Below are 144,179 nucleotides of genomic sequence, written 5' to 3' on the forward strand. Positions count from 1 at the left end.
TGAGGCCTATTATTTAGGCGCTGGGTGACAGGTATACGTTTACGGACAGAATTAGACTTGGATATGCACAGTAGCGTGTGTGTGAAGTTATTGAGATGACCCTATCAGCACCTTGAATCTAATATACCCTTTAGGGATAGATTTAAAATAACCACACTATTGATGGTTAAATGGACTTGGTGGCAGCTTGCCCCTGATGTAGGATATAGCCAAAAAATAACCACACTATTGATGGTTAAATGGACTTGGTGGCAGCTTGCCCCTGATGTAGGATATAGCCAAAAAATAACCACACTATTGATGTTTAAATGGACTTGGTGGCAGCTTGCCCTTGATGTAGGATATAGCCAAAAAATAACCACACTATTGATGGTTAAATGGACTTGGTGGCAGCTTGTGCTGGTGCACCACAAGCCACAAAATGTCCGCCGATCACCCCAGCCTAAAAACAGTGAGCAATTGAATAGCAGCAGTTCAATGATCCACAGCTGTAGATCGATCACTGTCTTAAGTGTTTTGGAGGAGTTAATCACTGCCTAATCTCGCCCTAACGTCGCAGCTGCAACCTCTCCCTACACTTGTAACAACAGAGTGACGTGCAGCGCTACGTGAACCAAGCTTATATAGAGCCTGGTTCACATGCTGCACTGACCAATCACAGCCATGCCAATAGTAGGCATGGCTGTGATGGCCTCTTGGGGCAAGTAGTATGACGCTTGTTGATTGGCTGCTTTGCAGCCTTTCAAAAAGCGCCAAGAAAGCGCCGAACACCGAACCCGGACTTTTACGAAAATGTTCGGGTTCGGGTCCGTGTCACGGACACCCCAAAATTCGGTACGAACCCGAACTATACAGTTCGGGTTCGCTCATCCCTACTACAGACAATGAGAAGACAAAGCGTCAACATAACTTTGAGCAAAGTCGCAAAGTTCATCAAGATACATCACTAAAAATTTTACTGCATATAAACGGAGCACTGACCACTGAATTAATTTAGTTTTTCGACCGAAATACTTTAATAAAGATTTTACCACATATAACTGCAGCACTGAACGCTGAATACATTTTGTTTTTCGACCGAAATACGTCACAAAAGATTTTACCACATATAACTGCAGTGCTGAACGCTGAATACATTTTGTTTTTCGACCGAAATATGTCACTAAAGGCTTGGGACTCTCCACCTCGGCTAAGTTTTGTACTGAAATAGGCCACTAAACTCTTTCACCACAAATAAATGCAACAGTGAAGTGCATATATTTTTTTCATTTTTGTACCGAATTAGGACACTGAATGCTTTCACCACATATAACTGCAGAAGTTAAATGCGTATATATTTTTCCTTTTTGTACTGAAATAGGCCACTAAACTCTTTTTCCAGAAATAAATGCAACAGTGAAGTGCTAATATATATTTTTCTTTCTGTACTGAAATAGGCCACTAAACACTTTTGCCACAAATAGGTGCACCAGTGAAGTGCATATATTTTTTTCTTTCTGTACTGAAATGGGCCACTAAACGCTTTTAACACCTATAACTGCAGAAGTGAACTGAGAATATATTTTTCTTTTTGTACTGAAATAGGCTACTAAACTCTTTTAGCAGAAATAAATGCATCAATGAAGTGCCTATATATTTTTTTTTCTGTACTGAAATAGGCCAATAAATGCTTTCAACACATGCAGCTGCAGAAGTGAACAGAGAACATATTTTTCTTTTTGTACTGAAATAGGCCACTAAAAGCTTCTAGCTGAAATTAATGCACCAGTGAAGTGCGTATATTTTTTTATTTTTTGTATTGAAATAGCACACTGAACGCTTTCACCGCATATAACTGCATAAGTGAAATGCATATATATTTTTCCATTTTGTACTGAAATAGGTCACTAAACTCTTTCACCACAAATAAATGCAACAGTGAAGTGCGTATATTTTTCCTTTTTGTACTGAAATAGGACACTGAACGCTTTCACCACATATAACTGCAGAAGTGAAATGTATATATATTTTTCGTTTTGTACGGAAATAGGCCACTAAACTCTTTCACCACAAATAAATGCAACAGTGAAGTGCTTATATTTTTTTCCTTTTTGTACTGAAATAGGACACTGAACACTTTCACCACGTATAACTGCAGAAGTGAAATGCGTATATATTTTTCTTTTTGTACTGAAATAGGCCACTAAACTCTTTCGCGCAAATAAATGCAACAGTGAAGTCCGTATATTTTTTTCCTTTTTGTACTGAAATAGGACACCGAATGCTTTCACCACATATAACTTCAGAAGTGAAATGCGTATAGGGCACACCTCCATCTGAAATAAATAATTAAACTGCCTCTAATGCACTCCTGGATTGAGCCAAGCCATTGGAGCTTTTACCACAGCTGGACTAACAAAGGAATAGACCTCGAGAGAAACGAAGGTAGGAGTGATTTATATCACAAACCAATTGCACTATTAGTATAGGGGAATATTGGATGTGGTAGAATCTCAACAGGAGTCAATTAAGAGATGGTTTATATTTGATAGTTTGCGCTGAAACAATACTGTTTTTCACATTGCAATTATTTATTTTTATTATTATTATTTCCTTGCAGCACTATCAGTCCGTATTGCAAAATAGTGCCAATGATCACAATTGTTGTTGAAATGCGTATATATTTTTCCTTTTTGTACTGAAATAGACAACTAAAGTCTTTCACAAATAACTGCAGAAGGGAAATGCGTATATATTTTTCTTTTTCCACAGATGTAAGCCACTAAAGGCTTTTCAACATAGCACTTGCACCCCAATAACAAGAACAAATTGCTGCAATGCCAGAGCTGTATAATGACTATTTGGATCCCCAAATAATGTTTCCCTGCACTTGTAAATTCCTTTTTCTTTCACAATAAGGTTTTTTTAGCACTGTCCCTAGCGACTTCAGATGTCTCTCCCTGCACTAAGATGCTGTGAAATTATTTCTCCCTATCCTTTCCCTGCACTTGTAAATTGCTTTTCTGGCACTGTCTTTAGTGCCTTCTGATGTCTCTCCCTGCACTAAGATGCTCTGAAATGATTCCTCCCTATCATTTACCTGCACTTATAAATAGTTTTTTTCAGGTTTTTTTTCACAATGAGGTTTTTCCTCGTGCTGTCCCCAGCGCCTTCTCACGTCTGTCCCTGCAGTCAGAACACTGGAAAATGTCTGACTCTAAGATGGCCACTGTATTTATAGGGCTGTGACATCACAGGGCTGGCTGGCTGCTGATTGGCTGCATGCATTGCTTTATGGGTCAGCCCGCCTTCCCAGAGTTTCTTACCTCATGTCCTCACACATGTAGCCGTGATTTGTTACCGCAAAGCGCGAGTAAATCCGCATTCGTTGTGAATAAAAAATTTCCTGAAATTCTGATCAAATTCCACTTCGTCTGATTCGATTAGCTCATCTCTAATTATTAGCTAGAAAGTCCCAAAAGTCTGTCAGTGTTCACTAACCCTTTTCACAGTGCCATGGAAACATAGCACAAATGAACAGGAGATATATATATCACAATATACATATAAAATGCAGTTACAAAGTTTTAAACAGTATAAGTCAATGCAAGTTTTCGCTTTAAAGTGAAATTAAGTAAGTAGTTGATGACATTGCATAGGGGAAACAGCTAAAAAACAGCAAAAAATCTGTATTTTCCTGATCTGCAAATATATACAGCTTTCATATTCTGTTACCAAAAAAACACTTTTTTGGCAATCTACAACATCTCGATTAGTCAGTGTGCAATTTAAGCTAGAAATACACCCACCATTTTCTGGGGTTTGAAAAACACACTTTTTTTTCCCAAAAAACTGTATTTTCCAGATCTGCAAGTTTTAAATTCAACTTTAATATATACAGCTTTCATATTCTGTCACCAAAAAAAACACTTTTTTGGTAATCTACAACATCTGGATTAGTCAGTGTGCAATTTAAGCTAGAAATACACCCACCATTTTCTGGGGTTTGAAAAACACACTTTTTTTTCTTCAAAAACCTGTATTTTCCTTATCTGCAAGTGTTAAATTCAAGTTTAATAAATACAGCTTTCATATTCTGTTACCAAAAAAAACACTTTTTTGGCAATCTACAACATTTGGATTAGTCAGTGTGCAATTTAAGCTAGAAATACACCCATCATTTTCTGGGGTTTGAAAAACACACTCTTTTTTTGCCCAAAAACTGTATTTTCCTGATCTGCAATTGTTAAATTCAAGTTTAATATATATACAGCTTTCATTTTCTGTTACCAAAAAAACACTTTTTTTTGGCAATCTACAACATCTTGATTAGTCAGTGTACAATTTAAGCTAGAAATGCATCCAACATTTTCTGGGGTTTAAAAAACACACTATTTTGACAAAAAACACTATTTTCAGGCCTTGCAGCATCAGCACGTGTGAAATTACAGGCTTATATACTGCTGTCAAATTCAGTTGTTAAACAAACACTCGTTTGGGCACAAAAAATTTAATTGGCAGCTGTTGATGCAGATGTCATTGTGAGATACACCCTTAATACATTTGGGTTACATTCAGAGATTTTAAATTCCGCCATTAGGTGCACCAATATTGAATTCAGGCATACACTGGTTCAGGCCCTGTGAGATACCCCCTCTACATACAGGGGTTTGATTCAGCCATTTGAAATACAGCCATTTGAAATACATTCATTTTGTGCAAAGAAATATTTAATTTAGGCCTACACTGGTTCAGGCCCTGTGAGATACTCCCTCTACATACAGGGGTTTGATTCAGGCATTTGAAATACCACCATTTGGTGCACCAATATTGAATTCAGGCCTACACTGGTTCAGGCCCTGTGAGATACCCCCTCTACATACAGGGGTTTGATTCAGGCATTTAAAATACAGCCATTTAAAATACATCCATTTTGTGCAAAGAAATATTTAATTTAGGCCTACACTGGTTCATGACCTGTGAGATACTCCCTCTACATACAGGGGTTTGATTCAGGAATTTTAAATACAGCCATTTGAAATACATTCATTTTGTGCAAATAAATATTTAATTTAGGCCTACACTGGTTCAGGCCCTGTGAGACACCCCCTCTACATACAGGGGTTTGATTCAGGAATTTGAAATACAGCCATTTGAAATACATCCATTTTGTGCAAAGAAATATTTATTTTAGGCCTACACTGGTTCATGCCCTGTGAGATACTCCCTCTACATACAGGGGTTTGATTCAGGCATTTGAAATACCGCCATTTGGTGCACCAATATTGAATTCAGGCCTACACTGGTTCAGGCCGTGTGAGATACACCCTCTACATACAGGGGTTGAATACAGGCATTTGAAATACAGCCATTTGAAATACAGCCATTTTGTGCAAAGAAATATCAAATTTAGGCCTACACTGGTTCATGCCCTGTGAGATACTCCCTCTACATACAGGGGTTTGATGCAGGCATTTGAAATACAGCCATTTAAAATACATCCATTTTGTGTAAAGAAATATTTAATTTAGGCGTACACTAGTTCATGCCGTGTGAGATACTCCCTCTACATACAAGGGTTTGATACAGGCATTTGAAATACATCCATTTAAAAGACATCCATTTTGTGCAAATAAATATTTAATTTAGGCCTACACTGGTTCAGGCCGTGTGAGATACTCCCTTTACATACAGGGGTTTGATGCAGGCATTTGAAATTCAGCCATTTGAAATACATCCATTTTGTGCAAATAAATATTTAATTTAGGCCTACACTGTTTCATGCCCTGTGAGATACTCCCTCTACATACAGGGGTTTGATTCAGGCATTTGAAATACCGCCATTTGGTGCACCAATATTGAATTCAGGCCTACACTGGTTCAGGCCGTGTGAGATACACCCTCTACATACAGGGGTTGGATTCAGGCATATGAAATATAGCCATTTGAAATACAGCCATTTTGTCCAAAGAAATATCTAATTTAGGCCTACACTGGTTCAGGCCCTGTGTGATACCCCATCTACATACAGGGGTTTGATTCAAGAATTTGATATACAGCCATTTGAAATACATCCATTTTGTGCAAAGAAATATTTAATTTAGGCCTACACTGGTTCATGCCTTGTGATATACTCCCTCTACATACAGGGGTTTGATGCAGGCATTTGAAATACAGCCATTTGAAATACATCCATTTTGTGCAAAGAAATATTTAATTTAGGGCTACACTGGTTCAGGCCCTGTGAGATACCCCCTCTACATACAGGGGTTTGATTCAGGAATTTGAAATACAGCCATTTGAATTACATCCATTTTGTGCAAAGAAATATTTAATTTAGGCCTACACTGGTTCAGGCCCTGTGAGATACCCCCTCTACATACAGGGGTTTGATTCAGGCATTAGAAATGCAGGCATTTGAAATACAGCCATTTTGGGCATAGAAATATTTAATTTAGGCCTACACTGGTTCATGCCCTGTGTGATACTCCCTCTACATACAGGGATTTGATCCAGGCATTTGAAATACAGGCATTTTGGGCAAAGAAATATATAATTGAGGCCTAGTCTGGTTAAGGCCGCGTGAGATACACCCTTTACATACTGTCGTTCTATTCTACTATTAATTAAACACCCATTTAGGGCAAGATACTAAATTCGAAAAATATGAGGAGAGCGTCAAATAAGGGACGTGGCCCAGGTCGTGGTGCTGCTGGTGGAGCTCCTGTTGCAGGGAGAGGACGTGGTCGATCTGTGCCAGCTACACGCACAAGTGAAACCCCTTCCTCAGGTGCGAGTAGGCGACAAAACCTGCAGCGGTATTTGGTTGGGCCTAATGCTGCTCTACGAATGGTGAGGCCTGAACAAATATAGGCGATAGTAGAATGGGTTGCTGACAGTGGATCCAGTTCCTTCACATTGTCTCCCACCCAGTCTCCTGCTGAAAGACCACAGTTGGCACCTGCAGCCGATGTCCATCAGTCTTTCACCTCACCCTCTTGCAAATCAGCCAAGCAGTCTGAGCCTCAAGTCATGCAGCAGTCTCTTCTGCTTTTTGATGACTCTGTTAGCAGGGTTTCCCAGGGCCATCCACCTAGCCCTGCCCCACTAGTGGAGGAGATTGAGTGCACCGATGCCCAACCACTTATCTTTCAAGATAAGTACATGGGAGTACCATCGCAGCATGTCTCGGATGATGACGAAACACAGGTGCCAACTGCTGGGGCTTTCGAAAGTGTGCAGACCGACAAGGAAGGCAGGGGTGCAAACTGGGTAAGAGATGATGTGGAGGATGATGAGGTCCTCGATCCCACATGGAGTCAAGGTCATGCGAGTGAAATATATAGTTCGGAGGATGAGGCGGTGGTCGCACAGAGTCACCAGCACAGCAGAAGAGGGAGCAGGGTGCAAAAGCGGAGCGGCCATCCTCTAGACAGTACGCCTTCTTCTGCCCACCGCACCAAGAGACCGAGCACACCAAAGCCAGCTCCAAGGAGTTCCCTGGCGTGGCAGTTCTTCAGACAATGTGCTGACGACAAGACACGAGTGGTTTGCACGCTGTGCAATCAGAGCCTGGAGCGAGGCATAAACGTTCTCAACCTGAGCACAACCTGCATGACCAGGCATTTAAGTGCAAAGCACGAGCTGCAGTGGAGTAGACACCTCAAAAACCAAGAAAGGTCTCTGGCTCCTCCTGCTTCCTCTTCTGCTGCAGTCGCGGCCTCTTCATCCACCTAGGGAGTGACAGTGCCACCTGCCGCACCGCAAACAGAGGATCTGCCAGCATGAGGCGGATAGCAATTTGGCACATGTCCTTCCACCACCGAGGATTGCAGGGCACTTCAGTTTGCCTCCTGTTGCTTCTTTCTCCTACTCTGCTTCCTCATCCTCTACCAGCTCCTCATACGGTCAGCGTAACACATTCACCACCAACTTCAGCACAGCCAGGGGTAAACGACAGCAGGCGGTTTTAAAACTTATCTGTTTGGGGGACAAACCCCACACCGTGCAAGAGCTGTGGACGGACCTTGAACAACAGACCGATGAGTGGTTTGTTCCAGTCAGCCTCAAGCCCGGCCTGGTGGTGTGCGATAATGTGCGAAATCTCGTAGCAGCTCTGGGACTAGCCGGTTTGACGCACATCCCTTGCCTGGTGCATGTGCTAAATTTGGTGGTGCAGAGATTCCTCCAAACTTACCCCGATATGTCAGGGGTCTGCATAAAGTGAGGGCCGTCTGTGCGCACTTTCGGCGTTCTCACCCTGCTGCTGCTCGCCTGTCACCGCTGCAGCGTAACTTCGGCCTTCCTGCTCACCGCCTCATATGCGACATGCCCACAAGTTGTAACTCCACCTTGCACATGCTGGCCAGACTGTGCGAGCAGCAGCAGGCGATAGTGCAGTTTCAGCTGCAGCACGCACGGGTGAGTCGCTCTGCGGAACAGCACCAGTTCACCACCAGTCACTGGGCCTCCATGCGAGACCTGTGTTCCTTGTTGCACTGTTTCGAGTACTCCACCAACATGGCCAGTGCCGATAACACCGTTTTCAGCGTTACTATCCCACTTCTATGCCTCCTTGAAAAAACGCTCCTGGAGATGATGGAAGAGGATGTGGCACAGGAGGAGGAGGAGGAGGAAGAGGGATAATTTCGTAGGGTTTCCGGCCAGTCATTCCCAAGTGGCTCCGAGGGTGGGATCCTGCACCCACAAACCCAAGGTACACAATTGTCCAGCCAGGGCACAGTTCTGGAGGATGAGGAGGTGGAGAATGAGGAGGAGGAGATGGAGGAGGAGGAACCATGTTGATGAGGAGGAGGAGATGGAGGAGGAGGCACCAGCTCATGGCCATCACTGGTGCGTGGATGGGGGGATACAGAGGACACAGACGATACACCCCCCACAGAGGACAGCTTTTCGTTGCCTCTGGGCAGCCTGGCACACATGAGCGATTACATGCTGCAGTGTCTCCGCAGCGACCACCGAGTTGCCCACATTCTAACTTGTGCTGATTACTGGGTGGCCACGCTGCTGGATCCCCGTGACAAGGACAACGTACCATCCTTAATTCCGTCACTGGAGTGTGATCGTAAGATGCGCGAGTACAAGGGCACGCTGGTAGACGCGCTGCTGGTGGCATTCCCACCTGATAGCGGGGGCACAGTGGAAGCACAAGGCGAAGGCAGAGGACGAGGAAGAGGTCGCCAACGCAGCTGGGGCTCCGCCAGCATCTCTGAAGGCAGGGTTAGCATGGCCGAAATGTGCAAAAGCTTTGTCAGCACGCCACAACAACCAGCACCACCAGCTGATATGGAACGTCTTAGCAGGAGGCAGCATTTCACCAGCATGGTGGAGCAGTATGTGTGCACACGCCTACACGTACTGAATGACGGGTCTGCCCCCTTCAACTTCTGGGTCTCCAAATTGGGCACATGGCCTGAGTTTGCCCTTTACGCCTTGGAGGTGCTGGCCTGCCCTTAAGCCAGTGTATTATCTGAACGTGTGTTTAGCACGGCAGGGGGCGTCATCACAGACAAGCGCAGCCTCCTGTCCACAGCCAATGTGGACAAGATCACGTTCATTAAAATGAACCAGGCATGGATCCCTCAGGACTTGTCCGTACCTTGTGCAGAATAGACATGTATACCTGCACTACTGGTAAGTGACAGGTCTCTGTGGCGCATTGCTTATAGCACAGACCTGTCACTTACCAGTAGGAGGAGCGCCCGGCCGGCCACAGACAGCGCACGTAAGTATAATTCTGCTAAAAGTGCTAAGTAACCATGGCAGCCAGGACTGCAGTAGCGTCCTGACTGCCATGGTAACCGATCGGAGCCCCAGCAATTAAACTGGGACTCCGATCGGAATTCCGCTCCGCTGCCACCAATGATGGGGGGGAGGGGGGGGTGTTAACCTGTGGCCACTGCCACCAATGATTTTAATTAGGGGTGGGGGTGGGGGGGCGTATACAATCAAAGTCCCTTTTAGAGACCCTCGGGATATTTGTATAATTGTGGCAATGGTCTGTTAAGACCTGAAATCCCTGTAGGGGTCCCTAACAAATATTAAAATTTTTGTCTTTATTGTTTGATGGACAAAACGCTCTATACAAAACAACAATACACTTTAAAATCATCAGTGCTTCAGTGTATGTTATGAAGTTGTACCGGAGTAGTGTGATTACATTTTCAGGATGTGACTACATATACGGTAAATTGGGATCCCTAAATAGGGTAACCTCATCCCACCTGCTGGTGTGGGATGGTATTACCACTGGCGGTTACTGATTCAATTTGCTAACAGTGGATCACCTACAGGAGCACTGGTGAATATACCTCTCCTGCCTATGTTTGCTACTATCTGATCCCTTGTTTCAAGGTTGCTAGAAAACTAACTTTGTTGCTAGTCCTCTATATTAGATGGCTGTTTGTCTCAGCCGCAAGGCTGAGTGATATCACCAGTCTCCCTAGCCACTGTTTGCCTCCTCTCTGCTACTGATTTCAGTCTGCACTCCGTCCTCTATTGCTATATCCTAGAGGCAACAACCGCCACTGTGGTCAAGTTCCTGTGCTGTGACACTCTCCTTATCTACTCGGCTAGATACCGCCGCATGTTAGTAACAATTTCCCTAACACTGTGCACTGTACTAAAAGATGTTCCGCTCTATACCACCCCTCCCGACATGTTTCGCCACTAGTTGTGGCTTCGTCAGGGGATGCGGGGTATATAGGGGTGGGGGGGCCGCACTGGACACCAATGATTTTAATAGGGGGGGTGGGAGGGCCGCACTGGCCACCAATGATTTTAATACTGGGGAGGGAGGAGGGTCTGACCCCTGCTGCCTGGCAGCACCCGATCTCTTACAAGGGGCTGAGATCCTCACAATTAACCCCTCAGTTGCGGCACCTGAGGGGTTAATTGTGCGGATCACAGCCCCCTGTAAGAGATCGGGTGCTGCCAGGCAGCAGGGGGCAGTTATGTACACAGTTCTTAGTATATTCTAACTTGAAGCGTCCCCATCACCTTGGGAACGCCTCTGTGTTAGAATATACTGTCGGATCTGAGTTTTCACGATCTAACTAAAATCCGATGGTATATTCTAACATAGAGGCGTTCCCATGGTGATGGGGACGCTTCAAGTTAGAATATACTGAGAAATGTGGACAAAACGGCCCCCTGCTGCCTGGCAGCACCTGATCTCTTACAGGGGGCTGTGATCCGCACAATTAACCCCTCAGGTGCCGCACCTGAGGGGTTAATTGTGCGAATCACAGCCCCCTGTAAGATATCAGGTGCTGCCAGGCAGCAGGGGGCCGTTTTGTCCACATTTCTCAGTATATTCTAACTTGAAGCGTCCCCCTCTCTCCTCAGTATGAAAATGATTGGTTTCCAGTGCGGCCTCCCCTCTCCCCCCCATCATTGGTGGCAGCGGAGCGGCAGTTCCGATCGGAGTCCCAGTTTAATCGCTGGGGCTCCGATCGGTTACCATGGCAGCCAGGACGCTACTGCAGTCCTGGCTGCCATGGTTACTTAGCACTTTTAGCAGCATTATACTTACATGCGCTGTTTGTGGCCGGCCGGCGCTCCTCCTACTGGTAAGTGAAAGGTCTGTGCGGCGCATTGCTCATAGCACATACCTGTCATTTACCAGTAGGAGGAGCGCCCGGCCAGTCACAGACAGCGCACGTAAGTATAATTCTGCTAAAAGTGCTAAGTAACCTTGGCAGCCAGGACTGCAGTAGCGTCCTGGCTGCCATGGTAACCGATCGGAGCCCCAGCGATTAAACTGGGACTCCGATCGGAACTGCCGCTCCGCTGCCAGTTGCCACCAATGATGGCGGGGGTGGGGGTTGTTAACCTGTGGCCACTGCCACCAATGATTTTAATTAGGGGTGGGGGTTGGGGGGGCGCACTGGCCACCAATGATTTTAATACTGGGAGGGAGAGGGGGGGGCCGCACTGGCCACCAATGATTTTAATACTGGGGAGGGAGGAGGGTCTGGCCCCTGTTGCCTGGCAGCACCCGATCTCTTACAGGGGGCTGAGATCCGCACAATTAACCCCTTAGTTGCGGCACCTGAGGGGTTAATTGTGCGGATCTCAGCCCCCTGTAAGAGATCGGGTGCTGCCAGGCCACAGGGGGCCGTTATGTCTTTTACTGAAATGTTCGGGGTCAGGTTCGGGTGCCTAACACCGTAAAGTTCGGTACGAACCCGAACTTTACAGTTCGGGTTTACTCAACCCTACTCAATACTATTAGATAATTATGTAGCCTCTTGTCAAATGCTGACACAGTATCTGTTAATACTGCCTCTTGGGGTAGGGTATTCCACAGTTTGACTATTCTAACTGTAAAAAAAAACAGGGAGGAGACGGAGGATGGAGCAGGAGGAGGAGAAGAAGAGGCAGGCCTGCATGCAATCCGTGGCGGTAACACCAAATCCACACGGGTGCCATGGGTTGCTTGCTTGACAGCCATGAGAAGGTTCACCCAGTGGGCAGTAAAAGTTATGTACCTTCCCTTCCCACGTGTCTGTGGTTAGATATATCTTGGCACCGACACTGTGTGCCAGAGATACATTCACTTGCTGCTGAACATGGCCATATAGCTCTGGGATGCCATTCTGGGGGAAATATTTCCTTCTGGGAACCTTCCATTGTGGTGTGTCAATAGCCACAAATTTTCTAAAAGGCTCTGAGTCCACCAGTTTATATGGCAGTAGTTGGCGGGTTATCCAGCATCATCAACTTTTTACGTTCGAACATTTGGGCCACGGAAGCCTGCCTTTTGCCAGATGAACGTGACTACAGCACGGTGGAATGTGGAGTGGAGGACAAATGGGAGGATAGAGGAGAAGGAGAAGAGGCAGGACATAGAGTACCGGGAGTGTGGCTTTGTGGGTTCTGACAGTGTTCCTTCCACTAGGCTCGGTGATGGGAGGCCAGGTGCATTCTTAAGGCGGTCGTCACTAGTCACTAGGTGAGTGTTGGGCTTACCGCGACTTATGCGTTGACAGCAGAGGCTGCAGATAGCAATACTATTGTCAGCAGCTGACACGTTAAAAAAAGCCCACACTGCGGAGCCATGTGCCGGCGTCCTGTGAGCGCCAGATGTGACCGTGCATGGTGGATGGCTCGCGCCAGATATATTTGCAGTCTACTTTTTGCCTCCCGTGCACTGTGAGTTCTGACTGCTCCTCCTCCTTCTCCTCCATATCTGCTGCTACATCTCTCCCTCTCAACTCCCCTCCTCTTCCTCTCTTGTGGGCACCCATGTGACATCCATCGACACTTCATCATCGTCACCTTCACCACCACTGACATTAGAGATCTTGGCATAGGCAGCAACAGCGGGAACCACCCTCCTTGGGCTGATCTGGGTACTGTCGTCAGACCGCTAGGTGGCGGCTGTTGCTACCTCCTCTTCCTCATCCTCTGCCATGAATGGCTGTGCATTGGTAAGGTCTGGAAATTGATGGGAAAATAATTGCTCTGACTCGAGTGGAGGGGCTATGGTGGTGGTGGTGGTGGTGGTGTCTTTGGGGGTGCACACAGCAGAGAGTGAGGAGGGTGCGGATACAGAGGATGAGGAGGGTGCAGAAGGCTGAGTGAGCCACTTAACCAACTTTGGTGCGTCCTTTGACGTAATCGCACGCACCTTCTCCAACTTCCCTCTTAGGCTCCGGCCTGGTGCACCTGCCCGACCCATACCACCCCTGCGGAATGGCCTGCTCTCTTACTCTGCCTGTCATTTTCAAAATTACCCTGTGACAAAGTCCCTATAGAAGAGCAGTATTTGTGGAAGCAGGTATATAGAACCCCTTAATGAGTATTTGCTGGAAGCAGATATATCAAACCCCTTAATCAGTTTTTTTGTGGGGCAACTGGTATATCACAGCAATTGCAATTAGTTTTTCCAATAGCCTTGGTCTCTCTGTATATATATCACTGAATTACGCAACGCTATGAAAATTAGATAAAACTAATACTTTATTAATTCACAAAAAAACTAGGGGAGAAAAGGAAACCTACAAACTATAACTAAAATTCTAGTAATCTAACCACAATTCTGAACTCAGGTCAGGTGAGACCGCATGAAGCGGTGCCGCTCAGGTGTGGATAGATTCACAAAAAAATCCACTGTTGGTGCACTACTAGTGGCTGCACCACCAAGCCATTCGGCCGTGGTGAACTCGTGCAGTCAAGGTGTGCACCGTGGCACGGACGAGGTGCTATGCTCAAAGCTGTGGTATCTCAGCAGAACCGCACACAAATGCTGCACAATACAAATGCACTATATAGAAATTATATTATCGGTATATCACACCCCTGCCTCAATCAGTTTTTTTGGGGGGCAACTGCTTTATCACACCAGTTGCTATTAGTTGTTCCAATAGCATTCGTCCCTCTGTATAGCTGCGGTATCTCATCAGAACCGCACACAAATGCTGCAAAATACAAATACACTATACACTCACCTAAAGAATTATTAGGAACACCTGTTCTATTTCTCATTAATGCAATTATCTAGTCAACCAATCACATGGCAAATGCTTCTATGCATTTAGGGGGGTGGTCCTGGTCAAGACAATCTCCTGAACTCCAAACTGAATGTCATAATGGGAAAGAAAGGTGATTTAAGCAATTTTGAGTGTGGCATGGTTGTTGGTGCCAGACGGGCCGGTATGAGTATTTCACAATCTGCTCAGTTACTGGGATTTTCACGCACAACCATTTCTAGGGTTTACAAAGAATGGTGTGAAAAGGGAAAAACATCCAGTATGCAGCAGTCCTGTGGGCAAAAATGCCTTGTGGATGCTAGAGGTCAGAGGAGAATGGGCCGACTGATTTAAGCTGATAGAAGAGCAACGTTGACTGAAATAACCACTCGTTACAACCGAGGTATGCAGCAAAGCATTTGTGAAGCCACAACACGCACAACCTTGAGGCAGATGGGCTACAACAGCAGAAGACCCCACCGGGTACCACTCATCTCCACTACAAATAGGAAAAAGAGGCTACAATTTGCACGAGCTCACCAAAATTGGACTGTTGAAGACTGGAAAAATATTGCCTGGTCTGATGAGTCTCGATTTCTGTTGAGACATTCAAATGGTAGAGTCCGAATTTGGCGTAAACAGAATGAGAACATGTATTCATCATGCCTTGTTACCACTGTGCAGGCTGGTGGTGGTGTAATGGTGTGGGGGATGTTTTCTGGGCACACTTTAGGCCCCTTAGTGCCAATTGGGCATCGTTTAAATGCCACGGGCTACCTGAGCATTGTTTCTGACCATGTCCATCCCTTCATAACCACCATGTACCCATCCTCTGATGGCTACTTCCAGCAGGATAATGCACCATGTCACAAAGCTCGAATCATTTCAAATTGGTTTATTGAACATGACAATGAGTTCACTGTACTAAAATGGCCCCCACAGTCACCAGATCTCAACCCAATAGAGCATCTTTGGGATGTGGTGGAACGGGAGCTTCGTGCCCTGGATGTGCATCCCTCAAATCTCCATCAACTGCAAGATGCTATCCTATCAATATGGGCCAACATTTCTGAAGAATGCTATCAGCACCTTGTTGAATCAATGCCACGTAGAATTAAGGCAGTTCTGAAGGCAAAAGGGGGTCCAACACCGTATTAGTATGGTGTTCCTAATAATTCTTTAGGTGAGTGTATATGAAGTATATTATAGGTATCTCAAACACCTGCCTCAATCAGTTTTTTTTGGGTGGCAACTAGTACAGTATAACACACCAGTTGCAATTAGTTGTTCCAATAGCATTTGTCCCTCTGTATAGCTGCAGTATCGCAGCAGAACCGCACACAACTGCTGCACAATACAAATGCACTATAATATACTTTCTATGTCAGAAAGTATATTATAAGTATATCACACCCCTCAGTATGTCACACCTATCGATAGCACACCTATACTAGTCCTTAAAAGGACTTTTGTGGCCCTATTAGCTAGTGTTTGGTGTCTCTAACAGTCTGTCCCTGCTCCACACAACAACCTCTCCCTGGCAAAAGACTGAATGTAAAATGGCGGCCAGATCGGGTTTATTTATAAGGCAGGGGCGGACTGACCATGCGGGCACTCGGGCATGGACAAAGGTCCCGCGGCCACTAGGGGGCCCCGTCAGCCCCGAAACCTTCCGCAAGTGACATTCATACTCACAGAGATTTTAATGGCCAGTCCTGGGTCAGGGCCTCTGTGCCGCAGCGCTGCACAGGTACTTTACCCAGTGTCCACCCCCAGCCCCGCCCCCACTAATACCCTCTCCGGCGCTGCACCATTCATGCTGTGATTCCTGCTAGAATCGCCCGTGACCTCAGCGCCGGGTATCGCGAGATTACAGGAAGACGCAGAGCACACCGGATGATGGGATTGCGTAAGGAGAAGATGGCGCTCCCGTCAACTGAAGTCCAAAGCGGAGCAGTAGTTAAGTATTTTTTTGTATGTGTACACTACACATGCAAAAAAATATCACTACACACGGCTTCATATCACAGTGGTAGGGAGGCACCTGGCAGTGGCTGCACAGTGGCACGCCGCACTAAATAAATCATGAGGGGCGGGGCAAAAAATGAAATATATACAGGGAGGCCTCAAAATTCACTTAAATGGGTCCGTAAATCCGGAGATGCGGAACGGAACCATGGAACAGAACACTACGGAAGCACTACGGAGTGCTTCCTGGGGTTCCGTTCCGTGCCTCCGCACTGCAAAAAGATAGAACTTGCTCTATATTTTTGCAAAATGGACTTATTGCGGACCCATTCAAGTGAATGGGTCTGCGATCCCCATACAGCTGGGCCACGGCACGGGCACGGGCTTCACACGGTTGTGTGAACAAGCCCTTATGGTCCTGGGTGGTTGGAGAAGGGGGAGGGTGGGGGGATGGAGAAGGGAGAGGGAGGGGTGGATGGAGGGGTTAGTAGTACAGTACTATCTGCACATTGTGAAAAAAATGTAATCTGCAAAATACTATATATTTGTATCAGAAGTTGTGCTCTTTTAATTTTTAGAATAATGGGTCTGCGATCCCCATACAGCTGGGCCACGGCACGGGCACGGGCTTCACACGGTTGTGTGAACAAGCCCTTATGGTCCTAGGTGTTTGGAGAAGGCAGTGGGGGGATGGAGAAGGGGGAGGGTAGGGGGATTGAGAAGGGAGAGGGAGGGGTGTATGGAGGGGTTAGTAGTACAGTACTATCTGCACATTGTGAAAAAAATTTAATCTGCAAAATACTATATATTTGTGTCAGAAGTTGTGCTTTTTTAATTTTTAGAATAATGATGCAGCCATTTTATTTGATACTTTTGTGCTGATTCCTTTTTTTCCTCTCTATATTAAGGGACACTAGTCACCAGAACCACAACAGCTAAATGTAGTAGTTCTGGTGCCTATAGCATGTCTCTGCAAGCTTTTTAATTAAACACTGCCTTTTCAGAAAAAAAGGCAGTATTTACATTACTGCCAAGAAACACCTCTAGTGGCCACTCATCAGACGGCCACTAGAGGTGCTTCCTAGTCCAGTGTTGTACAACGTGCAACACTGGCATTTACGCTAAACACTCCTCATAGAAATGCATTGATTCAAAGCATCTCTATGAAGCCAAGCATGTGCAATAGCCTCCCAATGCTTCCCTATGGGACCGCAGTGGGTTGGCTATGATATACTCACACACTGCACATTCCTGTGCATTGTATTGATGAGGTGATCTGAAATACACTCACAAATTGCACAATCCTGTGACTTATATTGCTGTAGAGCTTGCGATACTCACACACTGCACTTTTCTATGCATTTTATTGCTGAGGTGATCTGTGATGTACTTGCACATCGCACATTACTGTGAGTTGTATTGCTGTGGAGCTATGCGATACACTGAGTCTGAGATACGCTTGTGTTGTGGTGAAAGGCGTGATTTATTTTTTAATTAGTAAACATTTATTTTGAACATAGTGAAGAGAAATTCTGTACCAAGTGTAGGTGATGTGGGTGGCGCAATATGTGAGTGGGGCTGTGTGTGGGTGTGGTTTGAGAGTGGGCGGGGACACAGGGGCCCCATAATCTCCTATTGCCCGGGGGCCCCATAAGTTGTCAGTCTGCCCCTGGTAGGGGGTGTGTCCATGTCCTGAAACGTCTCAATTGGCTGTCATGTCCCACCTGATGGATGTGTCATGGGTCAAAATTCGGCACAATGCAAAAAAATATGGTGCCGGCGGACATCGCCATTTATTCGCCTGTTCGGTGACCCGCGAACGAGCAAAGTTCGCAGCAAAATGACCGCCGGGCGAACCGCAAGGCCATCTCTATATGTAATAGTTAATACATTATATATTTTTATTATATGGAGTATTTTTCATTCTATGGTATTATTGAAATTTCTTTATAAGTTGTCAGTATTTTGTACTGAGGTCTGGATTTAACATACTTTTAATTTTACAATTTATTATCATTTGTTGAATCAATGTACTTGTGTATTCCAATAAATTACTGCCTGTGCTTGAAAATGACACATACAGCTGTTACAGCATACCTCAGTTATTTTACCCAGGAAAGCTCTGGGGCCTTTTAGTCAGCCCCAACTCTGAAATTATTATAGGATCCTCTTCCCCCTTTTCTTGTGATGCCATAATCACTACTGAATGAGTGATTAAATGGAATGTGTTATTAGAAACTGACCTATTGTTTTAATCATGTTTTTATGTTAAACATATTTTTAAAGAATTTTGGACAATTTTATTTGTAATTTTCCACGTCAATATCTATATATACTGTATATAAACATAAACTATTGCAGTTTTTTCACTGGTCAATAAACCTAATAATAGGCACCACTTCTTGGTCTGTACAGATTATTATTAATTATTATTATTTATTATTAAAGCGCCATTCATTCCATAGTTCTGTACACATGAGAAGAGGTATACATACATAATACAGACAATTGCACTAATCATAAACATGATGAGTTACCAACTGGTACAGAAGGAGAGAGGGCCCTGCCCATGAGGGCTTGCAATCTACATGGTATGGGAGAAGGACACAGTAGGTGAGGGTGAAGTTGGTCATGGCGGTATAGATGCAGCAGGGTCAATGGTTGTAGGCTTGTCTGAAGAGGTGGGTTTTCAGGTTTCTTTTGAAGGATTCCACTGTAGGTGAGAGACTGATATGTTGGGGTAGCGAGTTCCAGAGTATGGGGGATGCACGGGAGAAATCTTGGAGTCTATTGTGGGAAGAGGCGATAAGAGGAGAGGAGAGAAGGAGGTCTTGTGAGGATCGGAGAGTGCATGTGGAGATGTATCGGGAAAGTAGCTCAGAGATGTAGGGAGGGGACAGGTTATGGACGGCCTTGTATGTATTTGTTAATACTTTGAAGTGAATTAGCTGGGCAATGGGGAGCCAGTGATGGGATTGGCAGAGGGGACAGGCAGAGGAGTAATAGGGTGAGAGGTGGCTTAGTTGGGCAGCAGAGTTGAGGATAGATTGGAGGGGTGCGAGAGTGCTAGATTGGAGGCCACAGAGGAGAGTGTTGCAGTAGTCTAGGCGGGAAATGATGAGGGCATGTATAAGCATTTTCGCAGATTCAAAGTTAAGGAAAGCGCGGATGCGGGAGATGTTTTTGAGTTGAAGGCGGCAGGTGGTGGAAAGGGCTTGGATGTGCGGTCGGAAGGAAATGGCAGAATCCAAGGTCACTCCAAGGCAGCGGACTTGGTTGACCGGGGAGAGTGTGCAGCCATTGATCGTGATAGATAGGTCTGTTGGGGGGGGGTTGAGCAGGATAGGGGAAAGATTATTATTTCTGTTTTATCCATGTTAAGTTTTAGAAAGCGAAAGGCGAAGAAGGATGATATAGAAGATAGACATTGTGGGATTCTTGATAGTAAGGTGGTGATGTCTGGACCAGAGAGGTAGATTTGTGTGTCGTCAGCATAAGAGTGATACTGAAAGCCATGGGACTCTATGAGCTGTCCCAGGCCAAAAGTGTAGATAGAGAAGAGCAGGGGTCCTAGGACAGAGCCTTGAGGGACACCAACAGAGAGGGAATGAGACCAGGAGGTGGTGCGGGAGTGGGAGACGCTAAACGTCCAGTCTGTGAGGTATGATGTGATCCAGGAGAGGGCCAGGTCAGTGATGCCAAGAGATGAGAGAGTCTGCAACAGAAGGGAGTGGTCAACAGTGTCGAAGGCAGAGGACAGGTCAAGGAGAAGGAGGACAGAGTATTGTTTCTTGGTTTTGGCTGTTAGTAGGTCATTGGTGAATTTGGTAAGGGCAGTCTCAGTCGAGTGGTGGGGTTGGAAGTCAGATTGTAGGCGGTCAAAGAGGGAGCAGGAGGAGAGGTGACAGGACAGTTCAGAATGGACATGTTGTTCAAGGTCCTTTGAGGCATACGGAAGAAGTGATATGGGGCGATAACTGGACAAAGAAGATGGGTCAAGTGAAGGCTTTTTGAGGATGGGTGTAATGGTAGCATGTTTAAAAGCAGAGGGGAAGACACCAGAGGTTAGTGATAGGTTGAACAGTAGGTTAACAGTAGTACAGATCACTGTACTACTGTTATCTGCTTATCATAAAAGGCAGGATTAATATATATCACCTATATAAAGATGAAGCAGGATTCGCCAATCACAGTAGTTTTTTTTATTGTTTATTTATTTTTAATATGGAGAAAAGGGGGTCATTTGTATTTTATTATTTTTTTAAAATGTTTTGTTTACTTACTTTTTTATGTTAATTTCCCTTAGGCCTCTTTCACACGAGCGTGACGGATTGGCTCCGGATGCGTTCAGGGTGTGTTCAGTGAAACTCGCATCATTTTGCAAGCACAGTGAAACTCGCATCATTTTGCAAGCAATTTCAGTAAGTTTTGTCTGCGATTGCGTTCAGCTGTTCAGTTTTTTTCGCCCGGGTGCAATGCGTTTTGATGCGTTTTTCACGCGCGTGATAAAAAAAAACTGAAGGTTTTCAAATAACATCTCTTAGCAACCATGAGTGAAAAACACATTGCATCCGCACTTGCTTCCGGATGCAATGCGTTTTTTACTGAAGCCCAATTCACTTCTAGGGGGCCAGGGCTGCGTGAAAAACGCAGAATATAGAACATGCTGTGTTTTTCACGCAATGCAGAACTGATGCGTGAAAAAAAACACTCGTGTACACAGACCCATTGAAATGAATGTATCAGGATTCAGTGCGGGTGCTATGCGTTCACGTCACGCATTGCACCCACGCGGAAAAGCTTCCCCGATCTCATGGGGCAGCCCTTCTGGCCTCAAAAGTGCAGTGCTCTCTGAGAAAGCTGCCTCAGATGCCATGGCCACAACTGACCATGTTGTCTGAGGGTTAAATGTCTGTGATTGGCATTATTGCTGATTGCAAACATAGGCCTTGAGTGTTTAAAACAGAAGAAACCCAGTGTCTATGGCACCTGATGTGCTTCGGATCTTGTGCAATTTTTAAAGGAGGTCTGGAAGGAGCACACAATGCATTGCTGACCTACGCTATAGTATATAATAGCATATTTGATTAATTTCTTTCCAACCAGCCTCATTGTTGAAAAGGTTTTCACCACTGTGCCATGGACAGCTAGAAATAGTGCGGTGACATAGTTTGTTATTTTTTACAAGCATGCAGAAAAGCATACAAACATTGCTTTTTTGTCATTAGGCTGTCAATCTCCATACACATCAATTTTGAAAGCAGTTTAAAGTGCAAAACAAGTAGAACGTAAATTGACTGATTGCCCCCAGGAGCCTTTGAAGGGAGTGGACCGGCCTTTAGAGTTGTGCCAGAATGCTTCTAGCAGCAAATGATGGGGCCATGCTGAGCAAGCTTACAGTCCCCTTGTTATATTGCACTAACAGCCAACACAAGGAGATTTTACTAAGTCACATTGACAGTTCACTTTAATGTCTGAGAATGTTTATAAAGACCCAATTTTGTTTTAACTTCATAGATTTATTCTGAAGTGGAATCAAAGGAAAATCATAATAGATTTAAGCCATAGTTACTTGTGACTCTTCATCATGGTGTGTAAATATACACTACACACAATGATTTCCTTTTTGCTTTGAAAATAATAGAAGTAAATTAACCAAGCTGGAAAATATAGCCAGGAGAAAATACAGAAAGTTCAAGTAGGTTATTGCCAATTTCATTTATATGTTTTCACTCTTATAGTCAAAATGACTTGAGAGTATTTTGCTGCCTGCTAAAAATGCAATACCCTTACCTATCACCCAGACAAGTCTGGCCAACTGGGCATAGCCCCCAACCTCTTAAAACCTCAAAGAGCTTGATTACCAACATTATATTGACAAGTTATTTAACTACCAGTTAGAGATGAGAAAATTAAATTCAACTAGAATTTTTCAAAACGGTAGAGAGAGGGGCTAATCATATTTTCTTATCGCTGGGTTTCTGGGAAAGATATGCACATTACCTCTCCTTCCTAAAAGAAAGGTAAACAAATGCCTTAGGCCTCTTTCACACTACAGTATTTTGCGTTCAGTATACTGGACGTTTTTTGAGTTCAGTATACGGAACATATACTGAACCATTCATTTCAATGGTTCAGCAAAAAATACTGAAGTGTCTCCGTGTGCATTCCGTTTCAGTATTTCAGTATTTCCGTGCCGTGAAAAGATAGAACATGTCCTATTCTTGTCCGCAAATCACGGTGCTTGGCTCCATTCAAGTCAATGGGTCCGCAAAAAAAACTGAACACATACGGAAATGCATCCGTATGTCTTCCGTTTCCGTTCCGTTTTTTGCTGAACCATCTATTGAAAATGTTATGCCCAGCCCAATTTTCTCTATGTAATTACTGTATACTGTATATGCCATACGGAAAAACGGAACGGAAAAACGGAACCGAAACAGAGACACAACGGAACCCAAAAACGGGACAACGGATCCGTGAAAAACGGAACGCAAAACACTGAAATGGACATACTGTAGTGTGAAAGAGGCCTTATTCACACAGTCAGTGTTCGGTCAGTGATTTCCATTAGAGGTGATCGAATCGAAGGCGAATTTCCTCGCGCTTCGTGGTAACGAATTGCATTTTTTCCTAAAATGGCTGTTGCACGTGTGAGAACATGGAGAAAACAACTCTGGGAAGGCGGGTTCACCCATAATGCCATGCATGCAGCCAATCAGCAGCCAGCCCTGTGATGTCACAGCCCTATAAATAGCAGCAGCCATCTTAGATACTGCCATTTACCAGTGTACTTAGTGCAGGGAGAGATGTCTGCAGGCGCAAGGGACATTGATATGAAAGACTTGTTTGTGGTGAAAAAACGATTTATAAGTGCAGGGAAAGGATCGGGAGGAATCGTTCCACAGAATTTGTGTAGAACAGGATTCAGTAGGGGAGGTTGACTGGGTAATAGGAACAATCCTATTACACCTTGGTGCACTGACTGGGGATTAAATTTGCCATTATACAGCTCTGTAATTCCAGCAAACCGTTCTTGTTATTGGGGTGCAAGTGCAGCGACCGGGCCACAGGGGCAAAAGCGTGTGTGCTAGTGTATGGTGAGCCGATGGGGGTAGTAGTTTTACTCACTGTTCTGTAGCTCCCTGGGCCGGCGTGCAGTGATGGGGAAGACAGCACTATACCCTCAGGGGCACTCTCTAGTACAGGTAGTGATGGACGAACATCTGCTGGGACGGTTCTCAAACGCGATCAAATTCATTTTAATGGCAGGCGAACCTGAAAAACCTCCAGCTCATATTTGCAGCCAAGAAATAATTACTAGAAGTGCGCAAATAGTCCCACAACATGGACAGTGACATACCAGATGTATTATTCTAATTTGCGATCTCCATTCAATATTTTTTTCAATGCGAAATATCGGCAATTTAATCTTCGCGTACACGCATGCGCAAATGCACCATACAGTACCCAAATGCACTATAAAGAAAGCATATTGGTATATAACACCCCGCTTCAATCAATTTTTTTGTGGGACGACTGGTATATCACACCAGTAGAAATTATTTGTTCCAATAACGCTTGTCCCTCTATATACCTGCAGTATCGCAGCAGAACCGCACACAACTGACGCACAATACAAATGCACTATAATATACTTTCTAACATAGAAAGTATATTATAACATTGTACAGGGAAGGAAATTCATTAGAATATATAAAGATAAAACGTAACCTTTAATAATCCGCAAAACACGGACACCAGAAATGTGCATTCCGCAATTTGTGGACCGCACATAGCCGGCACTATAATAGAAAATGCCTAATCTTATCTGCAATTGCGGACAAGAATAGGACATGTTCTATTTTTTTGCGGAAACGGAAGCACAGATGCGGAAGTGCGGATCCGCAAATGCGGATGTGGATCCGCAAATGCGGATGTGGACAGCACATTCCGGCCCCATTGAAAATGAATGGGTCTGCAAAATTTCAAAAAACATCTATCCCTGGGCTAGATGATGATGTGGTATTGAAGGACAGGGTGGGGAAAGAAGTGTCCCTGATATTGCCCTACAGGGGGTGCTATTCTGGCCCTGATAGCCTAACCACAGACCACCCACCCTGATAAGAGCGACCCCGTCCGGAATCTTAAATAAAAATGGCCCTAGTTAGCCCCTAGCCTTTAGGCCCCTGACTTCCAGGTGATCACTATATAGATCTATGTGTTTTTGACTCATTATAAAAGTATATTATAAGTATATCGCACCCCTCTGTGTATCACACATATTGATAGCACACCTATACCAGTCCTTAAAATGACTTTTGTGGCCCTATTAGCTAGCGTTTGTGAAACAGGCTTTTTTGGGGAAAATTGATGGGTGATTGTAGACCTTCTTTTACTGTATAGATTGTCGCCGTCGTTACGTCATCGTGGGTCCACAGTAAACATAACAAAGACACTGATGACAACATACCAGTAGACTTTGCCTTCACCATCTATTCACAATGAAATCAAGCAGCTTCAATAAGTTGAAAACATTCATGTGTTTATTATCTGCTCTGTCTGCATTCGATCTCAACAGCACACAAGACATGACAGGAAAACCTCTGTTTTGGAGTCCAAGTCCAGTCTCTTAAGATCAGGAGTTCCATCTGAATTGTGCGTAACATTCTTGCTCCCTGTGCAAAGCAATAACAAAAGGACTTCGTAGGCAAAAGAAAAAATATTTGTCGTTCAGCATTGCACTTATATGTTCAAAAGCCGTGTGTAGTGTAAAAGTTAAAAAAAAATTAAGGGCCTACTTGCTGTTCAGCGGTGCAGTTATATGTGGTAAAGCCCTTTTTGTGGTGAAATATTTTATGTGACACAGGCTTTTTAGGGAAAATTTATGGGTGATTGCACACCTCCTTTTGAGGTATGGACCGAATTACATATTGGTGAAATTCTTTATGTGACACAGGCTTTCTTTGGGAAAATGTATGGGTGATTGTACACCTCCTTTTGCAGTATGGACTGAATTACTTACTGGTGAAATTCTTTTTGTGACACTGGCTTTTTTTCGAAAAATATATGGGTGATTCTACACCTCCTTTTGCGGTATGGACCGAATTACTTACTGGTGAAATTCTTTATGTGACACTGGCTTTTTATTGTAAAATGTATGGGTTATTCTACACCTCCTTTTGCGGTATGGACAGAACTGCTTAGTGGTGAAATTCTTTATGTGATACAGGCTTTCTTTGGTAAAATGTATGGGTGAATGTCCACCTCCTTTTGCGGTATGGACCGAACTACTTAGTGGTGAAATTATTTATGTGACACAGGCTTTCTTTAAGAAAATGTATGGGTGATTGTACACCTCCTTTTGCGGTATGGACCGAATTACGCAGTAGTGAAATTTTTCATTTCAAAGCAAACTCCGCTGCTCTGTATCTCTTGTAAAGTCAAGGGCTCCAACTATTCACCTCGTGCAATTTACACCAAATACATTATTTTCATGTAGAGTTCCAAGAATTACTGTATGTTGGAGGCATGTAGTGTATGCAAGCCATATGTGACCCCTCTCATCACTCTCACGCTGTTCTGCATCTGGTTTGCCTGGGCGAATGGAGTCACACAGGGGAGGAACTGCTCTGTGTCCTTCAGCAAGAAATTGAATCCTGGCTTTCTCCACAACAACTGAAAATCTTAACCACGGTGACCGATAACGTGAAGAACATTTTGTCAGTGTTGCATCAAGGATGGCTGAGACATGTGCCCTGCATGGAACATTCCATCTGGTTTTCAAGCGTTTCCTGAAGTCTTACACCCTTCTACAAGACATCATAAAAATGGCCAGGAAACTTTGCATGCATTTCAGCCACTCGTACAATGCGAAGCACACCCTCGTTGAGCTGCAGCGGCAGAGCGCCATCCCCCAATATAGGCTGATATGCGACTTTTCCATCCGTTGGAATTCCACCCTCCATATGTTGGACCAACTGTACAAACAGAGAAAGGCCATCAACGATTTCCTGATGATCCAAGTGGACAGGAGAATTCCCCTGTGTAACTTTGATGTCTGCCAGTGGCAGCTCATGCATGACACCTGCCGTTTGCTCAGGCCCTTTGAGGATGCCACGTTATTTGTCAGTCACCAGGACTACAGGATAAACAATGTCATTCCACTGATTCATGTCCTGGAACAGATGCTGCTAAATCTGGCTGGCCAGGGAACAGGAGACGTGGCGACTACATCTCATGTCCACATGAGCCCTGTGGGGGTTGAACTAGAGGAGGAGGACATTCAAGCACAAGCAATGTGTAGAGAAATGGGTGGTTTTCAACTAAGGGATGAACAATGTTATTCCACTACTTCATGTCCTGGAACAGATACTGCGAAATATGGCTGGTCAGGGGACTGGAGACATGACGCCTAGATCTCAAGGCCACATGAGCCCTGTGGGGGCTGAACTGGAGGACAAGCAATGTGTAGCCAAATGGGTAGCTTTTCTACATAGGTGACAGGAGAGGAGGAGCAGGAGCAGCCAGAGGAGCAAGAGGGAGATGAGGAAGACGAGGCAGATGACCCAGGCACACCGTGGCAGTATGCAGTGGAGATGGAAGCAGGGAGTCCCTCCAAGTCACTTGCGCAAATGGTCTGCTGCATGCTCAGTTGCTCGGGTAGTGACAGCCGAATTGTCACCATTCGGCAGAGGGATGACTTCTGGCTCTCCACCTTTTTGACCCTCGCTACCGGTCCAAAATGGAGGCCCTGTTTTACACCTGCTGAGAGGGAGGAAAAACTGAACTACCATAGAGACATCCTTTGTAGTCAGTTGGCCACTGCCTATCTGCGCGAACGTCCATCCTCTCGTAGGTCTGACCGGGGGCGCTCACGTTCCACTGCCATGGCTGCTGGGGAGGGGTGGGGTGGCAGGAGCAGTACCAGCTCCATCAGCAGCAGCCTGAGTCTATAGACACTGATAAGCAGCTTCCTTCACCCGCATAGTGAAGAAACTACTCACCAGCAGCTAGACATAGAGCAGGACCTGAACCAGCAGGTGGTGGCATACTTGGACAGCACCCTGCCAACCCACATTGAAGATGCGCTGGACTACTGGGCAGCCAAACTGGATTTGTGGCCACAACTAGCAGAGTTTGCCCTTGAAAAGCTGTCCTGCCCAGACAGTAGTGTGTCAACAGAGTGGGTGTTTAGTGCGCGGGGGACATAGTTAGCCTAAGAAGAACTCACCTGTTCACCCAAAATGTGGAGAAACTGTCCTTTGTGAAGATGAATCAGGCGTGGATCAGCCAGGATTTCCACACACCAGTGCCTGATGCATCAGACTAGATCATCCATGGTGCCACACCAACACTTTGACAAAATAGACCTGTTTATTTTGGCTACCTGCCTCAGCTACTATTCTGATGCTGCCACCCCCTTGATGCCACACATCTGATGCCAAGTGCTCCTTCTTTCACCCATCATCTTCATCGGGTACTGGTATTGCCACTGACCTCCAAACTATGTCACCGTGCCACTCTGTGGCCTTTTCATGCTGCTGCCACCTTCAGACTCCGTCATTGTGCCACTCTGTGGCCTCCACTTGATGCTGCTGCTGCCGTCACCATCAGACTTTGTCATTGTGTCACTCTGTGGCCTCCAGATGCTGCCGCCACCTCCAGACTCTGTCATTGGGCTACTCTGTGGTCTTCTCATGCTGCCGCCACCCCCACACTATGTCACCTTGCCACTCTGTGGTCTCCTGATGCTGCCGCCACCTCCAGACTCTGTCATTGTGCCACTCTATGGCATACTGATGCTGCCGTCACCATCAGACTTTGTCATTGTGTCACTCTGTGGCCTCCTGATGCTGCTGCCACCTCCACACTCTGTCATTTGGCTACTCTGTAGTCTTCTCATGCTGCTGCCACCTCCACACTATGTCACCTCACCACTCTGTGGTCTCCTGATGCTGCCGCCACCTACACACTCTGTCATTAGGCCACTCAGTGGTCTCTTCATGCTGCCGCCACCTCCACACTGTCATTTTTCCACTCTGTGGCCTCCTTCTGATGCTGTCGCCACCTCCAGACTCTGTCATTGGGGCAATCTGTGGTCTCCTCCTGCTGCTTCCACCCTCCACTCTCCCACATGACTGGGCCACTATTTAGCCTTTTTGGCTTGGCTGACATCATCATTTATGTAACCCGTCTTCTGATCTGTGAGAAGGAAGGAAAAATGAGATGCACAACGGATCTTCTCTGTGTAGCAGCTGTAAGGCCTGTATGGTCCCATCAGAATTGGCTTATGATTTGGTAGCCAAAAGCAGGAGTGGGTACAAAACATAGAACACATGCAAATATTACGTTCACGTGTCATCTCTGTTTTGGATCCACTCCTGGTTTTTTTACATTAACAATACTGATGGATTACTGACCAAATGCTGACCGAGTGAAGGCGGATGCTCCGCAGATTGGATCCGTTTCTTGGGGGTTATTGTTCTGACGGATCAGAGGAAGGGCAAAATAATCAGTGACATTGACACAAACACTGCTGACTGCTATCCACTCTGTCGAGGGGGCTCTACTTGTTTAACCAGTTAATAGTACAGGGTCTGTAGACATCTATGTGGAATCAGCTGATGACAGTGTAAAAGGAGTGCGCTTCTTCTTGGACATAACATTGACCTGTAAGGCTTAGTTCATACGTGAGTTATTTGGTCAGTTTTGACCCCGTGACTGCCGAAATAACTGAAATGTGATTCTAAGAGCGACTCACAGTATTATTTCACTACCAAAGCAGACTCCCTATGCGTGTTACTGCAAGGCACAGTGTTCTACACCACTATACAGGCTCTCTGCAGCCAGGAAATTTTTTTATGTTATTCACCGCAAATTTATTTGGATCAAAACAAATTTTTCCAAAAGAATTTGGCAAACCAGCGAATTGAATTTTTTTTTTATTCACTCATCTCTAAAAATGGCATATGATGTGAACTGTAGTGAATGTAATTTGTGACACTCTGACTTCTAATGGAGCCTCAATGTCAGCCTCATAGGAATGAATAGAGAAGTAATTGACTTCCTGTCCTGTGTCAGTTGGACATCAGAGTGCAGGTCACATGACACAGCTGAGGACTAGAAGGGGGATTATAACTCACAAATACAGTCACCAGTAAAAAGATTATCTTCACTACAGTTTACATCATGTACCTTTCTAACAGGTCAAAGAATAATAATTTTTGTGGAGTGCTTCTTTAATAAGAATACATTATACATTTTCAGTGCTAATGCTAGGTGGTTAACGCCACGTGCCATACATTTATGGCATGGGTAAGAGCAAGTCCAAGATCTTAGCCGGTGGCATTTGCAGCGAGTGTCAGCTGTATATCACAGCTGACAATCTGTTCCAATGGCATGGATCAAAGATGATTCTGATCCCACTTGTTTAACACCCTAATAGCAGTTGACCTTGATGTCTAAACGGTGAGACATCCCCATTCTCTCCCAAACCCCACAACATGATCACAGGGGGCCAATGGGTTTTTCTGGCAGTCATGGGGGAAGAAGCTGATAGAATACCTTTCAGTTTTTCCCTGATAGTACACTAGGCATAGTACACTGCAGTACAACAACATATCAGTGTATTATTCCAGCGATCGGGTGATCACATGATCAAGTCCCCTATGTGAAGAAAATATACTAAGAGTAGATCTAAATAAAATTGCAACAGTTACCCGTACTGTAAAAATTATTCATTACTTATCCTGCACATTGAAGGCTTATAAAAATCCAAAACTGTTTTTTGTTCCTAATTGCTACCTGTACTTGTGGTCACATCATACACAAACTACTGGATCCATACTACATTTGGTTCTGAGGAGAGTTGAGCGGACACCTGGATGTTCGGGTTCGAGGGGTTCAGCCGAACTTCACAAAAAAGTTCGAGTTCGGGACCCGATTTTGACCCCGAACCCCATTGAAGTCAATGGGGACCCGAACTTTTGAGCACTAAAATGGTTCTAAAAATGTCACGGAAAGGGCTATAAAGCTGCAAATGCCAGCAAAATGTGGTTAGGAGCATGGCAAGTGCTCTGCAAACTAATGTGGATAGGGAAATAACTTCCAATAACAAAAAATACGTAAAAATTAAAACTAATAATCTTGATCTAGGAGGACGAGGTTCATATGGAGTAGGAGGTTGAGGAGGCGGTGGATGTGGTGGTGTCGGTGGAAGCGGCGGTGGAGGAGCAGGAGGTAGCCTACACTGCTTTTTTGTTTTAAGTTTATTTTTATTTTTTTAAATTCGGGTACACCCCAAAACATTGGGAAATATAACCTGTGATAACCCCCGTGCTAAACACACGTTCAGACAATACACTGGCTGCAGGGCATGCCAGCACCTCCAAGGCGTAAAGGGCAAGCTCAGGCCATGTGCCCAATTTGGAGACCCAGAAGTTGCAGGGGGCAGAACCATCAGTCAGTTTGTGTAGGCGTGTGCAAACATACTGCCCCACCATGTCGCATGTCCCCGTGATGTTCACAATTCAAGTGGATATCTGCTCTATCAACTTTCAATGTTCTTTTCTGCGCCTACCATGTTGATCATGGTTAGCGGCGAATCAGGGTTCCACCCCGGAGAGGGAGCGTGAGAAAGAGAGACCACATCCAAGGGAGATCAATGCATGAAATGTAATTGTGATCGAGCGAAAATGTGGGAAAAGCTGTTAAAACTGAAGAATTGAAGGAAAAGAGGGAGCGCGCGGCAATTACCCACTCCCGACTCGGGAAGGTAGTGACGATAAATAACAATACAGTACTCTTAAGATGCCTTGTTTTTGGAATGATTAATAAAAAATTATAGGGAATGTCACTGTGGTATTTTTGATTTGGAAACGTTAGCCAGGAGAGGCCCTGCTGCCGCTTTGTTGACTCTAGCTAACTTCTGCCTGATCGCACGTCCCAGTGAAGTCCACCATCCATTTCGATATATTCTCTATCAACTTTCGATGTTCTTTTCTAAGCCTACCATGTTGATCATGGATATCGGCGAATCAGGGTTCCACGCTGGAGAGGGAGCGTGAGAAAGAGAGACCGCATCCAAGGGAGATAAATGGATAAAAAACATTTTGATTGAGCGGAAATATGGGAAAAGTTATTGAAGCGCACATGTGGTCTGTACTTTTGGTCTGTACTGGCAAGGTGGACTTTTAGGTCTCGCATGGAGGCCCAGTCATTGGTGGTGAAGTGGTGCTGTTCCACAGAGCGACTCACCTGTGCGTGCTGCAGCTGAAACTCCACTATCGCCTGCTGCTGCTCGCACAGTCTGGCCAGCATGTGCAAGGTGGAGTTCCACCTTGTGGGCACGTCGCATATGAGGCGGTGAGCGGGAAGGCCGAAGTAATACTGCAGCGCTGACAGGCGAGCAGCAGCAGGGTGAGAACGCCGAAAGCGCGCACAGACAGCCCGCACTTTATGCAGCAGCTATGACATCACCAAATTCAGCACATGCGCCAGGCAAGGGATGTGCGTCAAACCGGCTAGTCCCAGAGCTGCTACGAGATTTGGCCCATTATCGCACACTACCAGGCCAGGTTTGAGGCTCACTGGCACCAGCCACTCATCGGTCTGTTGTTCAAGGCACGTCCACAGCTCCTGCGCGGTGTGGGGTTTGTCCCCCAAACAGATACGTTTTAAAACTGCCTGCTGTCGTTTACCCCTGGCTGTGCTGAAGTTGGTGGTGAACGTTTTACGCTGACCGGATGAGGAGGCAGTAGAGGATGAGGAAGCGGAGTAGGAGGAGGAAGCAACAGGAGGCAAACTGAAGCGCCCTGCAATCCTTGGTGGTGGAAGGACTTGCGCCAAACTGCTATCCGCCTCAGGCCCAGCCACCACTGCATTTACCCAGTGTGCTGTTATGGAGATATAATGTTTCTGACCGTGCTTACTGGTCCACATATTGGTACTGAGTTGCACCTTGCCACAGATAGCGTTGCGCAGTGCACACCTGATTTTGTCCCCCACTTTGTTGTGCAGGAAAGGGATGGCTCGCCTGGAAAAGTAGTGGCGGCTGGGCACGACGTACTGTGGGACAGCCACCACCATAAGGCCTTTAAAACTCTCCGTCTCCAACAGACGGAATGACAGCATTTCAAAGGCCAGTAATTTTGAAATGCTGGCATTCAGGGCCAGGGATCGCGGGTGGGTAGGGGGGTACTTCCTCTTCCTCTCCAGTGTTTTGGAGATGGTGAGCTGAAACGCTTCCGTGGGACATTGTGGAGATGCTTGGTGATCCAGGTGGTGGTGTTGCTGGCAGATCCTCTGTTTGTGGGGTGGCAGGTGGCACTGTCACTCCAGAGGTGGATGAAGAGGCCGAGACTGCAGCAGAAGAGGAAGCAGGAGGAGCCAGAGACCTTTCTTGGTTCTTTAGATGTCTACTCCACTGCAGCTCGTGCTTTGCATTTAAATGCCTAGTCATGCAAGTTGTGCTCAGGTTGAGAATGTTTATGCCTCGCTTCAGGCTCTGATTGCACAGCGTGAAAACCACTCGTGTTTTGTCGTCAGCACATTGTCTGAAGAACTGCCACGCCAGAGAACTCCTTGGAGCTGGCTTTGGTGTGCTCGGTCCCTTGCTGCGGTGAGCAGTAGCAGGTGTACTGTCTAAGGGACGGCCGCTCCGCTTTTGCACCCTGCTCCCTCTTCTGCTGTGCTGGTGTGCGACCACCGCCTCTTCCTCCGAACCTTGATTCCATGTGGGGTCGAGAACCTCATCGTCCTCCACATCATCTTCCACCCAGTCTTCACCCCTGCCCTCCTTGTCAGTTTGCACACTTTCGAAAGCACCAGCAGTTGACACCTGTGTTTCGTCATCATCCGAGACGTGCTGCGATAATCCTCCCATGTACTCATCTTGAAACATAAGTGGTTGGACATCGGTGCACTCAATCTCTTCCACTTCTGGGGCAGGGATAGGTGGATGGCCCTGGGAAATCCTGCTAACAGAGTCATCAAAAAGAAGAAGAGACTGCTGCATGCCTTGGGGCTCAGACTGCTTGGCTGATTTGCAAGGGGGTGAAGTGAAAGACTGATGGACATCGGCTGCAGGTGCCAACTGTGATCTTTCAGCAGGAGACTGGGTGGGAGGCAATGTGAAGGAACTGGAGGCACTGTCAGCAACCCAATCTACTATCGCCTGTACTTGTTCTGGCCTCACCATTCGTAGAGCCGCATTTGGCCCGACCAAATACCCCTGCAGGTTCTGTCGCCTACTCGCACCTGAGGAAGGGGTTTCACTTGTGCATGTAGCTGGCACAGATCGACCACGTCCTCTCCCTGCAACAGGAGCTCCACCAGCAGCAGCACGACCTGGGCCACGTCCCTTATTTGATGCTCTCCTCATATTTCTCACATTTTGGATCTTGTCCTAAATGGGTGTTTAATTAATAGCAGAATTAAATGCAGACTAGGCCGCAAAGTTTTTTGCCCAAAATGGCTGTTTTTCAAATAACTGAAAAGAACCACAGTATCTAAAGTGTGTATCTCACAATGACATATGCAGCAGAGGGCTGCAAAATTAAGTTTTTTGCCCAAAATGGGTGTTTGTTTAATAACTGAATATAACAGCAGTATATAACCCTTGAATTTCACACGTGCTGATGCATCAAGGGCTGTAAAATTGTGTAGTTTGCCCAAAAAGAATGTTTTATTAATAGAAGAATATAACCACAGTATCTAAAGTGTGTATCTCACACGTACAGATCCAGACTAGGCCGCAATTAAAGTTTTTTGACCAAAATGGTTGTTTTTCAAATAACTGAATAGAACCACAGTATGTAAAGCATGTATCTCACACGTACTGATCCAGACTAGGCCGTAATTTACGTTTTTCTGCCCAAAATGGCTGTTTTTCAAATAACTAAATAGAACCACAGTATCTAAAGTGTGTATCTCACAATGACATATGCAGCAAAGGCTGCAAAATTTTGTTTTTTGCCCAAAATGGGTGTTTGTTTAATAACTGAATATGACAGCAGTATATAACCCTTGAATTTCACACGTGCTGATGCAGCAAGGGCTGTAAAATTGTGTACTTTGCCCAAAAACTGTGTTTTTAAAAACCCAGAAAATTATAACTGTATTTCTAGCTTAAATTGCACACTGACTAATCCTGCAAAGGCACCAGATGTTGGATATTGCAATAAATGGATGTTTTTTTAAAGCCAGAAAATTATTGAAGTTTTTAAAACTTGTTTTTAACAATCACAGATGCAGCAAGGGCTGCAATATTAAGTATTTAGCAAAAAAAAAAGTGTTTTTTTTACTAACAGAATATGAAAGCTGTATATAACGCTTGAATTTCACACGTGCAGATGCTGCAAGGGCTGTAAGTAAAATAGTGTATTTTGCCCAAAAAGGGTGTTTTAAAAGACCCAGAAAATTATAGACATTTTTCTAGCTTAACTTGCACACTGACTAATCCTGCAAAGGCACCAGATGTTGGATGATGCAAAAAAATTGTGTTTTTTCAAAGCCAGATTATTATTGCAGTTTTTCAAGCTTGGATTTGAATGTCACTAAAGCACAGATGCAGTGCTAGTGCACTGAGCTTGCATCAAATGGCCGCTGCCGCCCACCTAACTAACAGACAGATAAAAGTTGTTTTTCTCTGGCACTGGGCTCAGGGCAGGGTAAAAAGATTGTGCACTGCACCCACACAACTGTATCTATGTAGATCGCTGAGTTCAATTGGAGTTCTGATCACAGATTCTGTCCTATTCTCTCCCTCACAGCAGCAGCAGCAGCATCCTCTCCCTACACTAAGCACAGCAGAGTGACGTGCAGCGCTACGTGACTCCAGCTTATATAGAGGCTGGGTCACATGCTGCACTGGCCAATCACAGCCATGCCATTAGTAGGCATGGCTGTGATGGCTTCTAAGGTCACACAGTTAAACGCTTGTTGATTGGCTGCTCTGCAGCCTTTTAAAAAGCGCTAAGAAATCGCCGAACACCGAACCCGAACTTTTACTGAAATGTTCGGGTTCAGGTCCAGGGTAAAAAAAAACTCAAGTTCGGTACGAACCCGAACTTTACAGTTCAACCCTAGTTCTGAGGTTTTCTACTGGATAGGGCAGCTTCAAACAATAAATAAATAAAATGGATATGGTGTTTGGAAAGCAGTGATACAAGATTAGGTTGGTTACATCCTTGATTTAAATGGCTTATGAGGACCTGTGGAGGGATGCCCTCTGAGACACGCATTATAAAAAGGCAACCATCAAAAGCTCATGTCTCAGGTATTTAGGTTTGTAATAGATGACATCCTCAGGATGGCAAATGAAGAGAGGTAGCGGCAGCATCTCCAGTGAATTTTTTATTGGACGGACTTTACAGAAAGTGTGCCATAAAATAAAGCAGCAACATTTCGGCTGTATCCCAACCTTTGTCAAGGCTTGAAAAAGGCTGGGATACAGTCTAAACCTTGCTGCTTGATTTCATGGCACACTTTCTGTAAAGTCCGTCCAATAAAGGATTCACTGGAGATGCTGCCGCTAACTCTCTTCATTTGCTATATGGTTGAATGCTGAGGATCTGCGGTCATGGCTCGGCTGTTGCATTACTGGTTTGGTCATTTATGTCCATGGGTGCTGCTCTACAAACACTTTTGTCTACTATTAGAGTTGAGCAGACACCTGGATGTTTGGGTTAGACGGGTTCGGCCAAACTTTACTAAAAAGTTCGAGTTCGGGACCCGAACTTAACCCGATCTTGACCCCGAACCCCATTGAAGTCAATGGGGACCCGAACTTTGGAGCACTAAAATGGCTCTAAAAAAATTCATGGAAAGGGCTAGAGGGCTGAAAAAGGCAGAAAAATGGGGTTAAGAGCATGGCAAGTGCTCTGCAAACAAATGTGGATAGGGAAATGAAGGAGGTCCATATGGAGTAGGAGATAGAGGAGGCGGTGGATGATGTGGTGTAGGTGGAAGCGGCGGTAGAGAAGGAGGAAGTAGCCAACACCGTTTTTTGTTTTTGTTTTTTATTTTATTTTAATTTATATTTTTTTGTTTAAATTTAGGTAAACCCCAAAACATTTGGAAATATAAAAAATAAAACAAAGAGAAAGTGCGCTGGAGTACAACAATAGCTGGGTGAGGCCGGTATACATGTCTATTCTGCACAAGGTACGGACAAGTCCTGTGGGATCCCTGTCTGGTTCATTTTAATGAGCGTGAGCTTGTCCACATTGGCTGTGGATAGGTGGCTGCGCTTATCTTTGATAACCCCATCCTGCCGTGCTAAACAAACATTCAGACAATACATTAGCTGAAGGGCAGGGCAGCACCTCCAAGGTGTAAAGGGAAAGCTCAGGCCATGTGCCCAATTTGGAGATCCAGAAGTTGAAGGGGGCAGACCCACCAGTCAATTCATGTAGGCGTGTGCACACATACTGCTCCACTATGTCGCACGTCCCCGTGATGTCCACGATCCAATTGTATATCTTCCCTATCAACTTTCGATGTTCTTTTCTGGGCCTAACATGGTGATCACGGGTAACGGGGAATTAGGGTTCCATGCCGGAGAGGGAGCCTGAGAAAGGGATACCACATCCAAGGGAGGTCAATGGCTGAAATGTGATCGAGCAGAAATGTAGGACAAGTTATTGAAGCAGAAGCATCCAAGTAAAGGAGGGGGCGCGCGGCAATTACCCACTCCGGACTCGGGAAGGTAGTGACGATAAATAACAATACAGGACTCTTAAGATGCCCTGTTATTGGAATGATTAATAAAAAATTACAGGGAATGTCACAGCGGTATTTTGGATTAGGAAACGTTAGACAGGATAGGCCCTGCTGCCGCTTTGTTGACTCTAGATAACTTCTGCCTGATCGCACGTTCCAGTGACGGCCTTGATCCAATTGGATATCTTCCCTATCAAATTTCAATGTTCTTTTATGCACCTACCATGGTGATCATGGGTAACGGGGAATCGGGGATCTATGCCGGAGAGAGAGCCTGAGAAGGGGATACCACATCCAAGGGAGGTCAATGGCTGAAATGTGATTGAATGGAAATGTGGGGCAAGTTGTTAAAGCAGAAGGATCGACTGAAAGGAGGGGGCGCGTGTCAATTATAGACGAATTTTAGATATTTAAGTCCCTGTCACCAAGGGTTTTTCATTGGCAAAAATGGGTTAATGTCACCCACCAATGGCGAGGCCTACGTTTGTGATGGAGGCACTGTGAAAATCAGTGCCCACGACCCTGGACATCTGCGACACACCTCTCCGGGAGTACTGTGAATAACGCCATACGCCTTACTGATAGTATTCTTCTACCCTGCTTTACACTCACCTAAAGAATTATTAGGAACACCATACTAATACGGTGTTGGACCCCCTTTTGCCTTCAGAACTGCCTTAATTCTACGTGGCATTGATTCAACAAGGTGCTGATAGCATTCTTTAGAAATGTTGGCCCATATTTATAGGATAGCATCTTGCAGTTGATGGAGATTTGAGGGATGCACATCCAGGGCACGAAGCTCCCGTTCCACCACATCCCAAAGAATCCCAAAGATGCTCTATTGGGTTGAGATCTGGTGACTGTGGGGGCCATTTTAGTACAGTGAACTCATTGTCATGTTCAAGAAACCAATTTGAAATGTTTTGAGCTTTGTGACATGGTGCATTATCCTGCTGGAAGTAGCCATCAGAGGATGGATACATGTTCTCATTCTGTTTACGCCAAATTCGGACTCTACCATTTGAATGTCTCAACAGAAATCGAGATTCATCAGACCAGGCAACATTTTTCCAGTCTTCAACAGTCCAATTTTGGTGAGCTCGTGCAAACTTCTTTTTCCTATTTGTAGTGGAGATAAGTGGTACCCGGTGGGGTCTTCTGCTGTTGTAGCCCATCTGCCTCAAGGTTGTGCGTGTTGTGGCTTCACAAATGCTTTGCTGCATACCTCGATTGTAACGAGTGGTTATTTCAGTCAACGTTGCTCTTCTATCAGCTTGAATCAGTCGGCCCATTCTCCTCTGACCTCTAGCATCCACAAGGCATTTTTGCCCCCACAGGACTGCCGCATACTGGATGTTTTTCCCTTTTCACACCATTCTTTGTAAACCCTAGAAATGGTTGTGCGTGAAAATCCCAGTAACTGAGCATATTGTGAAATACTCAGACCGGCCCGTCTGGCACCAACAACCATGCCATCCTCAAAAATTACTTAAATCACCTTTCTTTCCCATTCTGACATTCAGTTTGGAGTTCAGGAGATTGTCTTGACCAGGACCACATCCCTAAATGCATTGAAGCAACTGCCATGTGATTGGTTGACTAGAGAAATTGAACAGGTGTTCCTAATAATTCTTTAGGTGAGTGTATATCGTGGGGCTATGATATAAGCGGCCCCACTCCTCCTCCCACTGTTTGTAGCAGGTCGATAAGTAGGATTTGTTTAATACCAAGCCCCGTGTCCCCTGACGATTCATGAGGCTTTCCCAGTATATTTAGCAGCCTTTTGATATGTTTATTTGATGTAACGTGTCGGGACACACAAACATATTGTGGCCATTCATTCATTTATGTCAAATTCCCTTACCTTGATCGTATACCCAGTCTAGCCACTGGAGACCTTGTAGAGGGCTGTATAGGGATTCCTAATCAGGGTAAGGTTCCGGACGGGGCCACCCCTTGCGAGGCACGGACCCGTTGTTAGGTCACTAGGGCTGAATAGGTCAAGTAGGGCTTTAATAGGGACAGTTTATTTATCTTTTCGAGGCCTCCCTACTGCTACGATTGACCGAAGAATTGGATGCCTGTATTGCCGACTGGACATCTGGTACTGACAAGCCCATTTTGTGTGACCATTTCCTCTACCAACACTTTCATACACTGTGAATAGTGAGGTTCTCAATGAAACCGGTAAGAGCATTCCGTGTTTTTCTAGTGACCACACCGTCCCAGGACCTCCGTATGGGACTGGAAATCAGGGACCCCATACCCAGCCCTGCATGCACTTATTTCTATGTGGATTCAGGCCCGGGGTGGATTGCACCTAGCCTGGTGTGTCGCCATATCTATGGGTAGCACACCAATTTAGGTCCCACACATGTTTGTTTCTATTTGTATGTAAGGGTTTTTTTAACTCTCAGTTTTGGGAGTGTTTTTGAACACAATAAAAGTTAAGTTTTAATATGCAACTGCTCCCCTTCCTTTAGCCTTTCACCCACCAATGGAACAGATGATTTTTTAACATTTCGGTCCCTGTCAACTATGCAGAGCAGGGGTTTATTCACGGTAAAACAGGGTTAATATCACCCACCAATTGAACAAACGATTTCACAAAAATTACGTCCCTGTCACCTATACAGAGCAGGGGTCTGTATACGGCAAAATTGGTAAAATGTCACCTGACAATGTAACAGACGATTTTTTGCAATTTAGGTCCCTGCACAAAATGGTTGTTTTTTTCAAACAAAAATTTAACAGCAGTATTTAATGGTTGTATTTGACTGTCAGAAATGCAGCAAAGGCCGCAAATGTAGTATCTAGTACCAAATGGGTGGTTTTTTTCAAACCACAATTTAACAGCAGTATTTAACGGTTGTATCGGACTGTTAGAAATGCAGCAAAGGCTGCAAATGTACTATCTAGCACAAAAAGCGTGTATTTTTAAAACCACAATATACCGTAACAGCAGTATTTATCGGTTGGATTGGACTGTCTGAAATGCCGCAAATATAGTATCTAGCACAAAATGGTTGTTTTTTTCAAACAGAAATTTAACAGCAGTATTTAATGCTTGTATTTGACTATCAGAAATGCAGCAAAGGCCGCAAATGTACTATCTAGCACAAAATGGGTGTTTTGAAAAATAATAATATAACAGCAGTATTTAACGGTTGTATTGGACTGTCCGAAATGCAGCAAAGGCCACAAATGTAGTATCCAGCACAAAATGGGTGTTTTTTTTTCAAACCACAATATAACAGCAGTATTTAACGGTTTTATTGGACTGTCAGAAATGCAGAAAAGGCTGCAAATGTAGTATCTAGCACAAAAAGCGTGTCTTTTTCAAACCACAATATAACAGCAGTATTTAACGGTTGTATTGCACTGTCAGAAATGCAGCAAAGGCCGCAAATGTAGTATCTAGCACAAAATGGGTGTTTTTTTTAAAACAAAAAATTAACAGCAGTATTTAACGCTTGTATTGGACTGTCAGAAATGCAGCAAAGGCTGCAAATGTACTATCTAGCACAAAAAGCGTGTATTTTTTAAAAACACAATATACCGTAACAGCAGTATTTATCGGTTGGATTGGACTATCAGAAATGCAGCAAAGGCCGCAAATGTACTATCTAGCACAAAATGGGTGTTTTGAAAAATAATAATATAACAGCAGTATTTAACGGTTGTATTGGACTGTCAGAAATGCGGCAAAGGCCACAAATGTAGTATCCAGCACAACAAAATGGGTGTTTTTTTCAAACCACAATATAACAGCAGTATTTAAAGGTTGTATTGGACTATCTGAAATGCAGCAGAGGCCGCAAATGTAGTATCTAGCACAAAATGGGTGTTTTTTTCAAACAGAAATATAACAGCAGTATTTAATGCTTGTATTGGACTGTCAGAAATGCAGCAAAGGCTGCAAATGTACTATCTAGCACAAAATGTTTTTTTTTTTTTCAAACCACAATATAACAGCAGTATTTAACGCTTGTATTGGACTGTCAGAAATGCAGAAAAGGCCGCAAATGTAGTACAGTATCTAGCAACAAAAGCGTGTTTTTTTAAAACCACAATATAACAGCAGTATTTAACGGCTGTATTGGACAGTCAGAAATGCATCAAAGTCCGCAAATGTACTATCTAGCACAAAAAGTGTGTTTTCTTTTAAAACCACATTATAACAGCAGTATTTATCGGTTGTATTGGACTGTCTGAAATGCAGCAAAAGCCGCAAATGTAGTATCTAGCATAAAATGGGTGTTTTTTTAGAACAAAAATTTAACAGCAGTATTTAACGCTTGTATTGGATTGTCAGAAATGCAGCAAAGGCCACAAATGTACTATCTAGCACAAAAAGCGTGTTTTTTTTTTAAACCACAATATAACAGCAGTATTTATCGGTTGTATTGGACTGTCTGAAATGCAGCAAAGGCCGCAAATGTACTATCTAGCACAAAATGGGTGTTTTTTTTCAAACAGAAATATAACAGCAGTATTTAATGCTTGTATTAGACTGTCAGAAATGCAGCAAAGGCCACAAATGTAGTATCCAGCACAAAATGGGTGTTTTTTTCAAACCACAATATAACAGCAGTATTTAACACTTGTATTGGACTGTCAGAAATGCAGAAAATGCCGCAAATGTAGTACAGTATCTAGCACAAAAAGCGTGTTTTTTTAAAACCACATTATAACAGCAGTATTTAACGGCTGTATTGGACTGTCAGAAATGCAGCAAAGGCCGCAAATGTACTATCTAGCACAAAATGGGTGTCTTTTTCAAACCACAATATAACAGCAGTATTTATCGGTTGTATTGGACTGTCAGAAATGCAGCAAAGGCCACAAATGTACTATCTAACACAAAATGGGTGCTTTTTTAAAACAAAAATTTAACAGCAGTATTTAACGCTTGTATTGGACTGTCAGAAATGCAGCAAAGGCCGCAAATGTATTATCTAGCACAAAAAGCTTGTTTTTTTTAAAACCACAATATAACTGTAACGGTCACGTCCACACACACACAGGGGGAAGGACCACTGCGCTCCACCCTCACCCCTGGCCCTGCCTACTTGCCTCACGAGTCCTGATGACAGGGGACAACTGGACGACAGTCCCTAACGTAGGAAATGGGCAGGGAAGATAGACAAGACAAAATACGGAACATGAACGGACCGGGTCAGAACCAAGAAAGCTACGCAGTACAAAGGATTAAGCAAAGAATGGTCAGGAGAAGCCGGGGTCAAATACCAGGAGAGCAGAGAAGTACAAGAGGAGTCCTAAGAGAGTAGTCAGGTGGGAGCCGAGGTCACAATACCAGGACGGATGCGCAGTACAGGAGGAGCAGGCAAAAGGATGGTCAGGGAACAGGATCATGTAAGTATTCAGCAGTCCAACAAATAGCCAGGAACCTAGAAATTAACAGGCAACCTGTAGCCAGCAGGCTGCCTGTATTTATAGTGGGGAGCCTGTAGCCAGCGTCACATGACCGACAGACCAACCAGTCGAGCACCGAGTGATCAGCTCGGCACTCAAGACAGACTAGGAGCAGGGAGCCACCCAGCTAGTAAAGCCGCCCTGGGAATGAGGTCAAACACAGATCCTCATTTCCAAAGCTAAGCAACAGGTCTGCGGGCAATGGGGGACTGAGTGCCCCTTCGGAACCCCGTGACAATAACAGCAGTATTTATAGCTTGTATTAGACTGTCAGAAATGCAGCAAAGGCCGCAAATGTACTATCTAGCACAAAATGGGTGTTTTAAAAAATAATATTATAACAGCAGTATTTAACGGTTGTATTGGACTGTCAGAAATGCAGCAAAGGCCACAAATGTAGTATCCATCACAAAATGGATGTTTTTTTTCAAACCACAATATAACAGCAGTATTTAACGGTTGTATTGGACTGTCAGAAATGCAGAAAAGGCCGCAAATGTAGTATCTAGCACAAAATGGGTGTTTTTTTTAAACAAAAATATAACAGTAGTATTTAACGGTATTATTAGACTGTCACAAATGCAGCGCAGGCCACAAAAGGTACTTTATGGAAAACAAAATATGATTTTTTTCACCCACAGTGAAACAGATGGATTTACTGATTCTATTTCACTATCAGATTTGCAGTGCAGGCCGCAAATGTACTTTATGGAAAAAAAATATGATTTTTTTCACCCACAATTAAACAGATGGATTTACAGATTTTTGATGATGGTTGTATTAGCCTGTCACAAATTCAGCACAGGCCGCAAAGGTACTTTATGGAAAAAAATATATGATTTTTTCACCTACAGTGAAACAGATGGATTTACTGATTTTATTTCACTATCAGATTTGCAGTGCAGGCCGCAAAGGTACTTTATGGCCAAAAAAAATATGATGTTTTTCACCCACAGTGAAACAGATGGATTTACTGATTCTATTTCACTATTAGATTTGCAGTGCAGGCCGCAAAGGTACTTTATGGGGAAAAAAAAAAGATTTTTTTCACCCACAATTAAACAGATGGATTTAACAGATTTTCTTTCACTATCACAAATGCAGTCCAGGGCGCAAATGTACGTTTTAGTAAAAAAAAAATTATTTGTCCCCACAGAATCTAACAGATGGATTTACTGAATTGATTACACTCACATATGCAGCACAGGGGTACTTTACCGAAAAAAAATGTAAATATGTCACCCCCTAGGTCCCTGAACTCACAGACGGATTACCTATATTATTTTCCCTTTTCCTGGCACATATGCAGTGCAGGTGCACTTTAATATGGGTATATGTTGCCCGATGAACTAAAAGAACAGGATTAATAAATTATTGTCCCTGGCACAAATACAGTGCTGGTGCACTGAACTTGTAAAAAATGGCCACCGACGCCCACCGAACTAACAGACGGATAAAACGTATTTTTTGTGTCACTGGGCTCAGGGCAGGGTACAAAAATGGGGGTACAAAAAATTGATGTAGATCGCAGAGTTAACAACAAGTTCTGATATCAGATAGATTCTGTCCTATTCTCTCCCTCACAGCAGCAGCATCCTCTCCCTACACTAGTAACAGCAGAGTGACGTGTGGCGCTACGTGACTCCAGCTTATATAGAGGTTGGGTCACATGCTGCACTGGCCAATTACAGCCATGCAGTAGGCATGGCTGTGATGGCTTCTAAGGGCACACGAGTTAAACACTTGTTGATTGGCTGCCCTGCAGCCTTTCAAAAAGCGCCATTAAATTGCTGAACACCGAACTTGAACTTTTACTGAAATGTTCGGGTTTGGGTCCAGGGTCAAAAAATCCTAAAGTTCAGTACGAACCCGAACTTTACAGTTTGGTTTCGCTCAACCCTATCTACTATCTTATCCTCAGGATGGGTCATCAATATCAGATTGATGGGACTCTGACACCCGGCAACCCTGTCGATCAGCTGTTTGAAGAGGCTGCTGCACTCGTGCAAGTGCCGCATCCTCTTCACTGTTAACCTTCTCAGTGTCTGGATTGTAGCAATAGCAATTTGTAATTACACCTTCCTCCCCCATTTCAGTTAACTGGAGAGGAAGATATAAATACACAGTGTCGCTACTGCGATCTAGATGGCAAGCAGGTTAACAGTGAAAAGTGCATGGCGCTTGCATGAGTGCCACTGCCTCTACAAACAGTTGATCGTCGAGGGTGCCAGTTGTCAAACACCTGCTAATCTGCTATTGATTATCTAAAAATGGTAGGTGGAACCTGATTGGTTATTGGTTGCTAGGGGCAACTAAGTAAGTTTCACTTGATATAAATCCAATACATTTTGATAAATCTCCCATATAGTCTAGCAAAAATATGCAGACCCTAAGACTAGTTGCAGAAAGTCTTTATAGAATGGACTTCTCCTTTTGCGCAGGTATTTATAAAAGTTAATATTTCTATTACACTTACATATTGCAATTATATAAGTAAATAACTTTTACAATCAATATTTGATTATAAATACTCAAATTAGTAAAAAAAATTACTTTTGCAACAAAGATTACGATAGCAAATACAAGTCTATTTGGGTAAGCAGAACTTATAGCGAGAGGATTTTAACATAGAAGAGTGGTAGTTTGGAAATCATAGATTTGATATTAAGCAACAGCTAAAACTAATACCCTCCAGTGTATTAATGGAGATAAAGGGGCAGATAACAAGGCATTAAATAAATGTTATGATACAGCCAGTCCACTACCAAGTTATGCTTGCACTGAGAATCATATTCATTCTTTCCTCATTTGGGTTTTACTCTTGTCCTCACTATATTTACAGTACCTATAAATGTGGTTATAGGAAAATCTTCAAGATTGAACGTTTCTTTCACTAGACAATTGGCTACTCGCATTTCAAGTTTTATTTCATTCAAAGTAACTGATAACTAAAGCCGGCACTCTCTATTTCAGCCATTTTACTGCACATTAATAGTGTGTTTGGTAAAGGCTGTCATGAAGATTGATGCTCTGCCGCGTATCTATTCAACATATAGAATGGAAAGATTGTACAAAGCTTAAAGTGACTAGCACAACTTCTCTGTCTGCCTCTTGTGAATGTGAAGACTACAGATAAGATCTGCTCTAGTGGAATTTGAAATAAACAAACAAAACTGACAACCTAACTAGAGATGGCCTTGCGGTTCGCTGGGCGGTCGTGTTGCAGCGAACTTTGCGCGTTCGCGATTCGCCGAACATGCGAACATATGGCAATGTCCGCTGGCGCCATATTCTTTTGCATTGCACCGAACTTTGACCCATGACACATCCATCAGGAGGGACAGGACAGCCAATTGAGATGTTTCAGCACATAGTCATACCCCCACCCTATAACAGAACCCGATCTGGCAGCCATTTTACATTCTATGTTTTGCCAGTGTAGGAAGAAGTTGCTTTGTGGAGCAGGGACAGGCTGTTAGGGACACCAAACGCTAGCTAATAGGGCCACAAAAAGTCCTTTTAAGGACTGGAATAGGTGTGCTATCGATAGGTGTGATATAGAGAGGGGTGTGATATACTTATAGTATACTTTCTAACATAGAAAGTATATTATTGTGCATTTGTATTATGCAGGAGTTGTGTGCGGTTCTGCTGCGAAACCGCAGCTACAGTATATAGAGGGACAAGGGCTATTGGAACAACTATTTGCAACGGGTGTGATATACCCGTAGCCCCCCAAAAAACTGATTGAGGTGTGTGATATACCTGCTTCCACAAAATTCTGATTGACCAATACGATATACCTGTTGCCTGTTATGGTGTGACATAACTGTTGTGGCAAAAAAAATAATTAAGTGGTGTGATATACCTGCTTCCACAAAATACTGATTGAGGGATGCGATATACCTGCCTACACAAAATACTGATTAAAGGGTTTCTGTCAACTGAAAAATGGGTATTAAGCTGGCTGACATTAGCGATGTGCTAATGTCAGCTCAACATAACTACAGGGTGGGCCATTTATATGGATAAACCTTAATAAAATGGGAATGGTTGGTGATATTAACTTCCTGTTTGTGGCACATTAGTATATGTGAGGGGGGAAACTTTTCAAGATGGGTGGTGACCATGACGGCCATTTTGAAGTCAGCCATTTTGAATCCAACTTTTGTTTTTTCAATAGGAAGAGGGTCATGTGACACATCAAACTTATTGGGAATTTCACAAGAAAAACAATGGTGTGCTTGGTTTTAACGTAACTTTATTCTTTCATGAGTTATTTACAAGTTTCTGACCACTTATAAAATGTGTTCAATGTGCTGCCTATTGTGTTGGATTGTCAATGCAACCCTCTTCTCCCACTCTTCACACACTGATAGCAACACCGCAGGAGAAATGCTAGCACAGGCTTCCAGTATCCATAGTTTCAGGTGCTGCACATCTCGTATCTTCACAGCATAGACAATTGCCTTCAGATGACCCCAAAGATAAAAGTCTAAGGGGTCAGATCGGGAGACCTTGGGGGCCATTCAACTGGCCCACGACGACAATCCACTTTCCAGGAAACTGTTCATCTAGGAATGCTCAAACCTGACACCCATAATGTGGTGGTGCACCATCTTGCTGGAAAAACTCAGGGAACGTGCCAGTTTCAGTGCATAAAGAGGGAAACACATCATCATGTAGCAATTTCGCATATCCAGTGGCCTTGAGGTTTCCCTTGATGAAGAATGGCCCACTATCTTTGTACCCCATATACCACACCATACCATCAATTTTTTTGTCCCAACAGTCTTGGAGAAATCTATCCAATGTGGTTTAGTGTCAGACCAATAGCGGTGGTTTTGTTTGTTAACTTCACCATTCACATAAATGTTTGCCTCATCACTGAACAAAATCTTCTGCGTAAACTGAGGGTCCTGTTCCAATTTTTGTTTTGCCCATTCTGCAAATTCAGTGCGCCGATCTGGGTCATCCTCGTTGAGATGCTGCAGTAGCTGGAGTTTGTAAGGGTGCCATTTGTGAGTAGCTAATATCCGCCGAAGGGATGTTCGACTAATGCCACTCTCCAGTGACATGCGGCGAGTGCTACGCTGTGGGCTCTTGCTGAATGAAGCTAGGACAGCCACTGATGTTTCTTCATTAGAGACAGATTTCATGCGTCCACATTTTGGCAAATCCAACACTGAACCAGTTTCACGAAACTAAGCAAGCAGTTTGCTAACTGTAGCATGGGAGATGGGTGGTCTCGTAGGGTGTCTTGCATTGAAATCTGCTGCAATGACCCAGTTACTGCGTTCACCAGACATCAACACAATTTCTATCCGCTCCTCACGTGTTAACCTCGGCGACATGTCAATGGCTGTAAACAAAGAGAAACTTCAAAATGGTCACCACCCATCTTGAAAAGTTCCCTCCTCACATATACTAATGTGCCACAAACAGGAAGTTAATATCACCAACCATTCCCATTTTATTAAGGTGTCTCCATATAAATGGCCCACCCTGTATATTAGTGCCATCTCACTGCCTGCCGCCGTAAATAAGAAAAACAAACCTTTATATTATTCTAATTAGCCTCTAGGAGCAGGGGGGCCTTGACCCTGCTCCAAGATGTTCCGTTCTCCCACATCTGGCCACGCCCTACTACACTAGATTGACAGGGGCAGGCATCGTTGGTCTCCTACCTCCGTCCGTGTCTGCAGTGTAAATCTAGCGCCGTTCAGTATTCGTCGCAGGCGCAGTTAGGAAGTCAGCAGCCGACGAGCGTCCTTCCCTCGTCTGCGCCGAGTGGCCAGTGGGAGGAGAGCAGCGCTGCCCTAGCCCTGTAAGTCAAGAGAAGAAGGGCATGAAAAGAGGTGGGCAAACGAAACCTCTAGGAGCAGGTTCAATGCCCCCCCTGCTCCTAGAGGCTTATTAGCATTTTATAAAAGTTTGTTTTTCTCAATAAAGGCTTTAGGCAGTGAGATGGCACTAAAATAGTAATGTAAAGCTGAAATTAGCATATTGCTAATGTCAGCTAGCTTAATACCCATTTTTCAGGTGACAGAAAACCTTTAAGGGGTTCGATATACCTGTTTCAACCAAATATTGATTGAGGCCTACGATATACAGTACAGACCAAAAGTTTGGACACACCTTCTCATTCAAAGAGTTTTCTTTATTTTCATGACTATGAAAATTGTAGATTCACACTGAAGGCATCAAAACTATGAATTAACACATGTGGAATTATATACATAGCAAACAAGTGTGAAACAACTGAAAATATGTCATATTCTTGGCATTCTCTTGATGAGCTTCAAGAGGTAGTCCCCTGAAATGGTTTTCACTTCACAGGTGTGCCCTGTCAGGTTTAATAAGTGGGATTTCTTGCCTTATAAATGGGGTTGGGAACATCAGTTGCGTTGAGGAGAAGTCAGGTGGATACACAGCTGATAATAGTCCTACTAAATAGACTTTTAGAATTTGTATTATGGCAAGAAAAAAGCAGCTAAGTAAAGAAAAACGAGTGGCCATCATTACTTTAAGAAATGAAGGTTAGTCAGTCAGCCAAAAAATTGGGAAAACTTTGAAAGTAAGGGCTATTTGACCATGAAGGATAGTGATGGGGTGCTGCGCCAGATGACCTGGCCTCCACAGTCACCGGACCTGAACCCAATCGAGATGGTTTGGGGTGAACTGGACCGCAGAGTGAAGGCAAAAGGGCCAACAAGGGCTAAGCATCTCTGGGAACTCCTTCAAGACTGTTGGAAGACCATTTCACGGGACTAGCTCTTGAAGCTCATCAAGAGAATGCCAAGAGTGTGCAAAGCAGTAATCAAAGCAAAAGGTGGCTACTTTGAAGAACTTAGAATATGACATATTTTCAGTTGTTTCACACTTGTTTGTTATGTATATAATTCCACATGTGTTAATTCATAGTTTTGATGCCTTCATAGTCATGAAAATAAAGAAAACTCTTTGAATGAGAAGGTGTGTCCAAACTTTTGGTCTGTACTGTACCTGCTTCCACAAAATACTGATTAAGAGTATTGATATACCTGCATCCACTAAATATTGATTGAGGCCTGAGATATTCCTGCTTCCATAAAATACTGATTAAGGGGTTTGATATACCTGCTTCCACAAAATACAGATTGAGGGCTATGATATACCTGCTTCCACAAAGTACTGATTAAGGGGTTTGATATACCTGTTTCCACCAAATATTGATTGAGTCCTGCGATATACCTGCTTCCACAAATACTGCTCTACTCTAGAGACTTAAGCACAGGGTTATTTTGAAAATGAAAGGCAGAGGAAGAGGCCGTTCAGCAGGTGTGGTAGGTGCACCAGGCTGGAGCCTAAGTGGGAAGTTGGAGAAGGCGCATGCGATTACTTCAAAGGACGCTCGAGAGTTGGTTGAGTGGCTCATTCAGCCTTCTGCTTCTGCACCCTCCTCCTCCTCAGGTTCGATATACCTGTTTCCACCAAATACCGATTAAGGGGTTTGATATACCTGCTTCCACAAAATATTGATTAAGGGGTTTGATATACATGTTTCCACCAAATATTGATTAAGGCCTGCGATATGCCTACTTATAGAAATGGTCTTGCGGTTCGATGGCGGTCGTTTCGCGGCAAACTTTGCTTGTTCGCGATTCGCCGAACAAGCAGACATATGGCGATGTCCGCCGGCACCATATTATTTAGCATTACGCCGAACTTTGACCCATGAGACATCCATCAGGCGGGACAGGACAAGCAATTGAGACGTTTCAGCACATGGAAACAACCCCTACCATATAAATAAACCCGATCTGGCCGCCATTTTACATTCAGTCTTTTGCCACTGTAGGGAGAGGTTGCTGTGTGGAGCAGGGACAGACTGTTAGGGACACCAAACGCTAGATAATAGGGCAACAAAAGTCCTTTTAAGGACTGATTTAGGTGTGCTATCGATAGGTGTGACATACTGAGGAGTGTGATATACCTATAATAAACTTTCTAACATAGAAAGTACAGTGGGATGCGAAAGTTTGGGCAACCTTGTTAATCGTCATGATTTTCCTGCATAAATCGTTGGTTGTTACGATAAAAAATGTTGGTTAAATATATCATATAGGAGACACACACAGTGATATTTGAGAAGTGAAATGAAGTTTATTGGATTTACAGAAAGTGTGCTATAATTGTTTAAACAAAATTAGGCAGGTGCATAAATTTGGGCACTGTTGTCATTTTATTGATTCCAAAACCTTTAGAACTAATTATTGGAACTCAAATTGGCTTGGTAAGCTCAGTGACCCCTGACCTACATACACAGGTGAATCCAATTATGAGAAAGAGTATTTAAGGGGGTCAATTGTAAGTTTCCCTCCTCTTTTAATTTTCTCTGAAGAGTAGCAACATGGGGGTCTCAAAACAACTCTCAAATGACCTAAAGACAAAGATTGTTCACCATCATGGTTTAGGGCAAGGATACAGAAAGCTGTCTTAGAGATTTCAGCTGTCTGTTTCCACAGTTAGGAACATATTGAGGAAATGGAAGACCACAGGCTCAGTTCAAGTTAAGGCTCGAAGTGGCAGACCAAGAAAAATCTCGGATAGACAGAAGCGACGTATGGTGAGAACAGTCAGAGTCAACCCACAGACCAGCACCAAAGACCTACAACATCATCTTGCTGCAGATGGAGTTACTGTGCATCGTTCAACCATTCGGTGCACTTTACACAAGGAGATGCTGTATGCGAGAGTGATGCAGAGGAAGCCTTTTCTCCGCCCACAGCACAAAAAGTGCCGCTTGAGGTGGGCTAAAGCACATTTGGACAAGCCAGCTTCATTTTGGAATTAGGTGCTGTGGACTGATGAAACTAAAATTGAGTTATTTGGCCATAACAAGGGGCGTTATGCATGGAGGAAAAAGAACACAGCATTCCAAGAAAAACACCTGCTACCTACTGTAAAATATGGTGGTGGTTCCATCATGCTGTGGGGCTGTGTGGCCAGTGCAGGGACTGGGAATCTTGTCAAAGTTGAGGGACGCATGGATTCCACTCAGTATCAGCAGATTCTGCAGACCAATGTCCAGGAATCAGTGACAAAGCTGAAGCTGCGCCGGGGCTGGATCTTTTAACAAGACAACGACCCTAAACACTGCTCAAAATCCACTAAGGCATTTATGCAGAGGAACAAGTACAACGTTCTGGAATGGCCATCTCAGTCCCCAGACCTGAATATAATTGAAAATCTGTGGTGTGACTTAAAGAGAGCTGTCCATGCTCGGAAGCCATCAAACCTGAATGAACTAAAGATGTTTTGTAAAGGAGAATGGTCCAAAATACCTTCAACCAGAATCCAGACTCTCATTGGAACCTACAGGAAGTGTTTAGAGGCTGTAATTTCTGCAAAAGGAGGATCTACTAAATATTGATTTTATTTCTTTTTTGTGGTGCCCAAATTGATGCACCTGCCTAATTTTGTTTAATCAATTATAGCACACTTTCTGTAAATCCAATAAACTTCATTTCACTTCTCAAATATCACTGTGTGTGTCTCCTATATGATATATTTAACTGACATTTTTTATCATAACATCCAACGATTTATACAGGAAAATCATGACGATTAACAAGGTTGCCCAAACTTTCGCATCCCATTGTATATTATAGTGCATTTGTATTGTGCAGCAGTTGTGTGCGGTTCTGCTGCGATACTGCAGCTATAAAGAGGGACAAAGACTATTGCAACAACTAATTGCAACTGCTATGATATACTAGTTGCCCCCCAAAAAAACTGATTGAGGCAGGGGTGTGATATACCTATAATATAATTTCTATATAAGTGCATATGTATTGTGCAGCATTTGTGTGCGGTTCTGCTGAGATACCACAGCTATACAGAGGGACAAACGCTATTGGAACAACTAATTGCAACTGGTGTGATATACCAGTTGCCCTCCCAAAAATATGATTGAGGCAGGGGTGTGATATACCTATAATATAATTTCTATATAGTGCATTTGTATTGTGAAGCAGTTGTGTGCGGTTCTGCTGAAATACCGCAGCTATACAGAGGGACAAACGCTATTGGAACAACCAATTGCAACTGATGTAATATACCCGTTGCCCCTAAAAAAACTGATTGACGCAGGGGTGTGATATACCTATAATATAATTTCTATATAGTGCATTTGTATTGTACAGCAGTTGTGTGCAGTTGTCTGCTAAAATACCACAGCTATACAGAGGAACAAACGATATTGGAACAACTATTTGCAACTTTGCTTTCACCAAAAATTGATTGAGACCTGAGATATACATGCTTCCATAAAATACTGATTAAGGGGTTCGATATAGCTGTTTCCACCAAATATTGATTGAGGCATGTGATATACCTGCTTCCACAAAATATTGATTAAGGGAAATTATATACCTGCTTCCACCAAATATTGATTAGGGCCTGTGAGATACCTGCTTCCACAAAATACTGATAAAGGGGATTGAAATACCTGCTTCCACCAAATATTGATTGAGGCCAGCGATACACCTCCTTTGCAAAATACTGATTAAGGGGTTTCATATACCTGCATCCACAAAATACTGATTGAGGGCTGTGATATACCTGCTTCCACAAAATACAGATTAAGGGGTTTGATATACCTGTTTCCACCAAATATTGATTAGGGCCTGCGATATACCTGCTTCCACAAATACTGCTCTTCTCTAGGGACTTAGGCACAGGGTCATTTTGAAAATGACAGGCAGAGGAAGAGGCAGGTGTCACGACCTTGTGTTAAGGTCGTGGCTTCATCTTGTTGCCTGTGGCAACGTTTGATGGTTGCAGCATGTGTGGCTTATGTATGTTTGCCTCACATGCGGTTGCCGTTGGCAACAAGTGTCTCGGCTGGTTGTTTTGGCCGAGGCACGGTTGTCGCGCATGTGGTTGCCTGGTCAACATGTTGTTTACATGTGCGTGTCTTTCCCTTTTAATGGTGTTTTCCCTGCTTCGGTTTGCACAGGGTTAAACTTGTTGGAGTGTGTTGGGTGTGGCCTCAGGTTTCTTTATATTCTGATGTATTGGAGCCTGAGGTCAGTTTGCTTGTTGTCAGCTTGGTGTGGAGCTCTGCTCTTGGGCTGTTTGTGTATCTTCTGTGTGAGCCACCCTTAGTTGCCATTGTTGTTATCTATGTCCATTGCTTACCCCTTAGTGTCTGTTTACTGTACCCTTCCTCTCTGGTTTTGTTGTATGTCTAGTGTGGTGTGCCATGTCTGGTATTTGTGGTGTTGTGACCAGCATGGCTGCTTGACGTGTTCCTTTTGGTGAGTGTATGTTGCTCCGGTAGGGGCTTGCTTTCCCGGAGGGGCTTAAGCAAAAGCAAGACTGTGTGCTTCCCAGCCTGGAGCCTACATGCATCTTGTAGCCGCAGGGAAGTCCGGGTTGTCGTTTGTGCCGTCATTCCATCTTGGCTGTAGCAGGTAAGTGTTGATAGCATTTGTTGTGTTGCTGTGCTATTTACCTGCCATACTGTTTCTCTTAAAGTCTTGCACCCTGCCAGCCACTGGGCATCTGGAGACGTCTGTCATCCATGTCGTGGATGAACAGGTGTTCTCTGCCCTGTCATCAGTTGTAGGGCAATGGAGGGATTCCTAGACTTCGTGGCACGTGGTAATGAGTCCCCTTACCTTTGAAGGGGGGTCATACAGCTAGGAGACTAGGGCCTATTGAGGGAAGTTTTAGGAGGTGACCAGCTCCCTTTTCCCTGCATTGCAGCCCGGTAGCCTATGAAATTGTGAGATGGGGGTTTCCCCTACTCCCATCGGTGACAAAATGACAACTAAAATGCTCTGCAGTGTCCAAACTTCGAAAGAGGGTGCAGCATGTTTCGCCATGTTTTTTGTTGTGCATGCGCTTTCTCCGGAGGGAGAGCGTTATGGGGGTTCACCGTTTACGGTGCGGTGAGTGGCTTTTTCTCCCCCATTCTGTTATACCGTTGTCTGTGTTGGTGCCCCCTCGTCACTCTCTATGTTCCTATCTCTGGTCGTGTGCTGGCAGCATTCCTTTGGTATTCCGGTAGTGTGCTGGTTGGGGAGTGGCTGCTGGCAGCGACCTGGAGTGGGAGCGTTTTCTGAGTCGGACGCGGTGTTCAGTATGTTCTTCAAACTGCTTAGGTGGCTGGCTGCCAGGGACCTAATTGATGGTCCTGGCGTGTAGGCGGCAGTCTTGGAGGGACATGCTGACACTGACCTTGCATTCCCCACCACCTCTCCCATTGTTTGTTGTGCCCCTCCAACTTCCCCATTTTTGGTTGGGGGGGCTTTGAGGGGTGGGAGTGTCACGACCTTGTGTTAAGGTCGTGGTTTCATCTTGTTGCCTGTGGCAACGTTTGATGGTTGCAGCATGTGTGGCTTATGTATGTTTGCCTCACATGCAGTTGCCGTTGAAGGGGGCTCATACAGCTAGGAGACTAGAGCCTATTGAGGAAAGCTTTAGGAGGTGACCAGCTCCCTTTTCCCTGCATTGCAGCCCGGTAGCCTAGGACATTGCGCGATGGGGGTTTCCCCTACTCCCATCCGTGACAGCAGGCCGTTCAGCAGAGGTTGTAGGGGTCGACAGGTGAACCAGGCCGGAGCCTAAGTGGGAAGTTGGAGAAGGCGCGTGCGAATACTTCAAAGGATGCTCCAGAGTTGGTTGAGTGGCTCATTCAGCCTTCTGCTTCTGCACCCTGCTCTTCCTTAGGTTCGATATACCTGTTTCCACCAAATACTCATTAAGGGGTTTGATATACCTGCTTCCCTAAAATACTGATTAAGGGGTTTGATACACCTGCTTCCACAAAATATTGATTAAGGGGTTAAATATACCTGTTTCCACCAAATATTGATTGAGACAATAACCAAAGACAATTACCTCTCCCAACTGGTTCCGGACCCGACTAGAGGGATGGCCATACTGGACTTAGTATTAACCAATAGGCCTGACAGAACAACAGACGTGCAGGTTGAGGGACATCTGGGAAATAGTGACCATAAAGTAATAACCTTCCAATTATCATTCAAAAGAGCGTCTCTACAGGGAGGAACAAAAATACCAAACTTCAAAAAAGCTAAATTTAGCCAACTAAGAGAGGCCATAGGCCTAACTAACTGGGACAAAGTCCTCAAAAATAAAAATACAGCAACAAAATGGGATATCTTTAAAAGCATCCTAAAATCTCATTGTGAGAGGTACATACCGTATGGGAATAAAAGGTTAAGGAATAAAAAGAAACCAATGTGGATAATTAGAACTGTAAAGAAAGCAATAAATGACAAAAAGAAAGCATATACATCACTAAAACAGGAGGGTAGCACGAAAGCACTGAAAACTATAAGGAAAAAAATAGAACATGTTAAAAACAAATAAAAGTGGCCAAACTAGAGATTGAGAGATTAATTGCCAAAGAGAGTAAAACTAACCCTAAAATGTTCTTCAATTATATAAATGTTAGAAAGTATAAATCTGAAGGTGTCAGCCCTTTAAAGAGTAATGAGGTGGGAGTCGCAGTGAGCGACGAGGAGAAAGCAAAGCTGTTAAATATTTTTTTCTCCAATGCATTCACTGAGGGAAAAAAACTGTCAGATAAAATGCTGAATGTAAAATAAATTCCCCATTAAAAGTGACCTGTCTGACCCAGGAAGAAGTACAACAGCGACTTAAAAAGATTAAAATAGACAAATCGCCAGGACCGGATGGCATACACCCCCGTATTCTAAGGGAATTAGGTAATGTTATAGACAGACACTTATTTCTGATATTTGCAGACTCTATACTGACAGGGAATGTCCCACAGGATTGGCGCATAGCAAATGTGGTGCCAATATTCAAAAAGGGTCCAAAAACTGAGCCTGGAAACTATAGGCCAGTAAATTTAACATCTGTTGTGGGTAAACTGTTTGAAGGTTTTCTGAGACATGCTATCTTAGAGCAGCTCAGGGGAAGTAAGCAAATAACGCCATATCAGCATGGCTTCATGAGGGATCGGTCATGCCAAAATAATTTAATCAGTTTCTATGAGGAGGTAAGTTCTAGAATTGACAGCGGCGAATCAATGGATGTCGTACATCTGGACTTCAGCAAAGCATTTGACACTGTACCACATAAAAGGTTAGTATATAAAATGAGAATGCTCGGACTGGGAGAAAATGTCTGTATGTGGGTAAGTAACTGGCTCAATGATAGAAAACAGATGGTGGTTATTAACGGTACACACTCAGATTGGGTCACTGTCACTAGTGGGGTACCTCAGGGGTCAGTATTGGGCCCTATTCTCTTCAATATATTTATTAATGATCTTGTAGAAGGCTTGCACAGTAAAATATCAATTTTCGCAGATGACACTAAACTGTGTAAAGTAATTAACACTAAAGAGGACAGTATACTACTACAGAGGGATCTGGATAGATTGGAGGCTTGGGCAGATAAGTGGCAGATGAGGTTTAACACTGACAAATGTAGTTATGCACATGGGAAGGAATAATGCAAGTCACCCGTACATACTAAATGGTAAAACACTCGGTAACACTGACATGGAAAAGGATCTAGGAATTTTAATAAACAGCAAACTAAGCTGCAAAAACCAGTGTCAGACAGCTGCTGCCAAGGCCAATAAGATAATGGGTTGTATCAAAGGGGGCAAAAGGGGCATAGATGCTCGTGATAAGAACATAGTCTTACCACTTTACAAATCGCTAGTCAGACCACACATGGAGTTCTGAGCTCCTGTGAACAAGGCAGACATAGCAGAGCTGGAGAGGATCCAGAGGAGGGCAACTAAAGTAATAACTGGAATGGGGCAACTACAGTACCCTGAAAGATTATCAAAATTAGGGTTATTCACTTTAGAAAAAAGACGACTGAGGGGAGATGTAATTACTATGTATAAATATAACAGGGGTCAGTACAGAGATCTATCCCATCATCTATTTATCCCAGGACTGTGACTGTGACGAGGGGACATCCTCTGCATCTGGAGGAAAGAAGGTTTGTGCACAAACATAGAAGAGGATTCTTTACGGTAAGAGCAGTGAGACTATGGAACTCTCTGCCTGAGGAGGTGGTGATGGTGAGTACAATAAAGGAATTCAAGAGGCTTCTAGATGTATTTCTGGAGTGTAATTATTTTACAGGCTATAGCTACTAGAGAGGGGTCGTTGATCCAGGGAGTTATTCTGATTGCCTGATTGGAGTCGGGAAGGAATTTTTTATTCTCCTAAAGTGGGGAAAATTGGCTTCTACCTCACATGTTTGTTTTTTTGCCTTCCTCTGGATCAACTTGCAGGATGACAGGCCGAACTGGATGGACAAATGTCTTTTTTCGGCCTTATGTACTATGTTACTATGTTACTATGAGGCCTGCGATATAACTGCTTCCATAAAATACTGATTAAGGGGTTTGATATACCTGTTTCCACCAAATATTGATTGAGGGCTGCAATATACCTACTTTCACAAAATAATGATAAAGGGGTTCGATATACCTGTTTCCACCAAATATTGATTGAGGCCTGCGATATACCTGCTTCCACAAAATAATGATTAACCCCTTCAAGACCAAGCTAGTTTTTACCTTCAGGACCAGGCCATTTTTAGCAAATCTGACATGTATGTTGTAATAACTTTAAAACGCTTTTACTTATGTAGGCCATTCTGTTTTCTCGTCACATATTGTACTTCATGACAGTGGTAAGATTGAGTCCAAAAAATTTCATTTTTATTAATTAAAAAATACCAAATTACCAAAAATTTAGAAAAATTAGCAAATTTCCAAATTTCAATTTCTCCACTTTTATAATAGACAGTAATACTGTCCTGATCAATAGTTTAAGACCACTTGAAAAATGGCAAAAAAATCATATTTAGCATGGCTGGATCTTAACAAGGTTCCAAGTAGAGCTTAAACATGCAACAAGAAGAAATGGGAGTGAGACAAAACATTTTTTGAGCATTCAATTTAATGAAAACAACGAATAAACTGATCACAAGTTTAGGACCACACCCCCCCAAAACAGAAATCCAACTTCCAAACATGAACTCAGTAATGAGTAGCTCCGCCGTTATTGTTTATCACTTCAAAAATTCGTTTCGGCATGCTTGATGCAAGCGTTTCCATGAGGTGAGTTGGAACATTTCTCCAAGTGGTGAAGAGGGCCGCACGAAGGCCATCTACTGTCTGGAACTGTTGTCCATTTATGTAAACTTCCCTTGCCATCCATCCCCAAAGGTTCTCAATTGGATTTAGATAAGGGGAACACGCAGGATGGGCCAAAAGAGTGATGTTATTCTCCTGGAAGAAGTTCCTTGTCCTGCGGGCATTGTGTACTGTAGCGTTGTCCTGTTGAAAAACCCAGTCGTTACCACACAGACGAGGGCCCTCAGTCATGAGGAATGCTCTCTGCAACGTCTGGACATAGCCACCGGCCGTTTGACGCCCCTGCACTTCCTGAAGCTCTATTGTTCCACTAAAGGAATAAGCACCACAGACCATTATGGCGCCCCCTCCACTGTGGCGCGTAGAAAAACATCTCAGGTGGGATCTGCTTGTCATGCCAGTAACGTTGGAAACCATCAGGACCATCAAGGTTAAATTTTTTCTCATCAGAGAATAAAACTTTCTTCCACCTTTGAATGTCCCATGTTTGGTGCTCTCTTGCAAAGTCCAAATGAGCAGTTCTGTGGCGTTCAAGGAGACGAGGTCTTTGAAGACGTTTTTAGTTTTTGAAGCCCTTCAGTCTCAGATGCCATCTGATGGTTATGGAGCTGCAGTCAGCACCAGTAAGGGCCTTAATTTGGATCGAGGATCATCCAGTGTCTTGACGGACAGCCAATTGGATCCTCCGGCTCAGTGCTGATGAAATTTTTTTGGGTCTTCCACTTGACTTTTTTGTTCCATAACCCTCAGGATCATTTAAGAAATTCCAAATGACTGTCTTACTGCGTCCCACCTCAGCAGCAATGGCGCGCTGTGAGAGACCCTGCTTATGCAGTTTAACAACCCAACCACGTTCAAAAAGGGAGAGTTTTTTTGCCTTTGCCATCACAACGTGTGACTACCTGACAGAAAATGACAATGAATCCACATCTTTGTACAGATTTGGCCTTTTAAAAACATGTGGTCCTAAAATTTGGATCAGCTGAAAAACAGCCTGTTTCAGTTTAATCGTTATTTTCAATTAATTGAATGCTCAAAAAATGTTTTGTCTCACTCTCATTTCTTCTTGTTGCATGTTGAAGCTCTACTTGGAACCTTGTTAAGATCCAACAATGTAAAATATGATTTTTTGCAATTTTTCAAGTGGTCTTAAAATTTTGATCAGGACTGTACCTCCAAAAATAGTTATTACTTTACATTTCCCATATGTTTACTTCATGTTTGGATCATTTTGTGATTGCCATTTTATTTTTTGGGGATAAGCAAATCTTAAAATTTTTCAGAAAATTTCCAAAACCCACTTTTTAAGGACCAGTTCAGGTCTGAAGTCACTTTGTGAGGCTTATATAATAGAAACCATCCAAAAATGACCCCATTTTATAAACTACACCCCTCAAGGTATTCAAAACTGATTTCACAAACTTTGTTAACCCTTTAGGTGTTCCACAAGAATTAAAGGAAAATGGAGATGAAATTTCTGAATTTCACTTTTTGGCAGAATTTCCATTTTAATAAAAAAAATTCCAGTAACAAAGCAAGGGTAAACAGCCAAACAAAACTCAATATTTATTACCCTGATTCTGTCGATTACAGAAACACCCCATTTGTGACTGTAAACTGCTGTACGGGTACAAGGCACGGCGCCGAAAGAAAGGAATGCCATATGGTTTTTGGAGGGCCATGCCACATTTGAAGACCCCCTGTTGCACCCCTAGAGTAGAAACTACAAAAAAAAATTGCATTTTGAAAACTACGGAATAAGGTAGCAGTTTTGTTGGTACTATTTTAGGGTACATATGATTTTTGGTTGCTCTATATTACACTTTTTGTGAGGCAAAATATCGTAACAATAAATAACTGTTTTGGCACTTTTTATTTTTTGTTATTTGCAATGTTCATCTGACAGGTTAGATCATGAGCTATTTTTATAGAGCAGGTTGTTACGGATGCGACAATACCAAATATGACTACTTCTTTTGGTTGTTTGTTTCCGTTTTACATAATAAAGCATTTAAAAAATATATATTTTTTAGTGTCTCCATATTCTGAAAGTCATAGTTTATTTTTTGTTTTTAGGCGACTGTCTTATGTAGGGACTGTCTTATGTATTTTGCGGGATGAGATGACGGTTTTATTGGTACAACTTTGGAGTGTGTATGACTTTTTGATCGCTTGGTAATACACTTTTTGTGATGTAAGGTAAAAAAAGTGGCTTTTTTACACCGTTTCTTTTTTTTTTTTTTTACGGTGTTCACCTGAGGGGTTAGGTCATGTGATATCGTTATACAGCAGTTGATTTCAGACTCGTCGCTACCTAATATGTTAATTTTTTTTTTATTTATTAAAGTTTTACACAATACACTATATTGCAATATATGGTACTTGCTTACACAAATTACTGATTAAGGGGTTTGATATACCTTCTTCCACAAAATACTGATTGAGGCCCGCGATATACCTGCTTCCACAAAATACTGATTAAGGGGCTCGATAGACCTGTTTCCACCAAATATTGATTGAGGCCTGCGATATACCTGCTTATAGAGATGGCCTTGCGGTTCAACGGCGGTCATTTCGGGTGAACTTTGCTCGTTCGCAATTCGCCGAACATGCGAACATATGGCGATGTCCGCCGGCACCATATTATTTTGTATTACGCCGAACTTTGACCCATGAGACATCCATCAGGCGGGACAGGACAGACAATTGAGACGTTTCAGCACATGGAAACAACCCCTACCATATAAATAAACCCGATCTGGCCGCCATTTTACTACTGTAGTGAGAGGTTGCTGTGTGGAGCAGGCAGAGCCTGTTAGGGACACCAAACGCTAGATAATAGGGCAACAAAAGTGCTTTTAAGGACTGATTTAGGTGTGCTATCGATAGGTGTGACACACTGAGGGGTGTGATATACTTATAATATACTTTCTAACATAGAAAGTATATTATAGTACCTTTGTATTGTGCAGCAGTTGTGTGCAGTTCTGCTGTGATACCGCAGGTATATAGAGGGACAAACGCTATTGGAATAACTAAATGCAACTGGTGTGATATACCTGTTGCCCCCCAAAAAACTGATTGAGGAGTGTGATATACCTATAATATACTTTCTAACATAGAAAGTATATTATAGTGCATTTGTATTGTGCAGCAGTTGTGTGCAGTTCTGCTGCTATACTGCAGCTATAAAGAGGGACAAACACTATTGGAACAACTAATTGCAACTGCTATGATATACTAGTTGCCCCAAAAAAACTGATTGAGGCAGGGATGTGATATACCTATAGAGATGTCGCGAACATAAAATTTTCCGTTCGCGAACGACGAACGCGAATTTCTGCAAATGTTCGCGAACGGGCGAACCGGGCGAACCGCAATAGACTTCAATAGGCAGGCGAATTTTAAAACCCACAGGGACTCTTTCTAGCCACAGTAGTGATGGAAAAATTGTTTCAAGGGGACTAACACCTGGACTGTGGCATGCCGGAGGGGGATCCATGGCAAAACTCCCATGGAAAATTACATAGTTGACGCAGAGTTGGATTTTAATCCATAAAGGGCATAAATCACCTAACAATCCAATTTTTTTTTAACAACATGGTTTAAAACATCCAGTGTGTGTATACGATCAGGTATGATGTTGTATCGATCAGGTAGTGTAAGGGTTACGCCCGCTTCACAGAAATTGACAGACCAAACTCCCCTTTTAATGCACCGCAAACAACCGCAAACAGTCCATTTGCCCAACCGCAAACTCCCCATTTGTACAAGGTTGGATACCAAGCTAGCCATGTCCCGTAGATGTCATTGAAGGTTTCTTCCTCCACCCAGCCACGTACAACACCAAGGGTCCCGGAAAGGTGAATTGAATTGATTTTTCGAATGGGGAGATGGTTAAAAAAACGCTGGCTCCCTCCCCTTTGTTTGAATCCACGGTCACTGCGTCTGTGCCGTGCAATTTACTGTCCCACCCGATATGAGTGGTATTTTCTGTAGTTCTCTCTTCTCATCAGTTTAATCCCTGTTACGTCCCCAATCTGGGGTCCATTTATTAAATTGATTTTTCGAACGGGGAGATGGTTAAAAAAACGCTGGCTCCCTCCCCTTTGTTTGAATTTATGCCACAGTCACTGCGTCTGCACCGTGCAATTTACTGTCACACCCGATATGAGTGCTATTTTCTGTAGTTCTCTCTTCTCATCAGTTTAATCCCTGTTACGTCCCCAATCTGGGGTCCATTTATTAAATTGATTTTTTGAACGGGGAGATGGTTAAAAAAAAAGCTGTCTCCCTCCCCTTTGTTTGAATTTATGCCACGGCCACTGCGTCTGCAACGTGCAATTTACTGTCACACCTGATATGAGTGCTATTTTCTGTAGTACTATTCTCATCAGTTTAATCCCTGTTACGTCCCATATCAGGGTGGGATTGCCTTTTGTGAAAAAAAATTTAGGCCGGGTACCTTCGACTGCCTTCACAGTGACAGACCAAACTCTGATACACCAAACTGAATTGATTTTAGGAACCGGGAGATGGAAAAAGCAGCTTGGTCGGTCCTGTTACTCCCAAGTTGGGGCACTGCGCATGCACGGAGCAATGTGCTGTGACACCCTATATGAGTGGTGTCTTACCTAGTACTATTCCTATCAGTTTAATCCCTGTTACGTCCCCTATCCGGGGACGTGTGTTGAATTGATTAACCATTGTCGAATTAACGAACCATTACGACATCCTGCAATAATTTAGTTCTGAGCTTTGTACTTGATTTGTATTGGAATTGATGGGGATTTTTTAAATTGTCTGCATTATTTCTAATAAACTATTAAGAGACTTTATTAGGATTTTTTTATTTTATGTATTAAAAACCCACCCATAAAACTTAAAAAAATAAATAATAATTTAAGTTTTTTCTATGAAAAATTATCCATCTGATCGCTTTTGGTCTGATCATAATGAAGCAACGGCCTTATCATCTGGGGTGTGGCAACATTGCCAACACACTCAGAGGTGATGATCGCTTCATTGTGATACGCAAGCCCCTTCACCACAACAAGGTAACGATCACGAAGGGGAATTGACACTTGTATGTGCCTTTTTTTTGTTTTTGCAGCCACAGTGCAGCACCAGAGGCCAGAAAAATTAGGCATGTACACATGCCTGAAAAATAATGTTATTGTTGCAGCCGCTGTTGTAGCAGCGGCCGGAAAAATTTATGTTTTCAAGGCAGAAAGGTGACTAAAACATTGCGGCTTGAACCCTAGTTGGTGGCGAAGAATTCACGAAAGTCATCCGGTATGCAGACATTAAATACAGCAGCGTGGGAACCATTTTGAGGCCAAGGCATGTCATCAGGCCTTTTGTTAGTCAAACGTATCCCCCACTGTCAGTCCCTTCGGGATCCATGCCTCATTCATCTTAATGAAGGTGAGGTAATCAACACTTTTTTGACCGAGGCGACTTCTTTTGTCAGTGACAATGCCTCCTGCTGCACTGAAGGTCCTTTCTGACAGGACACTTGAAGCGGGGCAGGCCAGAAGTTGTATCGCAAATTGGGATAGCTCAGGCCACAGGTCAAGCAGGCACACCCAGTAGTCAAGGGGTTCATCGCTCCTCAGAGTGTCGATATCTGCAGTTAAGGCGAGGTAGTCTGCTACCTGTCGGTCGATTCGTTCTCTAAGGCTGGATCCCGAAGGGCTGTGGCGATGTGTAGGACTGAAAAAGCTCTGCATGTCCTCCATCAACAACACATCTGTAAAGCGTCCTGTCCTTGCCGCCGTGGTCATGGTAGGAGGAGGATTACTTTCACATCTTCCCCTGTTAGATTCCCGTTGTGCTGTGACATCCCCCTTATAAGCTGTGTAAAGCATATTTTTTTGTTTTGTTTTGGAACTGCTGCATCCTTTCTGACTTTCGGTAATTTGGTAACATTTCCGCCACTTTCTGCTTATACCGGGAGTCTAGTAGCGTGGCCACCCAGTACAGGTCGTTCTCCTTCATCCTTATTATACGAGGGTCCCTCAACAGACATGACAGCATGAAAGACCCCATTTGCACAAGTTTGGATGCCGAGCTACTCATTTCCCGTTCCTCGTCCTCACAGGTGTCTCATTGACGGTCTGTTCTTCACCCCAGCCACGTACAACACCACGGGTCCCAGATAGGTGACAACAACGAGCACCCTGGGATGCCTGCTGTGGTTGGTCTTCCTCCTCCTCAAAGCCACATTCCTCCTCTGACTCCTCTTCCTCATACTCCTCTTGCAGCATTGCCGCAGGTCCGGCAAGCGATAATGACAAGGCTGTTTCTGGTGGTGATGGTGATGTCACAACCAGACAGCTGAGAAGCTCTGACAGGAGCCTTCCAGATCCTCCTCCTTGAGTTTCTTTGTTTTGGTTTCAGTTCCTCATCTCGTTAGTCTATCTCAGCTGTCATGCAGTTGGACTGATTGCTTCCCTTCAAGTTCCTCCCCATAATGCAGTAGTGTGCGGCTTATACAACTTCCTGGAGTGTGTGTGCATGCTGTTCCTATTTCCCAGTCCTCTGCAAGATAAGTGCTGTTCCTTTATTTGTGATTTTCTGTCTGCTGGATCTCAGGAGACCCTGACTCCCTCCGTGTCTAGTGTAGGGAGCCGGTGGTCGTGTCCCCTCACTATTGTAGGGTCTTCAGGTATTAGATAGCCGAGGTACGTGGATATGCGCCCATCCACCTTTGGGGTGTTCGCATAGGCTGAGCAGTCAGGGAGAGTGGCAGGTCTCATGCAGGGGTCTCCCTTTTGTTCCTTAGTTGTGGATCCAGTGAGTCATTGATTATATTGCATTGTCTTGTTTCCTGTACACCATCCGTGACATTATAAGCCGCCAAAACCGTCTCAAGCATGGATCCGGTTTCACTTTTGGCTGAACGCTTCCAGGGTCTTTCATTGGAGGTAGCTGATCTCCGTAAGACTTTTTCTCAGTTTCAAGTGACCGGTTCAGCTTGCGTTCATGGAGTTTGTTCTGAGCCTAAGATCTCGCTCCCGGATACGTTCTCCGGGGGTAGTGAGTATTTTGTGCGTTTTAGAGAGGCTTGCAAACTCCATTTTCGCCTTCTTCCCCATTCCTCTGGTGATGAGGAACGGAGGGTGGGGATCATTATATCGCTGCTCAGGGGTAACGCTCAGTCCTGGGCCTTTTCGCTGCCGGAGGAGGCACGGCCCCTCCGTTCAGTGGATGAATTCTTTTTAGCCCTGGGTCAGATATATGATGATCTGGATCGTATTGCTCTGGCTGAGTCTAGACTACGTCTGTTATGCCAAGGTAAACAATCCGCAGAGATATACTGCTCAGAATTTCGGAGATGGGCAGCTGATACTGGTTGGAATGATGCTGCACTCCGAAGTCAATTTTGCCATGGTCTTTCAGAGGGATTGAAGGATGCATTTGCCTTTCATGAGAGACCTACCTCCTTGGATTCTGCTATGTCTCAGGCCGTTCGTATTGACAGGCGTCTTAGAGAGAGAGGAGAGATCTCTCCTTCCTGTCATACTCAGTCCCGGGACAGTGCAGCGGTCTCATTCTGTGCGCAGGGGTCTCAGTTGCTGTCAGCCCCTTCTGAGCAGGAGCCCATGCAGCTGGGGTTGATTGCCTCTGACAATAGAGGATTTAGCCCGCATGGGAGGGTTTGTTTTTGTTGTGGAGGTATAAATCATTTGGCAAATGTTTGTCCCTCTAGGAGATTCAGGCAGTCTTCTGGGAGTAATAAAGAAACAAAAAGGAAAAAATCTTTTAAAAATGTTCCTTCTGTTACTATTGGCAGGGTTGAGGCGGAAATTGAAGGTTTTCCGTTTGCTTGTAGTTCCCGTTTTGTCCTGCCTGCTAGGGTGGCGCTAGAGAGCAAGAGCATTTTTTGTGAGATTTTTGTGGATAGTGGAGCAGCTGTCAATCTCATTGATAATCAATTTGCAATAACTCATGGTTTCCAGGTATGCACTTTGGGAAAGGATATTCCTGTTTTTGCTATTGATTCCGCTCCACTTTCTCAGAAATCATTAAAGGGCATAGTTTACAATATCCGTTTAATTGTGAGTGATGCTCATGTTGAGGATGTGTCATGTTTCGTCCTTAGCGGTTTGCCTACTCCTCTAGTGTTGGGGCTACCCTGGCTCACTAAACATAACCCCACCATTGATTGGCAAGCGAGGCAAATAAATAGTTGGAGTGACTTTTGCAGAGAGAATTGCCTCATGACATCTGTTTCTGAGGTTTCTACTAAGACTGTACCACCTTCTCTCTGAATTTTCGGATGTCTTCTCTGAGAGTGGAGTTCAGGATTTGCCTCCGCACAGGGAGTACGATTGCCCTATTAATCTCATCCCAGGCGCCAAGCTGCCTAAATCTCGTTTATACAATCTTTCCCAACCTGAGAGGGTCGCTATGCGTGCTTATATCTCTGAGAGTCTGAGAAAAGGACACATACGACCCTCGAAGTCACCTGTTGCCGCTGGTTTTTTCTTTGTTAAGAAAAAAGATGGTTCTTTAAGACCTTGTCTGGATTTCAGGGAGCTGAACAGTATCACTATTCGTGACCCTTATCCGCTTCCTCTGATCCCGGACCTCTTTAACCAGGTTGTTGGGGCTAAAGTCTTTTCCAAATTAGACCTAAGAGGGGCATACAACTTGGTCAGGGTCAGAGAAGGAGACGAATGGAAGACGGCTTTCAATACTCCTGAGGGCCATTTTGAGAATTTGGTTATGCCTTTTGGTTTGATGAATGCCCCAGCCGTTTTTCAGCATTTCGTGAACAGCATTTTTTATCATTTAATGGGAAAATTTGTCTTAGTGTATTTGGATGACATTTTGATTTTTTCTCCTGATTTCAAGACTCATAAGGAACACTTACGTCAGGTTTTGCTCATCCTGCGGGAGAATAAATTATACGCGAAACTGGAAAAATGTGTGTTTGCGGTTCCAGAAATTCAATTTCTGGGGTTTCTTCTCTCCGCTTCTGGTTTTCGCATGGACCCCGAGAAGGTCCGCGCTGTGCTTGAGTGGGAGCTTCCTGAGAATCAGATGGCGCTGATGCGTTTTTTGGGCTTTGCCAATTATTACAGGAAATTTATTTTGAATTATTCTTCTGTTGTTAAACCACTCACTGATATGACCAGAAAGGGGGTAGATTTTTCTTCCTGGTCGGTAGAGGCACGTAAGGCCTTTTCTAATATCAAGGAGAGTTTTGCTTCCGCTCCCATCCTGGTACAACCTGATATTTCGTTACCCTTTCTAGTTGAGGTTGATGCTTCTGAGGTAGGGGTGGGTGCGGTCTTGTCTCAGGGTTCCTCTCCTGCCAAATGGTAACCATGTGCCTTTTTCTCGAAGAAACTCTCCTCCGCAGAGAGAAATTATGATGTGGGAGATAGGGAATTGTTGGCCATCAAGTTGGCTTTTGAGGAATGGCGCCATTGGCTAGAGGGAGCCAGACACCCTATTACCGTGTTTACTGACCATAAAAATCTGGCCTACTTGGAGTCAGCCAAGCGTCTGAACCCGACACAGGCCAGATGGTCTTTGTTCTTTTCAAGGTTTAATTTTGTTGTCACGTTCCACCCTGGGGTTAAGAATGTGAAGGCAGATGCCCTGTCACGTTGTTTTCCGGGAGGTGGGAATTTTGAAGACCCAGGTTCCATTTTGGCTGAAGGTATGGTGGTCTCTGCTCTTTTTCCTGAATTGGAGGCAGAGGTGCAGGCAGCCCAGTCAGAGGCTCCTGATCTTTGTCCTCCTGGGAGGTTGTTTGTGCCTCTCGCTTTGAGACACAAGATTTTTAAGGAACACCACGATACGGTCCTTGCTGGGCACCCGGGGGCAAGAGCCACACTGGATCTCATCGCTCGGAGATTCTGGTGGCCTGCGCTTCGTAAGTCGGTTGAGGGTTTTGTGGCAGCTTGCGAGCCAAAGTCAGTCCCTCATTCACGGCCATCAGGTCCTCTCCTTCCCTTACCCATTCCTTCCCGTCCTTGGACACATCTGTCCATGGACTTCATAACGGACTTGCCTCATTCCTCGGGGAAGACTGTGATTCTGGTGGTGGTGGACCGTTTTAGCAAAATGGTGCATTTCATCCCTTTTCCTGGTTTGCCCAATGCTAAGACGCTGGCGCAGGCATTTATTGACCACATTGTCAAATTGCATGGTATTCCTTCAGACATAGTCTCTGATAGGGGCACGCAGTTTGTTTCCAGATTCTGGAAGGCTTTCTGTTCTCGCTTGTGGGTTCGGTTGTCATTCTCTTCTGCTTTCCACCCGCAGTCGAATGGCCAGACAGAGCGTGTCAATCAGAATCTGGAGACATATCTGCGCAGTTTTGTGGCTGAGAATCAGGAGGATTGGTGTTATTTTTTGTCCCTTGCTGAGTTTGCTTTAAATAACCGTCGTCAGGAGTCCTCTGATAAGTCACCATTTTTTGGTGCATATGGGTTTCATCCGCAGTTTGGGACTTTCTCGGGAGAGGGGTCTTCTGGTTTACCTGATGAGGACAGATTCTCCTCGTCTTTGTCATCTATTTGGCAAAAGATTCAGGATAATCTAAAGAGCATGAGTGAGAGATATAAGCGTGTGGCAGATAAGATACGTGTGCCTGGTCCGGACCTGAATGTTGGTGATCTGGTGTGGTTGTCTACCAAAAATATCAAATTGAAGGTTCCCTCCTGGAAGTTGGGTCCTAGGTTTATTGGGCCTTACAAGATCCTGTCTGTCATCAATCCTGTTGCCTACCGTCTTGATCTTCCTCAGACTTGGAAGATCCATAATGTTTTCCATAAGTCCTTATTGAAACCTTATGTTCAACCTATTGTCCCCTCGCCTTTGCCTCCTCCTCCGATTATGGTTGATGGAAATCTTGAATTTCAGGTCTCTAGGATTGTGGATTCTCGTCTTGTCCGCGGTTCCCTCCAGTACCTCGTTCATTGGGAGGGTTATGGTCCTGAGGAGAGGATGTGGGTCCCAGTGACGGACATTAAGGCCACTCGTCTCATCAGGGCTTTCCATAGGTCCCATCCTGAGAAGGTGGGCTCTGAGTGTCCGGAGTCCACTCGTAGAGGGAGGGGTACTGTCACAACCAGACAGCTGAGAAGCTCTGACAGGAGCCTTCCAGATCCTCCTCCTTGAGTTTCTTTGTTTTGGTTTCAGTTCCTCACCTCGTTAGTCTATCTCAGCTGTCATGCAGTTGGACTGATTGCTTCCCTTTAAGTTCCTCCCCATAATGCAGTAGTGTGCGGCTTATACAACTTCCTGGAGTGTGTGTGCATGCTGTTCCTATTTCCCAGTCCTCTGCAAGATAAGTGCTGTTCCTTTATTTGTGCTTTTCTGTCTGCTGGATCTCAGGAGACCCTGACTCCCTCCGTGTCTAGTGTAGGGAGCCGGTGGTCGTGTCCCCTCACTATTGTAGGGTCTTCAGGTATTAGATAGCCGAGGTACGTGGATATGCGCCCATCCACCTTTGGGGTGTTCGCATAGGCTGAGCAGTCAGGGAGAGTGGCAGGTCTCATGCAGGGGTCTCCCTTTTGTTCCTTAGTTGTGGATCCAGTGAGTCATTGATTATATTGCATTGTCTTGTTTCCTGTACACCATCCATGACAGGTGACCACAACTCTTCCTCTTCACGCTCATCTACAGCCTGATCCAGCACTCTTCGCAGGGCACGCTCCAGGAAGAAAAAAAAATAGGAGGAGGTCGCTGATGGTGCCTTCGGTGCGACTGACTAGGTTTGTCACCTCCTCAAAAGGACGCATGAGCCTACAGGCATTGCGCATGAGCATCCAGTAACGTGGCAAAAAAATTCCCAGCTCCACAGAGGCTGTCCTAGCACCCCGGTCATACAAATACTCATTGACGGCTTTTTCTTGTTGGAGCAGGCGGTCGAACATTAGGAGTGTTGAATTTCAACATGTCGGGCTGTCGCAAATCAAGCGCCTCACTGGCATGTTGTTTCGGCGCTGAATGTCTGAAAAGTGCGCCATGGCCGCGTAGGAACGCCTGAAATGGCCACACACCTTCCTGGTCTGCTTGAGGACGTCCTGTAAGCCTGGGTACTTAGACACAAAGTGTTGTACAATGAGATTCAACACATGTGCCATGAACGGCACATGTGACAACTTGCCCAAATTCAATGCCGCCAACAAATTGCTTCCATTGTCACACACCACTTTGCCGATCTCCAGTTGGTGCAGGGTCAGCCACTGATCCACCTGTGCGTTCAGGGCGGACGGGAGTGCTGGTCCGCTGTGGCTCTCTGCTTTCAGGCAAGTCAACCCCAAGACAGCGTGACACTGTCGTATCCGGGATGTGGAATAGCCCTTGGGGAGCTGGGGGGATTCAGTTGATGTGCAGCCAGACACCGCAGCAGAAGAGGACTCAGCCGAGGAGGTTATGGAAGAGGATGGAGTAGGAGGAGTAGGCAGTAGGCCTGCCTGCAAGTCGTGTCGGTGTCACCAACTCCGCTGCAGAGCCACGCATTCCATGCTTGTCAGCCGTCAGCAGGTTGACCCAATGCGCAGTGTAGGTGATATACCAGCCCTGACCGTGCTTTGCAGACCAGGTATCAGTGGTCAGATGGACCCTTGCCCCAACACTGTATGCCAGAGATGCCATGACTTCCTTTTCAATCACTGAGTAGTGGTTTGGGATTGCCTTTTTTGAAAACCAAATTCGTCCAGGTACCTTCCACTGTGGTGTCCCAATAGCGACAAATTTTTTGAAGGCCTCAGACTCCACCAGCTGGTATGGTAAAAGCTGGCGGGCTAAGAGTTCCGTCAAGCCAGCTGTCAGACACCGGGCAAGGGGGTGACTCTGTGACATTGACTTCCTGCGCTCAAACATTTCCTTTACAGACACCTGACTGTGGGCAGATGAGATGGAACTGCTGAAGGTGAGAGGCGGAGTGGTGGGTGGTTGAGAGGGGGCAAGGAGGACAGCAGTGGTTGACGTAGCTGAAGATGCTGGACCAGGAGGAGGATGGTGGCTTTGAGCTTGTGTGCTGCTTCTACTCGTCATCATGTGTTGATCCCATAGGAGTTTGTGATGTGCCATCATGTGCCTTCGCAAAGCAGTTGTACCTAGGTGAATGTTGGATTTACCACGACTCAGTTTCTTTTGGCACAGGTTGCAAATGGCATCGCTGTTGTCAGAGGCAGACACACAAAAAAAATGCCACACTGCTGAGCTTTACAATGACTGCATTCTGGTGTTGGCAACAGCATGCGTTGATTGGCGTGCTGTCTGGCTGACCCCGGGTGCCGATACATGCTGTCTGACTGTGCCACTAGCTCCTTGCGACGACCTCCCCCTGCTTTCAACTCGTCTCCTCCTTCTCTCTGTCTCCCCTTCTGAACTTTCCCCCTCTTCTTCTTCTCTTCGACCAGGCACCCACGTGGCATCCACGGACACATCGTGATCATCAACCACTTCACTTGTATCTGACACCTCAGCAAAGGAAGCAGCAGCGGGTACTACATCATCATCATCATCACACTGTACGTCCATGTGTGTAATGCTGCCTGACTGAGACATATACCTGTTATCTCCATCCTCTGGCAATAATGGTTGCGCATCACTAATTTCATCCAACTGATGTGTAAATAACTCCTCTGAGGGATCAAGTGAAGAGGCTGTGGTGGCTGTGGTGGTAGTGGTGGTGGTGGCGGCAGGCGGGAGAGTGGTAACTTGAGAGCAGGTGACCAAAGCTGAGCTGGAGGAGGATGATGCGTCAAGGTTCTTAGCTGAACCTGTTGAAGATTGGGTGTCCTGTGTAAGCCAGTCAACTATTTTCTCCGAATTTTTGGGGTTCAGGGTACGTTGCCTCTGAACACTGGGCATTATTCCAGGGTCAGTGGAAATCACAGCACCACGAACACGACGGCCCCTGCGGCGTGGCCTGCCTCTGCCTGTCATTTTTTATTAGATAAGTGTTACTATGCGTGCAAGGTACTGTGCCACCCTATATAAGTGGTGGGCAGTGGGCACAGTACAGTCTGTGTGGGCCTGACACACACTGGCTTGCAACTGTGATTATATCACAGAAAAATATTAAATAGATTTATTTTTTATCTGCGAGGTATTTGTGAGTGAGTGACACCCTGTAACGGTATAAGTGGAGGCCTAGCCAATAGCCAGTGGCCACAATACAGTCTGTGTGGGCCTGACACACACTGGCTTGCAAATGTGATTAGATTGCAGAAAAATATTAAATATAATTTTTTTTATCTGAAAGGTATTTGAGTGAGTCACACCCTGTAACGGTATAAGTGGAGGCCTAGCCAGTGGCCACAATACAGTCTGTGTGGGCCTGACACACACGGGCTTGCAAATGTGATTATATCACAGAAAAATATTAAATAGAATTTTTATTTATCTGCGAGGTATTTGTGAGTGAGTGACACCCTGTAACGGTATAAGTGGAGGCCTAGCCACTAGCCAGTGGCCACAATACAGTCTGTGTGGGCCTGACACACACGGGCTTGCAAATGGGATTAGATCACAGAAAAATATTAAATATATTTTTTTTTTATCTGCGAGGTATTTGTGAGTGAGTGACATCCTTTAACGGTATAACTGGAGGCCTAGCCACTAGCCAGTGGCCACAATACAGTCTGTATGGGCCTGACACACACGGGCTTGCAAATGTGATTAGATCACAGAAAAATATTAAATATATTTTTTTTTTATCTGCAAGTTATTTGTGAGTGAGTGACACCCTGTAACGGTATAAGTGGAGGCCTAGCCACTAGCCAGTGGCCACAATACAGTCTGTGTGGGCCTGACACACACTGGCTTGCAAATGTGATTAGATCGCAGAAAAATATTAACCACCTCAGCCCCCCTAGCTTAAACACCCTTAATGACCATGCACTTTTTACACTTCTGCACTACACTACTTTCACCGTTTATTGCTCGGTCATGCAACTTACCACCCAAATTAATTTTACCTCCTTTTCTTCTCACTAATAGAGCTTTCATTTGGTGGTATTTCATTGCTGCTGACATTTTTACTTTTTTTGTTATTAATCGAAATTTAACGAAATTCTTGGGAAAAAAATGACATTTTTCACTTTCAGTTGTAAAATATTTCAAATAAAACGACATCCATATATAAATTTTTCTCTAAATTTATTGTTCTACATGTCTTTGATAAAAAAAAAATGTTTGGGTAAAAAAAAAAAATGGTTTGGGTAAAAGTTATAGCGTTTACAAACTATGGTACAAAAATGTGAATTTCCGCTTTTTGAAGCAGCTGTGACTTTCTGAGCACCTGTCATGTTTCCTGAGGTTCTACAATGGCCAGACAGTACAAACACCCCACAAATGACCCCATTTCGGAAAGTATACACCCTAAGGTATTCGCTGATGGGCATAGTGAGTTCAGAGAACTTTTTATTTTTTGTCACAAGTTAGCGGAAAATGATGATTTTATTTTATTTATTTTTTCCTTACAAAGTCTCATATTCCACTAACTTGTGACAAAAAATAAAAACTTCCATGAACTCACTATGCCCCTCATGAAATACCTTGGGGTATCTTCTTTCCAAAATGGGGTCACTTGTGGGGTAGTTATACTGCCCTGGCATTCTAGGGGCCCTAATGTGTGGTAAGTAGTTTGAAATCAAAATGTGTAAAAAATGACCTGTGAAATCCTAAAGGTGCTCTTTGGAATGTGGGCCCCTTTGCCCACCTAGGCTGCAAAAAAGTGTCACACATCTGGTATCGCCGTACTCTGGAGAAGTTGGGCAATGTGTTTTGGGGTGTCATTTTACATATACCCATGCTGGGTGAAAGAAATATCTCTGCAAAAGACAACTTTTTCCATTTTTTTATACAAAGTTGGCATTTGACCGAGATATTTCTCTCACCCAGCATGGGTATATGTAAAATGACACCCCAAAACACATTGCCCAAATTCTCCTAAGTACGCCGATACCAGATGTGTGACACTTTTTTGCAGCCTAGGTGGGCAAAGGGGCCCACATTCCAAAGAGCACCTTTCGAATTTCACAGGGCATTTTTTACACATTTTGATTTCAAACTACTTACCACACATTAGGGCCCTTAGAATGCCAGGGCAGTATAACTACCCCACAAGTGACCCCATTTTGGAAAGAAGACACCCCAAGGTATTTCGTGAGGGGCATATTGAGTTTATGGAAGTTTTTATTTTTTGTCACAAGTTAGTGGAATATGAGACTTTGTAAGAAAAAAAAAATAATAATAAAATCATCATTTTCTGCTAACTTGTGACAAAAAATAAAAAATTCTAGGAACTCGCCATGCCCCTCACGGAATACCTTGGGGTGTCTACTTTCCAAAATGGGGTCACTTTTGGGGTAGTTATACTGCCCTGGCAATTTAGGGGCCCTAATGTGTGGGAAGTAATTTGAAATCAAAATGTGTAAAAAATTACCTGTGAAATCCTAAAGGTGCTCTTTGGAATGTGGGCCCCTTTGCCCAACTAGGCTGCAAAAAAGTGTCACACATCTGGTATCGCCGTACTCAGGAGAAGTTGGGCAATGTGTTTTGGGGTGTCATTTTACATATACCCATGCTGGGTGAGAGAAATATCTCGGTCAAATGCCAACTTTGTATAAAAAAATGGGAAAATTTTATGTTTGCGACATCTCTAATCTTAACTTCTTTCTGCCTTTCTAGACTTTTTATCTGCTGGCGCTGTGCTTCCATTTCAGCTTCCATCTGATGGCGTTGTGCATCCTTTTCAGCTTTCTTTTCAGCCATCAGTTGGCTCTGTGCCTCGATGGCAGCTTCCATTTCAATTTCTGCTCTCTTGACAGCAAGTTGTTCAGCTAATATCTTTCTTTTGGCTGAAGTATTTGAGGACTCTGATATGTGGGTGGCACTTCTGCTAGCAAAGGAAGTCACACTTGAGATTGCGGTTCCACCTAAGGACCTAGCATAGTCTCTCATAAAAAGTTCATTCATTCTACTTCTTGCTTTAACTTTATCTTAGTTTTCTGCAGATGATAGTTCTCTCATGAGATTTACCAAATCTTTAGTGACTGCAGTACAAGTGTCAATGTTCCTTACAATATCCTGGGAATGTGTCGTAAACGACCGCAGGTTGACATATGCTGCCATAAGCTCTGATTCAGATTCTTCTACCATATCACTCAAGGTCCTTTTTATACTTCCTTGCTTTAACTTTCTACGAATGTCTTTAATGTATGTTTTTCACCTATCATACATCCAGGCAAACTTTTTCTCTTTTAATGCTGCTTCTTGCTCCAAATTTTCCAGCATCTTTGAGGTCGGTTTTCTGGCACGTGATAAACGTCTTAGTTCATCTGTTTGGGCTATATTTGTTTGAGGCAAGATTAATGCTGCGCCAGTCTCTTCTACCTCAGACAGGTTCCCTTGCTCTTCAACTTCTACTCTATCTATGTATGCTCTAAAAATGGCATTGTAATACTACTTACTTTAAATGCTATAACAATCAATAAGAATATTAAGATGCCCTTCACTTTAAATGCAATATTGACAAATGCAGAAATAAATGATGTTCACTTTAAATGCAATAGCAATAGATGCAGGCAATAAATGACTTTCACATTAAATGCAATAGAGTCCGTGTATTACAAGCTGTCCTTTGTCTTTTATTCCTGCACATGAAAATGTCTCTTTATACCAAAACCTATGTGCAATGGTAAGTAATAAAAGGAAAGCTCTGACCTTATTCTGAAGAGCAGCAACAAATGTCAGTCTTAAAGGAGACATGTCTTTTCTTGCTGTGATGCAATGCTCTGCGCTGACTTGCGATGCTCTGCGCAGACTTGCAATGCTCTGCGCTGACTTGCGATGCTCTGTGCTGACTTGGATACGCTGCTGCAGGCTTTGGGCCTAGAGTTTGCCCTGGAAAAGCGGTCCTGCCCGGCCAGTAGTGTGGCATCAGAGCGGGTGTTTAATGCGGCGAGGGCCATAGTTACCCCAAAAAGAACTCGCCTGTCCACTCAATATGTGGAGAGACTGACCTTTGTCAAGATGAATCAGGCGTGGATCAGCCAGGAATTCCACCCACCATTGCCTGATGCATCAGACTAGATCATCCATGGTGCCACAACAACACTTTGACAAAGAGACCGGTTTCTTCTGGCTACCTGCCTCAGCTATTATTCTGATGCTGCCACCCGCCTGATGCCACACATCTGATGCCAAGTGCTCCTTCTTTCACCCATCATCTTCAGCTGGTACTCGTATTGCCACCCACCTCCCCACTCTGTCACCTGGTCACTCTGTGGTCTCCTGATGCTGCTGCCACCTGCTCACTATGTCACCTTGCCCCTCTGTGGTCTCCTGATGCTGCTTTCACCTCCACACTATGCCACTTTGCCACTCTGTGGTCTCCTGATGCTGCTACCACCTCCCCACTCTTTCACTAAGTCACTCTGCGGTCTCCTGATGCTGATGCCATCTCCACACTGTCACCTTGCCACTCTGTGGTCTTCTGATGCTGCTGTCACCTCCACACTATGTCACCTTGCCACTCTGTGTCCTCCTTATGCTGCTGCTGCCACCTCCACACTGTCATTGTGCCACTCTGTGGCCTCCTCCTGATGCTGCTGCCGTTACCTCCACACTATGTCATTGTGCCACTCTGTGGCCTCCTGATGCTGCCACCACCTCCAGACTGTCATTGTGCCACTCTGTGGCCTCCTCCTGATGCTGCTGCCACCTCCAGACTCTGTCATTGGGCCACTCGGTGGTCTCCTCATGCTGCTTCCACATTACCACTATGTCATAGGGCCACTCTGTGTATTTCTCACGCTGTTCCCTCCCTCCCCACTTCATGACTGGGCCACAATTTTGCCTTTCGGCCTAGCTGACATCATCATTTATTTTACCCTTCTTCTGATCTATCAGAAGGAAGGAAAAATGAGACGCACAACGGATCCTATCTGTGTAGCAGCTGTAAGGCCTGTGTGATCACATCAGAATTGGCTTGTGATTTGGTAGCCAAAAGCAGGAGTGGGTACAAAACACAGAAGACATGCAAATATTCTATTCACGTGTCATCTCTGTTTTAGACATCTATGTGGATTCAGCTGACAACGGTGTAAAAGGAGTGCGCTTCTTCTTGGCGCTAACATAGACCTGTAAGGCTGAGTTCATATTTAAGTTATTTGGTCAGTTTTGGCCCCGTGACTGCCCAAATAAGTGAAGTGTGCAGTGATTCTAAGAGTAATGCCTGTCATCTGCATGTCATACTGACTCACAGTATTATTTCACTACCACAGCAGACTTCCTATGAATGTTACTGCAAGGCACAGTGTTCTACACCACTATAAAGGCTCTATGCAGCCAGGAAATAGCAAAAATTGGTCAAATCGGCCGAATCGAATTTTTAAAAAATTCGCTCATCTCTACTTGTGGCATAAAAAAAGTTACACAGCACAGTAGCACCATAGTAGCACACAGTATCCGTCATTTTTAACTTCTTGACACATTTCTAAAGTGGCAAGAAAAGTTGCGGGGCTTAGAGCTATGGGGTTAGGGTTTCCTGCAGCCTGCCAGATTTACTATAAATTACAACAGAAAGTGGTTCTCAAGACTTCGCCAGCCCCTGAGTGCCAGAGAGATGACTAATTTATCAAGAGGCATCTGCCTCTTAATAAATTAGGAGCATCTTACCCCAGCGCACTGGGGATGAAGAGTGTTGTATGGGAACGCAAGTCTCGATAAATGTCCCCTATTGTGCATGGTTTAACAGTAATTTTCCTGGTGACAATCTCCCATTTAAATATAAGTGAATTAGATATGATGGAATTTGAATAGGATGGTTTACTATTGTCCTAGTTTAACCCCTTAAGGACACAGCCTTAGTTCACCTTAAGGACCAGGCGATTTTTTGCGTCAATTTAAGTGGTGATAACTTTAAAACACTTTGACTTATCCAGGCCATTCTGAGATTGTTTTTTCGTCACATATTGTACTTCATGACACTGGTAAAATGAAGTAAAAAAAATATCATTTTTATTTATAAAAAAATACCAAATTTACCAAAAATTGGTAAAAAATTGCAAATTTCCAAGTTTCAATTTCTCTACTTCTATAATACATAGTAATACCTACAAAAATAGTTATTACTGTACATTCCCCATATGTCCACTTCATGTTTGGAACAATTTGGGAATTATATTTTATTTTTGGGGATGTTACAAGGCTTAGCAAATCTTGAATTTTTTCATAAATTTTCAAAAACCCACTTTTTAGGGACCAGTTCTGGTCTGAAGTCACTTTGTGAGGCTTACATAATAGAAACCACCCAAAAATGGATTAACCCTTTAGGTGTTCCACAAGAGTTAATGGCAAATGGTGATAAAATTTCATAATTTAGATTTTTGGGCAAAATTTCCATTTTAATCCAATTTTTTTTTGTAACAAAGCAAGGGTTAACAGCCAAACAAAATGCTATATTTATTGCCCCAATTCTGTAGTTTGCAGAAACACCCCATATGTGTCCGTAAACTACTGTACGGGCACACAGTAGGGTGTAGAGTAGAAAATCCATAAAAGTGACCCCGTCTAAGAAACTACACCCCTCAAGGAATTCAAAACTGATTTTACAAACTTTGTTTACCCTTTACGTGTTCCACAAGATTTAATGAAAAATAGAGATACAATTTCAAAATGTAACTTTTTGGGCAGATTTTCCATTTTAATAATTTTTTTTTCAGTTACAAAGCAAGGGTTAACAGCCAAACAAAACTCAATATTTATGGCTCTGATTCTGTAGTTTACAGAAACACCCCATATGTGGTCATAAACCGCTGTACGGGCACACGGCAGGGTGCAGAAGGAAAGAAGGATTTTGTTGGACCAGTTTTGTGACACCATGTCCCATTTGAAGCCCCCTGATGCACCCCTAGAGTAGAAACTCCAAAAAAGTGACCCCATTTTAGAAACTATGGAATAGGGTGGCAGTATTGTTGGTACTAGTTTAGGGTACATATGATTTTTGGTTGCTATATATTACACTTTTTGTGAGGCAAGGTAACAAGAAATAGCTGTTTTGGCACCGTTTTTATTTGTTTTTATTTTCAAAATTCATCTGACAGGTTAGATCATGTAATATTTTTATAGAGCAGGTTGTCACGGACGCGGCGTTACCTAATATTTATACAATTTTTTTATTTATGTAAGTTTTACACAATGACTTCATTTTTTTTTTTTTTTAAACCAAATTGATTTATTTTATTTTCCAAAAGGTTGTTACATTGGTACATCATAAAAAAAAATCCATCACATAATTCTTGTATCCAGTGCAGATACAAATGTACAGTTATAACAATAATGCCATTACCTTGATGCCATCCCTGAGTAAGTTTTGTTTAATAGTGTCAGGGCATCAATTACATTCTGCAACCCTTTTTAACGAACAGTTTTATTCAGTGACTTAACTTCCCCCCCCCCCCCCCAACACACGCTACCTCACCTCTTTTTCCTGTGGATTCAATTATTATTGTTATTTATTTTTATAATCTTTTTCTCTCAGTAGGGCACCATAGAAATGCTTAAGTTGTATGTCTCATTTATCTCACTATGTAGGCTGTTGGCGTTGTTGTTCAAGGAATAGCGATTGCCAGGGGTCTGATGAGTACAATTTCCGAAACCATTCCGTATGTCGGAATGGCCGCACTACTTCCCGTGTTTCATCTGCTGAAAGAAAGGCCGCAATATAAGGTCTCCATTTCCCAAAAAATGTGTTTGTTAATTTGTTCTTCTGATATTCTGCCTCTATTTTCTCTAGGTTTAGACATTTTTTCATGTCATTTAGGCTGGGTTCAGACCTGAGCGTATTTGATATGCGCGTTTAACGCGCGTTTTTGTCGCGCGTTTTTATGTGCGTTTTTGCAATAGTAAGCGCGCGTTTGACGCGCGTTTGTGTGATTGACTGCAGTGTCCTATGGCCACAAACGCGCGTCAAAACGCCCCAAAGAAGCTCAAGAACTTGTTTGAGCGTAGGGCGTTTTTCAGCGCGTTCAAACGCGCTGTAAAACGCTCAAGTGAGAACCAGGGCCATAGGGAAGCATTGTTTTTCATGTGTTGAGCGTTTTACAGCGCGTTTGAACGCACTGTAAAACGCTCAAGTGTGAACCCAGCCTTAGGCTCAATTCACACCTGAGCGTTTTACAGCGCGTTCCTACGCGCTGTAAAACGCACAACAAGGAGAAACCAATGCTTCCCTATGGGAATGGTTCTCACCTGGGCGTTTTACAGCGCGTTCCTACGCGCTGTAAAACGCCCGACGCTCACACAAGTTCTGTAGCGTTTTTTTGGGCGCTTGTCGCGCGTTTTGGCCCAATAGACTTCAATGGGAACGCGCAACGCTTGTATTTTGCGCGTTTTTTACACCGAAAACGCGCGTTCGAACGCGCGTTTATGATTTTGCAACATGCTGGAAAAGGCACAACACCAGGTGCAAAGCACAGTTTTGGAGAGAAGCCAGCATGGAAGAGTCTGGATGTGACACTGAGACCCTGATCAGGCTGGTGCAAGGCAAACGCTGCCTATATGACACACAGGATGCCAACTATAAAATTAGGAGCAGCAGGCAGCAGGCCTGGGAGGATATTGGTAAAAGAATCTGGCCAGATTGGGCAACTTTCACAAAGACAGTGAAAAAGGGAAAAGGTATTTCCATGTGTGTTGTAATGTGAAAAGTAAACTCCTTGTGTGCAGTGGTGTACCAACTATATGTAATAGCCCTGGCCAGCTCTACCTGCAGCCCTCCAGCTGTTGTCAAACGCCACCTCCACAAATGCTGGGCTGTATTTTACTTGCTGGAGCCTGTGCATGGAGTGGGATTTTAGCAACAGTGAGAGAACGACGCAGCATCACCATCCCTGTTCTTGTATATGGACACTCAGTGGCCTTAGTTTACAAAGAATGATGTGCACATTACATGTTGTATAGTGTCCCCTCAGCCCTTTAGTTTTTAGTACTGTCCTGGTTCACCCTCCCCCACATTCTGGTACAATGCAATGGCCCAGTATGTTCAATTTGCAGTGGTTCCACTGTCTTGTGGCAGACTGCGCTCCGCCAATGTAGTGGCATTTTGAAATGTAGCCCTAATTTTGGGTTGAGGGATTGGAATCCTAAGTTGTTATTGATATTGTGTCCATTTTCCAAATCCACAGATTGTGGGCTAGGGGTGGGCTGGCATATTTTAGGTGCTTCTGTTTATAACGTGGCAGTATTGGGCACCTTGATGGAATCCGTTCTTTTGCCCACATGGGCTTATATTCTACTGGCCGAGTATGGGGCACTTAAATGGGACACATGTTTTCGCCAACATTTTTTACCAGTGTTAACAGACGACTATTGATGGCCACTATAGGGGCATCCACAAGGGGCACTATATAGGTGAAAAAAAAAAAAAACACAAAAGTGCTTTTCAAATTTGGTCATTTAGGCATAGTAATAAACCACCAAAATGCAAAATAAATTCCAATTGAAACACTCTTTTCAGACGAAAAATATAAATTAACATAAACTTAGATGGCTTCCCATTGCCAGGGTAACGCCCCATGTGGTGATACAAAATATTCGGTGAAGTGGTCCCGGACAGCCACACCGTGTCTGCTCCCACGCACACCGCTCGGATTAGGACTCTCCAAGGAATGGCTGAGGGAATCTTCAAAATTAAAGCCATCCCGTACACGTACAAAATTATGCAGAGCACACGCTGCCTTCACGGCCGAGATGGCGGTGTCCAATTTTAAATTAATCGGAGAATGGAGAAAGCGCCATTTGTTTGCTAAAATGCCGAAGGCGCACTCCACCACCCTGCGTGCCCTTGTCAGCCGGTAATTAAATACCCGCCTATCAATGGAGAGTCCCCGGCTGGAGTACGGCCTCATCACATGCTCCCCCAGCGCAAACGCCTCGTCCCCCACAAAAACAAAGGGCATAGCCGGATAAGTGGTCCCAGGCAGTGTGGTGTTCCCCGGGAGGTCCATCTCATTATTATTGAGCATTTGGCCAAAGGCAGAATGGCCGAAAACAGCTGAGTCTGAGCTGCTGCCGTAGGACCCCACGTCAATGTACCTGAAGCAATAGTTTGCATCACACACCGCAAAAAGAACAAACGAGAAATATTTTTTATAATTAAAAAATTGACTCCCGCTCCTGATGGGCTTCTGAACGCGGATGTGTTTGCCATCTATTGCGCCGACACAGTTTGGGAAATTGCAGTATTCTAAAAAATTAGCCGCAATTTGCAGCCAATCCTCCTTCTGTGGTTGGGCCATCACAGCAGGATGAAGGACGTCCCAAATTGCCACGCAGGTTTCCCGGACGACCATACTGGCTGTGGACTTCCCGATGAGAAAGGCGAAGTGTAGACTGGTCAATGACTGTCCGGTAGCTAAATATCTGAAACAAATGTAAGAAAATAAAGAGACATTATTAATTTGTGTTTTTTTTTTTGCGAAGTCACCACAATGAAAGGGAAATGGAAAAGCCTCAAAGACGCCTTTATCCGCCATAGGCGCAAACAAAGGGAGCAGAGGAGCGGATCGTCCCCAGGCGCACGCTCCACTTACGTGCATGCACAGCAGCTGTCTTTTTTGATTCCATGCACGGAAATGCGGAGGTGAGTCAAGGCCATACACATTGAGGAGAGGCTGTGGTATGACATGACATACATTCAATTTCATATGGGGAACATACTTACCTTGATTTTCCACTTCACAGCACCGATAGTAGCTGGGAACCCAGCCAGGCGCGAGTTGACGAAGAAGAGGACGAGGGCACAACAATGGACAGTGAGCCCGGACCATCTATGGGGCCAATGAGTCCTCCAGGCCCCCCACCCACTCCGAGTTTGGTGAGCCCCTTGCAGCCTGGCCCAGCCGTCCCAGAAGCAAGTCAGCAGCCCAGACAAAAAAGGAGGAGAACTGAGAGGCAACAGGACAGGCTAATAGGCTGCCTGGATGCCCTGGCACATCCTGTGCCCAAACTTTCTTCGGATGCCTATTTTCTCCTCAGTCTAGAGGAGAAAATGCTTCATGTGCCCCGAAATATGGTCACAAAACTAAGGGATGAGTTGACGAAGACCATAGACAAATATTGCATGCCTTACGAGATCGCAACATCTAGCACTGCCCCACTGCAGGCCCCACTGCAGGCCCCACTGCAGGCCCCACTGCAGGCCCCACAGCAGCCAGCACTATATGGGCACCAATATGGGCCACAATATTGCCCCCAATATGGGCCACAATATGGCCCACAACATCCCCAACAAGCACAACAACACCCTCACACATACCCAGCACACACATACACACAAAGTAATATACAACACCCTCATGACACATGGCAGACACAACACACATCATACACATATCCCTGTTCAAGCACGGGCCCAAGCACCTCAACCACCACTGAAATGCCACCCGCCAATCAGTCTCGCGGAGCCCGAGAGACACGGCGGGATCCCGAGGCAGAGTTTTCCGGCCCTCAATATGAAACCCTGTGAAAAGGAGAAGAGAGAAAAAAATTCTCGGCCTCAAGGGTTTGGGTGACCAAAACGGTCACATCTGTAGAAAATGCTTTGTAATATGTTTATGTTGATACCAAAAAGTTGCTCCTTTGTTTAATTTTGAAATGTATGATGTTAATACATTCACCAACGAAAAAAAATGGAAGGAAATGTTTGGAGTATTTTTGGAAAGTGAGGGGTAAAACATGGCCAAATGTGTATACATGATGCATGTATGGGATATGTATGCCACACGTTGTCAACATACACATCACATACCCCCCGCACAAACACTCATACATCCCAAACAACAAGAGAAACACGGCGAAACTCAGATCCTGGCACAACACACTGCAAATGGGTAAAATGGCCACAATAATAGGCGACTTACCGCAAAGTAATGACCAGTCTTTCCACTGGTGGGATGCAGTCCCGCATGAAGGTGTCCTGACGCTGCAAATGAGGGGACAACAGCACCAGGAGCTCGTCAAAGCTGGGAAACAATAAAATGCTCAGGGTTACCAATACAAAAAGCACAAAACACTTAGCTTAACCATTGAAAATACATTGCAACAACATATACGTACTAACCTGGGGATGTACATCCTGGTATAGTCAAAAAACTTGTCCTCATGGCCACGGAGTTTCGCATACAGTGCCCAGAACTGGCCCCTCTCCTGTCTATTGGCAATGACAGGGTGGACCCAGAAGCGTCGCCCGCTGTCCCGCCTTCTCCTCAAGCGTTCCAGTTCGATAGCTGCAACAAGTGCCGCAACACGTCGCCGTCTAAAGCATTCCATGACTTCAAACCACACACTCTACCAACACACATGGAATTGCACACCTACAATGCCCTATGATTGGCCAAACTTCAGATAGACAGGGATATTTGCTCATTGGACAACACTGCAGTCAATCACACAAACGCGCGTCAAACGCGCGTCAAACGCGCGTTTACTATTGCAAAAAACGCGCAAAAAAACGCGCGTAAAACGCGCGATAAATATGCGCGTAAAACGCGCGTCTCAGAAACGCTCAGGTGTGAATTGAGCCTTAGAGTTTCTGAAATCGAAGGTGTGTTTTCTTTCAGGCTGGGTTCACACTTGAGCGTTTTACAGCGCGTTCAAACGCGCTGTAAAACGCTCAACACATGAAAACCAATGCTTCCCTATGGCCCTGGTTCTCACTTGAGCGTTTTACAGCGCGTTTGAACGCGCTGAAAAACGCCCTACGCTCAAACAAGTTCTTGAGCTTCTTTGGGGCGTTTTGACGCGCGTTTGTGGCCATAGGACACTGCAGTCAATCACACAAACGCGCGTCAAACGCGCGCTTACTATTGCAAAAACGCACATAAAAACGCGCGACAAAAACGCGCGTTAAACGCGCATATCAAATACGCTCAGGTCTGAACCCAGCCTCAACCAATGTCTTAATAGACTTCTCTTAGCTGCTATTATCAACATATGCAGTATTGAGGGAAATTTCTCTTTGCTTGTGTTTTTCCGTCTATGGAATAGAAATAAGGTTGGCTCTATTGGGAGCGTCACCTTCATTTTGTGTCTAATCTCAGATATCAATGTCTCCCAAAAAGTTTTCGTCTCCGGGCAAGACTTCATTTTTTAAACTAAATAAATCATGTTTTAGTGTCTCCATAGTCTGAGAGCCATAGTTTTTTCAGTTTTTGAGCAAATATCTTGGGTAGGGTATGATTTTTGCAGGATGAGATGGCGGTTTGATTGGCACTATTTTGGGGTGCGTATGACTTTTTGATCGCTTGCTATTGCACTTTTTGTGATGTAAGGTGACAAAAAATTGCTTTTTTTACACTTTTTTTTTTTACGGTATTCACCTGAGGGGTTAGATCATGTAATATTTTTAAAGAGAAGGTTGTCACGGACGCGGCGATACCTAATATGAATACAATTTTTTTTATTTATGTAAGTTTTACACAATGATTTCATTTTTGAAACAAAAAAAATCATGTTTTAGTGTCTCCATAGTCTGAGAGCCATAGTTATTTCAGTTTTTGGGCAAATATCTTGGGTAGGGTATGATTTTTGCCATTACACTTTTTGTGATGTAAGGTGACAAAAAATAGATTTTTTTTCACCGTTTTTTTAAAAAGAAAAATTACGGTTTTCACCTGAGGGGTTAGGTCATGTGATATTTTTATAGAGTAGTTTATTACGGACGTGGCGATACCTAATATGTATACTTTTTTATTTATTTATGTAAGTTTTACTGTCACGGATGTAGTAGGGGAGAACACAAAAAGACAACAAGACGGAAGGGAAAAGACCCTAGGCCTCACCGCTACGGAAGGAAAAGGGTCACCACCTATGAAACCCTGCTCCTGGCCCTAACTCCTATTTGTATGGGCACCTCTCGATGGTAGAGATGCCCATACACAGGAACCTAGAAAACCCTGGTGGCCCTCAGATGCCCTAGACTTAATGACAGGGCAGAGACAACCCGCTCCTTCCCTGGTGAAGGAACCAGCATCTCACTGAGGCCTAGTAAACAACAGAGGGGTGGGGAGGAATACAAAACACAACAAGTGGAACACTTAACTTCTAAGGATGATGGATGATCAGGACTTCAACTAGAACCACACTCTAGCTCTTCCAACACCAAATGAAGCTATCCAGTGCAAGGAGTGATGGGTGAAGTCAAACTAAATAGGGGGAGGTAAAGGTCACATTATCCACACCTGAACAGGAGGTGTGGACATACAAGCAACACACAGACAAAGTGAAACCAAAAGATGCTGTCAGATCAGTAATGAGCAGATAATCTTTCAGACCTTCTCAAACCTGTCACTGGTGTGACATTTACACAATTATTTCATTTTTGAAACAAAAAAAAAATCATGTTTTAGTGTCTCCAAATTCTGAGAGCCATAGTTTTTTCAGTTTTTGGGCGATTATCTTAGGTAGGGTCTCATTTTTTGCGGGATGAGGTGACGGTTTGATTGGTACTATTTTGCGTACATAAGACTTTTTTGATCACTTTTATTACTTTTTTTGGGAAGTAAGGTGGGCAAAATTTCAATTTCATCATATTTTTTTTTTTTTAAATGTATGCCGTTCACCGTGCGGGTAAAGTAACATGAGCGTTTTATATATCAGGTCGTTACGGACGTGGTAATATCAAACATGTGTAGGGAATTTTTTTTTTTTCTGTTTTAATCAGTGATAAATGTGTTTTTTGATTTTTACTTTTCTTTAGCTTTTTTTTTACTTTTTTTTTACCCAGACCCACTTGGTTCTTGAAAATCCAGTGGGTCTGATGTCTGTATAATACGGTACAGTACACTATATAGTGTACTGTACTGTATTATAACTTTACAAAGTCTGATTAGACTTCTGCCTTTAGCAGAAGTCTAATCAGCACCATGGACAGCCTCTGATCAGTACCATGGACAGCCGGACGCCTGTTGCCATGGTACCCATCACTTGCTGCCACAGCAGAGCAGTGGGTGATGGGGAGGGAGGGGTGCCCCCTCCCTCTCCCATCGGGGGCTGAAAAGACACAGCAGCCCCCGATAGGAGAGGGAGGGAGCTCCCTCCCTCTTAACCTTTTCCATACAGCGGTCCCTACGAACCGCGGCATGGAAGGGGTTAAATGCATGGCATCTGTGCCAGCACAGATGTCAGGCGCTTCAAGCAGAGTGTCAGCAATGTGCTGACACTCTGCAAACCGCTCGGCTATCCTGAGAGAGGGGGCGGGCGGATGATCGCGTGCCTGCCTGCCCTCCCTGCCACACTCCCCGCACCCCCCCTCCCTGCTGCGCCCGCCGGCGGTGATCGGAACTATACATGACGTACCGGTACGTCATGTGTCCTTAAGTACCAGGACAACATACCGTACCGGTACGTCATGTGTCCTGTAGAGGTTAAAGTATGTAAATGACACCATATATTTCCAAGGCGTTTAGTAATATGAGCCAGTTTTACTTGCATATTTCTTTGAACTTCTCAAACATCCTTTAAAACAAAAATAGATGAAGCATGGCTTCAAAAACAGAGATTTTTTTTCAACATTACATTTTAAAGCCCTATTCTGACTACTTTCCCCAAATCTATTTACTTAGATTCCAGTAATCATTTCATTCCATTGTCAATAACAGTTCAAATAAACTAGCTCTATCTACAATCAATAGACTATTTTGAAGTCTTTATCTCTGGCTGTGAAGGACATAAAAACGCTCTAGGAGATTAACATGACTAATGTTAGGTTAACAAAAGTCTGAAACAGGTGTCTTGGGTTGTATATAAAGTAGGGGACTAAAGAATAAAGCGTTTTTTATATCTCTTAAATGCTTCTCTGGATTCCTATTTCTTTTAATCTGCTCAAAGTGCCTTCACAAGCAATGACATATTTAGAACTATTTTATCAGCTTATCTTTAAAAGAAGAAGGACATCTTAGGACAGCACTTACAAAGTGCATCAAATTAAAGTGGACTCTAGAAAGCATATAAATCACTTCTTGATAAATTAGCATCATAGCTTCCTGGAGATAAGCAAAGGCAAGTTTGTCCTTTTGAAGTGTAACCCATATCAAAGAATAGAAAAACAGCTGTAGATAAAACATTCATATCTTACTGTAGAATGGCATAAGCCAAAAACCGAATATAAAGCTGTTTGTAAATGTACTTCTCCATTTATATAATGCAGGTGGTCCATGCCCACTGGCATCTCTGCCCTCCTAGCAGGCACGATGAACAATAAAGTTCCTTGCAGCCTAGTCTCTCCCAGACTTCAACCTGGTTACTGTGTTAATCCTGATCTGCCTGTTTTGACCTCTGCCTGTTCATCATCATCTTATTGACTGTGTGCTGCCTGGCCTGACCTACTGCTTGTTTATCATACTGAATAAACTGCCTGCCATGATCTCAACTTGTCAACTAATCATGCCCTTGCCTGTCCCCTTGCTGCACCAGTGTCTATTTCCCCGCCTAGGTCATCTACTTCCAAGAAGTAGCTGCCTGGTGGTTTTCCCACAGAGAAATCCAGATCCCTGTAGGGGTGAATGGGTGAAAATCAGGGATAAATATACATATATATATATATATATATATATATATATGTATATATAAACAAAATGGCTGCACACAAGTCCCAGGTAGATAGGCGTGTCCAGTCTAAAAGGGGTGCCACCCCCAGAATATTGAAAATTTTGACTAAAACCTTCAGAATCACAGGTGCATATCCATGAAGCAAGCATAATTACAAAAAACAAAATGGCTGCACACAGTTATATGTACAAACAATAGAGCTAAGAAATGGGGGTCATTCTAGATAAAAGTGGTACAATACTGACTATAAATGAGTATAAATGAATAATAGAAGCTCTTAGCGCACATACGTGTCGGGCCCACCTACCAGGCGTCAAGGTGGCTTCCACAGATGGGTCCCTATCACTAAAGATACTGCCTCACTTTGGACTTACTTAAGCCTACAATATTCAGGGCAGTGTAGGAACCAGCTACAAACGTACTCTGCGCAGAAGTCCCAGGTAGATGGGCGTGTCCAGTCTAAAAGGGGTGCCACCCCCAATATATTGCAAGAAAATTTTGACTAAAACCTTCAGAATCACAGGTGAATATCCATGAAGCAAACGTAATTACAAAAAACAAAATGGCTGCACACCGTTATATATACAAACAATAGAGCTAAGAAATGGGGGTCATTCTAGATAAAAGTGGTACAATACCGACTATAAATGAGTATACATGAATAATGGAAGCTCTTAGCGCACATACGTGTCGGGCCCATCTACCAGGCGTCAAGGTGGCTTCCGCAGATGGGTCCCTATCACTAAAGATACTGCCTCACTTTGGACTTACTTAAGCCTACAATATTCAGGGCAGTGTAGGAACCAGCTACAAACGTACTCTGCTCAGAAGTCCCAGGTAGATAGGCGTGTCAAGTCTAAAAGGGGTGCCACCCCCAATATATTGCAAGAAAACTTAGACTAAAACCTTCAGAATCACAGGTGCATATCCATGAAGCAAACATAATTACAAAAAAAAAAAATGGCTGCACACCGTTATATATACAAACAATAGAGCTATTGAGTGAGGATAGCCAGGATAGTTGATGAGGGCCCGGTTAGGGACCGCAGACTATCAGAGATGGCCACTAAGTTCCAGTCCAGGGGCTATCTTAGGAGGCTTATCTTTGAGAGGATTAGTAAAACTAGGACGAGAATGAAGGATGGTGACCCCAGGAGACCCAAGACTGCGATATCAAGGATCCCATTTGTCTCAGACTATTGTATCAGTAGTCCTCAGTTTTCCTCAATTGTCAGGAAACACTGGTCGATATTGACCAGTGGTTTTGACAATATAGAGGAATATAGGGTCCCCCATCTGTGCTCCTTTCGCAGGAGTCACAATTTAGGAGATAAATTAGTCAGGTCAGATGTTGGATCTACTAAAATTGATTGCAGCACGTATTTCGGCTCTACACGCAAGGGCTGTTACCCGTGCTGCAATTGTGTGAACTGCCCTTACATGATTAGAGGTGATTCCTTTGTAAATCCAGCCTCTGGTAAAACAATCAGAATTCAACAATACCTTACGTGTGATTCCACATATGCAATTTATTTATTATCATGTCCGTGTAAACTGTGGTATGTTGGTGAAACAACTTGGGACGTTAAAACACGCCTAAACCAACATAGATACACTAAAAGAAAACAGAGGCTGGATTTACCTGTGCCCAAACACTTTAAGGAAGCAGGACACTGTGAACGTGATTTGAAATTCAGAATACTTGAGTAAGTGCCTTTGTCCAGAAGGGGTGGAGATAGGACAATACGTTTAAAAAGAAGGGAGCTCTATTGGATTTTTGAGTTACAAACCTTCAAACCGAGAGGGCTCAATGTTGATTTTAGGGTTATATGAATATCTCTCACTTTTGTGTTTTGTTTTTTGTTTTTTGTGTTTTTATTTAGGTTTGTCTTTCCCTTCCTTTGCTCCCCTTCCCTTTTCCCTTTTTGTTTCATTTTCATTTATGGTTCTGATGAACTTTGCTCACCTCTCTCGTATGGTTCTGTACATGTGCAATTATTGTATTCAATCCAACAACTGATATTTTATTTTATGTATTTTTCACATAGATGGATATGCGAATCTGTTTTATAATGAACCATCTCCTTGGAAGCTAGAAGACTGGCGATTATTGATATGTGAAATATTATAATTTTTTTACCGCTTTTGATATATGTATTGGACGCATGGTGACACAGACAGGACGTGACTCAGCACCATACATGTTGCCTTGACTACAGGACCTTTGACACAGTATAGGTGGCCGATTTTTCAGGTCACATACGTGTGTGCATCGGTCGCCTGGGATATGATATAGTCTGTATGTGAATGGATGGTTCTCTTATGATGGGGACCGGGGCACAGAGTCGCTTCATGGTGATGGCTGTGTCTGTGGATCCCCTCTAGGTGCGCTGCCTCTGCTCGGGTGACAACCGGCTGAGATGCCGCACCATTTGAGACTAATTGTGACTGCGCATGATTTGTGGACCATTAGAGATAAAACCATGATTATATGAATATGGGGACTAGGTGAATGAGGGTGATAGTGGCGGTATGCCATTGGCCCGTTTTACACTGCTGCACTCCACTTTTTTTGAGCTATTAGTAAGGAAATGGTGTAGCATAATCGGTCCATTGTTATGAATGGCGGTCATGTGACCTGTCACGTGATTTTTGTGTGTGTCAGACTGCTTCCGCCTTGTCTTGGGAACGAGCATTCTCAGTCTCTGTTTGGTGCTGAGTCGCCATCTTGGATGTGGGCGGCTATGTGTCCTATATGATAGATAGTCTCGCGGGATGAGGAGCTTCCCACGCCTGCGCATTACTCAATTCCGGACGCCGACTGAGTCCTGCCGTCTCCAGCTACATGTGAGAGTTGTATAACAGATGAATTATTTGTTTTTAATTAGCACGATTATGCACACCTGAATTGTAATATTGATTAGTGATGTTATGCACTGTAACCAGATGAATTCATGGTTAATATTTCTGGCACATAGCACCTTATGTCATATGACCTGTTTTTATTGTATTGTAATCATGTACACTTGAAATTAATTGTTTTTATTAATGTTTTTGTAAAAATTTATGTATAATTATGTAATCACTTCTGTTAACTATGTATGCTATTTAAGCACCTGATTTTGCACTAAGTATTATGGCTTGACAAAGGCTCTATTGAGTGAGCTGAAACGTTGCTGTCTTCACATGGGTGATTAAAATACACGACACGTATGTGCGCTAAGAGCTTCCATTATTCATTTATACTCATTTATAGTCGGTATTGTACCACTTTTATCTAGAATGATCCCCATTTCTTAGCTCTATTGTTTGTATATATAACGGTGTGCAGCCATTTTGTTTTTTGTAATTATGCTTGCTTCAATGATATGCACCTGTGAATCTGAAGGTTTTAGTCTAAATTTCTTGATTGAGATATATATATATATATATATATATATATATATATAGTAAAAGTATGGCAGTATGGCAGCACCAACCAGAGAAAGGAAAAGTGGGTGCTAGCTCAAAGGGAAAAGCTTATTCAAATGTATAATGGAAAAATAGAGCAGCACTCCAAAGTTGCGGTAAAAAAGTGATATTTTTATTCACCCATTGGTGACGCAACGTTTTGGCTCCAACCTGAAGCTTTTCTCAAGCAATGTGAACAATCCAAAGTGAACATATACACTGCTCAAAAAAATAAAGGGAACACAAAAATAACACATCCTAGATCTGAATTAATTAAATATTCTTCTGAAATACTTTGTTCTTTACATAGTTGACTGTGCTGACAACAAATTCACACAAAAATACAAAAAATGGAAATCAAATTTTTCAACCCATGGAGGTCTGGATTTGGAGTCACACTCAAAATTAAAGTGGAAAAACACACTACAGGCTGATCCAACTTTGATGTAATGTCCTTAAAACAAGTCAAAATGAGGCTCAGTAGTGTGTGTGGCCTCCACATGCCTGTATGACCTTCCTACAACGCCTGTGCATGCTCCTGATGAGGTGGCGGATGGTCTCCTGAGGGATCTCCTCCCAGACCTGGACTAAAGCATCTGCCAACTCCTGGACAGTCTGTGGTGCAATGTGACGTTGGTGGATAGAGCGAGACATGATGTCCCAGATGTGCTCAATTGGATTCAGGTCTGGGAAACGGGCGGGCCAGTCCATAGCATCAATGCCTTAGTCTTGCAGGAACTGCTGACACACTCCAGCCACATGAGGTCTAGCATTGTCTTGCATTAGGAGGAACCCAGGGCCAACCGTACCAGCATATGGTCTCACAAGGGGTCTGAGGATCTCATATCGGTACCTAATGGCAGTCAGGCTACCTCTGGCGAGCACATGGAGGGCTGTGCGGCCCTCCAAAGAAATGCCACCCCACACCATTACTGACCCAATGCCAAACCGGTCATGCTGGAGGATGTTGCAGGCAGCAGAACGTTCTCCACGGCGTCTCAAGACTCTGTCACGTCTGTCACATGTGCTTAGTGTGAACCTGCTTTCATCTGTGAAGAGCACAGGGCGCCAGTGGCGAATTTGCCAATCTTGGTGTTCTCTGGCAAATGCCAAACGTCCTGTACGGTGTTGGGCTGTAAGCACAACCTCCACCTGTGGACGTCGGGCCCTCATATCACCCTCATGGAGTCTGTTTCTGACTGTTTGAGCAGACACATTAACATTTGTGACCTGCTGGAGGTCATTTTGCAGGGCTCTGGCAGTGCTCCTCCTGTTCCTCCTTGCACAAAGGCGGAGGTAGCGGTCCTGCTGCTGGTTTGTTGCGCTCCTACGGCCTCCTCCACGTCTCCTGATGTACTGGCCTGTCTCCTGGTAGCGCCTCCATGCTCTGGACACTACGCTGACAGACACAGCAAACCTTCTTGCCACAGCTCGCATTGATGTGCCATCCTGGATAAGCTGCACTACCTGAGCCACTTGTGTGGGTTGTAGACTCCGTCTCATGCTACCACTAGAGTGAAAGCACCGCCAGCATTCAAAAGTGACCAAAACATCAGCCAGGAAGCATAGGAACTGAGAAGTGGTCTGTGGTCACCACCTGCAGAACCACTCCTTTATTGGGGGTGTCTTGCTAATTGCCTATAATTCCCACCTGTTGTCTATCCCATTTGCACAACAGCATGTGAAATTGATTGTCACTCAGTGTTGCTTCCTAAGTGGACAGTTTGATTTCACAGAAGTGTGATTGACTTGGAGTTACATTGTGTTGTTTAAGTGTTCCCTTTATTTTTTTGAGCAGTGTATATATATATATATATATATATATATATATACAGTCATGGCCAAAAGTTTTGAGAATTACATAAATATTGGAAATTGGAAAAGTTGCTGCTTAAGTTTTTATAATAGCAATTTGCCTATACTCCAGAATGTTATGAAGAGTGATCAGATGAATTGTATAGTCCTTCTTTGCCATGAAAACTAACTTGATCCCAAAAAAAAACTTTCCACTGCATTTCATTGCTGTCATTAAAGGACCTTCTGAGATCATTTCAGTAATCGTCTTGTTAACTCAGGTGAGAATGTTGACGAGCACAAGGCTGGAGATCATTATGTCAGGCTGATTGGGTTAAAATGACAGACTTGACATGTTAAAAGGAGGGTGATGCTTGAAATCATTGTTCTTCCATTGTTAACCATGGTGACCTGCAAAGAAACGCGTGCAGCCATCATTGCGTTGCATAAAAATGGCTTCACAGGCAAGGATATTGTGGCTACTAAGATTGCACCTCAATCAACAATTTATAGGATCATCAAGAACTTCAAGGAAAGAGGTTCAATTCTTGTTAAGAAGGCTTCAGGGCGTCCAAGAAAGTCCAGCAAGCGCCAGGATCGTCTCCTAAAGAGGATTCAGCTGCGGGATCGGAGTGCCACCAGTGCAGAGCTTGCTCAGGAATGGCAGTAGGCAGGTGTGAGCGCATCTGCACGCACAGTGAGGCAAAGACTTTTGGAAGATGGCCTGGTGTCAAGAAGGGCAGCAAATAAGCCACTTCTCTCCAAAAAAAAACATCAGGGACAGATTGATCTTCTGCATAAAGTTTGGTGAATGGACTGCTGAGGACTGGGGCAAAGTCATATTCTCCGATGAAGCCTCTTTCCGATTGTTTGGGGCATCTGGAAATAGGCTTGTCCGGAGAAGAAAAGGTGAGCGTTACCATCAGTCCTGTGTCATGCCAACAGTAAAGCATCCTGAGACCATTCATGTGTGGGGGTGCTTCTCATCCAAGGGAGTGGGCTCACTCACAATTTTGCCCAAAAACACACCCATGAATAAAGAATGGTACCAAAACACCCTCCAACAGCAACTTCTTCCAACAATCCAACAACAGTTTGGTGAAGAACAATGCATTTTCCAGCACGATGGAGCACCGTGCCATAAGGCAAAAGTGATAACTAAGTGGCTCGGGGTCCAAAACGTAGACATTTTGGGTCCATGGCCTGGAAACTCCCCAGATCTTAATCCCATTGAGAACTTGTGGTCAACCCTCAAGAGGCGGGTGGACAAACAAAAACCCACTAATTCTGACAAACTCCAAGAAGTGATTATGAAAGAATGGGTTGCTATCAGTCAGGAATTGGCCCAGAAGTTGATTGAGAGCATGCCCAGTTGAATTGCAGAGGTCCTGAAAAAGAAGGGCCAACACTGCAAATACTGACTCTTTGCATAAATGTCATGTAATTGTCTATAAAAGCCTTTGAAACGTATGAAGTGCGTGTAATTATATTTCACTACATCACAGAAACAACTGAAACAAAGATCTAAAAGCAGTTTAGCAGCAAACTTTGAAACTAATATTTGTGTCATTCTCAAAACTTTTGGCCACGACTGTATATATATAGTAAAAGTATGGCAGCACCAACCAGAAAAAGGAAAAGTGGGTGCTAGCTCAAAGGGAAAAGCTTATTCAAATGTACAATGGAAAAATAGAGCAGCACTCCAAAGTTGCGGTAAAAAAGAGATATTTTTATTCACCCATTGGTGACGCGACGTTTTGGCTCCAACCTGAAGCCTTTCTCAAGCAATGTGAACAATCCAAAGTGAACATATATATAGTGAGAGTAAGGCCTCATGCACACGACCGTATTTTTTTGCGGTCCGCAAAAACGGGTTCAGTTTTTCCGTGATCCGTGACCGTTTTTTCGTCCGTGGGTCTTCCTTGATTTTTGGAGGATCCACGGACATGAAAAAAAAGTCGTTTTGGTGTCCGCCTGGCTGTGCGGAGCCAAACGGATCCGTCCTGAATTACAATGCAAGTCAATGGGGACGGATCCGTTTGACGTTGACACAATATGGTGCAATTTCAAACGGATCCGTCCCCCATTGACTTTCAATGTAAAGTCAGGAGTTAATATACCATAGGATCTGAGTTTTCTCCAATCCGATGGTATATTTCAACTTGAAGTGTCCCCATCACCATGGGAAGGCCTCTATGTTAGAATATACCGTCGGATTTGAGTTACATCGTAAAACTCAAATCCGACAGTATATTCTAACACAGAGGCGTTCCCATGGTGATGGGGACGCTTCAGGTTAGAATATATACTAAAAGAACTGTGTACATGACTGCCCCCTGCTGCCTGGCAGGTGCTGCCAGGCAGCAGGGGGCAGCCCCCCCCCGTAGTTAACACATTGGTGGCCAGTGCGGCCGCCCCCCCCCCCTCCCCTGTAGTTAACTCATTGGTGGCCAGTGGGCCCCCCTCCTTTCCCTGTAGTTAACTCATTGGTGGCCAGTGGGCCCCCCCTCCCTCCCCTGTAGTTAACTCATTGGTGGCCAGTGGGCCCCACCTCCCTCCCCTGTAGTTAACTGGTTGGTGGCCAGTGGGCCCCCCCTCCCTCCCCTGTAGTTAACTCGTTGGTGGCCAGTGGGCCTTCTCCCCTCCCTCCCCCTCCTAATTAAAATCTCCCCCCTATCATTGGTGGCAGCGGAGTGTACCGATCGGAGTCCCAGTTTAATCGCTGGGGCTCCGATCGGTAACCATGGCAACCAGGACGCTACTGCAGTCTCGGTTGCCATGGTTACTTAGCAATTTGTAGAACCATTATACTTACCTGCGAGCTGCGATGTCTGCGTCCGGCCGGGAGCTCCTCCTACTGGTAAGTGACAGGTCATGTCACTTACCAGTAGGAGGAGCTCCCGGCCGGACGCAAACAGGTAAGTATAATGGTTCTACAAATTGCTAAGTAACCATGGCAACCGGGACTGCAGTAGCGTCCTGGTTGCCATGGTTACCGATCGGAGCCCCAGCGATTAAACTGGGACTCCGATCGGTACACTCCGCTGCCACCAATGATAGGGGGGAGATTTTAATTAGGAGGGGGATGGAGGGGAGAAGGCCCACTGGCCACCAACGAGTTAACTACAGGGGAGGGAGGGGGGGGCCACTGGCCACCAACGAGTTAACAACAGGGGAGGGAGGGGGCCAGACGCACTGGCCACCAACGAGTTAACTACAGGGGAGGGAGGGGGGCCCACTGGCCACCAATGAGTTAACTACAGGGGAGGGAGGGGGGGGCCGGCCGCACTGGCCACCAATGTGTTAACTACAGGGGGGGGGGGCAACTGCCCCCTGCTGCCTGGCAGCAACTGCCAGGCAGCAGGGGACAGTCATGTACACAGTTCTTTTAGTATATTCTAACCTGAAGCGTCCCAATCACCATGGGAACGCCTCTGTGTTAGAATATACTGTCGGTTCTGAGTTTTCACGAAGTGAAAACTCAGCTATGAAAAAGCTTTTATGCAGACGGATCTTCGGATCCGTCTGTATAAAAACTAACCTACGGCCACGGATCACGGACACGGATGCCAATCTTGTGTGCATCCGTGTTCTTTCACGGACCCATTGACTTGAATGGGTCCGTGAACCATTGTCTGTCAAAAAAATAGGACAGGTCATATTTTTTTGACGGACAGGATACACGGATCACGGTCTCGGCTGCAAAACGGTGCATTTTCCGATTTTTCCACGGACCAATTGAAAGTCAATGGGTCCGCGAAAAAAAAACGGAAAACGGCACGTGTGCATGAGGCCTAAGGGACATCATCACATCAAAAAGTGATTACAGAATAAACCAGCTATTAACCCATGCTCGCATGTGCAGCAATAAATACATCTAAATATTACAGTTGTATCAAATGAGCATGTGTAATGAATTCATAATACCATATAAAAAGAACAATGTGGTAAATGTCAATGCATAATTAGTACAGAATCAATGTGTACATAAAGTGCTACAAAATTACACCCATCAATAAATGGTTAAAAACAATTATTCCAATTCATTTGTGTGTGGAAAAAAATGGAACGTAAGTGAAGACACGGGCGTAAGTGAAGACACATGCCAAGGCAACTTACACAACCCCATTGCAAATCGACCGCTGTGCACGGCGTCCCCGATCCTCCAGTGTGCATGGTCCAGGTGGCGCATCATATCAGTATCATATAGCAGCGTCATAACGACCATGCGCATGCGCAGTATTCAATATTCCTCAACAATCGCCATCTTGGAAGAGGTAAAGCACAGGCGAAGCCTAACTGTAACACAGCGTCCCCACCTGTGCAAATATCACTCAAACCATGGCAAAACCATACTGTTCACACATAAAGCACACTGTTGCTTATAGGATCATCTGTGCCAACCAAAGTTGCCATGAGGTACCAATTGTTGAATCATATACAGTACAGGGAACCATGTGTGGAAGGAGCCGAGCCACCAGCAATTCCACACAGTGTTAACCCTGCAGATCCCGCAACATTATGAGGGATCTCCTCGTATCTTCACACTCATAATTAAGGAATCTGAACAGCCGTATCATCGCAAGTAAAAATTGCATGTCAAAAAAGACGCCTAATAAATAAATCTGGGGTTGAAGTTGCATTGATTGTGCATCACATCGTCCGTCAATCACGTAGTCCCTGGTCATTCACCACCACAATCTATATATAGGAATGTAAAAAAGAGAAAAAGAGGAAAATAATTATTATACATATATCCTCCATATATTATAGTACAATAGTTACATTACAACCTAACTCTAGGATAAAGATGTAAACGAACATACAATTGGACCGGGCAAGCTACCTTCCAAATACCTATCCTAAATTGAAGTCTGCATTAAGGCCATATGGTCTTAAAGAATAAAGGGTATATATCCACCATATTTCTTTTTTCTTTAACCACTTAAGGACCACAGGTTTATACCCCTCTAGTGACCAGGCCCTTTTTTTGCAAATCGGCACTTCACAACTTTAACGGTTTATTGCTCGGTCATGCAACTTGGCACCCAAATGAATTTTACCTCCTTTTCTTCTCACAAATACAGCTTTCTTTTAGTGGTATTTGATTGCTGCTGAGATTTTTAGTTTTTCGTATATTAATAAAAATGGACCTCAATTTTCTAAAAAAAAAGTGTATTTTTAAGTTTTTCTGGTAAAATTGTTCAAATATAATTACATTTCTATACAAGTTTGTGTCAGAATTTATTGTGCTACATGTCTTTGATAAAAAAAATCCAATAAATGTATATTTATTGGTTTGCGCAAAAGTTATAGCGTTTACAAACTATGGTACAAAAATGTGAATTTCCGCATTTTGAAGCAGCTCTGACTTTCTGAGCAACTGTCATATTTCTTGAGGTGCTAGAATGCCAGGATAGTATAAATACCCCCCAAATGACCCCATTTTAGAAAGAAGACACCCCAAAGTATTCGTGGAGGGGCATGGTGAGTTTATGTATGATTAAATATTTTTTCACAAGTTAGCGGAAAATGACACTTTCTGAGGAAAAAAATATTCTAATAAAGTTTCCATTTTTGCTAACTTCTGGCAAAAAAAAAAAAAATCTCACACGGACTCACTATTCCCCTTAGTGAATACCTTGGGGTGTCTACTTTCCGAAATGGGGTCATTTGTGGGGTGTGTTTACTGTTCTGGCATTTTGGGCGGGGCTAAATTGTGAGCAACCCTGTAAAGCCTAAAGGTACTCGTTGGACTTTCGGCCCCCTTACGCACTTAGGCTGCATAAAAGTGTCACACATGTGGTATCGCCGTACTCAGAAGAAGTAGGGCAATGTGTTTTGGCGTGTATTTCTACATATACCCATGCTGGGTGAGAGAAATATCTCTTTAAATTGTCAACTTTGTATAATTTTTTTTAAAAAGTTGTCATTTACAGAGATATTTCTCACACACAGTATGGGTACCAAAACCCATTGCCCTACTTCTTCTGAGTACGGGGATACCACATGTGTGACACTTTTTTGCAGCCTAGGTGCACAAAGGGGCCCAAATTCCAATGAGTACCTTTAGGATTTCACAGGGCATTTTTACGCATTTGGATTCCAAACTACTTCTCATGAACATTCCTACCATCGAGGTGTGTTCATACTGATAGTAGTCAGAGCTCGGTTTAGGGATTCACTAGGTGGTGACCTTTCCCCTTTACCTAGTTTCCAGGCCTAGTACATTTTTCCTTCCCTCTTATGTTCGGTGTTGAGTTTTCTACTCAAACCGCGCCTTGACAGTAGCTTTTCCTTTCAGCTGTTCTCTGTCAGCCACTCCCAGCTACAATATATTCTACCTTTCTGCTTCCCTTGTAGCCAGATATAGACCTCTGTCCATATCTTCTATTCTGACCTTTGCTGGAGTTGCTGTGGAGGTGTTGGAACTGGAGCTGTTGGATCTCAAGTTCACTCCTGTTGTTGTCTCCTGTTTGTTGTCTCCCTTTGGGGATTGTTTGTGATGTTTGTGCTGTTTGTCCTTTCTCTGTTGTTACCCTAGGTGTCAGTGGTTAAGACTAGTGCTCCCACCACCCTATTCACTACCTAGGGTAAGCTAGGGATGAGGCACGTGATCGGTGTATGGGTTAGCAGCCAGTCTAGGGACGTCAGGGCAGCCAGGCGCCAGTGCTAGGTGAGTTAGGGGTCACCACTAGGGATGAGCGAACCCGAACTGTATAGTTCGGGTTCGTACCGAATTTTGGGGTGTCCGTGACACGGACCCGAACCCGAACATTTTCGTAAAAGTCCGGGTTCGGGTTCGGTGTTCGGCGCTTTCTTGGCGCTTTTTGAAAGGCTGCAAAGCAGCCAATCAACAAGTGTCATACTACTTGCCCCAAGAGGCTATCACAGCCTTGCCTACTATTGGCATGGCTGTGATTGGCCAGTGCAGCATGTGACCCAGCCTCTATATAAGCTTGGGTCACGTAGCGCTGCACGTCACTCTGCTGATTCAAGCATAGGGAGAGGTTGCAGCTGCGACGTTAGGGCGAGATTAGGCAGATTAACTCCTCCAAAAGACTTCATTCTGTGATCGATCTGCAGCTGTGGATCATTGAAGTGCTATTATTGACTTGCTCACTTTTTTGAGGCTGCACAGAGCGCTTTTAGATCACTTTTTTTCTGGGGTGATCGGCGGCCATTTTGTGACTTGTGGTGCGCCAGCACAAGCTATCACCAAGTGTATTTAACCATCGATAGTGTGGTTATTTTGTGCTATATCCTACATCAGCTGCAGGCTTAGCCTGTGTCACCGAAGTGCATTTAACCATCAACAGTCTGGTTATTTTTTGGCCATATACTACATCAGCTGCAGGCTGAGCCTGTTTCACCCAAGTGCATTTAACCATCAACAGTCTGGTTATTTTTTGGCCATATACTACATCAGCTGCAGGCTGAGCCTGTTTCACCCAAGTGCATTTAACCATCAACAGTCTGATTATTTTTTGGCCATATACTATATCAGCTGCAGGCTGAGCCTGTGTCACCCAAGTGCATTTAACCATCAACAGTGTGGTTATTTTTTGGCCATATATTACATCAGGGGCAAGTTGAGCCTGTCACCCAGCACCTAAAAAATAGACCTGACATTTCTATTCAACCAAATCTGCACAGTTTTAGCTGGTCAAGTTATTTGTAGTGACCGTAAAAGCAGACTTTTTGTTCTGGGTTGAAAAAGCATTCCCAAATTTGCCATTCTGAAAATAACTAGTTTGTGGTATTTGAGGCCTACTTGAAATCTATCCCAAAAAGAAAATCTTACATTGAAGTTATTGATAGTGTCATTCAGAAAAACCTAAGACACACGCTAGCGTGCTGATAGAAGTGTCATTCTGTGATTAAACCTATAACTGTCACACAGCGCAAAAAAAAACAGGTCTCATATCTCTATTCAACCAAATCTGCACAGTTTTAGCTGGTCAAGTTATTTGTAGTGACCGTCAAAGCAGACTTTTTGTTCTGGGTTGAAAAAGCATTCCCAAATTTGCCATTCTGAAAATAACTAGTTTGTGGTATTTGAGGCCCAATTGAAATCTATCCCAATAAGAAAATCATACATTGAAGTTATTGATAGTGTCATTCAGAAAAACCTAAGACACAAGCTAGCGTGCTGATAGAAGTGTCATTCTGTGATTAAACCTATAACTGTCACACAGCGCAAAAAAAAACAGGTCTCACATCTCTATTCAACCAAATCTGCACAGTTTTAGCTGGTCAAGTTATTTGTAGTGACCGTCAAAGCAGACTTTTTGTTCTGGGTTGAAAAAGCATTCCCAAATTTGCCATTCTGAAAATAACTAGTTTGTGGTATTTCAGGCCTACTTGAAATCTATCCCAAAAAGAAAATCTTACATTGAAGTTATTGATAGTGTCATTCAGAAAAACCTAAGACACACGCTAGTGTGCTGATAGAAGTGTCATTCTGTGATTAAACCTATAACTGTCACACAGCGCAAAAAAAAACAGGTCTCACATCTCTATTCAACCAAATCTGCACAGTTTTAGCTGGTCAAGTTATTTGTAGTGACCGTCAAAGCAGACTTTTTGTTCTGGGTTAAAAAGGCATTCCCAAATTTGCCATTCTGAAAATAACTAGTTTGTGGTATTTCAGGCCTACTTGAAATCTATCCCAAAAAGAAAATCTTACATTGAAGTTATTGATAGTGTCATTCAGAAAAACCTAAGACACACGCTAGCGTGCTGATAGAAGTGTCATTCTGTGATTAAACCTATAACTGTCACACAGCGCAAAAAAAAACAGGTCTCACATCTCTATTCAACCAAATCTGCACAGTTTTAGCTGGTCAAGTTATTTGTAGTGACCGTCAAAGCAGACTTTTTGTTCTGGGTTGAAAAGCATTCCCAAATTTGCCATTCTGAAAATAACTAGTTTGTGGTATTTCAGGCCTACTTGAAATCTATCCCAAAAAGAAAATCTTACATTGAAGTTATTGATAGTGTCATTCAGAAAAACCTAAGACACACGCTAGCGTGCTGATAGAAGTGTCATTCTGTGATTAAACCTATAACTGTCACACAGCGCAAAAAAAAACAGGTCTCACATCTCTATTCAACCAAATCTGCACAGTTTTAGCTGGTCAAGTTATTTGTAGTGACCGTCAAAGCAGACTTTTTGTTCTGGGTTGAAAAAGCATTCCCAAATTTGCCATTCTGAAAATAACTAGTTTGTGGTATTTCAGGCCTACTTGAAATCTATCCCAAAAAGAAAATCTTACATTGAAGTTATTGATAGTGTCATTCAGAAAAACCTAAGACACACGCTAGCGTGCTGATAGAAGTGTCATTCTGTGATTAAACCTATAACTGTCACACAGCGCAAAAAAAAACAGGTCTCACATCTCTATTCAACCAAATCTGCACAGTTTTAGCTGGTCAAGTTTTTTTTAGTGACCGTCAAAGCAGACTTTTTGTTTTGGGTTGAAAAAGCATTCCCAAATTTGCCATTCTGAAAATAACTAGTTTGTGGTATTTCAGGCCTACTTGAAATCTATCCCAAAAAGAAAATCTTACATTGAAGTTATTGATAGTGTCATTCAGAAAAACCTAAGACACACGCTAGCGTGCTGATAGAAGTGTAATTCTGTGATTAAACCTATAACTGTCACACAGCGCAAAAAAAAACAGGTCTCACATCTCTATTCAACCAAATCTGCACAGTTTTAGCTGGTCAAGTTATTTGTAGTGACCGTCAAAGCAGACTTTTTGTTCTGGGTTGAAAAAGCATTCCCAAATTTGCCATTCTCAAAATTGTGGTGAACGGGAACAATGAGGAAAACATCTAATAAGGGACGCGGACGTGGACATGGTCGTGTTAGTGGACCCTCTGGTGCTGGAAGAGGACGTGGCCGTTCTGCCACAGCCACACGTCCTAGTGAACCAACTACCTCAGGTCCCAGTAGCCAGCAGAATTTACAGCGATATTTGGTGGGGCCCAATGCCGTTCTAAGGATGGTAAGGCCTGAGCAGGTACAGGCATTAGTCAATTGGGTGGCCGACAGTGGATCCAGCACGTTCACATTATCTCCCACCCAGTCTTCTGCAGAAAACGCACAGATGGCGCATGCAAACCAAGCCCATCGGTCTGTCACATCACCCCCATGCATATCAGGGAAACTGTCTGAGCCTCAAGTTATGCAGCAGTCTCTTATGCTGTTTGAAGACTCTGCTGCCAGGGTTTCCCAAGGGCATCCACCTAGCCCTTCCCCAGGGTTGGAAGAGATAGAATGCACTAACGCACAACCACTTATTTTTCCTGATGATGAGGAATACCACCTCAGCACGTCTCTGATGATGACGAAACACAGGTGCCAACTGCTGCGTCTTTCTGCAGTGTGCAGACTGAACAGGAGGTCAGGGATCAAGACTGGGTGGAAGACGATGCAGGGGACAATGAGGTCCTAGACCCCACATGGAATGAAGGTCGTGCCACTGACTTTCACAGTTCGGAGGAAGAAGCAGTGGTGAGACCGAGCCAACAGCGTAGCAAAAGAGGGAGCAGTGGGCAAAATCAGAACACCCGCCGCCAAGAGACTCCGCCTGCTACTGACCGCCGCCATCTGGGACCGAGCACCCCAAAGGCAGCTTCAAGGAGTTCCCTGGCATGGCACTTCTTCAAACAATGTGCTGACGACAAGACCCGAGTGGTTTGCACGCTGTGCCATCAGAGCCTGAAGCGAGGCATTAACGTTCTGAACCTTAGCACAACCTGCATGACCAGGCACCTGCATGCAAAGCATGAACTGCAGTGGAGTAAACACCTTAAAAACAAGGAAGTCACTCAGGCTCCCCCTGCTACCTCTTCTGCTGCTGCCGCCTCGGCCTCTTCCTCCGCCTCTGGAGGAACGTTGGCACCTGCCGCCCAGCAAACATGGGATGTACCACCAACACCACCACCTGCGTCACCAAGCATCTCAACCATGTCACACGGCAGCGTTCAGCTCTCCATCTCACAAACATTTGAGAGAAAGCGTAAATTCCCACCTAGCCACCCTCGATCCCTGGCCCTGAATGCCAGCATTTCTAAACTACTGGCCTATGAAATGCTGTCATTTAGGCTGGTGGACACACACAGCTTCAAACAGCTCATGTCACTTGCTGTCCCACAGTATGTTGTTCCCAGCCGCCACTACTTCTCCAAGAGAGCCGTGCCTTCCCTGCACAAACAAGTGTCCGATAAAATCAAGTGTGCACTGCGCAACGCCATCTGTGGCAAGGTCCACCTAACCACAGATACGTGGACCAGTAAGCACGGCCAGGGACGCTATATCTCCCTAACTGCACACTGGGTAAATGTAGTGGCGGCTGGGCCCCAGGCGGAGAGCTGTTTGGCGCACGTCCTTCCGTTGCCAAGGATCGCAGGACAACATTCTTTGCCTCCTGTCTCCTCCTCCTCCTACTCAGCTTCCTCCTCCTCTTCTTCCACCTGCTCATCCAGTCAGCCACACACCTTCACCACCAACTTCAGCACAGCACGGGGTAAACGTCAGCAGGCCATTCTGAAACTCATATGTTTGGGGGACAGGCCCCACACCGCACAGGAGTTGTGGCGGGGTATAGAACAACAGACCGACGAGTGGTTGCTGCCGGTGAGCCTCAAGCCCGGCCTGGTGGTGTGCGATAATGGGCGAAATCTCGTTGCAGCTCTGGGACTAGCCGGTTTGACGCACATCCCTTGCCTGGCGCATGTGCTGAATTTGGTGGTGCAGAAGTTCATTCGCAACTACCCCGACATGTCAGAGCTGCTGCATAAAGTGCGGGCCGTCTGTTCGCGCTTCCGGCGTTCACACCCTGCCGCTGCTCGCCTGTCTGTGCTACAGCGTAACTTCGGCCTTCCCGCTCACCGCCTCATATGCGACGTGCCCACCAGGTGGAACTCCACCTTGCATATGCTGGACAGACTGTGCGAGCAGCAGCAGGCCATAGTGGAGTTTCAGCTGCAGCACGCACGGGTCAGTCGCACTGCGGATCAGACACACTTCACCACCAATGACTGGGCCTCCATGCGAGACCTGTGTGCCCTGTTGCGCTGTTTCGAGTACTCCACCAACATGGCCAGTGGCGATGACGCCGTTATCAGCGTTACAATACCACTTCTATGTCTCCTTGAGAAAACACTTAGGGCGATGATGGAAGAGGAGGTGGCCCAGGAGGAAGAGGAGGAAGAGGGGTCATTTTTAGCACTTTCAGGCCAGTCTCTTCGAAGTGACTCAGAGGGAGGTTTTTTGCAACACCAGAGGCCAGGTACAAATGTGGCCAGACAGGGCCCACTACTGGAGGACGAGGAGGACGAGGATGAGGAGGAGGTGGAGGAGGATGAGGATGAAGCGTGTTCACAGCGGGGTGGCACCCAAAGCAACTCGGGCCCATCACTGGTGCGTGGCTGGGGGGAAACACAGGACGATGACGATACGCCTCCCACAGAGGACAGCTTGTCCTTACCTCTGGGCAGCCTGGCACACATGAGCGACTACATGCTGCAATGCCTGCGCAACGAAAGCAGAGTTGCCCACATTTTAACGTGTGCGGAATACTGGGTTGCCACCCTGCTGGATCCTCAGTACAAAGACAATGTGCCCACCTTACTTCCTACACTGGAGCGTGATAGGAAGATGCGCGAGTACAAGCGCACGTTGGTAGACGCGCTACTGAGAGCATTCCCAAATGTCAGAGGGGAACCAGTGGAAGCCCAAGGCGAAGGCAGAGGAGGAGCAAGAGGTCGCCAACGCAGCTGTGTCACGGCCAGCTCCTCTGAGGGCAGGGTTAGCATGGCAGAGATGTGGAAAAGTTTTGTCACCACGCCACAGCTAACTGCACCACCACCTGATACGGAACGTGTTAGCAGGAGGCAACATTTCACTAACATGGTGGAACAGTACCTGTGCACACCCCTCCACGTACTGACTGATGGTTCGGCCCCATTCAACTTCTGGGTCTCCAAATTGTCCACGTGGCCAGAGCTAGCCTTTTATGCCTTGGAGGTGCTGGCCTGCCCGGCGGCCAGCGTTTTGTCTGAACGTGTATTCAGCACGGCAGGGGTCGTCATTACAGACAAACGCAGCCGCCTGTCTATAGCCAATGTGGACAAGCTGACGTTCATAAAAATGAACCAGGCATGGATCCCACAGGACCTGTCCATCCCTTGTGCAGATTAGATATTAACTACCTCCCCTTAACAATATATTATTCTACTCCAGGGCACTTCCTCATTCAATACTATTTTTAATTTCATTTTACCATTATATTGCGGGGCAACCCAAAGTTGAATGAACCTCTCCTCTGTCTGGGTGCCGGGGCCTAAATGTGTGACAGTGGCCTGTTCCAGTGGTGGGTGACGTGAAGCCTGATTCTCTGCTATGACATGAAGACAGATTCTGCGCTGACATAAGGCCAGATTCTCTCTTACGGGACCTCTCTCCTCTGCCTGGGTGCCTGGGCCTAAATGTGTGACAGTGGCCTGTTCCAGTGGTGGGTGACGTGAAGCCTGATTCTCTGCTATGACATGAAGACAGATTCTGCGCTGACATAAGGCCAGATTCTCTGTTACGGGACTGCTCTCCTCTGTCTGGGTGCCGGGGCCTAAATGTGTGACAGTGGCCTGTTCCAGTGGTGGGTGACGTGAAGCCTGATTCTCTGCTATGACATGAATACAGATTCTGCGCTGACATAAGGCCAGATTCTCTGTTACGGGACCTCTCTCCTCTGCCTGGGTGCCTGGGCCTAAATGTGTGACAGTGGCCTGTTCCAGTGGTGGGTGACGTGAAGCCTGATTCTCTGCTATGGCATGAATACAGATTCTGCGCTGACATAAGGCCAGATTCTATGTTACGGGACCTCTCTCCTCTGCCTGGGTGCCTGGGCCTAAATGTGTGACAGTGGCCTGTTCCAGTGGTGGGTGACGTGAAGCCTGATTCTCTGCTATGACATGAAGACAGATTCTGCGCTGACATAAGGCCAGATTCTCTGTTACGGGACCTCTCTCCTCTGTCTGGGTGCTGGGGCCTAAATGTGTGACAGTGGCCTGTTCCAGTGGTGGGTGACGTGAAGCCTGATTCTCTGCTATGACATGAATACAGATTCTGCGCTGACATAAGGCCAGATTCTCTGTTACGGGACCTCTCTCCTCTGCCTGGGTGCCTGGGCCTAAATGTGTGACAGTGGCCTGTTCCAGTGGTGGGTGACGTGAAGCCTGATTCTCTGCTATGACATGAATACAGATTCTGCGCTGACATAAGGCCAGATTCTCTGTTACGGGACCTCTCTCCTCTGCCTGGGTGCCTGGGCCTAAATGTGTGACAGTGGCCTGTTCCAGTGGTGGGTGACGTGAAGCCTGATTCTCTGCTATGACATGAAGACAGATTCTGCGCTGACATAAGGCCAGATTCTCTGTTACGGGACCGCTCTCCTCTGTCTGGGTGCCGGGGCCTAAATGTGTGACAGTGGCCTGTTCCAGTGGTGGGTGACGTGAAGCCTGATTCTCTGCTATGACATGAAGACAGATTCTGTGCTGACATCAGGCCAGATTCTCTGTTACGAGACCTCTCTCCTCTGCCTGGGTGCCTGGGCCTAAATGTGTGACAGTGGCCTGTTCCAGTGGTGGGTGACGTGAAGCCTGATTCTCTGCTATGACATAAAGACAGATTCTGCGCTGACATAAGGCCAGATTCTCTGTTACGGGACCGCTCTCCTCTGTCTGGGTGCCGGGGCCTAAATGTGTGACAGTGGCCTGTTCCAGTGGTGGGTGACGTGAAGCCTGATTCTCTGCTATGACATGAATACAGATTCTGCGCTGACATAAGGCCAGATTCTCTGTGACGGGACCTCTCTCCTCTGCCTGGGTGCCTGGGCCTAAATGTGTGACAGTGGCCTGTTCCAGTGGTGGGTGACGTGAAGCCTGATTCTCTGCTATGACATGAAGACAGATTCTGTGCTGACATAAGGCCAGATTCTCTGTTACGGGACCTCTCTCCTCTGCCTGGGTGCCGGGGCCTAAATGTGTGACAGTGGCCTGTTCCAGTGGTGGGTGACGTGAAGCCTGATTCTCTGCTATGACATGAAGACTGATTCTGCGCTGACATGAAGCCAGATTCTCTGCTATGGCATGAAGAGACTGATTCTCTGCTGACATGAAGCCAGATTCTTTGCTATGGCATGAAGAGACTGATTCTCTGCTATGGGACCTCTGTCCAATTGATATTGGTTCATTTTTATTTTTTAAAATTTTATTTTAATTCATTTCCCTATCCACATTTGTTTGCAGGGGATTTACCTACATGTTGCTGCCTTTTGCAGCCCTCTAGCTCTTTCCTGGGCTGTTTTACAGCCTTTTTAGTGCCCAAAAGTTCAGGTCCCCATTGACTTCAATGGGGTTCGGGTTCGGGACGAAGTTCGGATCGGGTTCGCATCCCGAACCCGAACATTTCCGGGAAGTTCGGCCAAACTTCTCGAACCCGAACATCCAGGTGTTCACTCAACTCTAGTCACCACCTCTTCCTCTCCCTAGTGAAAGGTTACTCTCCTTTCCTCCCCTCCACGATGCACGTGTGTTACCTGCCATATCAGATGTGATAAGAACTTTCAAAAATGGATAATAAATGTAAAAATTTAAATTGTAAATGGCTCTGTTCTGTCAAATGGAAAACAACTGAAAGAACAGAAATTATTGTTTAACACTGTAGACATGAATTTCCATATTCCATGTGTAAAATTTAAAACTGTACAAGTATATATTATAAACCTGATGGTATTTCGCTTTAAAAATAAATTAGGGTTAAAAGCAAATGGGCCAAAAATGGTGGATGGATTAAACATGGCTGCAGGATTGTTGCCATAAGGGACAGGAGCCTAAAAACTAGTAGTTGCCATATAATATGTTAGCGAAACGGGGGCTGTTGCTGGTATGGGGTTTGGCTGGTTAGGTGCATTGCAATCTCCTGAAAATGCCCCTTTTGTATGAGAATTACATAAAGGGGCCACTAGGTGCCAATATTTGACCACTATAAACATTTTACCTAATAATTACCTTTAACCCATGTATCCTGAAAATACATATGAAGAGTACCTCGTGGGGCAGCAGGTGACCAGCAGTTGTATCCAACAAACTGATAAAAGAGGAAAGAAAATGGTCAAAGGGAATTCCCGCAGTGGCAGAAGAAGACAGACCCTCTAGTTGCGAACCCGCTTCTCCAACCTCAACCTCTCTCCTGCCCTACAAGTGGAAGACCCTTCCTCTGCCATCTGCTTTTCCACATCATCTAATACCGATGATATGTCATCAGGAATATTCAGCTCCACCTCTCTTCATCTTGCTGACTTTTTTCGTTCATAGAGACTAAAGGATGATTTGGAAGAAGTACAGTTAGCGAAAGATGAGGATGGTCATTATTAAGACCTGACCCCCCTAAGGGGTGCGTAAAAAAAAGAATGATTTTGAAATTTTACCACATGCCACTTCAATAGTCACCTACATGGAAAGGGAGGGACTGTAGTACCAGCAACTTGGCCAGGTTCATGTTCAGCTTCTGCACTGTTGGATGAGTGCACACATCCTGTTGTCTTTTTGCAATCACCTATGTGATTAATTGCTGTCAAAACAAGTGAAGGGGAGAAGAAGGAAGAGGAGCATCAGGAGCAATAGACGACATTGAAGTCACTTGGAAAGAACGATGCTTCCTTCTGCTGACATTGATGAGCCCTTGTAAGAAATTATTATATACAAATATATATTATATATAGTATACCCTCTCACTGGGTCTGATTCTTTAAGTTGGCTGAGACACAAGAGTGAAGTTATGCAATAGGTATATTGTACAGTTTGGAAATATTGATATTATAACTATTATTATTGATAAGTATATATGGAACATATATATTTACCAATACTTAGAATACAAAATTACAATATAAAGATACTACCAAGACCATTTCATAACTAAACAACTAAATGTCTTAATCCTTAGAGCATAGAGTTGTTAGCATACATAGGTCTTTTTGGGTCTCTCCAGTCCATGTCTTTTCTTGTGCTCTCCAGGCTTCTCTGGCACTTCTCTTTTCGTCTGTGTTTCTTGTCTCTTCTTCCGTCTGTCCTTCCTCTTCCTCCTGTCTCTCTTCTTATCTATCTTCCACCTCTCTCTTGGGTCTCACATCCTGGCCTTTTATATGATTAACAGCCAGTTCTATAATCTTCTAGAATATGGCCTGGACACATCTGATTGGTTGCTCCTTGCACTTTCTGGTTAACTTTTAAAGATTGATAGAAGTAGCTGGAATATTGGATTTTTCCTGCATTTTCCTGCCCAATTAGCCATTGTACCACCTACTGGAAAACACATTCTTTAGGCAGATGACAACTATTTGCTGCCTTTGATATATTAATGGTCCTTTGTCCAGATAGACAGTACCTGCTCATTCTGGCTTTGAGAGGACAAGTTTAGGCACCAATTAACAGAAAGTTGCTGAAAACCTTACATACTGTACATACAAGATACCAATGTATTTCTTACACCCTGATTCCTGAAGAGGGTGTGCGGGCCGGTGGGAGATGCAACGGTTGCTGCATCAGACTGTAACAATAAATTAGTGGAACGTTTTTCCCACACCACTTTATGGTGATGCTCCTTGTGTTGACGCAGAGCCGTCGTGCCAACATTAGCACCGTGTCCATGCCTCACCTTCTGCCCTCAGCAATTTGGTGAAAAACTCCTAAACTGGCAAGTATGGCATTTTCCCTCCACCACTGTGTGATGCCTGCCTGCCGCCGATTTTATCAACTTTTGTACTGCTAGTGTATTCCTCACAGGTAGTCTCCCGAATAGCAGATGATGTACCCCTCCAGCGTTTGGCTACAGATCTCCCACTGCTTCCACACTGCTGTCTCATAGTTGCATACCTGGCGGAGTCCACAGCTGACAGCTGGCCTATAACTGCTAACTGTCCTCACAAAGCTCATCCTAGCTGAAAAGCAGATCAAAGCTGGTAGCATACATTACTTGGCTAGCAGAAGGAGCAGCAAAAGCAAGAGGCAGTTTCAGGCTAGGTGAGGGCACAGAGGCAGTTCCTGAGCCATGCCAACTAAGCGTGGTGTCAGAAGAACCCACTGATTCCTGGCTGTGTGTATCTGTTGTCACTTGAGATGGTGTTGAAGAGCGAATCAACCATTCCAGTACAGCTGCATTGTTGGTCAAAACACAGCCGCCGGATGACAGTGACTTTGGCTGCTGCTACCACCCCCCATCTTCTTTTGCTGCTACTTGTGGCGGCTACAGCAACATTTTTGCCACTGCCTTTTCTTTTGGGGGGCGGGGGGTAGGCAACTGTCTGTTGGCCATAGTGTACAGTAACTGTATCTTTAATGTAACAGATTAGCTATGAATGTCATAGCAGTTAAACAAGATGCACACAACGATATACAGTATTAGACCACCCTTTAATACTGAGTCTAAAACACAGTACGTCTATGTATAAAATAGCAGATTAACTATATACGTTGCAGCAGTTAGGATCACACCTACTAGGGAGGTAAGAGCATAGGGACATATAGTCTAGGCCAGAGGTTCCTGGGGCTGGGGGTCGTCCTTTTAAGGATGAGTGCCCCGACTACAGCCAGAGAGGCTCTTCCACTGACCAGACTAGGCCAAGTAGGGTTAGTATATAGGGAAAGTTACTGGTCCACTCAGACCCATCCTCAATATACACCATACACCCCCTACAGGCTTTCTAGTAGGCCTATATCCTATCTATATAGAACCTATCCTACCTTCCCTAATTAGCGCAGGAATTCACTATATTCCACAGTCTCATTTATTTTATGGATATAAAATTAAAAGTTAAATCTTAACCTAAATACAATAAGGCACACTCAGTATAGATTATAAACATTTTGATACTACTGAGGATTTTTTATGAGAGGGTCTACCTAAACTTAGACACCAACCATAAACGTATTAAAAAAGTTACCGTATGAGTTAATAATTGGGAGAGACTCTGGACGGATACGAAAGTTACCGATATCCGGGAGACAGATGTAACACTAGCAGAGTGGCCCCGCTCAGGGGGAAGAAATTCAGAAGGGCCAGCAGTAAGGGTGATCGTCACTTCGGTGGAAGAGTGGGAGACAACCGTACTAAGTGTTATGGTGGGAGACGTGGAGGACTTGCCACCGGGTCCTGAGACGGCAGACCTTAATGTTTCTGGGGATAATTTTGGTGCAGCAGAGCACCAGGACCCGACTCTGTCTCGAGCCTGGGAAAATGTGGTTATAGTTGAGGGTGAGCCGCAACAACTGGGGCCGAGTCTATGTTCCCCCGTTTTGTGGTTCAACAGGAGATGCTGTACCGGATAAATCAACTACGGGGTGAACATATTTAACAGCTGGTGGTGCCCCCGGAGTATCGCAAGCTCGTGTTTGAGTTAGCCGACCAACATGTTCTTGGGGGACACCTGGGCAGTAGAAAACGCAGGACCGGATTCTACAGCGGTTCTACTGGCCCAGTGTGTTCAGAGAGGTGGAAGAGTATTGCAAGTCTAGCCCAACTTGCCAGATAACCAGCCCCCAGCCGTAGTCCCCTGGTCCCTCTCCTGATTATTGAGGTTCCATTCGAACGGATCGCTATGGATCTCATAGGCCCAGTACCGAAGTCTGCTAGAGGGCACCAACACATCTTGGTCATCCTCGACTACGCCACTCGGTACCCAGAGGCGGTGCCACTGCGTCATACATCAGCCAAACTCATAGCTAAGGAGTTAATGGAGATGTTTTCCCGAGTGGGCCTGCCTAAAGAGGTTCTGACTGACCAAAGGACCCCTTTTATGTCCAAGGTCATGAGAGAACTCTGTAAGTTGTTCCACATAAATCAGTTGCGGACGTCCGTCTATCACCAGCAAATGGATGGCCTGCTGGAGAGGTTTAATCAAACATTAAAAAATATGTTAAAAAGAGTGGTGTCTAAGGATGGGAGGGACTGGGATCTTCTTCTGTCCTATCTCATGTTCACAGTGTGAGAGGTGCCCCAGGCCTCTACTGGGTTCTTGCCCTTCGAACTGCTATATGGCAGACACCCTCGCGGTCTGTTTGACGTGGCCAAAGAGGCGTGGGAACAACAACCCACACCGCACAAAAGTGCTGTTGAGTATGTCACTCAGATGCAAGGACGGATGGAAACAGTGTTACCTCTGGTTAGGGAGCATATGGAGGCAGCGCAGCGAGCCCAGAGCAGGGTCTATAATCGGCAGGCTCGAGTCCGGAACATTAATCCGGGTAATAGGGTATTGGTGCTGGTACCAACTGTAGACAGTAAGTTCCTAGCTAGGTGGCAGGGGTCCTACCAGGTACTTGAAAAGATTGGAGAGGTAGATTACAAGGTACATCAGCCGGGAGGCGAAAGCCGGAGCAGGTGTACCCTGTGAATCTGCTCAAACCCTGGAAAGATAGGGAAACCTGTACGGAAGACAGCCCACGTCCAGGGTTTCAAGGGGAAGCGGATTCAGTCCCTCTGTCTGAAGCAAGGGAAGCGGCTGCCCCAGTGAAAATTGCTGACAGCCTCTCCTCTAAACAGGCTCAGGAAGCCATGGAGTTCGTTAGTCGGAACATGGATGTGTTCTCGGACCTTCCTGGATGCACTTTCATAATCCGACATGACATTATCACTGAGTCTCAGGCAAAAGTTTGGTTAAAACCATACCGGGTACCCGAGGCTCGGCGACAAGCCATTGCGGAGGAAGTGCAGCTAATTCTACAGCTAGGTGTCATCGAAGAGTTAAAAAGTGAATGGGCCAGTCCGATAGTCTTAATACCCAAGCCGGATGGGACATTGCGCTTCTGTAACAACTTCCGCAAACTGAATGAGGTGTCCAAGTTTGACGCATATCCCATGCCCCGAGTAGATGAGCTTATTGAGAAGTTAGGCCAAGCCCGGTATTTTTCTGTGTTGGACCTTACCAAAGGGTACTGGTAGGTACCCTTGACGGAAACTGCCAAGGAAAAAATGGCTTTCATCACGCCAGAGGGGCTGTTTCAGTACAATGTATTACCCTTTGGTCTACATGGTGCTCCAGCCACATTTCAAAGGCTAATGGACATTGTACTCCGTTCACATCGTCGGTACGCTTCGGAGTACCTGGTCGATATCATTATCCACAGCACCAACTGGGAAAGTCACCTACCTAAAGTACAGGCTGTAGTGGACTCCCTTAGCAAGGCTGACTTAACCGCTAACCCAAAAAAGTCTGCAATAGGGCTAGAGGAGACCAAGTACATGGAGTATGTAATTGGGTGCGGAATTATTAAACCTCAGGTAAACAAAATTGAGGCAATTCGGAATTAGCCACGATCTGTCACTACTCGGCAAATAAAGTCGTTCCTGGGAATGGTGGGATACTATATGAGGTTTGTCCCCACTTTCCTACAGTCGCTGCACCATTGACAGGCCTTTTGAAGGGACACAAGTCAGTGACGGTCCAGTGGAATGAGCAGCGGAAAAGGCTTTCTCAGCTCTGAAGTCGGCCATGTGTGGGTCCCCGGTGTTGGTTACACCCGACTTCAAGAGGGAGTTTGTGGTACAGACAGATGCCTCAGAGCTGTACTCTCTCAGGACATCAATGGGGAGGAACATCCCATTGTTTTCCTGAGCCGCAAACTACCCCAACCGAGACTAGGTACAGTATAGTGGAGGGAGAGTGCCTGGCCATCAAGTGGGCACTCGAGTCTCTCCGATATTATCTGTTGGGGAGAAAGTTCCATCTGGTAATCGACCACTCCCATCTCAAGTGGATGAGCCAAGCCAAAGAGAGGAATGCACCAGGTGTTTTTTGTCTCTACAGAACTTTAAGTTTTCCGTGGAACATAGAGCAGGCATATTACAGGGAAATGCAGATGCCCTGTCCAAGGTACACTGTCTGGCGGATGTTCACCCCCTCAGGGTTGAACAAAGGGGGGGAGGTATGTAGGAAAGCACAAGGGGCTGTCATTGATGGAAGCTATGTGTCACGAGGTTCCTGGCCTCGGTGAGGTAAGAGTCGGTAATTTTAAGTGTCAGCGGCAACTAGTGCTGACTGACACTATTGGTTATTTAGTATGGCTGTAAAGCCGATCAGGGCCGGGGGCTCTTACTGGGAGCAGCCAAAGTGCAGGGTGGGTGGCTTTTCCCCACGTTCCAGGCCAGGTTTTGGTTAGGGATATAAAACCCAGCCAGCAGTCTCAGCTGGGTGTGGATTATCCTCCATCTGACAGTGGAGCTTTGCCAGTCTGTGTGTTGGGGCCTGATAGTTGGGCCGATTAAGGCCTGCTATCTTGTTTGATGAAAGCACGTGGACTTCTGTTTCAACACCGAAGGACTTATGGGTTGCTGCCTGGTGTGAACGAACACTAGACTCAAGGTGAAACTGACATTTTGTTGTCACTTTCCTTATGTGTGAATAAAACACTGAACTGTTTAAGTTAAAGACGTTGTTGTTGCCTCATACTGCGTCCACAAGCCTGTCTACCAGAGACAAATCCCCACAACTATATAGTGTATCTATAATTAAAGGAAATGTGTCACCAAATTTTTTATCTGCCAGTTAAAAACAAATAGGACACACATCCTTTTTTCAAATCCTGTGGTTTTTTTCTATAGATTTTTATTATCTTTCCTGAACATGATTATGGGGCCTGCCATCTTGTTTGAGCTGTTCTTATCAGCATTTAGACAGCATAAAAAATGGTCCATAGACACAATGGTCTGGAGAGGACCTCATTGGCTTCTATGAGAGAGTTTCCTAGGCATGCTCTGTGCTCTGTGCCCTGTGCAGAGGTCATTGTACAAGGTAAGAATAGATAAGATTTGACAATCACTTATTAAGAATGGTGGATCCTGTTTTATCTATACACAGAGATGATATAATTACAGGCAGGATTAGAATGAGTTAACTGCAATAAAGTGATCTGTACAAAGATGTGGTGCCAATTTTTAGACCTAGTGGCTAGTGTGAAAACTGCAAGAGTTTTTGTCTTAGTTTAAATATAAAAGTGACATGGAAAATTAAAATAACATCATCAAAAATTATTTAAAAGTATGTTAAACTTAAAAAAGTGATTTAAACAGCAGAAATTTCTGATGGCACATTTCTTTTAAAGCTTAGAAGAGAAAACATTACCTGCATACAGTGTGATCAGTCCTATGCTTTACCTTATCAGAAGTATGTTATATAATCCTCAAGAGAAGCTTCTTGGCTTTATATGAAAATACTAGGTTCGCAATTTTGTTCTGCATTGCTTATTACTGGACACAAATCTAGAGAACTTAATTTTGCGAAATAATCTCATTCATTCTTTCTCAGGTCAGATTCTAAGCACCTGCAAAGCTTTTTTTAGAAACCATGCATAAAACGTGGCTTTAGCTTTCAGCTGTCACTAAGGCGTATTTATGAACCAGAAAAGTGGAGGCCAACACCGATTCTTTATTTACACCTACCCACTATCCACTTCTTGGAACTAAGCCTAGAAAAATTTCTGCTTGTTCAATTTGAATACATAATGTTTCTCAAAAGCTTCATAGTGGAAACTTAATCTTATTTCAGTGTCAAACCATTTACTATTACAGAACCCTATTTTATGTATTTGTTGGACTAGGGTTTTCTTAGGGCTGAGATGGAATATTGTTTAGTAGGATAAATGTCTGTAGGCTAAACTGCATTTTTAAAACAAAAGTGTTATTAAAAATGACAGTGTACCAGAATTATGTGGCTATTTAGGGGGTGAGCAAATCGATTCAATCGAATCAGATTCGACCCAAAGTTAAGCAAAATATTAATATTCTATGGATTGAGAAATTTAGGTGATTATAAATACTGATAATAATGATTAATTATTCATGAATACATAGTTGATTCATGCTTAAACCTCTTGGCACCTTACATAGTTTTAATTTTTTTCATTTTAGTTTTATTATTCCCTGCCTTCCAAGAGCATTAACATTTTTACTTTTTTGTTCAAATAGGCCTTATGAGGTCTTGATTTTTGTAGGACAAGTTGTACTTATAATAGTACCATTAAATATTATACAATGTGTTGGGAAGCTGGAAAAATTATTAATGAGGTGGCAATTAAAAACAAAACACAATTCCACCAATTTACAGGTTTCCTTCTTATGGTGTTACTGAGCAGTAAAAAAGACATGCTGCCTTTATTCTGCTGGTTCAGTTCACTGGCGGATCCAGAGGGGGGCAACGGATAATGCCCCCCTGAGCTGGCGGCGCGGCCCTGGTGAAAAGTGGAGGGCGGCAGGGCATAGTCATAGTCGGCGGCGGCAGGGCATAGTGATAGTCATCTGTATCGCCGTCCACAGGACAGCGACACAGATGGCTGTGCTGCGGTGGGGCAGGGGAAGGGAAGGCGTGTCCCTTCCCTGTTCCCTGATAGGCTGCCTGAGCCGTACAGTGCGGGACACAGGCCAGAAGAGGCCTGCATCGCATCGCTGACATGGAGGTAAGTATAGCTGTTTTTTATATGTACAATACTTTTACTGGCACATGATTGGGGGGCTCTTATTACTGGCACATATAAAGGGGTGCTCTTGTTACTGGCACATGATGGGGGGGGCTCTTGTTATTGGCACATGATTGGGGGGGCTTTTGTTACTGGCACATGATGTGGGGGGCTCTTGTTACTGCACATGAATGGGGGGTGCTCTTATTAATAGCACATGATGGGGGATGCTCTTGTTACTGGCACATTGATTGGGAGGGCTCTTGTTACTGGCACATGATTGGGAGGGGCTCTTGTTACTGGCACATGATTGGGGGGCTCTTGTTACTGGCACATGATTTGGGGGGCTCTTGTTACTTGCACATGGTTGGGGGGGGCTCTTGTTACTGCACATGATTGGGGGCTCCTGTTACTGCACATGATAGGGGGCATTTTATGGGGCACATCTTACTGGCACATGATTGGTGGGCATCTATGGGGGCACATTTTACTGGTATATTATTGGGGGCATCTATGGGGGCACTTATTACTGGAACAATATTGGGGGCACTTATTACTGGCACATTATTGGAGGCACTTATTACTGGCACATTATTGGGGGCACTTTTTACTGGCACATTTTTGGTGGCACTATAGGGGCATCTACTGAGGCCACAAAGAAGGGGCATTTTATATGAGGGGTCTCTGTACAGTAGCATTTTATACTGGGACACATTATGGTGGGTACTATGGGAAAGGGGGGAGAGGAGTATACCTCTACACTGTGTAGTCTGTTCTATAAGCAACCATTGTTTTGGGCGACGGACAGAAATAATCTGGAAGTGCCCCTCCAGAGACCAAACTCTGGATCCGCCACTGGTTCAGTTGCAGCAATACCAAATTTATACAATTTTTAAAGAAATTTTAACCCTTAAAAAATATTTTGCCTATAGTAAAATCCTGATGTTTTTTTATTAAGCCCTTAACAGGTTTTAACAGGAACTTTACTATGGAAGGTCTACATATAAGGACCAGGCTACTATTGCAACTGAATGGCTTCTGCTATCTATTTGTGTTGAGGTGTGGTTGCAGTTGAACATGGCATTTGAGGGGTTAAATGTCCACTGTCACCTGCAGGCCATGGCACCTGCTCAGCTCCTGCACTTGTACATTGGATGATGCCACCAGTAAAGAGAGTCTGTCACCTCCATATGGCCATATACAGTGCTTACATGGCTCTGTAGCACACCTATACAGGATTGTAACGGTACCTTTGTTCTTTTCTTTAGACTTGCACCAGCAGGAAAACGAAGTTTAATTCATATGCAAATGAGCACTCGCAAGTGCCCAGGGGCGGCGTTCAGTGTGTAAGTGCCCAGGCTGCTCTGCCTTCTTTTCACTTTACTCCTCCCCATCCTTTGCCGTTGCCCTATCGATGAGGCAAGAGACTTGGAGGGCGGGCAAAGGCAGAGACTGGGGAGAGTAAAGTGAAAAGAAGGCAGAGCAGCCTGGGCACTTACACACTGAACGCCGCCTCTGGGCACTTGCGAGTGCTCATTTGCATATGAATTAAACTTCGTTTTCCTGCTGGAGCAAGTCTAAAAAAAAGAACAAAGGTACCGTTACAATCCTGTATAGGTGTGCTACAGAGCCATGTAAGCACTGTATATGGCCATTATAGAGTAAACCAGTAATTTTGAAAATAAAATTCCATAATTAGAGTTGAGCGAACACCTGGATGGTTCGGGTTCGAGAAGTTCGGCCGAACTTCCCGGAAATGTCGGGTTCGGGGTCCGACCCGACCCGAACTTCGTCCCGAACCCCATTGAAGTCAATGGGGACCCGAACTTTTCGGCACTAAAAAGGCTGTAAAACAGCCCAGGAAAGAGCTAGAGGCTGCAAAAGGCAGCAACATGTAGGTAAATCCCTGCAAACAAATGTGGATAGGGAAATGAATTAAAATAAAAATAAATATATAAAAATAAACCAATTCAATTGGAGAGAGGTCCCGTAGCAGAGATCTGGTTTCACATCAGCAGAGAATCAGTCTTCATGCCATAGCAGAGAATCTGGCTTCACGTCACCCACCACTGTAACAGTCCATTGTCATATATTTAGGCCCCGGCACCCAGGCAGAGGAGAGAGGTCCCGTAACAGAGAATCTGGCTTCATGTCAGCAGAGAATCCATCTGCATGTCATAGCAGAGAATCAGGCTTTACGTCACCCAACACTGGAACAGTCCATTGTCAGATATTTAGGCCCAGGCACCCAGGCAGAGGAGAGAGGTCCCGTAACAGAGAATCTGGCTTCATGTCAGCAGAGAATCAGTCTGCATGTCATAGCAGAGAATCAGGCTTCAACGTCACCCACCACTGGAACAGGCTACTGTCACATATATTTAGGCCCAGGCACCCAGGCAGAGGAGAGAGGTCCCATAACAGAGATTCAGGCTTCATGTCAGCAGATAATCAGTCTTCATGTCATAGCAGAGAATCAGGCTTCACGTCACCCACCACTGGAACAGGCCACTGTCACACATTTAGGCCCTGGCACCCAGACAGACGAGAGAGGTCCCGTAACAGAGAATCTGGCTTCATGTCAGCACAGAATCAGTCTTCATGTCATAGCAGAGAATCAGGCTTCACGTCACCCACCACTGGAACAGGCCACTGTCACACATTTAGGCCCCGGCACCCAGACAGAAGAGAGAGGTCCCGTAACAGAGAATCTGGCTTCATGTCAGCACAGAATCAGTCTTCATGTCATAGCACAGAATCAGGCTTCACGTCACCCACCACTGGAACAGGCCACTGTCACACATTTAGGCCCTGGCACCCAGACAGACGAGAGAGGTCCCGTAACAGAGAATCTGGCTTCATGTCAGCACAGAATCAGTCTTCATGTCATAGCAGAGAATCAGGCTTCACGTCACCCACCACTGGAACAGGCCACTGTCACATATTTAGGCCCGGCACCCAGACAGAGGAGAGAGGTCCCGTAACAGAGATTCAGGCTTCATGTCAGCAGAGAATCAGTCTTCATGTCATAGCAGAGAATCAGGCTTCACGTCACCCACCACTGGAACAGGCCACTGTCACATATTTAGGCCCCGGCACCCAGACAGAGGAGAGAGGTCCCGTAACAGAGAATCTGGCTTCATGTCAGCACAGAATCAGTCTTCATGTCATAGCAGAGAATCAGGCTTCACGTCACCCACCACTGGAACAGGCCACTGTCACACATTTAGGCCCAGGCACCCAGGCAGAGGAGAGAGGTCGCGTAAACGAGAATCTGGCTTCATGTCAGCACAGAATCAGTCTTCATGTTATAGCAGAGAATCAGGCTTCACGTCACCCACCACTGGAACTGGCCACTGTCACACATTTAGGCCCCGGCACCCAGACAGAGGAGAGGTTCATTCAACTTTGGGTTGCCCGCAATATAATGGTAAAAATGAAAATAAAAATAGGATTGAATGAGGAAGTGCCCTGGAGTACAATAATATATTGTTAAGGGGAGGTAGTTAATGTCTAATCTGCACAAGGGATGGCAGGTCCTGTGGGATCCATGCCTGGTTCATTTTTATGAACGTCAGCTTGTCCACATTGGCTGTAGACAGGCGGCTGCGTTTGTCTGTAATGACGCCCCCTGCCGTGCTGAATACACGTTCAGACAAAACGCTGGCCGCCGGGCAGGCCAGCAACTCCAAGGCATAAAAGGCTAGCTCTGGCCACGTGGACAATTTGGAGACCCAGAAGTTGAATGGGGCCGAACCATCAGTCAGTACGTGGAGGGGTGTGCACAGGTACTGAAATGTTGCCCTTCTGCTAACACGTTCCGTATCAGGTGGTGGTGCAGTTAGCTGTGGCGTGGTGACAAAACTTTTTCCACATCTCTGCCATGCTAACCCTGCCCCTCAGAGGAGCTGGCCGTCGACACAGCTGCGTTGGCGACCTCTTGCTCCTCCTCTGCCTTCGCCTTGGGCTTCCACTCGGTTCCCCTCTGACATTTGGGAATGCTCTCAGTAGCGCGTCTACCAACGTGCGCTTGTACTCGCGCATCTCCTATCACGCTCCAGTGTAGGAAGTAAGGTGGGCACATTGTCTTTGTACGGTGATCCAGCAGGGTGGCAACCCAGTAGTCCGCACACGTTAAAATGTGGGCAACTCTGCTGTCGTTACGCAGGCACTGCAGCATGTAGGTCGCTCATGTCTGCCAGGCTGCCCAGAGGTAAGGACAAGCTGTCCTCTGTGGGATGCATATCGTCATTGTCTGTGTTTCTCCCCAGCCACGCACCAGTGATGGGCCCGAGCTGCTTTGGTGCCACCCCGCTGTGAACATGCTTCATCCTCATCCTCCTCCACCTCCTCCTCATCCTCGTACTCCTCGTCCACCAGTAGTGGGCCCTGTCTGGCACATTTGTACCTGGCCTCTGCTGTTGCAAAAACCTCCCTCTGAGTCACTTCGAAGAGCTGGCCTGAAAGTGCTAAAAATGATCCCTCTTCCTCCTCTTCCTCCTGGGCCACCTCCTCTCCATCATCACCCTAAGTGTTTTTCAAGGAGACATAGAAGTGGTATTGTAACGCTGATAACGGCGTCATCGCCACTGGCCATGTTGGTGGAGTACTCGAAACAGCGCAACAGGGCACACAGGTCTCGCATGGAGGCCCAGTCATTGGTGGTGAAGTAGTGCTGTTCGCAGTGCGACTGACTCGTGCGTGCTGCAGCTGAAACTCCACTATGGCCTGCTGCTGCTCGCACTAGTCTGTCCAGCATGTGCTAGGTGGAGTTCCACCTGGTGGGCACATCGCATATGAGGCAGTGAGCGGGAAGGCCGAAGTTACGCTGTAGCGCAGACAGGCGTGCAGCAGCAGGGTGTGACGCCGGAAGCGCGAACAGACGGCCTGCACTTTATGCAGCAGCTCTGACATGTCGGGGTAGTTGCGAATGAACTTCTGCACCACCAAATCAGCACATGCGCCAGGCAAGGGATGTGCGTCAAACCGGCTAGTCCCAGAGTTTGCAACAGATTTCGCCCATATTGAACACCACCAGGGCGGGCTTGAGGCTCACCGCGCAGCACCACTCGTCGGTTCTGTTGTTCTATACCCCGCCACAACTCCTGTGCGGTGTGGGGCCTGTCCCCCCAAACATATGAGTTTCAGACGGCCTTCTGACCTTTACCCCCGGGCTGTGCTGAAGTTGGTGGTGAAGGTGTGTGGCTAACTGGAATGAGCAGGTGGAAGAAGAGGAGGAGGAAGCTGAGTAGGAGGAGGAGGAGACAGGAGGCAAAGAATGTTGACCTGCGATCCTTGGCGGCGGAAGGACGTGCGCCAAACAGCTCTCCGCCTGGGGCCCAGCCGCCACTAACATTTACCCAGTGTGAGTTAGGGAGATATAGCGTCCCTGGCCGTGCTTACTGGTCCACGTATCTGTGGTTTGGTGGACCTTGCACAGATGGCGTTGCGCAGTGCACACTTGATTTTATCTGACATTTGGTTGTGCAGGGAAGGCACGGCTCTCTTGGAGAAGTAGTGCCGGCTGGGAACAACATACTGTGGGACAGCACGCGACATGAGCTGTTTGAAGCTGTCTGTGTCCACCAGCCTAAATGACAGCATTTCATAGGCCAGTAGTTTAGAAATGCTGGCATTCAGGGCCAGGGATCGAGGTTGGCTAGGTGGGAATTTACACTTTCTCTCAAATGTTTGTGAGATGGAGAGCTGAACGCTGCCGTGTGACATGGTTGAGATGCTTGGTGACGCAGGTGTGGTGTTGGTGGTACATCCCATGTTTGCTGGGCGGCAGGTGCCAACGTTCCTCCAAGGCGGAGAGAGGCCGAGGGCTGCAGCAGCAGAAGAGGCCGGGGCGGCAGCGGCAGAAGAGGTAGCAGTGGGGGAGTGTTGATGAACGGTTGAGATGTTATGCATATATATCCATGCATGCCTGCAACACGTGCGGGCATGTATGGTAATATATGTGCATACATGAGACATAGCTTTATGGGACGATGTGCACAGATGTGCCCAGCATCTGTGCACGTCTGCCCATGGTGATCCCCAGGGGCTCATGCTGGCCCCCTGTGGGAAATATGTGTCCCCTGATAATGTAGGGGCTTGTGTCCCCTGATAATGTAGGGGCTTGTGCCCCCTGATAATGTAGGGGGCTTGTGCCCCCTGATAATGTAGGGGCTTGTGCCCCCTGATAGTGTAGGGGCTTGTGCCCCCTTATAGTGTAGGGGCTTGTGCCCCCTTATCTGTGCCACCTTATATATCCCCTTATATAATCCCCCTTAGATATGATTAATGTATACATGTGTATGGATGTGCCCCCAAGCATCAATACGCATGTATATTATATATATCCCCCCCCTCCTACAACTGAAAACCAGGTGCATTGGTGTGAATGTGCCCCAAGCATTCACACCGATGCAATCTGGCTAATTACATCAGAATGACCAGACCAGGGTCCGGTCATCCTGATGGATACAAAGAGCTCAGATTCAACAGAATCTGAGCCCTTTGTTGTATTATCCTCAGCGCTGCTGGAGATAATTAACACATGATAGAAGAAGGGGAAAAGCCTCTCCTCCTTCTATTATGTGCATTCCGACAGTCCGATTACTATCGCACTGTCCGGAATGCGAGGTGCAGCAGGCGGGAGATCAAAGGCTTCTCCCGCCTGTCTGCAGCGCGTCCCCGATGTGCTGGCCGGCGCAGTGACGTCATATCACTGCGCCGGCCCACGTGGATGATGGGGGCGCGCGCGCCCCCTGGTGGCGCGGGAGTGCCGGGGCCGCCGGGGGATAAATATCCGGCGGCCCCGGCACTCCCGGAGTCTTCATCTGGGCCCCCACCTGGAAGAGGAGGCGCGTCCTGTGCTCCGGGAGTCAGGGCCTCCCACGTGGCAGCTGTTCGGTTCCCCCCCCTGAAGATGAGCACTGGGATAGAGAACCCCTGCCTGCCGCCCAGCAGAGCGCTGTGCTCTGCGCTCAGGAGTACCCCCTGCATGCCGGAGTGGAGACCGCATCCTGCGACACAGAACCCCCTCTGATCCCCGACACCTACCCCCAGGGCTGGGACAAGGTCAACCACCAACAGAGGCTGAGCTTCCCAAGTGTGCCCCCCCCATCAACTTGTGGAGTCTTTACTAAATACTTACTGTTGTAATCACACATAAGTATGCGCAGTTTAATGATTATGTACCAATTAACTATAGCTGTAAACAAATGCACAACCTCTTTAGATCCATATAAATATAGAATCTAACAGGAATGACCCCCGCATAGTGACTGGATACTAACACCACACTGTAACTAAATTAAAACCAATATGACAATATTACTACACAGATTCTGCAAACCATAAGTGATTAAAAGTACATAAATATTGACTCACAGGGCGACTCAAGGGTGAATCAAAGGCGACGTCTTCTTGATTGGAATCAGTCTTTTTCTGGCCACCACTCGTCTCCGCAGAATCTGCAAAACTAATAGTTTAGGCTTCTCATTCCATGATTCCAGCACCATCCCCACCTCTGTACAAACTCCCAATGCGTATTGCCCCACACAGTTATAAAGCCCACTAAACATGGCACACAGAGAAAGGGAATCTGTACTATATGACAGCACAGATGGGGGAGCCTGTACTATATGGGGGCACAGAGGAGGGAAATGAAAATAAATGCAGACTTGTATGACTTTAAAGGGGTTATCCTGTATTTAAAATGTAATCCCCCATCCACAGGATGGACTCCCTGAGCGATCCTCCAGATCGGGCAGGTCTGTGGATGACAACACTGTTATGTGGAATCTGTGGATGGCACCATTATGGGGGGATCTTTCGATGACACTGTTATGAGGATGTGTGGATGACACCTGCTATGGGGGAATCTGTGGTGATGACACTGTTATGGGGGGGATCTGTGGTGGATGACACTGCTATGGGGGATCTGTGGTGGATGACACTGCTATGGGGGATCTGTGGGTGGGGACACTGCTATGGGGGATCTGTAGTGGTTGACACTGTTATGGGGGGATCTGTGGTGGATGACACTGCTATGGGGGATCTGTGGTGGATGACACTGCTATGGGGGGATCTGTGGTGGAAGACACTGCTATGGGGGATCTGTGGTGGATGACACTGCTATGGGGGGATCTGTGGTGGATGACACTGCTATGGGGGGATCTGTAGTGGTTGACACTGCTATGGGGGATCTGTGGTGGATGACACTGCTATGGGGGATCTGTGGTGGAGGACACTGCTATGGGGGGGATCTGTGGTGGATGACCCTGTTATGGGGGGATAATGTAGTGGTTGACACTGTTATGGGGGGATCTGTGGTGGATGACACTGTTATGGGGGGGATCTGTGGTGGATGACACTGCTATTGGGGATCTGAGATGACAACTGTTATGGGGGAATTCCCCCCCATAACAGGGTTCCGTGTAGGAATGACCCCCCAAATACAAGGGGTGAGGCTGTGGTGCTGTATCTGCTTTTATGATGACAGCGGCTAGCGGGGCCCGGTTATATAGTTAATAAGATTATATCCAGTGAGCGGGGAGGTGTAGTAGAATACAGTCACATTGCACGGGCCCTGCTGTCATTATGAAAGCAAATGCGACCCCACACCTCTTTTATTGGTGGTCAGTAAATGGGTCTGTGGACAGACCCATTTACTGACCACCAATAAAAGAGGTGTGGGGTCGGCATTTGCTTTCATAATGACAGCAGGGCCCGTGCAATGTGACTGTATCTACTACTATAAAAGCAAAGCTCTGCAGATGTGACTGTATTGGGTCAGTCAATCACTAAATGAACCCTGTTATGGGGAGAAACTGTGGATGACACTATTTGTCATACACAGACGGTCTGTCTAAGACAAATAGTGTCATCCACAGTTTCTCCCCATAAACAGGGTTCATTTAGTGATTGACTGACCCAATAGTCACATCTGCAGAGCTTTGCTTTTATGCCTCATATGCATCCATCCCCCCTTCCCCAGCAGGCACTGTAAAAATCACATTTTTATTTTTCAAACTGTCTCCCTCCCTGAGATTTTGGCGCCGCCCACTACTTACAAGTTATACAGAGGCAGCATGGGCACTTTATTACTGGAGGGCAAGACAAGACTGAGTCTACTCTGAGACTACAGTCCACACCAGGACAGCTGGGCACAGTGGGCAGGCTGCTGAGGCGGGGAGAAGAATTCAGTCAGTGGGCGGGCTCTGCCTGGCGCAGCGTGACATCAGCGTGACGCATCACGCTCTGGCCCGCCCACCGTCTCCTGCCGCTGCCGGCTCCCTCCTGGGTCCTTTGAATCACCGGCTGTGATGCAGTACCCGCACTCGGCGAGGTCGGCACTCGCGCGGCGCACTGCTGTCACATCACAACTCAAGCGGGCAGCAAGCGCTCGCACTGCCGCCGGCTCGCCACTGTTCTGGCCTGCGCCTGGGGACTTAAAGTGTTTGACTCCGGCGGGTGACCGGTCTCCGGCCCCTGCTGCGCCCAGAGGCTGAGCGCCCAGAGCTGGAGCCTCCCCAGCCTCTGTGGTCGGCCCGGCCCTGCCTACCCTCACAAGCACCTCCAGGAAGGACGCAGGCAGCAAGGAGCTGAACTGCGCTCTGAACAGCCGGGCTGTACGGACGGAAGCAATCAGCCCCCCCCCCCTCTGGAATGCCGGCTGGCTAAGTATCACTTCCTGATTAACCCCTGTCCTGCTGGCCCTCTGCACAGAACACCTGATATGCTGTCCTGCCTCAGCATGAACCCCTGCTGAGACCTCTGGCAGACCTCTTCAGTAACCCCCCTCACTGCCAGTCCCCTGTTAACCCTGGTGGCCACAACCCCCCCCCCCCCCCTTACTGTAACTCCAGCAGCATTGCTGCTGTCCTTAACCCCTGCTCTGCTGACAGAACAGAGCGTTTCTGTGCTCTGTTGAGCATTCCCTTCCCCTAACCCTTTACCCTGCCCTGCTAAGTTCCCCTGGTTAACCCTGGATTAGCTTGGTTCCCTGCCTTGGTTGTCCCTTCTCTGTAGAGCATGCCTCTGCTCTGCAAACAATCCTTTTAACCCTTCGTCGTACCCCGTAGGGGACAGTGAATAGTCAGGTGGGGTGTGGACTGTAATATACTTGTATGTGTGAATTGTCTAGTTAGTTTATGGGTGGAATATGGGAATGTGTTTAGTGTAGTTAGAACCGTATTAGTGTGTTGTTTACATATTGCTGTGTGCTGCTATAAATATATATATCTATTCCATTGATATAGATATATATAATTATAAGCAAATATTAGACTGTTATAGTGTGTTAATAAACACCGTTATATTTATACCCTTTTGTGTAGCGTGTACTTGTTAGCGGTAGCAAGTTAGTAAGGCGCATGCAGCTAGCATAGCGATCAGTGTAGAGCATAGCGAAAGTATTGTTATATAAAGGGCATAAATGGGCGGAGTTATCACTAGATGGCTCCTCCCATTTATGAATATTAATTATCGATATTTGCATAAATATTGGGGGTGATTAATATTCCCCCTTTACATTGGCGAGCCAGGCCCACTGCGTGGATTTTGCGACTTATTTTTGGGTCTTAAGGTTGAGGGTCGCTAGTACTGTGAATTAGCGGGCAGGAGAGACGCGGTCAGCGGAGTGTCTGAGCGTCTAGGAACCCGATAATTCGTACAGGAGAAGCGATACTTCCCTTAGAGTACCAGACATAAACAAAGATCTTTTGCAGAGAATCTATAATTGGTTCTGTGTTACTATATTTTTGTATTTGCTTTACACGGTCACCGTCGCTGGGGTAAGAGAAGAAGACACGGAAAAGTACAGCACCAACAAGCATCGCTCAAGTGATTGCAAGGGAGAAGAGCACACGTCACTGGAGGAGATCCATCTTCGTGGGAGCGGCGTACAAGTCAGGCTGGTCGGGAAGAGGCGATCCGGGAAAATGGACTTCTTCCAAGCAGCTGCGAGGTACGGCGCCAAGGAGAAGATGGACACTCATCAAACGGTGAGTATGGACTTCCCCACACTGCAACACTTGAGCAAACACAGCACATTTAACCCCATCCTCCCCACTACATACAAGTCAGCAGAAATGCTGTGGTCCGATTTGTTAGCACAGGCTTGTAGTTACGACAGGCTTTGTGTTAACAAACGGACGGTTTTGAACAAGGCCACCAAACGGCTTCGGATGCTAGCCAAACTCGTTCATACGTTTGAGGCTAGCATCTGTAAGCCAAAGGAAGTGGCGCTGGTGTCTCAGTCAACGGAGACAATTCCTCCGGCCATTCACTGCCAGTGCTGTGCTAGTAATTCGGACCAGGTTTCGGCATTGCGGGCACAGCTGGCAGAGAATGTGCAGTCTACTGTTGACCGAGATGCGCAGGTGGCTAGGATAGAGTCACAGTTGGTAGAGCTGCAGAGGCAGAAGGAGGAAATTGAGGCTAAGTTGACTCAGTCTTATACTGAAGTCAAAGCCTTCAAGGAGCGGACTGCCTCTACTGACGTGACGGTAGCCAAATTGAAGGCTCAGGTTGCTGTAAGGTCCCAGCTAATGTCTGGCATGCAACAGGTTATCACCAAGTTGGTGCCGGCCCTTTCTTTTTCCATAAAGCCAGGGTCGGAATCTCCCAAAATGTTGCCCTGTGCAGGGCCACAAGGGGTGAGAGTAGTCTGTGACCGGTCTAATCATCAGGTCAAGCCGGTCCAGACTAACAGAGATTTTCCCCTGACTTTGGGAAAAAGAACTGTGGTGAAGAGTGCGTCCCTGAGGATGGAACAATTCAGGAGAAGGGAGCACGGCTGCAGTGTAGATGGACCTGGGCCATGCAGAGCAAACATCAGATGTTTTGCTTGTGGTGGCCTAGGTCACATAGCGAGACACTGCAAAACAGATAGGAACATAACACACAGGACAGGAAACCAAGTCACGTGTTTCAGGTGTGGGAACAAAGGACACATTGCAAGGAATTGCCCTGGTGCAAGTAATTGCAATGTGTCCAACAGTATCAGCCAGGTAACAAATTGGGCAGTGGGGTCTAGTCAGCTTGGCCATAAAGGGGTTACTTCTCGGCAGCATCACCAGCTGCTGAGGGGTCAGAGTGGCCAAGCTAGGCTAGGCAACATTTGACACCCCTGTACTATTTGTTACACCGTGTGTTCCCTGTGTATGTCCATGTTGTGTGTTTTTGTTATCTGTTTGTACGTTCTTCTTGATGTTGATGGTGGTAGTCCTTGTCTACGGATGTGTTCTACCATGCTGATTTATGTAGTGTTGTAAGTCCCGTCTGCTGTCTTTGTTTCATTCTGTGTCCCCTTGGAGTGGAACAGTGTTATACTGTGGATCGAGAACGTATAGGTTCGCGAGCAGATAATATCACACGGGAAATCCTGCTGGTCGGGAGAAGGCATGGACCTTCTCCATGCAGCACACAAAGGATGATGTGATATTATTCTGGGCAACCAGGGTCTCAGATCGATACGGATAACACTGTTGTGCTCAAGGTTTTCGGTAGGGCTGTGTTGCGCTGGGGACTGAGGCGGACAGACAACATTGTGTAATGTTGTGCTGCGCACTTAATTCTAGTCCGAGCAGGCGGCACTGCTCTGATAGGGATTGACGCAGAATGTTTAGCAGCAGAGTGTGGAACTGTGTTCTTGTGTTGTGGGGGTCCTGGGAGCCGGGGCATGACTATGCCATTGGTTCTGCAGGCCTCCACAGGACGGGATCACAGGGGGAAGTCAGCCTGGGTGCACATGGGTGGACAGGGATGCGGTGCCATCAATAACAAGATGGTGCATTTGTCCACAGAACTCCAGTTATCCCAACCTAGTAGGGTGGCCATCCTTATCTGTTGGTGCAGAGGGATGTGCAGCAGAGGACTCAATCCTCTGAAGATAGGGTGTTCAACACCAGTGTGGGATGACGAGGGGTCCCTGTGAGACAAAGGGCAGCCCAATACCTTTCTCTACCCATGGGTCAAAGGTATTGGTGCTGGAAATTTTCACATTAATTGCACTGTTAGGGGAGAAATTCCCCTGGGAGCGCCTGGTGTTTTCTTCTGCCATAGGATATGGAGCGGAAGAAAAACCTAGGAGACGCCACAGAAGAGACCAGCTATTCCCCCTGACACTGTTGTGAAGCTCCAGAGGATCCCACTGGATTTTGGCAACAAAGCGACCTCTGCCTAGAGGTGTATAGCAATGAAGACTGCCACAATCCGCGGAGCATTATTTAAGGCTCTGGAGGAAGACTTGGGAGACGTTCGGGTGGAAGAACTTATCACTTGTTTCACCCAGTGAACTTCTTCTGGTTCTGGTCATCGTAATCGGAGGGTCAAGGGACTTACTGACCAAATACACCAGAACCAGACAGAACTTTCACAGAACAAATCCAGAGGGAGTAGGCTCAGGGACATAACTCAAACATTGTTCCTGTAGCCAAATATTGTATGGACACACCTTTGTTTCCTATGAGGGTTCGGACGTATAACTTGTACTACCCTGAAACCCCATAGCACATTGTATTGTCATGTATTGATTTTGTTTTGTCGGTTGATTGCGTACCCATAGGACACTCTAGGTACAAATGTGTGACAGCCTATATTCGGCTGTACACATTTGCATCCTATAGTAGTTTCCCATTGACACAGGGAGTCTGCGACCTACCTGTGTCTTTGGAGGTGTAGAGATATGCCAGGTTGCATTAGTCTCTATGGGTACACACATTTAATGAATTTGGTGGTGTTGGGAGGGATGTGTATTTTGTGTGAATGGGGATAACGGTTAGGTCACGATGGGGACAGGCATAATTCATTTGCCACCTTGAACCCTGGAACGGTGAGGTTCTTAAGGGAAGGGCTGGAGGTGTAGTGTGGCGGAGGTTGTTCTCCGCAGTAGAATTTAGGTACCATGACATCACCGCTTAAGAGTTTGACCTGCCTTGTAAAGACCCTTAATCTGTCCACGGGAGAAACCGCACCCATCAAGATGGAAAACAAGAAAGTTTGGGCAAAGACTGTAAGGGTGAACCCGCTCCAGAATTGGGGGGGGGCGAAAGATACCTGAAGATCGGCAGAATGACCGAGAGACTGTGGGGGTGTGGCCACTCCAAAGTGGGGGTGGCCAACACCAAGAGACTGTTATAGAAAGGTAAAGACTGTAAGGGTGAACCCGCTCCAGAATTGGGGGGGGGGGACGAAGATACCTGAAGATCGGCAGAATTACCGAGAGACTGTGGGGTGTGTCACTCCAAAGTGGGGGTGGCCGACACCAAGAGACTGTTATAGAAAGGCCAGTTAAAGACTGTAAGGGTGAACCCCACTCCAGAATTGGGGGGGGCGAAGATACCTGAAGATCGGCAGAATAACCGAGAGACTGTGGGTGTGTGGTACGGTGTATCCGGTGGACGGAGGAGGAGGGTTACGGTGAAGGGCAGGTCGAGGAAAGCTGGATGAGGGATGTCTAAGTACCTAAAGATCAGTGTGCACTACAGTTCTCCTGAACTTCCACCAAAGATGGGGTTGGAAGGGGGGCAAATATATCTCAACCCGTTCCCCCATTATATTGTCGTATTATATTCCGACAACAGGGGGATTGTTGAGGAACGGTTGAGATGTATGCATATATATCCATGCATGCCTGCAAACACGTGCGTGCATGTATGGTATATATGTGCATACATGAGACATAGCATCATGGGACGATGTGCACAGATGTGCCCAGCATCTGTGCACGTCTGCCCATGGTGATCCCCAGGGGCTCATGCTGGCCCCTGTGGGAAATATGTGTCCCCTGATAATGTAGGGGCTTGTGTCCCCTGATAATGTAGGGGCTTGTGCCCCCTGATAATGTAGGGGCTTGTGCCCCCTGATAATGTAGGGGCTTGTGCCCCCTGATAGTGTAGGGGCTTGTGCCCCCTTATAGTGTAGGGGCTTGTGCCCCCTTATCTGTGCCACCTTATATATCCCCTTATATAATCCCCCTTAGATATGATTAATGTATACATGTGTATGGATGTGCCCCAAGCATCAATACGCATGTATATTATATATATCCCCCCCCCTCCTACAACTGAAACCAGGTGCATTGGTGTGAATGTGCCCCAAACATTCACACCGATGCAATCTGGCTAATTACATCAGAATGACCAGACCAGGGTCCGGTCATCCTGATGGATACAAAGAGCTCAGATTCAACAGAATCTGAGCCCTTTGTTGTAATTATCCTCAGCGCTGCTGGAGATAATTACACATGATAGAAGAAGGGGAGAAGCCTCTCCTCCTTCTATTATGTGCATTCCGGACAGTGCGATAGTAATCGCACTGTCCGGAATGCGAGGTGCAGCAGGCGGGAGATCAAAGGCTTCTCCCGCCTGTCTGCAGCGCGTCCCCGATGTGCTGGCCGGCGCAGTGACGTCATATCACTGCGCCGGCCCACGTGGATGATGGGGGCGCGCACGCCCCCTGGTGGCGCGGGAGTGCGGGCCGCCGGGGGATAAATATCCGGCGGCCCCGGCACTCCGGAGTCTTCATCTGGGCCCCCACCTGGAAGAGGAGCGCGTCCTGTGCTCCGGGAGTCAGGGCCTCCCACGTGGCAGCTGTTCGGTTCCCCCCCCTGAAGATGAGCACTGGGAAGAGAACCCCTGCCTGCCGCCCAGCAGAGCGCTGTGCTCTGCGCTCAGGAGTACCCCCCTGCATGCCGGAGTGGAGACCGCATCCTGCGACACAGAACCCCTCTGATCCCCGACACCTACCCCTCACAGCACCTCCAGGAAGGACGCAGGCAGCAAGGAGCTGAACTGCGCTCTGAACAGCCGGCTGTACGGACGGAGCAATCAGCCCCCCCCCCTCTGGAATGCCGGCTGGCTAAGTATCACTTCCTGATTAACCCCTGTCCCTGCTGCCCTCTGCACAGAACACCTGATATGCTGTCCTGCCTCAGCATGAACCCCTGCTGAGACCTCTGGCAGACCTCTTCAGTAACCCCCTCACTGCCAGTCCCCTGTTAACCCCTCCTGGCCACAACCCCCCCCCCCCTTACTGTAACTCCAGCAGCATTGCTGCTGTCCTTAACCCCTGCTCTGCTGACAGAACAGAGCGTTCTGTGCTCTGTTGAGCATTCCCTTCCCCTAACCCTTTACCCTGCCCTGCTAAGTTCCCCTGGTTAACCCCTGGATTAGCTTGGTTCCCTGCCTTGGTTGTCCCCTTCTCTGTAGAGCATGCCTCTGCTCTGCAAACAATCCTTTTAACCCTTCGTCGTACCCGTAGGGACAGTGAATAGTCAGGTGGGGTGGACTGTAATTACTTGTATGTGTGAATTGTCTAGTTAGTTTATGGGTGGAATATGGGAATGTGTTAGTGTAGTTAGAACCGTATTAGTGTGTTGTTTACATATTGCTGTGTGCTGCTATAAATATATATATCTATATCAATGGAATAGATATATATATTTATAAGCAAATATTAGACTGTTATAGTGTGTTAATAAACACCGTTATATTTATACCCTTTTGTGTAGCGTGTACTTGTTAGCGGTAGCAAGTTAGTAAGGCGCATGCAGCTAGCATAGCGATCAGTGTAGAGCATAGCGAAAGTATTGTTATATAAAGGCATAAATGGGCGGAGTTATCACTAGATGGCTCCTCCCATTTATGAATATTAATTATCGATATTTGCATAAATATTGGTGATTAATATTCCCCCTTTACAGGGAGCCTGAGTGACTTCCTTGTTTTTAAGGTGTTTACTCCACTGCAGTTCATGCTTTGCATGCAGGTGCCTGGTCATGCAGGTTGTGATAAGGTTCAGTACGTTAATGCCTCGCTTCAGGCTCTGATGGCACAGCGTGCAAACACTCGGGTCTTGTCGTCAGCACATTGTTTGAAGAAGTGCCATGCCAGGGAACTCCTTGAAGCTGCCTTTGGGGTGCTCGGTCCCAGATGGCGGCGGTCAGTAGCAGGCGGAGTATCTTGGCGGCGGGTGTTCTGATTTTGCCCACTGCTCCCTCTTTTGCTACGCTGTTGGCTCGGTCTCACCACTGCCTCTTCCTCCGAACTGAGAAAGTCAGTGGCACGACCTTCATTCCATGTGGGGTCTAGGACCTCATCGTCCCCTGCATCGTCTTCCACCCAGTCTTGATCCCTGACCTCCTGTTCAGTCTGCACACTGCAGAAAGACGCAGCAGTTGGCACCTGTGTTTCATCATCCACAGAGACGTGCTGAGGTGGTATTCCCATGTCATCATCATCAGGAAACATAAGTGGTTGTGCGTTAGTGCATTCTATCTCTTCCACCCCTGGGGAAGGGCTAGGTGGATGCCCTTGGGAAACCCTGGCAGCAGAGTCTTCAAACAGCATAAGAGACTGCTGCATAACTTGAGGCTCAGACAGTTTCCCTGATATGCATGGGGGTGATGTGACAGACTGATGGGCTTGGTTTTCATGCGCCATCTGTGCGCTTTCTGCAGAAGACTGGGTGGGAGATAATGTGAACGGGCTGGATGCACTGTCGGCCACCCAATTGACTAATGCCTGTACCTGCTCAGGCCTTACCATCCTTAGAACAGCATTGGGCCCCACCAAATATGGCTGTAAATTCTGGCGGCTACTGGGACCTGAGGTAGTTGGTACACTAGGATGTGTGGCTGTGGCAGAACGACCACGTCCTCTCCCAGCACCAGAGGGTCCACTAACACCACCACGACCATGTCCACGTCCGCGTCCGCGTCCCTTTTTAGATGTTTTCCTCATTGTTCCCGTTCACCACAATTTTGAAAATGGTAAATTTGGGAATACTTTTTCAACCCAGAACAAAAACTGTGTTTTTACTGTCACTACAAATAATTTGACCAGCTAAAACAGTACTGATTTAGATGAATATAAATGTCAGGGCTATTTTTTAGGCGCTGTGTGACAGGTATACCTTTAATCACAGAATTAGACTTGTATCTGCACTGTAGCGTGTGTGTTAAGTTTTTCAGAATGACACTATCAGCACCTTGAATCTAATATACCCTTTTTGGGATAGATTTAAAGTAGGCCTGATATAGCAGAAACTACCAATTTAGAAAATGGCAAATTTGTGAATACTTTTTCAACCCAGAACAAAAACTGTGCTTTACGGTCACTACAAATAATTTGACCAGCTAAAACAGTACTGATTTAGAGGAATATAAATGTCAGGGCTATTTTTTAGGCGCTGTGTGACAGGTATACCTTTAATCACAGAATTAGACTTGTATCTGCACTGTAGCGTGTGTGTTATTTTTTTCAGAATGACACTATCAGCACCTTGAATCTAATATACCCTTTTTGGGATAGATTTAAAGTCGGCCTGATATAGCAGAAACTACCAATTTAGAAAATGGCAAATTTGGGAATACTTTTTCAACCCAGAACAAAAACTGTGCTTTTACGGTCACTACAAATAATTTGACCAGCTAAAACAGTACTGATTTAGAGGAATATAAATGTCAGGGCTATTTTTTTAGGCGCTGTGTGACAGGTATACCTTTAATCACAGAATTAGACTTGTATCTGCACTGTAGCGTGTGTGTTAAGTTTTTCAGAATGACACTATCAGCACCTGAATCTAATATACCCTTTTTGAGATAGATTTAAAGTCGGCCTGATATAGCAGAAACTACCAATTTAGAAAATGGCAAATTTGGAATACTTTTTCAACCCAGAAACAAAAACTGGGCTTTTACAGTCACTACAAATAATTTGACCAGCTAAAACAGTACTGATTTAGAGGTATATAATGTCAGGGCTATTTTTTAGGCGCTGTGTGACAGGTATACCTTTAATCACAGAATTAGACTTGTATCTGCACTGTAGCGTGTGTGTTAAGTTTTTCAGAATGACACTATCAGCACCTTGAATCTAATATACCCTTTTTGAGATAGATTTAAAGTAGGCCTGATATAGCAGAAACTACCAATTTAGAAAATGGCAAATTTGGGAATACTTTTTCAACCCAGAACAAAAACTGTGCTTTTACAGTCACTACAAATAATTTGACCAGCTAAAACAGTACTGATTTAGAGTAATATAAATGTCAGGGCTATTTTTTAGGCGCTGTGTGACAGGTATACCTTTAATCACAGAATTAGACTTGTATTCTGCACTGTAGCGTGTGTGTTAAGTTTTTCAGAATGACACTATCAGCACCTTGAATCTAATATACCCTTTTTGAGATAGATTTAAAGTAGGCCTGATATAGCAGAAGCTACCAATTTAGAAAATGGCAAATTTGGGAATACTTTTTCAACCCAGAACAAAAACTGTGCTTTAACAGTCACTACAAATAATTTGACCAGCTAAAACAGTACTGATTTAGAGGAATATAAATGTCAGGGCTATTTTTTAGGCGCTGTGTGACAGGTATACCTTTAATCACAGAATTAGACTTGTATCTGCACTGTAGCGTGTGTGTTAAGTTTTTCAGAATGACACTATCAGCACCTTGAATCTAATATACCCTTTTTGGGATAGATTTAAAGTAGGCCTGATATAGCAGAAACTACAATTTAGAAAATGGCAAATTTGGGAATACTTTTTCAACCCAGAACAAAAACTGTGCTTTTACGGTCACTACAAATAATTTGACCAGCTAAAACAGTATTGATTTAGAGGAATATAAATGTCAGGGCTATTTTTAAGGCTCTGTGTGACAGGTATACCTTTAATCACAGAATTAGACTCTTATCTGCACTGTAGAGTGTGTGTTAAGTTTTTCAGAATGACACTATCAGCACCTTGAATCTAATATACCCTTTTTGGGATAGATTTAAAGTAGGCCTGATATAGCAGAAACTACCAATTTAGAAAATTGCAAATTTGGGAATACTTTTTCAACCCAGAACAAAAACTGTGCTTTTACGGTCACTACAAATAATTTGACCAGCTAAAACAGTACTGATTTAGAGGAATATAAATGTCAGGGCTATTTTTTAGGCGCTGTGTGACAGGTATACCTTTAATCACAGAATTAGACTTGTATCTGCACTGTAGCGTGTGTGTTAAGTTTTTCAGAATGACACTATCAGCACCTTGAATCTAATATACCCTTTTTGAGATAGATTTAAAGTAGGCCTGATATAGCAGAAACTACCAATTTAGAAAATGGCAAATTTGGGAATACTTTTTCAACCCAGAACAAAAACTGTGCTTTTACAGTCACTACAAATAATTTGACCAGCTAAAACAGTACTGATTTAGAGGAATATAAATGTCAGAGGGCTATTTTTTAGGCGCTGTGTGACAGGTATACCTTTAATCACAGAATTAGACTTGTATCTGCACTGTAGCGTGTGTGTTAAGTTTTTCAGAATGACACTATCAGCACCTTGAATCTAATATACCCTTTTTGGGATAGATTTAAAGTAGGCCTGATATAGCAGAAACTACCAATTTAGAAAATGGCAAATTTGGGAATACTTTTTCAACCCAGAACAAAAACTGTGCTTTTACAGTCACTACAAATAATTTGACCAGCTAAAACAGTACTGATTTAGAGGAATATAAATGTCAGGGCTATTTTTTAGGCGCTGTGTGACAGGTATACCTTTAATCACAGAATTAGACTTGTATCTGCACTGTAGCGTGTGTGTTAAGTTTTTCAGAATGACACTATCAGCACCTTGAATCTAATATACCCTTTTTGGATAGATTTAAAGTAGGCCTGATATAGCAGAAACTACCAATTTAGAAAATGGCAAATTTGGGAATACTTTTTCAACCCAGAACAAAAACTGTGCTTTTACGGTCACTACAAATAATTTGACCAGCTAAAACAGTATTGATTTAGAGGAATATAAATGTCAGGGCTATTTTTAAGGCTCTGTGTGACAGGTATACCTTTAATCACAGAATTAGACTCTTATCTGCACTGTAGAGTGTGTGTTAAGTTTTTCAGAATGACACTATCAGCACCTTGAATCTAATATACCCTTTTTGGGATAGATTTAAAGTAGGCCTGATATAGCAGAAACTACCAATTTAGAAAATGGCAAATTTGGGAATACTTTTTCAACCCAGAACAAAAACTGTGCTTTTACGGTCACTACAAATAACTTGACCAGCTAAAAAAGTACTGATTTGGAGGAATATAAATGTCAGGGCTATTTTTTAGGCACTGGGTGACAGGCTCAACTTTCCCCTGATGTAGTATATGGCCAAAACATAACCACACTATTGATGGTTAAATGCATTTGGGTGACACAGGCTCAGCCTGCACCTGATGTAGTATATGGCCAAAAAATAACCACACTGTTGATGGTTAAATGCACTTTGGTGACACAGGCTCAGCCTGCAGCTGATGTAGGATATAGCAAAAAAATAACCACACTATTGATGGTTAAATGCACTTGGTGGTAGCTTGTGCTGGCGCACCACAAGCCACAAAATGGCCGCCGATCACCCCAGAAAAAAGTGATATAAAAACGCTCTGGGCAGCCTAAAAAAAGTGAGCAATTCAATATCAGCACTTCAATGATCCACAACTGGAGATCGATCACTGAATTAAGTCTTTTGGAGGAGTTAATCTGCCTAATCTCGCCCTAACGTCGCAGCAGCAACCTCTCCCTATGCTTGAATCAGCAGAGTGACGTGCAGCGCTACGTGACCCAAGCTTATATAGAGGCTGGGTCACATGCTGCACTGGCCAATCACAGCCATGCCAATAGTAGGCAAGGCTGTGATGGCCTCTTGGGGCAAGTAGTATGACGCTTGTTGATTGGCTGCTTTGCAGCCTTTCAAAAAGCGCCAAGAAAGCGCCGAACACCGAACCCGAACCCGGACTTTTACGAAAATGTTCGGGTTCGGGTCCGTGTCACGGACACCCCAAAATTCGGTACGAACCCGAACTATACAGTTCGGGTTCGCTCATCCCTATCCATAATAAGAAAATGCCAATAATCATTGTCCACTTTTTAATTGTATTGCAACTTTGCTGAAATCATTGTGCATGCTGGATATATCCTCAAGGTTATTTGTGAATTAAACCAAAAGAGTAATAAGAGTAATTCAATGTATTCTAGTTCCTGTCCTGGCACTTTAACTTTCTTTTTGTTTAGACTTTTTGGCAACAGTCTTGCTTTCTATTTGTTTTCTATTAATATTTGTTTTCTATTAATATTTGGTTTTAAACAAGATACCCCTTTCTTGTTAGAGGTGTCTCTTTTAATTTACCTTTTAAGGTCCAGTGGCATATCCAGTATTTATATTATTGGCAGGATGCAGCTCCTGCATGATGTTGTACATGTACATCATTAGTCATGAACGTATTCCCACAGTAATGGCTATTTAACCTTTAATATACACAGTCATTACTGATCACTGTGCTGACATATGGAAGGGTCTCAATTTGTCGTGTTCCTGTCTGCCTTTGCATCAAATTGGTGGGGTTGACTGGAAAATACTTAACATTGTTCCATAGATTAAATGCAGAAATACTATATATTGGAACAATTAACAGTTATACTATTCAGTGTTGATTGAGCACTGTGTAGTAATTACTATGATGAAGTGTCTCCAGTGTATCAGACCACTGTAAATCTGCCTTGATCCTGCTCTTGTGGATTACATTTACATGTACAATGACATATGTACATTGCCACCCTGTTGATTTCAGAGGTGACGCAATAGTGTGAAATATTTTGAAATATTCTGATTGGCTATGTCAGCAGCAATGACCATGAATGCACCATGCTGCGTTACGACTTAATACATTTACTAAACAAACAGGCTACAGTGATGACCTTTATGTGCAATCTAAACCCATGGATTTAATTGCTATATTGGTGAAATCCTTACTAACAAATCTGGTTTTAGCTTTGCAGCAATGTAAGTTATTAAAATAATTACAGGCATGTTTACAGCGAAAAAAAGCAAAATTAGCTTGTCACAACAGCCGTACTATGGATGTATTGACCTACATTCTTTATAAAAAGAACATTCAATCTGATAAATCATAGGCAACAAACAAGGTCAATTATATGTTATTTTCTGTGTTATTCATCTTCTGTACGTCACTGTACATCTTCTGATTGTTTTTTTTTTTTTTTTACTTTTCTCACAATCATTCTTTTGCTTTGGTTCTGACTTAGGCTACTTTCACACTCGCGTTTGGTGCGGATCCGTAATGGGGTTAAGGTCTGGACTCTGTGGTGGCCAATCCATTTGTGAAAATGATGTCTCATGCTCCCTGAACCACTCTTTCACAATTTGTGCCCAATGAATCCTGGCATTGTCATCTTGGAATTTGCCCATGCCATCAGGGAAGAAAAAATCCATTGATGGAATAACCTGGTCATTCAGTATGTTCAGGTAGTCAGCTGACCTCATTCTTGGAGCACATACTGTTGCTGAACCTAGACCTGACCAACTGCAGCAACCCCAGATCATAGCACTGCCCCCACAGGCTTGTACAGTAGGCACTAGGCATGATGGGTGCATCACTTCATCTGACTCTCTTCTTACCCTGATGCACCCATCACTCTGCAACAGGGTAAATCTTGACTCATCAGACCACGTGACCTTCTTCCATTGCTCCAGAGTCCAATCTTTATGCTCCCTAGAAAATTAAAGCCTTTTTTTCTGGTTTGTCTCACTGATTAGTGGTTTTCTTACAGCTACGCAGCTGTTCAGTCCCAATCCCTTGAGTTCCCTTCGCATTGTGCATGTGGAAATGCTCTTACTTTCACTATTAAACATAGCCCTGAGTTCTACTATTGTTTTTCTTCGATTTGATTTCATCAAACAATTAAGAGATCACCGATCACCATCATTCAGGATTTTTTTCCCATCACATTTCTTCTTCGAATACGATGGGTCCCCACTATCCTTCCAGTTTTTAATAATGCGTTGGACAGTTCTTAACCCAATTTTAGTCGTTTATGCAATCTCCTTAGATGTTTTCTCTGCTTGATGCATGCCAATGATTTGACCCTTCTCAAACAGACTAACATCTTTTCCACGACCATGAGATGTGTCTTTCGATATGGTTGTTTATGAAATGACAAGCAACTCATTTCACCAGTTGGGGTTAAATAACTTGTTGCCAGCTGAAAGATAATCGCCCATGCAGTAATTATCCAATAGGAGGCTCATACCTATTTGCTTAGTTAAATCCAGGTGGCGACTTTTATTTTGGGGACAGGCAGTGTATATTATACAGCATTTCTCCATGTCTGCTACATGGCCATAAAGTCAAATATAAAATTCTAGTTGTTAGTGGCTGCCACAAGTGGGAGCTCAGTGGCTTCTTTTTTTTTTTAATTTAACAACTTTATTAGTATACAAAGGAGTAAAAGTACACAAATCAACATTAACACTTAATATAATTAGGTTACTCAATTTTCTCCCCCCAATCCCATTTCCCCCCCCCACCTGCGATGCGTCCACTGTCCTCCCTCCCCCTCCCCCCTCATAAAGAGTAGGGGGGAGGGAAGAGAGGAGAGTAAGAGGAAAAAAAAAAAGAAGGGTAACACATAACTAAATTTAGCGTGAAGGCCTATCATAACTTCCAACCGTCCCATATCTTATTCCATTTTTCTAATCCACCTCTATGCTTATACAGAATCCGTTCATAACTTTTGATCTTATTAACCAAATTTATCCAGTTATTTACTTCTGGAATATGGCGTGCAAACCAACTTCAACTGATCAACAATCTAGCCAGTAGTAATATTCTACCCAATAGAATCTTTTGGTATTTATAAATAGTTAATGTGGACAAATCATTCAGTAAGAACAATTGTGGGTCAAGAGATATAGGTATTTTTAGTTTGTGGGTAAGGAAATTTTTAATACCATTCCAGTATACTACCAGATCTGGACAGAGCCACATCATGTCGAGGTGGTCCGCTCCTTCCTTATCACAACGAGGGCACTTCGAGGTATCTCTTAATCCACACTTGTTTACCCAAATGGGAGTAACATAAAGTCTATGATAAATATTAAACTGTGTTAGAACGTGATTAAAGTTGTGAGAAAGTACATCTAAGTTAGAAAAAATACTCCCCCATCCCACCATCTTTATATTTGGACAGTCCATC

This window comes from Bufo bufo, chromosome 4 (genome assembly GCF_905171765.1).
Source record: "Bufo bufo chromosome 4, aBufBuf1.1, whole genome shotgun sequence".
Lineage (NCBI taxonomy): Eukaryota > Metazoa > Chordata > Amphibia > Anura > Bufonidae > Bufo > Bufo bufo.